Raw genomic sequence first — 144,179 nt, forward strand, 5'->3', positions numbered from 1 at the left:
ATAAGCTCTGAATTTAAATAGGCTATGATGTTGTGCTCCTACTGCACTGCAATAGGCCAACTGTAGCCTATGCTGTCAAATATTTTAAATAGGCTACCTGTCTAGCTATTTACTTTTGAGGAAGTTTGGCTATTGACCCTCCCATTGTCCTGGTATTCTGTACACACGCCGTGCCCTCCGGGTCGAACTGTCCCCCTCTCACTAAAGGCCCAATTGGAACATGTGGGACAGTATGCGTGCGAACAGCCTTTGCAGATGTATTTGTTACACCTGGTGCACACAGTGTGTGTTTTACAGTCCTTCTTTGTGGGGCAGACCTGACACCTCTTCCTCTTACTGGGTTGTCCGGGGTCGGGTGCTTGGGCCGGTGCGTGGGCCGGTGCGTGGGCCGGTGCGGCGGGGGCGTGATCCCGGGGCTGATCACGATACGTAGCCCTCTGAACAGCTTTGACGAGCGCCGCAGAGGCTTCGGTGCGAGGGAGACGGGCCCTTCTTTGTATGAACGGAGTCACTAGTGCCTTTCCCAGCTGCTCGAGGAACACCCTCCTCTTGTTTCGCTTACCAGGCATCCAAGTAGGGTTGAGCTCTCGCCATATGACAAAAGCGTTGTAGGAGGACACGTCAAGGATGTTGTGGAAGATGACCAGGGGCCAGCGGGCGGTCATCCTGCTGCAGCTGTAGGTTCCAATCACCTTGTCTAGGTTGTCCACACCTCCCTTGTTGCTGTTGTAGTCTAGGACGATGGCCGGCTTCTTGTCCTGGCGATGGCTAACGTGAGCCTCCGTGTGCAGCGTGCTCAGGAGTAAGACATTCTTGTTTTTCTTTGGCAGGTAGGACACTAGAGCGGTGGTGGGCATGAAGGAGCCTGTCCTTTGAGGCGAGCAGCGCCGGCGGGAGCTCTGGCTTGTTCTTTCTGACTGTGCCGACCACGGTGACGTTCCTCCTCAGGAGCTGGCGCGCGAGCTCGTATGAGGTGAAGAAATTGTCGCAGGTGACGTTGTGACCCCTGAGTCCCTGCGTCAAATCGAGCACGACCCTCATCCCCTGGTTCTTCTCGGGGCCTCCGCAGGTGGCCTTCCCGGTGTAGACCTGCATCTTCCAGGCGTAGCTGGATTTGGAGTCGCAGGCCACCCAGGTCTTGATGCCGTATTTGGCCGGCTTGCTTGGAATATACTGGCAGAAAGGACATCGGCCTGGAGAGGAGAGAGAGAGAGAGAGAGAGAGAGAGAGAGAGAGAGAGAGAGAGAGAGAGAGAGAGAGAGAGAGAGAGAGAGAGAGAGAGAGAGAGAGAGAGAGAGAGAGAGAGAGAGAGAGAGAGAGAGAGAGAGAGAGAGAGAGAGAGAGAGAGAGAGAGAGAGAGAGAGAGAGAGAGAGAGAGAGAGAGAAGATTAGCTTTAGCGTGTTGTGTACGGTGTTGTTGTGCTCTTGTACGGTGTTGTTGGCCCGGAGCGGCAGCCTCTCGACCCACTTGTCCCAGACCTCTCTCAAGGCCGCAAGTTTGTCACCGCCGCCTGCTGCGCGTCTCTCGGCTCTGGTCTGGCGGTCGTCGAAGCGAAGGAGTCTCGAGTAAGCGTGAAAGACTGAGCGGCATGGTTGCGCGGAAAATGGTCCTCCGGCTCACGGCGTCCCAGAGACTAGAGGCTGCTTCGCCTCGGGACCTGTACACGCCGGCTAGGATGAGCAGCCCTACGTAGGCACGCAGGTCGGTGGAGTCCATCGCTTTCCAGCGGCCGCGGCGGTCGTGGTCGTGGTCTTCGCGGTCGTCGGCGTAGTGGCGGTGGTCGTCATCGCCGCAGCCGTTGCCGTCGCCTCAGGCTCCGTATTTTCGAACGCCCTCCAGATTGGTCATCTCCAGGATGATGTCTTCTATCTCCGGTGTGAAAAACAGGCGGAACGTGGAGAGGATGTCGCGGGCTTGGCCTACGGCCTGCCTAGTAGGCCCGGGCCTCATGTCCTCCGGCACCTCAGCAACCGGCCTGTTACTTTTTGCCGCTGCGGCGGCCCCTCTGACGCCCCGATTGTTGTCACAGGGCATCGAGCACCATTGGATTTGGCCGTTTCTCGACACGAATGTCTCTCTTTCCACTCGAGGGATATCGTGTTGTGGTCGGGGGCTGAGGCGGCGGCGGCGGCGGTCTCCTGGCTCTCCTTCACCTTCACCTTCTCCTTGTTCTTCTTCTCCTTCTTCTTCTTCTTGGTCGTCGTCATCATCATCGTCGTTGTCGTCGTCGTCATCGTCTCGTTCGTCTTCTACGCCTTGACCTTCTTCTACTTGGGCGTCGTCCTTGTCGTTGTCGTCGTCGGCGGCGGCGTCGTAGTCGTCGTCGTGCTCGGGGGTCTCCTCGTCCTCTGGGTTGTATTCCTCCCCGTCTTCTTCTTCGGACGCTTCCTCCTCCGCTTCCTCTTCCGCTTCCTCGTCGCAGTCAGAGTCATTGGAAAATATATGTTCTAGGACCTGTTTGGCCGTGAAACGCACAGCACTCATAATAGCTTCGGCACCCAGGCTGGGGAAGTCCCCAAGACCTCTCTTCGGGACGTGTCCGGACATGCCACCGAGGCAATATTAGTAGTAGTAGTAGTAGTAGTAGTAGTAGTTGTAGTAGTAGTAGTAGTTGTAGTTGTTCTTGGTGTTGGTGTTTGTTTACGGCTTAGCTACTACCTCTGGCTCAGAGCTTATGCCTCTAACGCGTAGCCTGGGTCGTTTTGACCCCGGCCAGGACAGGACAGGACAACGCTAGGGGTTATACAGCCACTCGCTCTAACACTCTAACACGTAGCCTGGGTCTTTTTGACCCCAGCCAGGACAGGACAACGCTAGGGGTTATACAGCCACTCGCTCTAACACATAGGCACTGACACGTAGCCTGGGTCTTTTTTTGACCCGGACAGGACAGGACAACGCTAGGGGTTATACAGCCACTCGCTCTAACACTCTAACACGTAGCCTGGGTCATTTTGACCCCGGACAGGACAGGACAACGCTAGGGGTTATACAGCCACTCGCTCTAACACTCTAACACGTAGCCTGGGTCTTTTTGACCCGGACAGGACAGCGGGAGGGGATATACAGCCACTAGCTCTAACACGTAGGCTCTGATACGTAGCCTGGGTCGTTTTGACCCCGGCCAGGACAGGATAACGCTAGGGTTATACAGCCAATCGCTCTAACACTCTGACACGTAGCCTGGGTCTTTTTGACCCGGACAGGACAGGTCAACGCTAGGGGTTATACAGCCACTCGCTCTAACACTCTAACACGTAGCCTAGGTCTTTTTGACCCGGACAGGACAGCGGGAGGGGATATACAGCCACTCGCTCAAACACGTAGGCTCTGACACGTAGCCTGGGCCGTTTTGACCCCGGCCAGGACAGGACAGGACAACACTAGGGGTTATACAGCCACTCGCTCTAACACTCTGACACGTTGCCTGGGTCTTTTTGACCCGGACAGGACAGGACAACGCTAGGGGTTATACAGCCACTGGCTCTAACACTCTAACACGTAGCCTGGGCCGTTTTGACACCAGCCAGGACAGGACAACGCTAGGGGTTATACAGCCACTCGCTCTAACACTCTAACACGTAGCCTGGGTCTTTTTGACCCGGACAGGACAGCGGGAGGGGATATACAGCCACTCGCTCTAACACGTAGGCTCTGAAACGTAGCCTGGGCTGTTTTGACCCCGGCCAGGACAGGACAACGCTGGGGGTTATACAGCCACTCGCTCTAACACTCTGACACGTAGCCTGGGTCTTTTTGACCCGGACAGGACAGGACAATGCTAGGGGTTATACAGCCACTCGCGCTAACACTCTAACACGTAGCCTGGGCCATTTTGACACCAGCCAGGACAGGACAACGCTAGGGGTTATACAGCCACTCGCTCTAACACGTAGGCTCTGACACGTAGCCTGGGTCTTTTTGACCCGGACAGGACGGCGGGAGGGGATATACAGCCACTCGCTCTAACACGTAGGCTCTGACACGTAGCCTGGGCCGTTTTGACCCCAGCCAGGACAGGACAACGCTAGGGGTTATACAACCACTCGCTCTAACACTCTGACACGTAGCCTGGGTCTTTTTGACCCCGGCCAGGACAGGACAACGCTAGGGGTTATACAACCACTCGCTCTAACACGTAGCCTGGGTCATTTTGACCCGGACAGGACAACGGGAGGGTTAAATGAGTGATGGATAGGCTAATATCTGTTGTGTAGTGGGAATAAGTCAGTCATGTCAGAAAAGGAGAGACATCGTGCAATATGATTATGATTTAGGCCTATATAAAACGAGTAAAATAAGCACATAAGGCTACATGCTGCCTTGCGATCTACTTACCAACGGCAAATGCATCTGTTTTATCATTAGGCCTACATTATAATGTTTTTATTAGACTACTATTATTATAATTCATCTGCATCAAAAAAACGTCAATTTCCCTCAAAATAACAATATTTTCTTGCAATACAATTGATCAACCACTAGAAGTTGTGCATACACATGGTCTGAGAGTGTGTGGACTATGGAGATAGTCATAGTTTCCTGTCAAGTTCATAATTGATAAATACCAACTTTTGCGGGAAAACTGGCTCACACAAGAGCTGAGTTCAGTACGTTTTTACGTTCTGGAACATTCAATTAAACGGAAACGGTGCTGTACTGAACGACCAGTTGAAAAACGGGGATGGGTTGAGTTGTGGATTGGGGAACGCTGTCAGCATGGCCACTGCCCTTTAAATAGGTCACTCATTGTTTCAAGCCACACCTCGCCACACCCACCAAACGGGAGCAAAAGTACCTCAAAGTCTGTTCAAGAACATACCAGAAAGGATGTTTTGGGGAAACGTGTCGTTCAGTACAAACCGTTCCGCAACATAGAAAACGTTCAAGTGAACTGAATGCACCTTAGGTTTAGAGTCTTTTTGTGTGCATGCACCTTTGATAAATGAGGCCCCTGGATTGGGAAACGCTCATCTAACTCAATTTGTATTGCAATTATTGGAAATTCAGAATAAGGAAGGGAATACTATAGTATTTACATAAATTTTAAGAAGCAAATAAACAAAAACATTATAGAATAGTCTACTAATGAAGACTCAGAGAATTGACATAAGTGGGCTTTACATAGTATTTTTGCTTTGGCCTCACTCATCACTCAAATTAACCACCCTAACCCCCTGAAAGCATGTTGAGAGAGTACTGTAGATAATGGTTGAGAGATGGTTGAGAATGTGTTTATAAATAAAACCAGGTTTGCACAAAGACAGCTGCGATTCACCTTCTCAAAACGTACTCACAAGAACACGGGGAGTTGAAAAACGTGTTTTTGTTCTTGGTTTCTTTATTTTCCATTTGTCTTGTCGAGGCTCTGTATTTACATAGAGATCATCAGATGCAACAGAGCATGCCCAGCTTTACAAGACAAATTGACAGCACAGGCAAAACAGTGAGTAATGACGCACTCTTCTACTTCTTTCCAGGTTCTACTTCTTCTTTCTGTCTTCGTTCTCCATCAGCATGGTTTTATCCCTTTTTTTGTGTGACCAACTTTTTAATTAGTTTGTAATTTTTTCAGAAGGGAGTTACAGGTACTGGTATAACATTCAAAATCATATTAATTCAGATATATTCATACATTCAGTTATAGTATTTGCATTTCATATTTCATACTTTCCTGTACCTGTGGCCAGCCACTCAACAGAAGAACAATAACAAGTAAAATGCATACAAAGACAGACAACATCATCAACAGTTTTGTAATATTCTGTATGTAAGGAAAATAAACAAAAAAGACTTCCCCTCCCCAACCCATTCCCCCCAACTCCCTCAGTCCCCATCCCCCCACCCGCATCCTCCTTCCCCACCCGGAAACCATGTTTCCCACCCCTTCCCACCCTGCCTAGCCCCCATCCTCCCGCATCTGAGATTGTTCTTTACAGAGTGAAGGATATTTGTCCAGGCCTCAATTGTTCCTTGACTAGCACCATTCATTCTCGCTGTCGATAATTTTGTTATAACTTCTGATAGTAACTGTATCCACTGGTTAAATGGGAGAGAGTGAGGTGGTTGCCATCTTAGAGCAGTGCTGCCTGCCATCAGTAATCTTATTTGACTGATTGAGAGATTCAATGAGCTATCATCATTAAGTAACATAATGGTTGGGGAGCATTTAACTGCAGGGCACTCCCACATCATATGAAGGAATGTCCTTACCTGATTTAGGGGATATAGTGAGCACTTGGAAGTTGGGGCCAATTTCATTATAAAATGTTTGAAATGTTTTTGAAATGTTTTTTATCCCTTTTGAAAGAATCATAGCGCTAACATGACTGAATATTGAATTGTTCTCACATATCTTTGATAACTGGCTGGGTAGTCTAATATAGGTATCACAAACTGCATGTTGAAAGATTAGTTGGGTAAAAAAACACATACAGTATGTCATCTGTATGACTAAATAAATACAATTTCAGCCTACTGAGCTAAGGTGTGTTCTCTGAGAACCATCAATTGTCAACAGGTGAGATCCCGAGTGGCGCAGTGGTCTAAGGCGCTGCATCGCAGTGCTAGCTGTGCCACTAGAGATCCTGGTTCGAATCCAGGCTCTGTCGTAGCTGGCTGCGACCGGGAGACCCATGGGGCGGCGCACAATTGGCCCAGGGTAGGGCAGGGAATGGCCGGCAGGGATGTAGCTCAGTTGGTAGAGCATGGCGTTTGCAACGCCAGGGTTGTGGGTTTGATTCCCAAGGGGGGCCAGTATGAAAAATAAACTAACTGTAAGTCGCTCTGGATAAGAGCGTCTGCTAAATGACTAAAATGTAAATGTAATAGAGAGCAAGTGTAACTGGTGTGAAATGGCTAGCTAGTTAGCGGTGCGCACTAGTAGTGTATCAATCGGTGATGTCACTCGCTCTGAGACCTTGAAGTAGTTTCCCTTGCTCTGCAAGGGCAGCGGCTTTTGTGGAGCGACGGGTAACGGTGCTTCGAGGGTGACTGTTGTCGATGTGTGCAGAGGGTCCCTGGTTCAAGCCCAGGTAGGGGCGAGGAGAGGGACGGAAGCAACACTGTCAAACAAGGCCCAACACTGTCTTCAAGCTGAGCCTGGATTCTAACTGAACCTGACAGCAATGTTTACAGAGTTTCTTTGTTTAAAAAACACTGCCCTGACATGCACACACACTTGTCATTCTGAAACCTGCAAGGGGAGTCTAAGTGGCAGCAAGGGACTTTCACAGTATCCAAAACTTTGAGAATCTGTGATTCTATTTGACAAATTGTGTAAATTCCTCAATTGGATTCAAACATAATGTAAGTGCCTGTGATATGCTGTAATCTTTTATAAGCGCCTCTTTTATCTTGCTGCAAATTTGAATTAAGCTTGAAGTATTCTGTAGATTAGGGAATTTAGCAGTCATACGGACAGAGACTCAGCAAGAGGCAAGGCAGGTTGAAGTGCTCAAAGTGTAGATTTCGGAGATTATAGCTACAGGTCTTAGTGATCCAAAGGTGGAGGTGCCATATAATACAAAATGTCAATCAAATTGTCTTAGAAGATTTACTACATTGACTATACACTGGCAACAGCCAAATGAAAAAGCCTATGTATCAGGCTTAACCTATCATAGCTGAACAGACACAGGTAAGGCAAGTGCCAGCTCCCATGAACAAATTGGCCTCAAAGGACCTCAAAGGGGTACAAAACAATTTGGCCCCGCCCAGGATCATACCATTAGTCTACTAAATTACAATGAGGGGATTCAATTAAGCTGGCCCGGGTGGGCGGAGTTTGCACCGGGTGAAAGTGATTGCATTCCTTTTGGAACCAGGATGCCTCCCTGGCGTGAGCCGGCTGCCCCTTTCTAGCCAACGGCGAAGTCCAAAAGTGCTCAAAACAAAAGTGCCGTTGGTTAAACACGTGGAGTAATGAATAGGATTCAGTGTTTTCACATCTAAAAGTGTTTCCTCTCTTGATAAAAATGCATATCTTCTTTATCTGCCTTCCCAAGTAGGCCTTAAACTAGTTAGAAAAACATACAGTATTCTTTATGGAAAAGACGTGTGTTTCAGAACGATGCACCATGCTGCCTTGTCCACAATATGGGCAGCGCAGATTACCGGGCAGCCCAGATTACTGTTAGATTTGAAAAGGGCGCTCCTCCCTCACCTCTTTTACCTGTTCATGTCACGGGCCATAGCCCGGCACAACCCGTGGCAGCTTAATCGAATCCCCTCAGTTACAGCCAGTAAACTGGTTCTGCAATGTAAAAGGCAATTTCCCTGTCCTTCATTCAATTGATAAATTCAACTAATCTGTTCTTGGCGATACTTTTTTCTTTCTCGATTCTGTAAAAAGTGTATCTGATAAATGTCTGTGTCCAGTTGGTTCTCAAAAAGCCCGAGAAGATTCAGAAAGATATTAAATCCATGTTTTACACCAAGTGAGGAGTTTCCTTGACATTTTAGCAGCCAGACATCTTACATTTCCAAACATCTTTGCAGGAGCAAGTCATTTCTATGTGATGCGGCCGTGGCCACGTGTAGAAGTAGATCACACAGTGCTACCAAAACAAAGATCTACACACATGCAAGAGGCATTTCTCACTTGATACAAAACATGGATTTAATATATTTCTGAATATTCTCTAGCTTTTCGAGAATCACCTGCAACTGGACACGGACATTTACAATATACACTTTTTGCCGAATCGAGAACAAAGAAAGTATCGACAAGAACAGGTTAGTTGAAAAATTCCTTGCTTTCAATTAGCCAGGCTGTAATGGGTATGGAGCACCACATATCCCATTAACAATTATGTAGCTAACGTTCTAGATGACTGCGAAATGACAGGGATTAATGGTAAATGCATTACAGCTGATAGGCCTATATATTTTGCAGGGGAATTGATAAACATCACAAAACAAACTCACAGAATGAAACAAATGAATGCGCCCGAATTGGTGGGAGGCAGAGGGCACATGATTCCATCCAATGATGCATATAAACCCTGGATTGCTGATGCTATGTATTGGCCAATGATAGGCTATGAAGCTACTGGCTGCCATATTGGTAAGCCTACTCCACAGAAGGAGCTGTCCTCCCTAGGAATTAATAGAATTTTACAGTAATTAAATGTAAGTATGTTTTTGTTGTAGTGGAGACAGTAATTTTAGTGCTCTCAAAATGTTTTACTGAAAAAATATATATTTTATTCTAAATAACCCGAATGTATACATTAATAAATGCATTTCTACTGTATATCTTCCTAAATCTTTTTTACAATGGTGGATGAGTACAAAAATGGCTGCAAAGTGGCTTCAAACCAGCCCCCGGGATTCATCTAGGGTTTATACACATCATTGCCTCCATCCCATCGGTAATAACCGTTTTGTGACTGAGAGCATATTGGTGGTGTGAAGAACCTATAGCACTCACTTCACCATATACAGTGGGGAAAAAAAGTATTTAGTCAGCCACCAATTGTGCAAGTTCTCCCACTTAAAAAGATGAGAGAGGCCTGTAATTTTCATCATAGGTACACGTCAACTATGACAGACAAAATGAGAAAAAAAATCCAGAAAATCACATTGTAGGATTTTTAATGAATTTATTTGCAAATTATGGTGGAAAATAAGTATTTGGTCACCTACAAACAAGCAAGATTTCTGGCTCTCACAGACCTGTAACTTCTTCTTTAAGAGGCTCCTCTGTCCTCCACTCGTTGCCTGTATTAATGGCACCTGTTTGAACTTGTTATCAGTATAAAAGACACCTGTCCACAACCTCAAACAGTCACACTCCAAACTCCACTATGGCCAAGACCAAAGAGCTGTGAAAGGACACCAGAAACAAAATTGTAGACCTGCACCAGGCTGGGAAGACTGAATCTGCAATAGGTAAGCAGCTTGGTTTGAAGAAATCAACTGTGGGAGCAATTATTAGGAAATGGAAGACATACAAGACCACTGATAATCTCCCTCGATCTGGGGCTCCACGCAAGATCTCACCCCGTGGGGTCAAAATGATCAAAAGAACGGTGAGCAAAAATCCCAGAACCACACGGGGGGACCTAGTGAATGACCTGCAGAGAGCTGGGACCAAAGTAACAAAGCCTACCATCAGTAACACACTACGCCGCCAGGGACTCAAATCCTGCAGTGCCAGACGTGTCCCCCTGCTTAAGCCAGTACATGTCCAGGCCCGTCTGAAGTTTGCTAGAGTGCATTTGGATGATCCAGAAGAGGATTGGGAGAATGTCATATGGTCAGATGAAACCAAAATAGAACTTTTTGGTAAAAACTCAGCTCGTCGTGTTTGGAGGACAAAGAATGCTGAGTTGCATCCAAAGAACACCATACCTACTGTGAAGCATGGGGGTGGAAACATCATGCTTTGGGGCTGTTTTTCTGCAAACCTCCTTCCATCAGCAAGGGCATTGAAGATGAAACGTGGCTGGGTCTTTCAGCATGACAATGATCCCAAACACACTGCCCGGGCAACGAAGGAGTGGCTTCGTAAGAAGCATTTCAAGGTCCTGGAGTGGCCTAGCCAGTCTCCAGATCTCAACCCCATAGAAAATCTTTGGAGGGAGTTGAAAGTCCGTGTTTCCCAGCGACAGCCCCAAAACATCACTGCTCTAGAGGAGATCTGCATGGAGGAATGGGCCAAAATACCAGCAACAGTGTGTGAAAACCTTGTGAAGACTTACAGAAAACGTTTGACCTGTGTCATTGCCAACAAAGGGTATATAACAAAGTATTGAGAAACTTTTGTTATTGACCAAATACTTATTTTCCACCATAATTTGCAAATAAATTCATTAAAAATCCTACAATGTGATTTTCTGGAGAGAAAAAAATCTCATTTTGTCTGTCATAGTTGACGTGTACCTATGATGAAAATTACAGGCCTCTCTCATCTTTTTAAGTGGGAGAATTTGCACAATTGGTGGCTGACTAAATACTTTTTTTCCCCACTGTAGGCCTGTTTGTTGATTGTCCAACATTCATATCCAGTTTTATTTTGCCATGTAGGCTATAAGGGCAAAGTGGGCTACTGTGAGAGATTTTTTAAGATGCATTTTAATTACAGTAGGCTAACAACGACAAGATCTGATCTATGGTCAAGCCACACCACAAGCATAACATCTCTAGGCTATAGGCCTATTCTTGATGGTTGGGTATTTCCAGAGATTACAAAAAAATCCTTATTGGGCTTCTGAATTGCAAAGCCACATTTAGTTGCCTGCTGTGTTATGCTACTTAAGCGTTTACCGCAGAGCAGGCCTCAAAATGGATGACATCCCCCTCTCCCCCCTCCCTGCCATCAGTGAGAGAATAGCTTCTGACCTCAGCCATCGTCTCCCTCACTTTGTTTTGTTAAGATGGAGGTTTGTATCCAAACCTAAACCAGAGAATTTGCATAAGTCTCAAACCTTCTGATAACAGAGTTTTGGATGGTGTGCAAATTGAGATGTTTCTCTTGGGATGTACGTATGGGTTAGACTGGGTGAGGGTATTCAATGTATTCAGCGCTGGAAGAGGGATCTGTCAGGATGAGCTACTGTTCTCTGTCTCTACTCCTGGGTGAGTGGACTGATATTTCAGTATTTTATCCCAAATGATCATCATGTAGTAATACTGTCTGCCCTTGACTTTGTGTCCTCTCCTTCCTTTCAGGTTCTCTGTTCATCATTGGGACTTCGTCTTATCCTGCTGGTAAGTACCCACTGGGCACAGACTGGTTGAATCAACATTGTTTCCACGTCATTTCAATGAAATTATGTTGAACCAACGTGGAATAGATGTTGAATTGACGTCTTTGCCCAGTGGGAAGTTCTATAACCCCTGCATGTTCTTATTTTTATTCTATCTGATCAGTTTGATTTTGAGTTCTGATATTTGGCAAGCGTGGTTAACAGTACAGCAGTAACTCGTCCTAGGGCAATGTGTCCAATTTCTCCTGATGGCCCATAGCTAAACCCTGGCATTGCAGCTATATTTTTTATTGTCTTCTTCTTCTTCTTCCACCCAGGTTCCTGTGACGGCTACACGGCTCTGGATGAGCCTCGACGTAACTATCTTTTCACCTCTACCTCTATCCCTGGCTTCCCCATCAATACCGACATACAGCGAACAAACATATGGGTGCGCTACATCGGGATCGGAGGGGACACTGTCATTCCACAATGTGCCCCAGTCTATTACGGCGGGGTATATTATCCCATCTATGTGACTTTTACACATCCTCAGTCTGAGTCAGAGACTCCAACAACGGGCTACGCATGTGGAAACACAGGTCTATGCTGTAATTACTATGTAGCTATTGAAGTGATCTACTGCTCTTCTGGAGGATTCTATGTGTACAAGCAAGTGAACAACCACCCAATCAATTACATGGGTTATGTGACATGTGAGTAGCGAGTATAGAAATCCCCTGCTTTTTATATGACTTGTACAGTACTCTTACCACACACGTTTAATTGTCTATTGAGCTAAGTATATTGAGCTGTTTAAATGCACTTTATCTGAAGTTTGATTGATGGATTGGTGTATAGTAAAATAGTTCTAAAGCATAAAGCAAGCTACTTGTTTTTGAAGCTGTCAATCTGTTAAGGTCACACAGACATTATATTTGACTTGAAGTGAACCTGCTCTTGTGTCTCATTGTTCCAAGCTAAAATAGTAGACTGTTAAAGTAGACTCTCTGTGTGTCTCTTCTCTCTGTCCAGACCATAGGAACTGTGTAGCAGGCTCCTGTGGTCCCCTTGCAGAGTGCAGTACGACCAAAAATGGAGGCTGTGAATGTGTCTCTGGATACAAGATACCTCCAACACATATACCCACAAACGAATCCTACGGCTGCCAAGGTAGAAGTGACGTAGGGTAATCCAGTTTAACTCAAGCAATGGGTGCTATTTAGGAGCTATGCCCACGGACTGTGTGGTTATATCTGTTTGATCAGTTAAGACAGTATGATGGTTGTTCATTCAGCAGAGACCCACCAGTACAGTACACTGCACTTCTCACATGGAGATAAAAATAGGCAGTCACAAATTGGAATTGGATTGTTTAAACTGGTTGATTTATTGTGTGTGTGTGTGTGTGTGTGTGTGTGTGTGTGTGTGTGTGTGTGTGTGTGTGTGTGTGTGTGTGTGTGTGTGTGTGTGTGTGTGTGTGTGTGTGTGTGTGTGTGTGTGTGTGTGTGTGTGTGTGTGTGTGTGTGTGTGAGAGTGTGAGTGTGTGTGTTGAACAGGGCCAGCGATAGGCACACTTTTTGGCTCGAGGGCCACATCAGGATACAGAAATTCAACGGCAGATTTGTTAGTCAAAATTCATTTCAAAGACAGAAAAGAAGGTGGTTATTTGAAGATGTGTATACTGAAGCCATTCTTCTATCCAAAATAATAATTTCTAAAGAAAAAAGTGTTTCTTAAAAAATAATCTACTGCGGCCCGCATTGAATCAATTCACCCTTTATGTAGAAGAAAGCCTCTGACCCTGTCCTAACTCTCCCCAACAGATATCAATGAGTGTGCAGAGACTGCTAATCTCTGCGGTCCGCATTCCAACTGTACTAATTTACCAGGAGCCTACAACTGTAGCTGTCTCGAGGGGTTCGCACCCTCAGACCCAGCCTTAGCACTCAACCCGTCCCGCAACCCCTGCACAGGTGTGTTTATCACACATACACCTACAGCACCAATCATATCAATGACATGAGGCCAGAGTTTGAATTTCATGGCTGCTATGAATAACATACCTGCATTTTTTGCTGTTTTTAACTTTGTGAATATGTACATGTGAATTTTTCTGCTGCCTCCTGTGTAAGCAAGATTTAAAAAAACACACATAAAATAATATTGCTGAACGTTGTCTAGTTTTGTGTGCAAACCACACTTTGATTTGTGGAGCTTTGTCAATATTGGTGTATTAAATCTATGTCCCCCCAGATGTGAATGAGTGTGTGGAGATTGAGAAGGTCTGTGGTGGTTTCGGTACATGTACAAACACACCAGGAAATTACACCTGCACCTGTTACAAGGGATACAAGCCTGACGGACCCTTCGACTGCCAAGGTCTCTGAACAGCACTGACACTAGTTTCCTGTGATAAATCTGATTAAACTTTTTAAATGTTTTAATATAAACCATTTATTTATATAGGGACAGGTACAACATTGACATATTGAATGGATAACAACTGTCATATGCATTGCATCATTACACCTAACTTACACTAATTTACAGTGCTTCCTAAAAGAGATGGAAGAACTCATGGTAGCATTTTATGTTACAGTATATTATTATCTATATCATACACTACGGATCATAATGTTGTCAACCTGGATGCTGCCTGGCACCCTGTCGTAAGATGCTAACTGAACTATTAAACTATTGATCCCCCACAGATATTGACGAGTGTTTTAACTCAACCATCTGTGGTCAGGAGTCTGTCTGCACCAACACACCAGGAGCCCACAACTGTACCTGTCTCCTGGGCTTCTCACCCACAAATCCAGTCCTAGACCCCAGCAATGCCAACCCCTGTAGAGGTACTGTGTTGTCACACTACTGTTGTCGTTAACATACTGTATCATGTTGACTAGGTTTACATCCCAAATAGCACCCTATTCCCTATGTAGTACTCTACTTTTGACCAGGTCTGGTCAAAAGAAGTGCACTACTGTATATAGAGAATAGGCTGCCATTTGGGACACAACCTAGGTCTAGGATAAGATAATGGTGTTAGGCGATTCTTGGCCCATATTCACAAAGTGTCTCAGAATAGGAGTGCTGATCTAGGATACATTTTTCCTTTTAGATCATAATGACTGAGATTGTGGATAGGTAGCACCTGATATTAGAGCAGCAGTCATACCAAAGATGTGTTATAACTAAACCAAGATAGACCACAGCCTGTCGTTTCAAATGGAAACAAATGAGCCATAGTGGGCGGAACAAGCAACGAGGTGGGCAGAGCCAAGCAGGAGCTAGCGAGATCCTACTATATTTGGTAGTGGGTGGAATCGCCAACCGGATGCTTCACATTTATACATCCGGTGAAATATCTGTCTCATTGTTCTATCTGTGGTCCTACTCTTAGATGCTTTGTGGCAATAACTTGTTCTTAGGAACTATATCTGTGGTTTGAACCCTACAGACATTGATGAGTGTCTGAATGCAACCATGTGTGGTCCCAGTGCCAACTGTACCAACTCTTATGGGGCACACAGCTGTACCTGTCTCTGTGGTTACCTACTCACCAGCCCAGATGCCATAGCCAGCATGCATGTAAACATTTGTGTGTGTGGTGTGTCTTTGAATGTACAGTCGTGGTCAAAAGTTTTGAGAATGACACAAGTATTGGTCTTCACAAAGTTTGCTGCTTCAGTGTTTTTAGATATTTTTGTCAGATGTTACTATGGTATACTGAAGTATAATTACAATCATTCCATAAGTGTTAAAGGCTTTTATTGACAATTACATTAAGTTTATGCAAAGAGTCAATATTTGCAATGTTGACCCTTCTTTTTCAAGACCTCTGCAATCCGCCCTGGCATGCTGTCAATTAACTTCTGGGCCACATCCTGACTGATGGCAGCCCATTCTTGCATAATCAATGTTTGGAGTTTGTCACAATTTGTGGGGTTTTGTTTGTCCACCCGCCTCTTGAGGATTGACCACAAGTTCTCAATGGGATTAAGGTCTGGGGAGTTTCCTGGCCGTGGACCCAAAATGTTGATGTTTTGTTCCCCGAGCCACTTAGTTATCACTTTTGCCTTATGGCAAGGTGCTCCATCATGCTGGAAAAGGCATTGTTTGTCACCAAACTGTTCTTGGATGGTTGGGAGAAGTTGCTCTCTGAGGATGTGTTGGTACCATTCTTTATTCATGGCTGTGTTCTTAGGCAAAATTGTGAGTGAGCCCACTCCCTTGGCTGAGAAGCAACCCCACACATGAATGGTCTCAGGATGCTTTACTGTTGGCATGACACAGGACTGATGGTAGCGCTCACCTTGTCTTCTCCAGACAAGCTTTTTTCCCAAACAATCAGAAAGGGGATTCATCAGACAAAATGACTTTACCCCAGTCCTCAGCAGTCCAATCCATGTACATTTTGCAGAATATCAGTCTGTCCCTGATGTTTTTCCTGGAGAGAAGTGGCTTCTTCGCTGCCCTTCTTGACACCAGGCCATCCTCCAAAAGTCTTTGCCTCACTGTGCGTGCAGATGCACTCACACCTGCCTGCTGCCATTCCTGAGCAAGCTCTGCACTGGTGGTGCCCCGATCCCACAGCTGAATCAACTTTAGGAGATGGTCCTGGCGCTTGCTGGACTTTCTTGGGCGCCCTGAAGCCTTCTTCACAACAATTGAACCTCTCTCCTTGAAGTTCTTGATGATCTGATAAATGGTTGATTTAGTTGCAATCTTACTAGCAGCAATATCCTTGCCTGTGAAGCCCTTTTTGTGCAAAGCAATGATGACGGCACGTGTTTCCTTGCAGGTAACCATGGTTAACAGAGGAAGAACAATGATTTCAAGCACCACCCTCCTTTTAAAGCTTCCAGTCTGTTATTCTAACTCAATCAGCATGACAGAGTGATCTCCAGCCTTGTCCTCGTCAACACTCTCACCTGTGTTAACGAGAGAATCACTGACATGATGTCAGCTGGTCCTTTTGTGGCAGGGCTGAAATGCAGTGGAAATGTTTTTTGGGGATTAAGTTCATTTTCATGGCAAAGAAGGACTTTGCAATTAATTGTAATTCATCTAATCACTCTTCATAACATTCTGGAGTATATGCAAATTGCCATCATAAAAACTGAGGCAGCAGACTTTGTGAACATTAATATTTGTGTCATTCTCAAAACGTTTGACCACGACCTTATATCCGTTACAGTATGTGTGTATAACCCTGTGAGTGTATGTTTCTCCCTGCAGACATAGATGAGTGTGCTGACACCCCTGGTCTATGTGGTCTCCACTCTGTGTGTACCAATGCACCGGGGAGCTTCCACTGTTCCTGTGTGGAAGGGTACTTCTCCTCCACTGGAGTACTGTGGGAAACTGATGTCACTGTGTGTGATAGTGAGTCATACTTGTATTGTTTGGAAATATATTATGTACAGAAGAGGTCCAGTGTAGTGAAATGCTTGGGAGATCAGATGGGAACTTGATATATTATTTTCTCTCTTTTCTCTCTTTTCTCTCTTTTCTCTCTTTTCTCTCTTTTCTCTCTCTCTCTCTCTCTCTCTCTCTCTCTCTCTCTCTCTCTCTCTCTCTCTCTCTCTCTCTCTCTCTCTCTCTCTCTCTCTCTCTCTCTCCCTCCCTCTTCACAGGTGTTGATGACATTATAGCCTCCATAGTTCCCCCAGAGGTAAGTGGTTGGAAACACACAGGGCTTTAGAATGGATCCTGTGCAAGTACCACCCATACAGTATGGTGGGCTTTAAAATGGATCCTGTCAGAAGAAGGTTGAAGGAAAAGTATCACTGACGACAAAGACATTGTAACAATGTTGTCATCTGGTTGTGCTGATGTTGTTGTGTTGATGTTGACGTGCTGATGTTGTGTTGATGTTGTGTTGAGTTGATGTTGTGTTGATGTTGTGCTGATGTTGTGCTGATGTTGTGCTGATGTTGTATCTGTGTTCCCGCTGCAGGGCCAGTCTAAGGAGATGTACTTCCTCTACCAGATGAACCAACAGCTGAGGGAGAACCCTGACATTGTCCTACCAGAGGGGGTCAGTACAGCAACCTTTACATCTGATAGACTAGCCAATCCAGAAACAACCCCTAGCTCTTACTATCTATTCTAGACACTTCTGTAGACCTTGGGCCATATGTATCAAGTCTCTCAGAGTAGGAGTGCTGATCCAATTTTATTTATGTGATCTAAAAGTTTAAACTGATCCTAAATCAGCACTCCTACTCTGAGATGCTTGATACAAATGGCCACTGACATGCTCATTCATTGATCTCTGGCACCACTTAGTGGATCATTTGGATATGGGTCAGGTTTCAGTACATAGTTCTATTCCCCACCCAGAGGGTCCTGTTTTATGTCTCCACATGCTAACTAATGTCATTGTATCTCTCCCTCCATTCTTCTGTCCCTTCTTTCTCTCCCATTTTATTTTTTCCTCAGTCAGTGACAAACAGCCTCTCCACAGCCCTGGTAATGGCCCCTTCCAACTCTGTCTCATGTTTTAAGTAATAATAATCGGAGTGGGGTTAGTTTGTCTTAGTCAAGGCAGTATGTTTATCATTGAGTACCTTTACATGCACACTAATAATTTGATATTAAACTGATTATGGCAGAAGGCCGAGTATGGCATTAGTCATGTAAACACCTTACTCTGCTTATCTTAATCGGCTTAAGGTTATAATTGAAGTAAGCGTACGCAGATTAAAACACCTGGTTTTGTGAGCAATCTTTCTCATTATTAGGACACGTAAACAGCTTAATCGGCGTTCCAGCTGTGTATTTGATCTTATGCGCGAGTGAAGTGAGTTCGCAAAAACAGAAATTATGCGTCTTATAAATAAAAGTTCGGACATACACATCCAATAGTCTTCGCAAAATTAACATGGTTACTGTGGTAGAACGTTTATTTTGATTGGCGATTTCCTGCATTTATCAAAAGGCCCATCAGTAGCCTGATCTCAGATGTGTCAATGTAAACAGGATTATTAGGGAAATCATTCTTCTTGCAAAGCATGTAAACGTTTTAAACGAACTATTATATTAACCAGACTATCCACAATAATCACATTATTGTGTGCATGAAACCATGCTCATTCATTAATTCATTAATTAATTCCTCCATTAATTCATAAATTCATCCATCTATCCATTTCCTTAGAAGGTGTCCGGAGTTGGAAGCATCTCAGCGCAGCAGGCCAGTACAGGCCAGGTGTGGAGTGGGGCTGGAAAGGATGGCGGGGAGTCCGGCAGTGTGGTCCTGAAGATCTCAGAGCTCCTGGTGAATGCCTTAGTGGACCCTTCTCAGGGCCGGGTCAACAAAACCATACAGACACCTGAGCTGGGTAAGAAGAACCATTACCACAGTATGGACCTACATACAGCCCCTACCACCTTTCCATCCAACATCCCTGGTCATCCCTACTGCATCTGATCTTGGGGACTCTCTAAACACATGCTTCGTTTGTAAATTATGTTGGAGTGTTGGAGTGAGCCCCTGGCTATCTGGCTTGCTTCATATAAGGAATTTGACATTATTTATATTTTTACTTTTACTTTTGATACTTAAGTATATATTAGCAATTACATTTACTTTTGATACTTAAGTATATTTAAAACCAAATACTTTTAGACTTTTACTCAACTAGGATTTTACTGGGTGACTTTCATTTTTATTTGAGTCATTTTCTGTATCATACTCAAGTATGATAATTGGGTATTTTTTTCCACCACTTCACATACTCTCTCCCTCATTCTCCCCATATAAAATAATACTTGTACTGTAAATGTGTATGTTAGATATTAGTCTGCAGGTAATCGAGGCCAACAGTACAGACACCTCTTCCCTCTCAGCCAGGGGAAACACCATGGACATCAACCTACAGGCTCTGGCCAGAAACAATAATGGTGAGATAGACCAGACACAACTGTATAGTGGTGATTATAATAATAAAATATAAATAATAATAATAATTTATTATTATTATAGTGGTGATTAAGTTGACAATGAAGAATATCACCATGATGATGACTATTATGGGAATCATACTGATGATAATGATACTGATGATGATGGTGGTGATGATGACGATGATGACTATTGCGTGGACGATGATGATGATGATGATAATGATTCTGATGATGATGGTGGTGTTGGTGATAATGATGGTGACTATTCCGGGGGTGATGATGACGATGAAGGTTCTGAGTGTTATTTAACGACAGCCCCCTACTCTGTGTCCCTAGGTACAGCATCAGCAGTATTCCTGACAGTCAGTGGGATGGAGAGCCTTCTGGGCGCTAGCTTCTTGCAGACAGAAAACCACACAGAGATGTTGTCTGATGTCATCACCGCCACACTGCCCAAGATCAACCACACCCAGCTCTCTGAGCCTGTCAACTTCACCATGCGCCACAAGAGGGTATGTCGTCTGTCTGTCTGTCTGTTTGTCTGTGTGTCTGTCTGTCTGATTGTACAGTCGGCTTTCCTGCCAGTTCTTGATTATGGTGACGCCATTTACCAGATTGCAGCAGCCACTACTCTTACACCTTTGGATGCCATCTACCATAGCGCCATTTGTTTTACTACTGGTGACAGTTTTAATACTCACCACTGCATCCTGTATCAAAAGGTTGTCTGGTCCCCATTAAAGTCCCGTAGATCACTTCATTACTCCCTTTTTGTTTACAAAGCCCTACTACATAAGCTTCCAAATGACCTAACTTTGTTGCTAACGTATAAAATAATTAGATCCCAGACCCGTTCACAGAGTTGGTTAACTCTTCAGATTCCACGGGTCTCCAAGGAATGAGTTAAATCCACTTTTAGTTTTCATGCTACACATTTTTGGAATCACAAATTCATTACATTTGGATTCCCTGGTGCCACTAGGGCATTTTAAAACCCTGATGATAAATTAATTCACAGAGGTGTGCAATTGTTTTGATTGATTGATTGTAATAACTTGTTTATGAGGGCTGTGATGTTAGTAATGTTCTAATGTAATGTACTTGTTATTTGTATTTTTTTCAATTATTATTTTACTTTATGTTCTAAAGGCACCATTGAAAATGAGACCCTGGTCTCAATTGGGCTCCCCTGATTAAATACAAGTAAATAAATGCCTGTCTGTCTAACTCTCTCTATTTCTGTCCATCTTACAATTCTGTCAGTCAGTTGAGGTGTTGTGTTGCTGTTGCTGATCTGTGCTGGTTATTCATTCTCCCTCAGTCTGTTTCTCTCCCTCTCTCCTTCTCCCTCTCTCCCTCTCCCTCTCTCCTTCTCCCTCTCTCCCTCTCTCCTTCTCCCTCTCTCCTTCTCTCCCTCTCCCTCTCTCCTTCTCCCTCTCTCCTTCGTCCTCTCTCCCTCTCTCCCTCTCCCTCTCTCTCTCCCTCTCTCTCCCTCTCCCTCTCTCCCTCCCTCTCTCCCTCTCCCTCTCTCTCTTCCTCTCCCTCTCTCCCTCTCTCCCCACTCTCTGTCTCTGTCAGCTGTAGCGAAGCACTAGAAAATCATTCCATTATGAGGCATCTACACTCACATATTCTCTGTCTGTTTGTCTGGCTGGCTAGCTGGCTGTCTGTTTGTCTGTCTATACATCCCTCCATCCCTCATAGCATACTATCAGTATCTAAACCTGTATCTATCTATCTTTCTCTCTCTCTCTCTCTCTCTCTCTCTCTCTCTCTCTCTCTCTTCTCTCACTCTCTCTGTCTGTCTCAGAGGTTGGCTGAGCCTGGCCTGATGACCTGTGTGTACTGGAAGGACAGAGGAGTGGAATATGGGAATGGAACAGAGGGGAAGATGAGGCATTGGTCAGTGGACGGCTGTTGGGTCGTGTTCTCCGATGAGAACTACACAGTGTGCAGCTGTTCTCACCTCTCCACCTTTGCACTCATCATGCAGACTGGGGAGGTACAGGCTCAGCCGTGTGGGTGTGTGTGTGGGTATGAGCGATTGTGTGTGTTTGTGTTTTGGTGCACACATTAGTGTGTGTGTGTTCATGCTTACGTGTGTGTGTCTCCATCCTTCCAGACTGTGTCGGAGGATAATCCCTTCCTAGAGTGGGTGAACAGAATGTGTGTGATCGTGGGCCTGGTCTTCTTTGCTCTGGCCATCCTCACCTTCCTGCTGTGTAGCTGGAACCCTAAGATCAACAACACAGCCCGCCTCCACCTCTGCCTCTGCCTCTTCCTGTCCCATCTGCTGCTCCTATTGGATTACACCTACCTCACTCACAAGGTACTGGGTTAGGAAATAAAGTTCATTTGTGTGTACATGTCTTTTTCGTTCTCTTTTTGTGTGTGTGTGTGTGTGAGTGTGTGTGAGTGCATGCTGGGTTCTGCGTGTGCGTGCCTGCATGCGTGTGAGCATGTCCATGTGTTTATTTCTATCTCATAGTCCTCTCTGTCTCCAGCTGGTGTGCTCCATCATGGCAGGTCTCCTCCACTTCCTGGTAGTGGCCAGTTTCCTGTGGATGCTGCTGGAGGCGCTCCAGCTCTACCTGCTGGTCCAGAGACTCTCCAGGATCCAGGTCATCCAGAGGGACGGCCTCCAGAAGAAATACCTCTACCTGATTGGCTATGGCATCCCCCTGGTGATCGTGGGCGTGTCTGCAGCGGTGAAGCAAGACGGCTATGGGGGAACTAAAGTGTGAGTAGAAATTGTACACACACACACACACACTCATTCTCTATCTTGCACTAACACACACTTACAAGACATGTTCATTTGTTTCTGTGTTTCAGATGCTGGCTGAAGCCAGAACAATACTTTACCTGGGCTGTGTTAGGGCCAGTGTGTACTGTCCTAGCAGTGAGTGGATCTACACGCACACACACACATATGCATGCACACACACACACACACACACAAACACACACTGACCTCCTTATGCTTCTTCCACAGCTGAACTGGATATTGTTCTGTGTTACTATCTGGAGTTTGAGACCTACCTTGGCCAACATGAAGAGTGATGTCTCACAGTCCAAAGACACCAGGTGTGTGTGCACATATGTTTGTGAACATACAGTAACTAAACCATATGTAATGTGTATGTTTGTTGATACCGATGGGAATACGTGGGAGTGTTAGTGTTCTTGTCTCTTCATATGAATCCATATGATGTTTTTACACCATTCCATCTCTCACCTCCCTCCCTATCTCACCTTCCTCCCTCTACTCCACCCCCCCCCCCACCCCCCACCCCACCCCCTCTCACTCAGACTGATCATCTTTAAGATCCTGGCACAGTTTGTGATCCTGGGTTGTACCTGGGTGCTGGGCTTTTTCCAGTCCACCATGGTCTTCAAGTACTTCTTCATCGTGCTCAACTCCCAGCAGGGCACCTTCCTCTACATCGTTCACTGTCTCTTCAACAAGGAGGTAGACCTACACCACAAGCACACACACACACACACATACACAAACGTGCACACACACATATGCACACACACACACACGCACACACACACACACACACACACACACACACACCTTCTTAATCTCCCCTCTGTCTGCCCTCCACAATCCATCATACTTCTTAACCTCCCCTCCCTACCCCTCCACAACTTCCTGATAACTCACCCCTTGTGTCTTTTTATGTTGTATGGTTTTGGTATGTTTATAATATTGTACTTATAATAAGTGTTGTGTTGTATTTTGAAAGGTGAGGAAGTAGTACTGGAGGTGTTACTGTGTTGTACAGTGTGCTCTGTGTATAATTAGTGTTGGTGTGTTGTTGTTGTGTTGTGTATTGTATCATAGGTACGTGATGAGTACAGGAAGTGGCTGGGCTGTTCTTCCAGCTCCTCTACTCCAGACTCTATGGTAAGTCTATACCCTCCTCACTCATCACTAGTTCTTAAATCTATGTGTGGCTTCCTCTTATTTCCAGGCTGAATGTAATGTTACTGAATGACCCTCTGGCCAAGTCCCTTATATACTGTAACTTATGTAAGCATATTCTTTTACCACAGAAAGGAAACCTGTTGAGGTCTTGTTTTTCCAACAGAAAGGAGCACCTTCAGTCTCTGAAGACCTGGACAAGGCTGGCAAAGAGAGACAAAACAAAGGAACACGGCCAGGATGAGAGCAACATGATAAGTTACCATCAGACCTTCAAAGCATTTCAGCACCGTGGGCCTCCACGGTATATCTTTCAATGCACACTGTACACATTAAGTATGAGAGCGAGAGAGAGAGAGAGAGGGGTGGGTTTTTATGGATGCTAATGACTCAGATGACACAGCCTGACCTTTTGTAATTACTAATATTTCCTTTATCTACTTAAAACAATGTTTTATTATCCTGCAAATGCATTTATAGAATGTCATATTTATCAATTTATTATGTACACGGTAGTTACAGCATATTTACCTGTGTGCAAAATAAACAAATGAAAATGTCTAGGTTGCAGTTGTTTTTATATAAATAAATAACTGCATCTCTACCTGCTTTGAGTCTAGCATTTACCATTGGATTGTCCATCAGGGACAATAATGATTTATTCAATGGAATCCCTGTGGCTGAGCCCAGATAAGAAAGTCTCGGGCAGCTGCAGTCTGAAGTGTTTTGAGAGCAGAGAGACTGGGTTTCCAGACACAGATGGCACAGGAGTGGTGAGGAGAGGACAGGAGGGCATCCTCTCAGAGCTATAATAGAATAACTAGAAGAGAACCACAGCAGTAGACAGACAGTACTGCACTTGCATTCTATTGCAATGCCCTCTTTTCACCACGTGGCTGCAGCACCTAATCGTCAATACTCTCGCTCTCATTGGAGTTAGGAGTTAAAGCGAGTACACAGGTCTCCTGTTGATGGCGAGATACCATTGGGTGCATAGGTTCCATCCTAGCCATGATTCAATTGATTAACAAACAATGAAAACCTGGTGGGGTTTTAGGGAGAGAGTGGGAGAAAGACAAAAATATGGAGATGGATAGATAGATGGCAGGAAAAGTCAACGGGAGGAGGAGATATAGAGGCATACAGAGATGGATGGAAAGAAAGGGAGATTCGAAGACTGGTGAATGCAGCAGCAGGAGTGAAAGATAATACAATAGGGGGACAGAGAAGAAGAAGAAGAAGAAGAAGAAGAAGAAGAAGAAGAGGCTGGGTGTGGGGTGTTTTGCTCCGAGTCACAGTGCTGCTAGTCTCTTTGCCTGTTACCATGGGAACGCAGCTGCAGTGCTCGCTGGAGTCGTGCTGGTCTGTCAGCCGGGAAACGCTGTTTGGTAAACAGTCTTGTTCTTTGAGTTTGAATGTGTTAGACTTTGTCAAAATAGTCAGGAATAAACTCCAAACCATGTTAGAAATCGATGCAGTGCGGCTGGGGGTGTTTAGTATGCAAAGTTGCCAGGCAGCTAACAAATCACCCACTGGGCACAGATGTCAGTTGAAAGTCTAGGGTTGATTGAAATTTGGTTGAATTGTCAACTAATGTGAATTCCACGTGAAATCAACAAAAAAATGCACCATGTTATTGGATTTAGGTTAAAGGTTGATTCAACCAGTTTTTGCCCAGTGGGCAGTCATTTACTGAATTCCAAATCAATCCCCAGTCCTCCTCAACTATCCTCCAGGCACTCCTTTAGATCTGAAAAGAGCAGATAGGTTAACATGGTAATTGCTTTACTTTGCTGTTTAATTGGATGGGTGATATTTACCATAGCCTAAGGGGCAGAGGTCGATTAGGATTTCAGCAAAAGTCTTCCATAATGAGTCTGTAATTATGCGTAAAGCCTCTGAGATGTAGTGGGTCTTTCTGTCCAACAGGCCTGGGGGTTAGTTAGTGATACAGTGGTATGACCAATATGTTACAAATTCCCTGCCAGTGACTCTTAGCACACCATCTCACAGCGCTCTCAGAGAAACAAACTCTGTAACTTCTGCAGTAGACTACCCTCCCCCACTGGAGCCAAGCAGGCCAGGGGGGTTAAAAACTGGCTCTTCACACCTAGGGCCCTGGCCACTGATTTGTTGCTAGGGGTCCTGGTTGCCAGGGGCCTTATCACACTGTGGGGTCATCACAGGCGGTCAGCTTGGGTCCCAGATCAGAAACTCCTGCCTCCCCCTCTGTCTACATTAAGCAGTCACAGAGAGCAGCAAGCTCATCTCTATCCTGCACAACAACAGCTGGACTCATATCTCTGAGCTTGTGGGATGGTGTGTGTGCACAAGTGAGTTGTGTGAGATTTGTATATTGTTCTTAGTAGTTGTTACTATTGTTGTATAATGTATTTGTGTATAGCTGTATTGTAATATGGCAGGTAGCATATATACTGAACAAAAATATAAACGCAACATGTAAAGTCTTGGTCTCATGTCTCATGAGATGAAATAAAAGTTTCCAGAAATGTTACATTTGCACAAAAAGCTTATTTCTCTCAAATGTTGTGCACAAATTAGTTTACAACCCTGTTAGTGAGCATTTCTCATTTGCCAAGATAATCCATCCACCTGACATGTGTGGCATATAAAGAAGCTGATTAAACAGCATGGCCATTACACAGGTGCACCTTGTGCTGGGGACAATAAAAGGCCACTCTAAAATATGCAGTTTTGTCACACAACACAATGCCACAGATGTCTCAAGTTTTGAGGGAGCGTGCAATTGGCATGCTGACTGCAGGAATGTCCACCAGAGCTGTTGCCAGAGAATTTAATGTTAAGTTCTCTACCATAAGTCGCCTCCAACGTAGTTTTAGAGAATTTGGCAGTACGTCCAATCAAACTCATAACCGCAGACCACGTGTAACCACGCCAGCCCAGGACCTCCACCTACGGGATCATCTGAGACCAGCCATCTGGACAGCTGATGAAACTGTGGGTTTGCACAACCGAATAATTTCTGCACAATCTGTCAGAAACCGTCTCAGGTAAGCTCATCTGCGTGCTCGTCGTCCTCACTAGAGTCTTGACCTGACTGCAGTTCGGCGTTGTAACCGACATCAGTGGGCAAATGCTCACCATCGATGACCACTGGCACACAGGAGAAGTGTGCTCTTCGCGGATGAATCTCGGTTTCAGCTGTACCGAGGAGATGGCAGACAGCATGTATGGCATTGTGTGGGCAGTTTGCTGATGTCAACGTTGTGAACAGAGTGCCCCATGGTGGCTGTGGGGTTATGGTATGGGCAGGAATAAGCCACGGACAATGAACACAATTGCATTTTATCAATGGGAATTTGAATGCACAAAGATACCATGATGAGATCCTGAAGCCCATTGTCGTGCCATTCATCCACCACCATCACCTCATGTTTCAGCATGATAATGCACGGCCCCATGTCGCAAGGATCTGTAAACAATTCCTGCAAGCTGAAAATGTTCCAGTTCTTCCATGGCCTGCATACTGACCAGACATTGTCACCCATTGAGCATGTTTGGGATGCTCTGGATTGACGTGTACGACAGCATGTTCCAGTTTCCGCCAATATCCAGCAACTTCGAACAGCCATTGAAGAGGAGTGGGACAACATTCCACAGGCCACAATCAAAAGCTTGATCAAATCTGTGCAAAGGGGATGTGTCGCGCTGCATGAGGCAAATGGTGGTCACATCAGATACTGACTGTTTTTCTGATCCACGGCCCTACCTTTTCTTAACCCTCAACCTACAATTTCCTCACCCCTGCAGAAATCAAATTAACATAATAAAAAAATCACCATCAAAATGTTTTTGCTAGAGATAGCTGTTTTTTGGGATGAGCTGCGTCTCAATCCACCACATCCGCCGATATCGCCCTTCCGCATCTGTGGTGAAAGGTGGCAGAGCTAGAGTGGTGTTTGTCAGACCATGAGACATCACAAAATTCGGTCTTCTCACAAAAACGTCTGTAGAGTCAGAATGGCCTACAAATTATTATGACGCTCTATTGAAAGAACACGCTGGTGTTCTCCGTTTTGCTCTAGGACGCCCACAAGCCTCACAAGACTCGTCTGAAGTCGGTACAGCCTCTTCTGCCAACTTCTGTCTGCAGCGTCAAAACAGTTTGGGCTACACACTAATATAACCCCTCTGTGGACAGCTGAGACTCTCACAAACACGATGGTGTTCTCCATTTTGGGGGGGAACAATCTGTTGTTCAATGCGTTTCTATTGGCTAATAGCAGTAATGTCAAATTCAATGTTTCATCCAATAATTTTTGTATATATCTTTTTTTATCCTTTAAAAGGTCTTACAATTCAAAATCAAATAGCTAAATGATCCTTGGTATGACCCCCTCCCCCGGCTTAGACAGGGCTTAGACTCTAGAGCCCTCAAACTCAACTCTGGACCTCAAAGCCAGTTCCACTGCATTTTGTCATTGTTCCCCTCTAATCAGGGACTGATTTAGACCTGGGACACCAGGTGTGTGCAACTCATTATCAGGTAAAACAGAAAACCAGCAGGCTCAAGACCTCGTAGGGTAAGAGTTCAGTACCCCTGCTCTAGAGGGTCAAGGTATCTGTGACCAACAGATGCCTATCTGTATTCCCAGTCATGAGAAATCCATAGATTAGGGCCTAATGAAAATGTTTCAATTGACTGATTTCCTTAAATGAACTGCAACTCAGTAAAATCTTTGAAATTGTTACATGTTGCGTTTATATTTTTGTTCAGTGTACATTTTCATCCTTCCCTTGATAATAGCCTTGTTGCTCTACTTGTGCTATCAGTTATATTATTGTTTACAGTGGATTCATTACCTCTGTTTCTTCTGTTTTAGAACCACTGCCATTCTACTACCTTTCTGTGTACATTCCATCTGTGTGTATGTGTGTGTGTCAATAAAGTATCCTTGTGTGTAACTCTGAGGTTGCCTCATTCCGTTCTTACGGGGGAGATGTTTGTTGGTCACAGATCAGCCAAAATGGAGAGTCGCTCTCTTTCACTATACATGCCCTGAAGGTTGGAACCAAAAAGACCCAGGAAGAGATCCTGTTCCCCCCCACTCTGTCTCAAGTCTAAGGACATAATTATGATGAATCAGTTTATAGTTTGTAATCTATCAAGTCAGTTTATTGCTCCCCTGATGATGCTCTAGATGCTGCATGTGTGGATGCGGAGTACTGCACATCCACACATGATGGGGGTGTATCATACAGGTATCTATGCAGTATTCTCAGTTCTCTACCTTGTATTATCATAATGGAGTTTGAGAGATGTGCTATTTGAGTTTGAACATGTTCATACATGTGAACCTGATTGGTTCAACATCCCTCCCACTCACATCCGTACTTCTTTTCACTTGTTTATATCATATCTTCCTACATAGCCTAAAGGAAAAATATACATCTTCCCCCATATTAATTCATTCACTTTTTGCACTTTTTTTTACACACACACACACACACACACACACACACACACACACACACACACACACACACACACACACACACACACACACACACACACACACACACACACACACACACACCAGTGGTCTGGTCCAACCCTGCTTCAGGAAGAGACTACACACAGACACTCATAAGGGGTTTCTCTTTCTCCTACACCTTTCTTTCTATCTCTGTCTAGATTGATGGGGTGATGAGCAGGCCATAAGGGGTGAGGTTGGTTGGGGAGGGGGGTATTGAGGGGTGAGGTTGGTTTGGGAGGAAGGGGGGGGGCGGTGGGGGGGGTATTGAAGGGTGAGGTTGTATACAGTATGTCACAGAGCTATTGAGAGGTGAGGTAGGGTGAGTCAGAAAGGGATTGAGGTAGGGTGAGGGCAACAGAGGATTAGTCAATGCACCCACCTCCTCTCCAGGTAATAGGGGCTCTCTGCATTGCTGAGTGAGTGGAATACCAGATGTACCTGATAAAACCCATAAAACCACTCTGAGGAATGACTAGTTTGATTGTGTCAGAGTGAGATGTGTCTAAGATATTATATTTGCAGATAAATGAATATATATTAGTTGACATTAGCCTACTGTTGATTTATAGTGGGTCTAGTTGTTGTTATGTTAGTAGCATATAGCCCAGTAGTTGGGTGGTATGTCATAGAGGTGCGACAGCAATAGTGCAAGAGCCCATTGCAGTTCAATCTAAGCAGGAGTGGCATTACCTCCACACAGAGGTCTCTCTCTCTCTCTCTCTCTCTCTTTCTCTCTCGCGCGCGCGCTCTCTCATCACTCGCGCGCTGTGCAGCTGAACTACGGCGTTTGCAGAGAATATAACAAATCTGCCTCTTCGCTTCAAGCGTTGGAAGAATATTTTGGAACGGAAATCAGAGGAGGTACTGTAATAATTTGTTTACCTTCCAAGGGAATGTGAATTATTTTATAAATGGCATGCTCCTATAGTCGCACAGTAATGAATAGTTCAGAGGGAAACGGATCGATGGTACGGGGCGCATGCAGTTGCTTGCAGAGCAGCCACCTGCGCTAAACCTAAGCTCTGCGTTGTCTGTCTATAGGCGCAACAGTACTAGTAGCGGACGTGGTTTTATAAGCAAAGCCTACTTCAATTTTGTGTTGGTGTTGGTTGCGTTGTTAGTTTTGTAAATGTTGGAATTCAGTTGAATGATTTAGGCTATAATTGGTGGGAGGACGCTATAGCCTAATCGAAACACTGCCTATTTGAGTTACAGTTGTTGGATATGTTTGTGCGGCGATTAATCTATACGATACATTTATATTTGTTTTTAGACTACTTGTGCAAAATAATGAGAAATACCGTGTCGGTCGATGTATCGACGGTTGGGTGCGCGGATGGACAGATGTGAGCCTGAGAGGGGGATTTGGAGGGAGGAGTGGAATCACGCGGGGATACTACTGTGACGTTCTGCATGTGATGTGTGCTCTAGCCAGGTTTGTTCTCTCTCTCTCTCTCAATTCAATTTCAATTCAATTTAAGGGCTTTATTGGCATGGGAAACGTGTGTTAACATTGCCAAAGCAAGTGAAGTAGATAGTAAACAAAAGTGAAATAAACAATAAATATTAACAGTAAACATTACACTCAGAAGTTTCAAAAGAATAAAGACATTTCAAATGTCATATTATGTATATATACAGTGTTGTAACAATGTGCAAATAGTTAAAGTACAAATGGGAAATAAATAAACATAAATATGGGTTGTATTTACAATGGTGTTTGTTCTTCACTGGTTGCCCTTTTCTTGTGGCAACAGGTCACAAATCTTGCAGCTGTGATGGCACACTGTGGTTTTTCACCCAGTAGATAAGGGAGTTTATCAAAATTGGGTTTGTTTTCGAATTCTTTGTGGATCGCTGTAATCTGAGGGAAATAGGTGTCTCTAATATGGTCATACATTTGGCAGGATGTTAGGAAGTGCAGCTCAGTTTCCACCTCATTTTGTGGGCAGTGTGCACATAGCCTGTCTTCTCTTGAGAGCCAGGTCTGCCTACGGCGGCCTTTCTCAATAGCAAGGCTATGCTCACTGAGTCTGTACATAGTCAAAGCTTTCCTTAAGTTTGGGTCAGTCACAGTGGTCAGGTATTCTGCCACTGCGTACTCTCTGTTTAGGGCCAAATAGCATTCTAGTTTGCTCAGATTTTTTGTTTGTTCGTTCCAATGTGTCAAGTAATTCTCTTTTTGTTTTCTCATGATTTGGTTGGGTCTAATTGTGTTGTTGTTGTTGTTGTTGTTGTTGTTGTCCTGGGGCTGTGTGGGGTCTGTTTGTGTTTGTGAACAGAGCCCCAGGACAAGCTTACTTAGGGGACTCTTCTCCAAGTTCATCTCTCTGTAGGTGATGGCTTTGTTATGGAAGGTTTGGGAATCGCTTCCTTTTAAGTGGTTATAGAATTTAACGGCTCTTTTCTGGATTTTGATAATTAGCGGGTATTGGCCTAATTCTGCTCTGCATGCATTATTTGGTGTTTTACGTTGTACACGGAGGATGTTTTTGCAGAATTCTGCATGCAGAGTCTCAATTTGGTGTTTGTCCCATTTTGTGAATTCTTGGTTGGTGAGCGAACCCCAGATCTCAGAACCATAAAGGGCAATGGGTTCTATAACTGATTCAAGTATTTTTAGCCAGATCCTAATTGGTATGTCAAATTTTATGTTCCTTTTGATGGCATAAAAGGCCCTTCTTGCCTTGTCTCTCAGATCGTTCACAGCTTTGTGGAAGTTACCTGTGGCGCTGATGTTTAGGCTGAGGTATGTATGGTTTTTTGTGTGCTCTAGGGCAACGGTGTCTAGATGGAATTTGTATTTGTGGTCCTGGCAACTGGACCTTTTTTGGAACACCATTATTTTTGTCTTACTGAGATTTACTGTCAGGGCCCAGGTCTGACAGAATCTGTGCAGAAGATCTAGGTGCTGCTGTAGGCCCTCCTTGGTTGGTGACAGAAGCACCAGATCATCAGCAAACAGAAGACATTTGACTTCAGATTCTAGTAGGATGAGGCCGGGTGCTGCAGACTGTTCTAGTGCCCTCACCAATTCGTTGATATATACGTTGAAGAGGGTGGGGCTTAAACTGCATCCCTGTCTCACCCCACGGCCCTGTGGAAAGAAATGTGTGTGTTTTTTGCCAATTTTAACCGCACACTTGTTGTTTGTGTACATGGATTTTATAATGTTGTATGTTTTTCCCCCAACCCCACTTTCCATCAATTTGTATAGCAGACCCTCATGCCAAATTGAGTCAAAAGCTTTTTTGAAATCAACAAAGCATGAGAAGACTTTGCCTTTGTTTTGGTTTGTTTGTTTGTCAATTAGGGTGTGCAGGGTGAATACGTGGTCTGTCATACGGTAATTTGGTAAAAAGCCAATTTGACATTTGCTCAGTACATTGTTTTCACTGAGGAAATGAACTAGTCTGCTGTTAATGATAATGCAGAGGATTTTCCCAAGGTTGCTGTTGACGCATATCCCACGGTAGTTATTGGGGTCAACTTTGTCTCCACTTTTGTGGATTGGGGTGATCAGTCCTTGGTTCCAAATATTCTCTCTCTCTCTCTCTCTCTATCTCTCTCTCTCTCTCTCTCTCTCTCTCTCTCTCTCTCTCTCTCTCCACTGTGACCAGATTTGGCACTTTAACACAGCAAATCAACTGTCGCTGTCGTCTCGGTATAGGCTATAGGACAGGATAATGCAAGGCTGACAGGCTGTCACAAGCCAGCATGTGCACGTTGGATAATATGGATTATACGAGAAAGTATTTAACAGTATTGGCTGAACAGCATTCGTTGAACCTCTTTACATATTACTGAAAATGTGTGTCTGCGACACGTGTGAGTGTGTAAGCTAAGGGAGAGAGAGAGAGAGAGAGAGATGGCTTGGTATCAGCAGATGTTGACGCACCGCGGGGTCCCCTTCTCCACCGGCTACCATTTGACACCGATCACACTCCCAACACCGAGAGCAATTCAGCCGCCCACACGTTGCCTTGAACGGATGGTATGAGGAGTGAGCTGAACGCAGAACCCGGATTTGTTATAATCAAAGACATACGGATGAATCATGACCACTGCACTGAGTTTTCATTAGGCTGCCTAGTTCTCATTTATGTATATCTATTCTGTTCTATTTCTATTCTACAGTTATTTATTCAAGTTAGCGTACAGTTTTTTTCGATTGCTAACAAGCATTGTTCAATACTGCATACATGTGCAAAACTCTAAATACAGTTATCAAAAAAACATGCAACTTGGCAATGCACATCCTACATGTCTCAAAAGCAAATCTTTCTACCAAATGAAAGCTAACAGTCTCGCACGACATGCACACTTTGTCATTCATTGTATCATGACCTACAAAACTCTAAAAACAGCTACCACTTGAAAATGTGTCAATTTGTCTTTAATATCATATTTTTTTTAGATGAACCAACAGTCATTTTTACAAAAGAAGAGACCTGTACTGTATAGAATGTCCTGCAAGATATGTAAAGAAATAAAGCAGAAAGGCTGCAATTTACTGTATTTTTGCAAATTACTGTATCCCAAAATACACAAAAATAAAGAATTCCAGTACTGTTAAACAAACAAAAAGTGTATACACACTATGAATATGCATAGCATATTGTCCAAATGATACCGATATATAACAATGCTAGTCAACCCTGTCTGCTGCATTGGGCCACAAGTTCTCATCCACATCACACCGTATGGCGTCTCGCGCAATACACCTGGGAAAGAATCTCTTTGCATGCCTGATCTATCCCTGGCAATCTTCTGCAGAGATAGCCAGGCATCCTACATTCATTGCATTCAAGAGTGACATTTGATCATGTGGATGGTGGTCATAAACTTTCCACCTCCATGAGGAAAATAATTATTCTATGGGGTTGAGGAAGGGAGAGTAACGGGGGAGGAAAAGTGACACCATCCCGGGATGGGCTGCAAACCACTCTGTGACTGCATGGGAGTGGTGAAATGTCACATTGTCCCATACAATCACCCAGGTTTCCATATTCTTCTGACTTGCCCTCTTTCTTCACCTGGAAAAAGCCTTCCATAAAGGTTATCCATGAATGAAATGAGGCGCTCTGTGTTGTATGGCCCAATTAGTGGTTTATGTAACCAATCCTTCAGAGGATATTGTGGCACACATTGTGATGTTGGCACCCCTCTGGCCCGGGACATTCACTGTTGCTCTTTTCATTTTACATTTTAGTCATTTAGCAGACGCTCTTATCCAGAGCGACTTAGAGTTAGTGAGTGCATATATATATATTTTTTTTTTTTTTCCCCCAATCACATTCCTTCCACGTCGGCGTGTTTTGGCCATGTTAAAACCAGCCTCATCCACAAAGACGAACATGTGGGATGTTGGCCTGGCTTCAAGCTCCATGACACTCTTAAATATTGTAAATCCACAGGGCAACATAACAGTTATTCTATAACAGTAGTTTACATTACAGTATACTGTAACTGAAATCACTGCTGAGTGTGCAGTGCTTTGGTACCCGAGTTCCTTGACACGATCAGAGTTCCTCTCAAAGGGAACAGTGTACACCTGCTTCATGCTGATATGATGCTTTGTCAAGACTCTAGCAATGGTTGTCGTGCTTACACTTTCAACATTTTGAAATGTATTATTGCCTGCCAACACTCTCTCTTGAATTTCTGAGTTTTATGGTATTGTAGCTAATGACCATGTCAACAATTACAGCTTCCTGCTGAGCAGAGAAAATCCCCCCCCCCCCCCCCCCCCCCCTCCATTTGGTAACCGTTGGGTCCTAAAACAGGAATAGAATTACACACAAATGGTTCGGAGAGCTTTTACTAGATTTACTACTCTACAGTAATATTCAGTACAGTTAGATGCCCATGCAGAATGCATATCTTACCTGTTAATTTGCTGGAAGGTTCTTATAATAGATGACACAGTTGAGCGTTGCAAATTTGGCTGCACTCTGAGACCAGCATCTCTCATTGATAGACCATGATTGACAACATGATCAATGATTGTAACCCAAATCTCATCTGACACTACAACTCTGGGTCTTCCCCTCAGTCGTCTTCCACCACGGATACGTAATCCTCTGCCTCTCCCGGCAACTCTTCCACCTCTGTAAGCCACTACACGATCTCTGGCTGGGTCCATGTTTATGTAAAATATATTCCAAAGATGTCCCCTTTTGTAGAGATGGTAATGACATAAAAATGGAAAACACCTGGATAGGTCTTCAGTTACATAATGTAGAATGAAAATCAGCTGTGAATAATTGAGAGTTATTATTATTACATTTACATTTACGTCATTTAGCAGACGCTCTTATCCAGAGCGACTTACAAATTGGTGCATTCATCTTATAGCCAATTATTATTATGCTTTTACTGTAGCAATGTAAAACATTTCAGTCTAATTCAATTTTCAGTAGCTTTTGAACTTGAGTTTAACAGTTTTGATAAGGGTATCTTAACATTTGCAAAATGGTCTGTAGATACATACAGTGGGGAAAAAAAGTATTTAGTCAGCCACCAATTGTGCAAGTTCTCCCACTTAAAAAGATGAGAGAGGCCTGTAATTTTCAGCATAGGTACACGTCAAATATGACAGACAAAATGAGAAAAAAAAATCCAGAAAATCACATTGTAGGATTTTTAATGAATTTATTTGCAAATTATGGTGGAAAATAAGTATTTGGTCACCTACAAACAAGCAAGATTTCTGGCTCTCACAGACCAGTAACTTCTTCTTTAAGAGGCTCCTCTGTCCTCCACTCGTTACCTGTATTAATGGCACCTGTTTGAACTTGTTATCAGTATAAAAGACACCTGTCCACAACCTCAAACAGTCACACTCCAAACTCCACTATGGCCAAGACCAAAGAGCTGTCAAAGGACACCAGAAACAAAATTGTAGACCTGCACCAGGCTGGGAAGACTGAATCTGCAATAGGTAAGCAGCTTGGTTTGAAGAAATCAACTGTGGGAGCAATTATTAGGAAATGGAAGACATACAAGACCACTGATAATCTCCCTCGATCTGGGGCTCCACGCAAGATCTCACCCCGTGGGGTCAAAATGATCACAAGAACGGTGAGCAAAAATCCCAGAACCACACGGGGGGGCCTAGTGAATGACCTGCAGAGAGCTGGGACCAAAGTAACAAAGCCTACCATCAGTAACACACTACGCCGCCAGGGACTCAAATCCTGCAGTGCTAGACGTGTCCCCCTGCTTAAGCCAGTACATGTCCAGGCCCGTCTGAAGTTTGCTAGAGTGCATCCAGAAGAGGATTGGGAGAAAGTCATATGGTCAGATGAAACCAAAATATAACTTTTTGGTAAAAACTCAACTTGTCGTGTTTGGAGGACAAAGAATGCTGAGTTGCATCCAAAGAACACCATACCTATTGTGAAGCATGGGAGTGAAAACATCATACTTTGGGGCTGTTTTTCTGCAAAGGGACCAGGACGACTGATCCGTGTAAAGGAAAAATGAATGGGGCCATGTATCGTGAGATTTTGAGTGAAAACCTCCTTCCATCAGCAAGGGCATTGAAGATGAAACGTGGCTGGGTCTTTCAGCATGACAATGATCCCAAACACACCACCCGGGCAACGAAGGAGTGGCTTCGTAAGAAGCATTTCAAGGTCCTGGAGTCTCCAGATCTCAACCCCATAGAAAATCTTTGGAGGGAGTTGAAAGTCCGTGTTGCCCAGCGACAGCCCCAAAACATCACTGCTCTAGAGGAGATCTGCATGGAGGAATGGGCCAAAATACCAGCAACAGTGTGTGAAAACCTTGTGAAGACTTACAGAAAACGTTTGACCTGTGTCATTGCCAACAAAGGGTATATAACAAAGTATTGAGAAACTTTTGATATTGACCAAATACTTATTTTCCACCATAATTTGCAAATAAATTCATTAAAAATCCTACAATGTGATTTTCTGGAATATTTTTTCTCATTTTGTCTGTCATAGTTGACGTGTACCTATGATGAAAATTACAGGCCTCCCTCATCTTTTTAAGTGTGAGAACTTGCACAATTGGTGGCTGACTAAATACTTTTTTTCCCCACTGTAGAGTTTTGTTGGTAAATGTGTTTTTGTGAGACAAGTATTTATGTAATTTGAAAGATGTTGTCATTGAATGCATTTTGTGTCAAAGCAATGACAAATGATCCACAGGTTGCCACATAGTGTTGTTGTGATAACTGTATTTAGAGTTTTGCGCATGTATCCGCAGTATTGAACAATGCTTGTTAGCAATCGGAAAAAAAACTGCAATAGTGATAAGATCTATTTTACTAGGAGAATATCCCACTGGGCACACACTGGTTGAATCAACGTTGTTTCCACCATTTCAAATTAGGTTGAACTAACGTGTAATAAAAGTTGAATTGATGTCTGTGTCAAGTGGGATCTTTATGAGAGAGAGCTGCATGCTGAAAAAGTCTAGTGCGGTTGGTCAGAACCATGGGCAGCGCACTATGCTGATTCAGCAGGAACCTGTTTAAAGGTGTTGAGTCAGTCGACCACCTTGCATGTGGCTCACGATAGGGAAGGCTGTAGCAGATTAATACATGCTGGTGCTTGTACAGTATCCAGCCCTCCAGGGTTGCCTCAATTATTTCAGCTGGTGAGGTTTTTAGTTGCGTCAGGTGCGGTGCCTGGTTGGAACTAAACCTTGCAGCGCTCCAGGCCCGGATCAACCCAGGGTTACCTACACTACCCCCTGCTCCAGCCCCTGATCATGACCCATCCATTCTGGTGAACGGACCATAGGCCAGAGGGCTTTGGCCTATCATCTAGTCAGCCAATATTGAATGTTAGGTCCATTCGCTTTTTATGACCCCAGAGTGCAGCCAGACAGGCCCCTATGGCCCTGCTAACATAACCACATAGATAGAGGCCCCTACGGCCATGCTAACATAACCACATAGATAGAGGCCCCTACGGCCATGCTAACATAACCACATAGATAGAGGCCCCTACGGCCATGCTAACATAACCACATAGATAGAGGCCCCTATGGCCCTGCTAACATGGCCACATAGACAGAGGCCCCTACGGCCATGCTAACATAACCACATAGATAGAGGCCCCTATGGCCCTACTAACATAACCACATAGATAGAGGCCCCTACGGCCATGCTAACATAACCACATACAGTGGGGGAAAAAAGTATTTAGTCAGCCACCAATTGTGCAAGTTCTCCCACTTAAAAAGATGAGAGAGGCCTGTAATTTTCATCATAGGTACACGTCAACTATGACAGACAAATTGAGGGGAAAAAATCCAGAAAATCACATTGTAGGATTTTTAATGAATTTATTGCAAATTATGGTGGAAAATAAGTATTTGGTCAACTACAAACAAGCAAGATTTCTGGCTATCACAGACCTGTAACTTCTTCTTTAAGAGGCTCCTCTGTCCTCCACTCGTTACCTGTATTAATGGCACCTGTTTGAACTTGTTATCAGTATAAAAGACACCTGTCCACAACCTCAAACAGTCACACTCCAAACTCAACTATGGCCAAGACCAAAGAGCTGTGAAAGGACACCAGAAACAAAATTGTAGACCTGCACCAGGCTGGGAAGACTGAATCTGCAATAGGTAAGCAGCTTGGTTTGAAAAAATCAACTGTGGGAGCAATTATTATGAAATGGAAGACATACAAGACCACTGATAATCTCCCTTGATCTGGGGCTCCACGCAAGATCTCACCCCGTGGGGTCAAAATGATCACAAGAACGGTGAGCAAAAATCCCAGAACCACACGGGGGGACCTAGTGAATGACCTGCAGAGAGCTGGGACCAAAGTAACAAAGCCTACCATCAGTAACACACTACGCCGCCAGGGACTCAAATCCTGCAGTGCCAGACGTGTCCCCCTGCTTAAGCCAGTACATGTCCAGGCCCGTCTGAAGTTTGCTAGAGTGCATTTGGATGATCCAGAAGAGGATTGGGAGAATGTCAGATGAAACCAAAATAGAAGTTTTTGGTAAAAACTCAACTCGTCGTGTTTGGAGGACAAAGAATGCTGAGTTGCATCCAAAGAACACCATACCTACTGTGAAGCATGGGGGTGGAAACATCATGCTTTGGGGCTGTTTTTCTGCTAAGGGACCAGGACAACTGATCCGTGTAAAGGAAAGAATGAATGGGGCCATGTATCGTGAGATTTTGAGTGAAAACCTCCTTCCATCAGCAAGGGCATTGAAGATGAAACGTCGCTGGGTCCTTCAGCATGAGAATGATCCCAAACACACCGCCCGGGCAACGAAGGAGTGGCTTCGTAAGAAGCATTTCAAGGTCCTGGAGTGGCCTAGCCAGTCTCCAGATCTCAACCCCATACAAAATCTTTGGAGGGAGTTGAAAGTCCGTGTTGCCCAGCGACAGCCCCAAAACATCACTGCTCTAGAGGAGATCTGCATGGAGGAATGGGCCAAAATACCAGCAACAGTGTGTGAAAACCTTGTGAAGACTTACAGAAAACATTTGACCTGTGTCATTGCCAACAAAGGGTATATAACAAAGTATTGAGGAACTTTTGTTATTGACCAAATACTTATTTTCCACCATAATTTGCTAATAAATTCATAAAAAATCCTACAATGTGATTTTCTGGAAAAAAAATCTCATTTTGTCTGTCATAGTTGACGTGTACCTATGATGAAAATGACAGGCCTCTCTCATCTTTTTAAGTGGGAGAACTTGCACAATTGGTGGCTGAGTAAATACTTTTTTTCCCCACTGTAGATAGATGCCCCTATGGCCCTGCTAACATGGCCACATAGACAGAGGCCCCTACGGCCATGCTAACATAACCACATAGATAGAGGCCCCTATGGCCCTACTAACATAACCACATAGATAGAGGCCCCTACGGCCATGCTAACATAACCACATAGATAGAGGTATTACAAATAAAAAACGGAAATATTACATTTACATAAGTATTCAGACCCTTTACTCAGTACTTTGTAGAAGCACCATTGGCAGCAATTACAGACTCAATTCTTCTTGGGTATGACGCTAAAAGCTAAGAACACCTGTATTTGGGGAGTTTCTCCCATTCTTCTCTGCAGATCCTCTCAAGCTCTGTCAAGTTGGATGAGGAGCACAGCTATTTTCAGGTCTCTCCAGAGATGTTCGATCGGGTTCAAGTCCGGGCTCTGGCTGGGCCACTCAAGGACATTCAGAGACTTGTCCCGAAGCCACTTCTGCGTTGTCTTGGCTGTGTGCTTAGGGTTGTTGTCCTGTTGGAAGGTGAATCTTCACCCCAGTCTGAGGTCCTGAGTGCTCTGGAGCAGGTTTTCATCAAGGATCTCTCTGTACTTTGCTCCGTTCATCTTTCCCTCGATCCTGACTAGTCTCCCAGTCCCTGGCCACCACCATGCTTCGCCGTAGGGATGGTGCCAGGTTTCCTCCAGATGTGACGTTTGACATTCAGGCCAAAGAGTTCAATCTTGGATTCGTCAGACCAGAGAATCTTGTTTCTCATGGTCTGAGAGTCCTTTAGGTGCCTTTTGGCAAACTCCAAGCGGGCTGTCATCTGCCTTTTACTGAGGAGTAGCTTCCGTCTGGCCACTCTACCATAAAGGCCTGATTGGTGGAGTGCTGCAGAGATGGTTTTGCTTCTGGAAGGTTCTCCCATCTCCACAGAGGAACTCTGGAGCTCTGTCAGAGTGACCATCGGTTTCTTGGTCACCTCCCTGACCAAGGCCCATCTCCCCCGATTGCTCAGTTTGGCCGGGTGGCCAGCTCTATGAAGAGTATTGGTGGTTCCAAACTTCTTCCATTTAAGTATAATATGCTGCAGACATTTTTTGGTACTCTTCCCCAGATCTGTGCCTCGACACAATCCTGTCTCGGAGCTCTACGGACAATTCCTTTGACCTCATGGCTTGGTTTTTGCTCTGACATGCACTGTCAACTGTGGGACGTTATGCAGACAGGTGTGTGCCTTTCCAAATCATGTCCAATCAATTGAATTTACCACAGGTGGACTCCAATCAAGTTGTAGAAACATCTCAAGGATGATCAATGGAAACAGGATGCACCTGAGTTCAATTTCGACTCTCGTAGCAAAGGGTCTGAATACTTATATAAATAATAAGAAGAGTGAGAGGTATTTCTGTTTTCGTGTTGTCATTATGGGGTATTGTGTGTAGATTGATGATGTAATAAAAAAATGTTTTTATTGTGAAACAAACAAGACATCCCAAGACATTTAAATGTTTTCCCTTAAACCACTCGAGTGTTGCTTTAGCAGTATGCTTAGGGTCATTGTCCTGCTGGAAGGTGAACCTCTGTCCCAGTCTCAAATCTCTGGAAGACTGAAACAGGTTTCCCTCAAGAATTTATGTATTCTGTATTTAGTGCCATCCATCATTCCTTCAATTCTGACCAGTTTCCCAGTCCCTGCTGATGATAAACATGTCTGGGGGAAGCGTCGATCAAAACTAGATAGAGACAGACAGACAGAAAGAGAGAGAGACTGGTGAAGAGAGGGGGAGGGGGTAGAGGAAATTGTGAAATTAGTGCATGTAGGCGACATACTCTGTGGTGTCAATGTTGTGATGGCCAGTGGAGTGCTGGCCACATGCTTATGCATATACATACACATGCTCTAGCACACTGACACACATTGGTATATAACAACAGAATTGCTTGATGATAGGTGCCAGTTGTTTACTGTCAAACCAGAAAACATATTATAGCAGGGGCGCAACTTTGATTTTAGAAGTGGGTGGGACATAATTGTATATATATATATTTTTTTTTATCCTGTCGGATAAACACTCCAAACAGCCTACCCGACCGCTCAGAGGTGTCCGCATGGTCCTAAAGCACACCGTTGCCTAAATTTGTATCACATTACAGGGGCGCAACTTTCACTGGGGACTGGGGGGGATAAAAATGCAATTTCAGAATGTGGGGGGGCCATATCCCCCCGCCCCAAGTGAAAGTTGCGCCCCTGTATTATAGACAGATATTTCAGAGGTGAAATGTAAATATTTACAGTTTTTTCCAATTGCTAACACACTAAAATGACATACACAGCACAATTATTTAAACTGACACACAGCGAGCAAAACCTCTTCTCAAGTCTCCAAAAGTCTAAACACATTTTCTGCTTTACACACATTTTGCAATTCAAAATGGCACTTTTTAAATGCACTGCACACGGTTCTCTGCACAAGACACAACAATCTGACATAAAGTCACATGTTTTCCATTTCAAAACACTGCCATTCAAAATGACACTACATGAGCTAATTGGCCAATACATGTGCCACCTGGCCAAACACCTCAATGGTTAATTGTTACCACTTCAATCAGGAAGTAAGCACTATGAAAAGACCACAGGTGAGCACCTTTTGTTTTACAACAACAATGGAAGACGTTGCAGAGAGAGGAAGAGGGACGGTGAGAATGAGAGGGGGAGGAAGAGTGAGAGGTAGGGGTAGAGCTGGTAGAGGAGTTCATGGCCAAAGAAGACAACAACTTTCAAATGAAATCAGAGCAACCTTAGTTGATCATGTCATCAGCCATGGGCTGACAATGCGAGAGGCTGGACAGAGAGTGGAGCCCAACTTGAGCCGTTTTACTGTCGCCTGTGTCATCCGGACATTTAGACTGGAGTACAGGTATGTAACCAAAATGTATTTCACACTATGTAGTACACCTCATGTCATAGTGTATCAGTTGGGTGACACCTGTTTACTTCATGAATGGCTGATGTCATACACTAACTGCACAAGTTTCCTGTACAATTTACTCTACTGTGGGGGAAATATCTTTAGGTTGCATTGTCCAAGCCCTATATTTTTGTTTTTTTGTTTTTCTAAAGAACTGAGAGACGCAACCATGGTGGAGGAAGGGTCCAAATGTTCACCGGGGTACAGGAAGCTGCCATTGTAAACTTGGTTTTGGAAAATAATGAAATCAGATTACGAGAAATTCAAAGCCACATCATCCAAGAAAACACCATATTCAACGAGTCAGTCTGTCCACATTGGCTCGCATTCTCAAGCGAAACCAAATCAGAATGAAACAACTTTATAAGGTGTTATTTGAGAGAAACTCTCAAAGAAACAAAGAGGTCAGACGAGCATATGTGGATGTAAGTACAATATTGACTGCAGTACACTACACACAACATTGTTTCCCAGTGTACTGGATAACACCATATTGACTGCTTTTGTTCTTTGTTTTCAGGGAGTACTGGAAATGGATGCTCATGCAATCCCACATGAGTTCATCTTTATAGATGAGGCTGGGTTCAACCTAGCAAAGACCAGAAGAAGGGGGAGAAACGTCATTGGCCACAGAGCCATTATAGATGATCCTGGCCAACGTGGTGGGAACATCACAATGTGCGCTGCCATCTCCAATACGCATGGTGTCCTCCACCGTCATGACAACCTTGGACCATACAACACAGCCCATATTCTCACATTTCTGGACAGACTCCACAACATTTTCATACCACCAGAGTGTATGAATGATGCAGACCATCAAAGAACCCGGTACGTTGTAGTATGGGACAACGTGAGCTTTCATCGTGCAGCCCCAGTCCAAAACTGGTTTGCTGACCACCCACCATTTCTCGTGCAATACCTCCCACCATACTCACCATTTCTGAACCCCATAGAAGAGTTATTTTCGGCATTGCGGTGGAAGGTATATGACCGGCAGCCCTTTGTGCGCATGCCTCTTGTGCAGGCTATGGAAGAGGCATGTGATGAGATTGATGTTGGTGCGATTCAGGGATGGATAAGGCACTCAAGGCGCTTCTTCCCTCGATGTCTGGCAAGGGAAGATATTGACTGTGATGTGGACAAGGCGTTGTGGCCAGACCCAGCTGTGCGGCAAGATGCTGCCTAATTATTTTTCTTGCCTCTTTTTTTTTTTTGTATATAAATTTTTTCTGCACATTTTTTCTGCAATTTTCTTTTTCAGTTTACTGTTTTTTGTGAGCATATTTTTGTTCAGTCCAATGTAAATATATCTGCTGTGCATATGTTGCACTGACTTGTTTGGTGAAAAATACAAAATAAAATGTTTCAACAGCATGTGTGTGTATCTGCAAATATTTATGTGCATGTGAACAATCTGAAGAATTTTCTACAATTTGAACTATTTTAGTATTATGGCAAAGCATACTAAAGACGAGAGTGCTTTTCATTATGCCCAACAGTGTGTAGTTGGTTAGACACAAATCTGGTAATATGAATGAAGTGTGTGCCATTTCGTGCAAACGTTTGATTTTGATAATGCTATATGTAGTTTTGGTTGCAGTGCTTCATTGTGCAGGATATATGAGGTATTTTGCAGTTTGGGTGTGTGGTTTTGTGAGTTGTGTTAAGTATTTTGATTAAACCAGCCTAGTTTGCAAAATTGTGTTTTAGCAATTGGGAAAAACTATAATTGAAATATCAAGGCCCTGAGAGCAATTACCAATTATATTTTTGACATTTCTATTATAAAAATCACAGTAACAGTAATACAACTTAGAGAAAAGTGTATGACCTGAAAATAATTACAGGTGTTGTTGAGAAATGCTACCCACACACCATGAGTTGATTCAATGTGTTTTGTGTTGTTGTTGTGTGTGTGTGTGTGTGCATTCCTGCCCTACAGTAGTGATTGTGTGTGCCGGTGACATTTCCAGTCTGTTGTTGCAGTAATTGAGGTCTGATTGAGGTGGTGTGTTTGTGTCTGTGTGTTTATGTGAGTGAGTGTGTGTGTGTGTGTCTGTGTGCATGTGTTCACACATGCATGCATCTGTGTGATATGTGTGTGTGTGTGTATGAGTCTGTGTGCATGTGTTCACCCATGCATGCATCTGTGTGATATGTGTCTGTGTGAGTGTGTGTATGTGTGTGTGTGTATGAGTGTGTGTGTGTGTGTCTGTGTGCATGTGTTCACCCATGCATGCATCTGTGTGATATGTGTCTGTGTGAGTGTGTGTGTGTCTGTGTGTTTATGTGAGTGTGTGTGTATGAGTGTGTGTGTGTGTGTCTGTGTGCATGTGTTCACCCATGCATGCATCTGTGTGATGTGTGTGTGTGTGTGTGTGTGTGTTACTGTAGGTTAGGAGGTCTGATTGAGTTGCTAGTGGTCTGGTGATGAGGTTGGCAGTGGGAGGTGTGACAGACGGCCTGTGAGGCTGAGCCTGTGTGAGGAGCCACTCACGTGTGTGTGTGTGCCCCAGCCCTGTCACCGGTGTGCCACAGTGCTTATACAGGCATGCTGACAGAGACTGTGAAGTGGTGTTCGTTGTGTGTGAGAGTGTGTGGGTTCTTGACAGGAAGGTGTTAAGGTGGCCTAAGGTAGCAGACTGGTGACACCACTCTGACCCTGTCCAAGTCTGGCACAAAGACTTGTATGTGTGTTTGTGAGTGTTGGTGTGTGTGTTTGCGTGTGTGTGTGTGTGTGTGTGTGTGTCCATCCATGTCTGAGGATGTCAGGAGATGAAGTGGAAACCGGCCACTAGGGGCAACAGTAAGTGCTGTTACCTTAAAGTAGGCTTTGGTTTTGCTAGGGTGTTGTGGGCGTAAGCATCTGCCTCTGGTTCCAGTGGTTGCATGTTCAAATCCAGCGATAGAAAGTTGTTTTTGATATTTTGGTTTTAAGCCTATCCCAAACCTTAACCCTTACCTTAACCATTTGTAGTTAATGCCTAACCTTAACCTTGGAACGATACAGAGACGTTTGGAACAACTTAGAAATTTGACGTTTGAGAAACATGGATGAACGTCTAATTCTGACATGAGACTGTGAGAGCTTGTTGGTGTCGAGAGGGGGCACCATCTGGCATCCTCTCTGCTCTGTGCCAGCTACCTCCTCCTCCTCCAATGAGGAGAGGGAGATAGAGAGGGAGGAGAAGGAGGAGAGGGGGAGGGGAGGGTAGAGAGGGGGAGGGGAGGGTAGAGGGGGAGGGGAGGGTAGAGAGGGAGGAGAGATGGAGGGGAGGGTAGAGAGGAGAGGGAGGAGAGAGGGAGGGTAGGGGAGGGTAGAGAGGGAGATAAGGAGTGATGAAGGGGAGGGTAGAAGTAGACCACACTGTATTTGTGAGGTTGGGTAGATGGATAGGACAATGGAGAGGGAGAGTTAGAGTGGTATTTCTAGAAATATATTTTCCTCTGCCCTTTATGTAGCCCCTCTGTCACATTCTCCACTTACTGTCCAGTACACAGTGTACAAAACACACTCAAACAAACACATATGAACATGCAAGCATAAATCCACTGACACACCCACCCAACACATTCACGCACGCACGCACACACACACACATACACGCAGAGGGGATTTTGGAATAATGCCTTGGGTTTTTTGTACTGCCCCAGTTTCATTTGGCATCTGTGCTGCACACTCATCCATCCATCCATCTCGCTCTCTCTCTCTCTCTCTCTCTCTTGCTGTAAGACACACAGATGCACACACAGTCACACACACACACAGACACACACATATTGGTATCTGTGCCAAGATTTGGGCATAAATATTTTAGCACTGTCACCCACAGCAGCTGGGATTGCACTGTAGACATAATCTCTGTGTTTCTGCATTTGTACTGTATGTGTGTGTATAGCTAGCTAGCTACCAGTCCCTCTGGGGAGAGGCGTTTAGCTGCTTTATTCTAACTAAGCAGACTGGAAATGTCCAATTCTAGTTGTAATAAGACAGAATGACTCCTCTCCCCTCTCCACTCAGTGGGGCTCCATCACCTGATTCCTAACGTTTCCCAAACTGATAGTCACTAAGTGACAAACACCTACTTTAGGTCTGTTAATTACCATGATAAAGTGGGTTTGTGTGTGTGTGTGTGTGTGTGTGTGTGTGTGTGTGTGTGGTTTGCGTACCTGTCAGTATGCATGTGTGGTGTGTGTAGTGTATGTGTGTGTAGTGTGTATGTTTTTTCTTTAATATATTGTAATTCAGAGTGCTTTCTAATGACAAGTGTAGTGACTTTAGTGGTTTTGTTTTGATGTGAATTGTCCCTTGCATATTCATGGACTTTTAACTCTCTACATGTGAGCTGTTAACTAAACAATGATGAGTACAGCAGTAACCATGATGTCCTAATTTCACAGATTTGAGTAGACATTCAGCATTTTGTTACCAGGGTATTCATTAGGCACCAAACGGAGGAAAACTGACTGAAACAGGGAGGCTTACCTGAACTTGACCAATCAGAAACACTTATTTTCATTTTCTGTTGCAAAACGTTTTGAAATGTTTTCCGTTACGTGCCCTAATGAATACAACCCTGTATGACAACAAGTTCACATCTTGACAACTATATCAAAAGAACAGACACAGAGAATGGATTGGATGACAATACACATTTAGTTAGCAATGTAAAACAACTGGTAATAAGGGGCAGCTAAAAGGTTCCAAACACTGGGTTTGACCTAGAAAATACCATCACACATTATACAGATTCTCTACAAAATTTCGCCATAAAATTGAATGGGAATTCCCCAGCTGACAAATTGAGAGGCTGTCACTGTCACGCCCTGACTCTGGGGACTCGTATTTGTTGAGTCAGGGTGTGTATTTTCTGTGTGATATGTTCTATGTTGCATTTTCTATGTTTAGATCTAGATCGTGTAGATCTATGTTGGCCGGTGTGGTTCCCAATCAGAGGCAGCTGTAGCTCGTTGTCTCTGATTGGGGACCATACTTAGGCAGCCTATTGGCACTAGTGGGTGGTGGGATCTTGTTCCGTGTGAGGTATGTTATTTGTCTACCTTGGACTTCACGTTTCGTTTGTTGTTTTGTCGTGTGTTCAGTACGTAAATAAACATGTACGCATATCACGCTGCGCCTTGGTCCGTCCCGTCTGTAAACGAACGTGACAGAAGATCCCACCAATCCTGGATCAAGCAGCGTGACGAGGAGAGAGGATGGACTTGGGAGGAGATGAGGGAGAGGCTGGCAAGAAGTATGGAGGCCCTGATCACGGTGGAGAGACAAGCCCCCAAATTTTTTTTGGGTGGGGTCACGCCGTAGACGACGAGGCAGCAGGAGGCCGCGACAGGGCAGTTCCGCTGGTTAGCAGAGGAGGCCACCAGATTAGGGGGGCCATTGGTTCAGAGGGAGCAGAAGGAAAGTGTAGAGGCACGGCGAGAGGAGCTGGTTAGGCAGCAGAAGGAGCGGGGGTTAATGAAGGAACCCAGGCCCGCTCCTCGCACCAATCAAGTGGTGCGTGTCGCCAGTCTGGTCCGGCCCGTTCCTGCTCTCCGCACTAAGCCAGTGGTACGTGTTCCCAGTACGGTTCGGCCCGTTCCTGTTCCTCGCATCAAGCCTGGGGTGCGCGTCGCCAGCCCGGCCCGGCCCGTTCCTGCTCCCCGCACCAAGCCAGTGGTGCGTGTTCCCAGTCCGGCCCGGCCCGTTCCTACTCCCCGCACTAAGCCAGTGGTGCGTGTTCCCAGTACGGCCCGGCCCGTTCCTGCCCCTCGCACCAAGCCATGGTGCGCGTCGCCAGCCCGGCCCGGCCTGTTCCTGCCCCTCGCACCAAGCCAGTGGTGCGCGTCGCCAGCCCGGTCCGGCCTGTTCCTGTCCCTCGCACCAAGCCAGTGGTGCGCGTTGCCAGCCCGGCCCGGCCTGTTCCTGCCCCTCGCACCAAGCCAGTGGTGCGCGTTGCCAGCCCGGCCCGGCCTGTTCCTGCCCCTCGCACCAAGCTAGTGGTGCGCGTCGCCAGCCCGGCCCGGCCTGTTCCTGCCCCTCGCACCAAGCCAGTGGTGCGTGTGTCCGGCACGGCCCGTGCCTGTTCCAGCTCCGGTCAGCTGCTCCACTCCGGAGCCAGAGCAGTCCGCTCCACCGGTGCCCAGTTCAGCTCCGGTCAGCTGCTCCACTCCGGAGCCAGAGCAATCCGCTTCACCGGGGTCCAGTCCAGCTCCGGTCAGCTGCTCCACTCCGGAGCCAGAGCAGTCCGCTCCACCGGTGCCCAGTCCAGCTCCGGTCAGCGTCTCCACTCCGGAGACAGAGCAGTCCGCTCCACCAGTGCCCAGTCCAGCTCCGGTCAGCGGCTCCAGTCCGGAGCCTGTGCAGTCCGCTCCACCGGTGCCCGGTCCAGCTCCAGTCAGCGGCTCCAGTCCAGACCCAGACGTCAGCCCCTCTCCAGGTTCGGGGTCTCCCACACCAGGGTCCAGACAGGGCTTGGTACTTCGTGGGAGGAAGGAGAGGGGAAGCAGCGCACCGAGGTCCAGACCAGACCAGGGGCGCAACAGGGAGGCGGAGAGCCGGATCCGCCTCCGAGGCGGAATGCCCACCCGGCCCCTACCCTGTTATGTTTATGTTGTGCGGTCGGAGTCCACACCTTTGGGGGGGGGGGGGTACTGTCACGCCCTGACTCTGGGGACTCGTATTTGTTGAGTCAGGGTGTTCTCAGTTCTATGTTGCATTTTCTATGTTTAGATCTAGATCGTGTAGATCTATGTTGGCCGGTGTGGTTCCCAATCAGAGGCAGCTGTAGCTCGTTGTCTCTGATTGGGGACCATACTTAGGCAGCCTATTGGCACTAGTGGGTTGTGGGATCTTGTTCCGTGTTAGGAATGTTTGTTTTGTGTACCTTGGACTTCACGTTTCGTTTGTTGTTTTGTCATTGTGTTTATTCTGAAAAATAAACATGTACGCATATCACGCTGCGCCTTGGTCCGTCCCGTATGTAAACGAACGTGACAGTCACATTCATTTTGATATTGTCAGTAAGTTTACCTCTTCCGCCCATTGGGGCTAATTCAGATAGAGACACACACAACGGCTCACACAATCTGTTGAGCCGCCATACAGACAGATCTGTTTACATAGGATTCAGACTTCAGATCACTACATCTTTATTGTTCCTAACTGGAAAGACAGTTGTATACCAAGGCCCATACCCAAATGGACCTCTAGACTCTACACCCTATGCACTTGTGGAGATAAGAGATTAATTGATTGGAATAAGCAATATTTTGACTCTTCCACCTTGCCTGTTAGAGGGCAAAGTGGAGCTATTACCAAGTTTATTGCACCTGTCAAATCCTCTTAGATTTCCACAAGTGCAAAGGCCATAGGGTCTAGCGGTCCATTTGGGATTGGGCCAAGTACAGTCAGTGCCCAAAACGCACATTAAACATCACTCTTAAACCATGTAGAAGCACTAGTCTCTGTGCTATTAGTGACATTTGCCATCCCTTTAGATGGCTAGCTAACACAGAATCAGTCAGTTCTCAACGGCTAGTTTTAAAAAGGAGGAGAACCATAGAATTCGGGTCCCTGGTGCAACAAAAGGTTGGGAAACACTTCATATAGATAGGCTGTGTAGTGGTAACGATGAGAGACACTGACAGAGAGAGAGAGAGAGAGGGGGAGAGAGTGAGAGAATGAGAAAGAGAGGGGGGAGAGTGAGAGAGAACAAGAGAGAGAGAAAGAGAGCGGGAGAAAGAGAGAGAGAAAAGAGAGAGAAATGGAGCCCCATGGGATGCTTCTTGAGTTGTAACAGCTCACCTCCTGTGCGTGGGGATTGCCTACTTGGCAGATCTATACACCCTGTGGAGAACTATACAGTAGACAATGCAACAAAATCCCAGCCAACCATGGGCTTTAGCCTGGCTAGCTGCTACATCAACCAATCATCTGTTGTTTATCAGAGACCAGAGACATGAGTTATGCTTGGCCACCTGCTTGTGTTTTCTATTTATCCTGAACAACAATCATTCATGCAAGGTGTGCTTTGTGCTGTGTTTTGGATCTGCATGTGGTGTGTGTTAGCCTGTTGGTCCCAGATCTGTTTGAGCGGTCTTGCCAATGACCATGCGAGTTGGCAAGATGGCACAAACAGATCTGGGACCAGGTTACGTTTGTGTGCGTCTGAGTAGACTAGGGCTGACCCCAATTATTCGACTGGTCGATTGTTTGGTCGATAGGCTGTTGGTCGACCAATATTTTTTTTAGTCAAGCAGTAGCAAATATATATTATACACTGAACAAAAATATCAACGCAACAAAAGTTTCATGAGCTGAAATTAAAGATGCCAGAAATCTTCCATATACAAAGAGCTTATTTCTGTAAAATGTTTTGCAAAAATGTGTTTACATCCCTGTTAGTGAGCATTTATCCTTTGCCGAGATAATCCATCCACCTGGCAGGTGTGGCATATTAAGAAGCTGATTAAACAGCACACTCATTACATAGGTGCACCTTGTGCTGGGGAAAATAAAAGGCCACTCTAAAATGTGCAGTTTTGTCACACAACACAATGCCACAGATGTCTCAAGTTTTGAGGGAGCGTGCAATTGGCATGCTGACTGCAGGAATGTCCACCAGAGCTGTTGCCAGAGAATTGAATGTTAATTTCTCTACCACAAGCTGCCTCCAACGTCGTTTTAGAGAATTTGGCAGTATGTCCAACTGGCCTCACAACCACAGACCATGTGTATGGCATCGTGTGGGTGAGTGGTTTGCTGATGTCAACGTTGTGACCAGAATGCCCCATGGCGGCGGCTGGGTTATGGTATGGGCAGGCATAAGCTACGGACAACGAACACAATTGCATTTTATCAATGGCAATTTGAATGCACAGAGATACCGTGACGAGATCCATTGTCATGCCATTCATCCGCCGCCATAACCTCATGTTCCAGCATGATAATGCACGGACCCATGTCGCAAGGATCTGTACGCAATTCCTGGAAGATGAAAATGTCCCAGTTCTTCCATGGCCTGCATACTCACCAGACGTCACCCATTGAGCATGTTTGGGATGCTCTGGATCGACGTATACGACAGCATGTTCCAGATCCCACCAATATCCAGCAACTTCGCACAGCCATTGAAGAGGAGTGTGACAACATTCCACAGGCCACAATCAACAGCCTGATCAACTCTATGCGAAGGAGATGTATCGCTCTGCATGAGGCAAATGGTGGTCACACCAGATACTGACTGGTTTTCTGATCCACGCCCCTACCTTTTTTAAAGGTATCTGTGACCAATAGATGCAGATCTGTATTCCTAGTCATGAGAAATCCATAGATTAGGGCCTAATGAATTTATTTCAATTGACTGATTTCCTTATATGAACTGTAACTCAGTGAAATCTTTGAAGTGGTTGCATGTTGCATTTAAATTTTTGTTCAGTGTATATATATATATATATATATATATATATATATATATATATATTATGGCACACGAGACACCGGTCTTATTCACGCCCATCTCAGTGAACTAATCCATTGCTGAGGCTGAGACTAATCCATTGCGGAGGCCGCGGGGATGGCACAGTCCAAGAAGAAGGGGAATGTGGCTAAGATGCACAATGCATGTCTCTCTCCAGAATTAGCTCTCTCTCGCCAATTTGTGCACATTCATTGTTTCAAAACTTCATTGTGTGAATTGTTTGCGTTTCATTGTTAGTGTCTATCAATTCCCCATTACATATATCACCAGTAGTACATTTGCTGTTCATTCCTATAATTTCTAATCTACAATGTTTGTTTTGTTACTGTAATTTCTGTTAATGCATTCAATATATTATTTATTATAAATGTGCCCATTTGGGGATCTGATAATATTTCTGATTGGCTTAACGCACCACCACTAATGAGCTGTGGAGCTTCTCAAAGTAATGTTTTCTTCAACTCGAACAGCAAGCAAACAAAGAATGAATTGAGAATGACAATAGTTCCTCAATGTGCATTCGGAAAGTATTCAGACCCCTTGACTTTTTCCACATTTTGTTACGTTACAGCCTTATTCTAAAATATATATTTTTTTTTATTGTCCTCATCAATCTACACACAATAACCCATAATGACAAAGGGAAAATAGAAGTGAATATATTAATAAAAGTAACTTTATCAAAATGTCAGGTCAGTGTAAGCCTACACAAAAACACAGCCCTTATTTGAAGTGTTTCTAAAATCACCTATGGGAAAAATGGTGGAAAAACTACTGGAACCATTTCCCTGTTTGAGCACTGGGTTTTATGGGCATTATGACACCTCCACTGTGGGGCTCTGTAGTTGATTTTATTAAAACACATAGGGTGTGTCTATATATGGAAAAATACATGTTTTAAAATGTCGACCAATCGATTGGTCGAATTAACAGATTGGGTGATGGTAGGGGGAGGTATGAGTGAGGGTAGTTGGTGATTGGTGAGGGTAGTTGGTGATTGGGTGAAGGTTGGGGGAGGTATGGGTGAGGGTAGAGGGTAGTTGGTAGTGCTGAGCGATTAGTACTTTTTGAGGTCGGTTTGGTTTGCGGGTCGAATATAAAAAAAGAATCACGGTTTTCAATTTCAGTTTCGATCATTTTTAAAAACATTATATGCACTATGCATTATGTGGGTTGAATGTTGTAACAACACAGAATAAAACAATTAATACAAGTCCCGTGATGGTAGTGACTGCCCATTACAGCTTATCACTTATTAACCATAATTTCTCTTCAATAAAATATTTTAGTTGTTGTGTATATTACATTTGTTTTATTTGATGACTTTATTATTTCATTCCAAGTCATCTCATCTCTATAGAGCTACTGTCTATGCTATCTGACAAAATCACTATTTTAGTAGTTGTTCAAAGTAAAAAGGCATACTTTTATGACTGCTGAATACAACTATCAGTCACTTAGATCATGTATTTTCAGGTAGAGATACCTCCGAAGCAACTGCTCTCTATCCCTCTCGATCGTGCATTTCTCTGTCTCTTCTCTCCCTCTCTGTGTCTGCCCCACGCAGACCGGATAAGTAGGCACGCAATGGATTATGGTCATGGTTTTCTGCACTAAACTATGTAGAATATTGGCCTGTTGGAAACTACAACTCCCTACTACATCGCACAGTTCGGGCTTGATCTGATTTATATCTACAGAAACTGTGCATTGAGCTCAGATTTTAAAAAAATGGAATTCAAATAATTGAACTGACGTCAGTCAATTAGTTTAAAAACCAAAACATAACCAACATTTCGGTTAATAGCTCAGCACTAGTAGTTGGGTGATGGTAGGGGAGATGTGGGTGAGTAAAGGTTGAGAGGGTTCTTCCACCCTCAATTAGAGGTCCAGGTAAGATATAACGACACCCCCCAGATAGGAGAGGGGAAGATATATTAGAGAATATGGGTGAGGGTGGGGGAAGAGGAGTGAGGATGGGGGAGACATAATGATACCCTTCAGACATGCTGAATCAACTATGACAATGACAATCGCAAGACCTATGGATGTCCTCAGGGCAGTGTGTGTGTGCATGAACATGTACTTTTGTATTTGTTTCCTTTTGCAGCCTGTGTGCTATGTTTGTGTGTCTGTCTACTGCATATGCCATACTGTAGGTTACCTACATCAGGACTGTGGCACGGCTGAGTGATGCATGTGTATACAGGACGTATCAGAGAGCTACAATCACGTCGTTTGTGTCTGGATTTTTTGCATGATTCAGTTAGTCATCCAGCAGTGTGTTCATTCTCTGCTCTCAATATTTATCTGACGCCAAAGCTCCATGATCGAGCAAATACCAGGAAACAAGCTGTGGGCATCAGCTAATCAATAGCAAAACAAATGCCTTCTATCTCATGAGTCAATATCGACTCGTACATATCCTCCTTAACACTAACACGGGGAAAGTCTAAAGCTAAGTCTCTCAGACTGCAGTAATTTCATTTAATTTAAACGAACGCAGGCAGTCACGCACACACATGCACACACATGCACACACACAAGTACGCACAAACATACACAGGCAGGCCGGGACGAGCACACACGCAGACACGCACGCACATCCCCGCCCCCTTCTCACACCCCCCTCCCACAACCTCTACGCTCCCTAGCACCCCAAGGGTACAGTATGAATTCAATAACACTGACACTTAATCTAACGTGGGGTGCACTAAAAAGACAGGGAGGATCGTGGCAGGCCTGTGTGAAGGCCTGATTTATGTGGTAAGTGCACACTTCTTTTATCCACTATTGAAGCATTGACATCATTAGCAGAGAGTACATAGGCTTTGTCAAAGAAAAAATGGAATATGTGAGATGAGGAGTTAACTGTTGGAGTTAGGAGAGTTGGAGTTCTTGGAGCTTTGAACATGACACCCTCTCTTATCTATAGAGACTAGGAAGTGTCCTAATGATCTGAAATGACTTCCTCTCCTTGTCTCCTCACTCTCGCTCCCATTAACTTTACAGTATGTAGCTGGAATCATAGATTACAGTACATGGTCACATTCTATGGAAAGTAACATAGATAGCATGTAGTTACATGTAACCCAGCTCTAGATTGAAGACTCCGCTATACGGTATGTCCCTGTCTGTCTGCTAACATGGTGCTGGAATGTTATCCTGTGTGTGTGTGTGTGTGTGTGTGTGTGTGTGTGTGCGTAGTGTATTTTGATTTGTTTAACACTTTTTTGGTTACTACATGATTCCATATCTGTTAATTCATAGTTTTGATGTCTTCACTATTATTCTACAATGTAGAAAATAGTAAAAAATTAAGAAAAACCCTTGAATGAGTAGGTGTGTCCAAACTTTTGACTGGTACTGTATGTATGTATGTATGTATGTATGTATGTATGTATGTATGTATGTATGTATGTATGTATGTATGTATGTATGTATGTATGTATGTATGTATGTATGTATGTATGTATGTATGTATGTATGTATGTATGTATGTATGTATGTATGTATGTATGTATGTATGTATGTATGTATGTATGTATGTATGTATGTATGTATGTATGTATGTATGTATGTATGTATGTATGTATGTATGTATGTATGTATGTATGTATGTATGTATGTATGTATGTATGTATGTATGTATGTATGTATGTATGTATGTATGTATGTATGTATGTATGTGAGTGAGTGAGTGAGTGAGTGAGTGAGTGAGTGAGTGAGTGAGTGAGTGAGTGAGTGAGTGAGTGAGTGAGTGAGTGAGTGAGTGAGTGAGTGAGTGAGTGAGTGAGTGAGTGAGTGAGTGAGTGAGTGAGTGAGTGAGTGAGTGAGTGAGTGAGTGAGTGAGTGAGTGAGTGAGTGAGTGAGTGAGTGAGTGAGTGAGTGAGTGAGTGAGTGAGTGAGTGAGTGAGTGAGTGAGTGAGTGAGTGAGTGAGTGAGTGAGTGAGTGAGTGAGTGAGTGAGTGAGTGAGTGAGTGAGTGAGTGAGTGAGTGAGTGAGTGAGTGAGTGAGTGAGTGAGTGAGTGAGTGAGTGAGTGAGTGAGTGAGTGAGTGAGTGAGTGAGTGAGTGAGTGAGTGAGTGAGTGAGTGAGTGAGTGAGTGAGTGAGTGAGTGAGTGAGTGAGTGAGTGAGTGAGTGAGTGAGTGAGTGATACAGTATGACTATGAGAAGAGGATTATCCAACTACCTCCCTATTCTCTCTTCATCCACAATGTTCCCAGGAGACTGTCTGACAATTTCTAGTAGTACAGTGGCTGTCCACCTAAGGTCTAAGGGCACGGAGCCAGGTTTCTACTAAGCTAACATATGGAATTGTTTTAAGATGGTCATACCAAAGATGATTTAGCTATTTGATATATAATTTTAGGACCCCTGTCAGTATAAAAAAAAATACAAAAAAATATTTGATTACATTCAGTTGCTTTGAATATGGTCTTACTGCTATTAGCCCATGGAAACGCATTGAATAACAATATTATTATTTTTACAAAATGTAGATATCAATATCGTAAGCAGACAGGTTTTGATGGGGATTTTTGTATTATGTTAATTCGACTTCTGCGGTGGACAGACATCAACTCTAGTAGTAAAGTGGATGTCCACCTAAACCCAAAACGTATAGGACATGTGTGTGTCTGTGAGTGTGTGTGTGTGTGTCTGTGAGTGTGTGTGTGTGTGTGTGTGAGTGGGTGTGTGTGTGTTTGTCTGTGTGTGTGTGTGTGCGGGCAGGCGTGTGTGTGTGTATGTTAAATTGCTGTAATTCTGAGAAAAGTATTGGTAGGCTTAGCTTAATTCTAGAAGGTGTTGGTAGGCTAAGCTTGGTTGGAGCTAAAATTGCAGTGAAATCTGATATTTAGGATCATTGGTTGCAATTAAATATCTTAATTTCTGGCTATTCAGACATAGCCTGCCAGATTGTTGAAACGTCTATGGTTTCGAAATTGTCGCCATAAGAATAATTTCCAACTTAAATTGCACTATTATAAAATAGACAGGGAAAATCTGTCATGGTCAATAGGCTATGCCTTGCCACTAGCTATATTTAAATGCTGTATTATCCACAACCCACAGATATTGTCTCAATGTTTCAGAAGACACTATAATGTAATAACTATTACATAATAATGGGACAACGTCAAAGCAATACTAGATTGATACAGTATTGTTTTCGTTCCTGTCAGACCTCTGGATTCTGATTCTGCCCATGGTGCTGAAATTGAAGGTCTGATGGTGCTAAAGTAAACAGTCACAACACCAGAGCAAGGAGACATCCTACTCCGTGACTGCCCTGTCAAGGCCTGTGCATCTGGGAATGTGTGTTTGTGTTGTCATCAGCAGAGTCAGAGGCCTAATCTAGTTACTGAGAGTGTCTGAGGCAGGATTGGATATCTCCCCATTCGAAGGTCCCTGTCCTCATCTACCCCATCACTCTGTGGTAGTCCACAGTCCTCCCCTTCATCTCCCCTCTTTTCCCCAATCTCTCCCCCTCTCCCCTTTCCCCCTGACTGTGGCTGGCATTCAGACAATGAGGTCACCATGGCGTTGTCAACGCAGAGATGTTTGTGGTTTATGTAATGTAAGTGTCACGATCGTTTACGGAAGATACGGACCAAGGCGCAGCGTGATAAGCGTACATTTTATTACGTACTAAACACGACACAAAACAACAAACAAACGATACGTGAAGTCCTAGGTTACACAAAACAAACCTTAACGGAACAAGATCCCACACCGACTAGTGCCAAACAGGCTGCCTAAGTATGGTCCCCAATCAGAGACAATGAGCTACAGCTGCCTCTGATTGGGAACCACCCTGGCCAACATAGATCTACACGATCTAGAAAACACAACATAGAAAATATGACATAGAAACTCCACACCCTGGCTCCACATTTAAGAGTCCCCAGAGCCAGGGCGTGACAGTACCCCCCCCCCCCCCCAAAGGCACGGACTGCGACCGCGCCACACAAACACAACAGGGTAGGGGCCGGGTGGGCATTCCGCCTCGCAGGTGGATCCGGCTCCGGGCGTGACCACCACTTTCTCTCCACCTCCCCGTTACGCCCCTGGTCTGGTCTGGCACCGCTGACTGGAGCTGGACCCGACGACGATGGATCGATCTGTACAGGCTCCGGACTGGAGCCGCTGGCCGGAGCTGGACTGGGCACCGGTGAAGCGGATTGCTCTGGCTCCGGAGTGGATCCGCTGACAGGAGTTGGACCGGACCCCGGTGGAGCGGATTGCTCTGGCTCCGGAGTGGAGCAGCTGACCGGTGCCGGACCAGGCACCGGTGGAACAGGCACGGGCCCTGCCGGACTGGGAACACGCACCATGGCTTGGTGCGAGGGGCAGGAACAGGCCGGACCGGGCTGGCGACGCGCACCACTGGCTTGGTGCGAGGGACAGGAACAGGCCGGGCTGGACTGGGAACACGCACCACTGGCTTGGTGCGGGGAGCAGGAACAGGTCGGACCGGGCTGGCGACGCGCACCACTGGCTTGGTGCGGGGAGCAGGAACAGGCCGGACCGGGCTGGCGACGCGCACCACTGGCTTGGTGCGAGGGGCAGGAACAGGCCGGACCGGGCTGGTGACGCGCACCACTGGCTTGGTGCGAGGGGCAGGAACAGGCCGGACCGGGCTGGCGACGCGCACCACTGGCTTGGTGCGAGGGGCAGGAACAGGCCGGACCGGGCTGGCGACGCGCACCACTGGCTTGGTGCGGGGAGCAGGAACAGGCCGGACCGGGCTGGCGAAGCGCACCACTGGCTTGGTGCAGGGAGCAGGAACAGGCCGGGCTGGACTGGGAACACGCACCACTGGCTTGACGTGCACCACTGGCTTGGTGCGAGGGGCCGGAACGGGCTGGGCCGGACTGTGGAGGCGGACTGGAGGTCTGGAGTGGAGAGCTGACACAACCCGTCCTGGCTGAATGCCTACTTCCACACAATACGTGTGAGGCATCAGCACAGGACGTACGGGGCTGTGCACTCGTACTGGCGCTACAGCAAGGGCACTGGCGCAGGATATACGGAACCGAGGAGGCGTACTGGAGACCACGAGCGTTGAGCCGGCACACCCCGTCCTGGCTGAATGCCCATCTTTGCACGACACGTCCGTGGTGCTAGCACAGGATGTACAGGACTGTGCCGGAACACTCGTGGCACAGTACGTGGCTCCGCATAACACGGAGCCTGCCCAGTCACACGCTTCCTAGCCTGAGTACGGGGAGTTGGCTCTGCTCTAACCCTAGGCTCCGCCAACCACCCTTTTAGCCCCCCCAAAAAATGTTATTGGGGCTGTCTTTCGGGCTTCCTCCTCGGCCGGTACCCTCTGCGTTGCCGCTGCTCCTCTCTATAGCGCGCCTCCACAGTCTCCTCCCAAGGACGGCGATCCATTCCGGCCTGAATCTCCTCCCAAGTCCAGGATCCCTTCCCGTCCAGGATCTCCTCCCAGGTCCAGGCTGTATGTTCCTGGACACGCTGCTTGGTCCTCTTTTGGTGGGATCTTCTGTCACGATCGTTTACAGAAGATACGGACCAAGGCGCAGCGTGATAAGCGTACATTTTATTACGTACTAAACACGACACAAAACAACAAACAAACGATACGTGAAGTCCTAGGTTACACAAAACAAACCTTAACGGAACAAGATCCCACACCGACTAGTGCCAAACAGGCTGCCTAAGTATGGTCCCCAATCAGAGACAACGAGCTACAGCTGCCTCTGATTGGGAACCACCCTGGCCAACATAGATCTACACGATCTAGAAAACACAACATAGAAAATATGACATAGAAACTCCACACCCTGGCTCAACATTTGAGTCCCCAGAGCCAGGGCGTGACAGTAAGCGTTTTCTCCTTAGTTGCAGGGCATGTCTAGTGAGGATACAGCAAGGACAGAGATAGATAGATATATTTATTTGACAATTTAAAACACAATACAACCACACATGGATAATGCATTTACAATCATCGGGGATGACAAAAAAAGTTTGAAAACGTATTTCAGTTGTAGTCCTCTTAAATAAATGGTTCAAAAATGAACCAACATAAACATAGTAGTCCTAGGCTCCACAGTAGACCCAGCCTACTAGCCGTACTCTGGTTACACATACAGTATAACACATAACAAAACAAAGGACAGGACCACATTGTCATAGCCTACAACATTACATACAGACAGGATGTTTTCTTCTTCTGTTGCTCGATCATTAGCCAGCTTTTGACATTCTTTTTAAATGAAGTTATGTTCTTAGTAGAGGCCTTCTTTTCCTCTCTCCATCCCTCAATTCTCCTTCGGGCCAAGAATCCAGTATTTGAGGCTCAAACCAAGCATGGTATGTTATGACACATAGGCCTGATGCAGTCATGGTGAATCATCAGTTTGGCTTTTTGACTCCTCTCTCCTCGTCCAACTAGAAGTCTAGCTGGAATGAGACATCCCATTACAGTCCTATTTGGAGAGCACTGATTTTTTATTTTATTTTATTTCACCTTTATTTAACCAGGTAAGCCAGTTGAGAACAAGTTCTCATTTACAACTGCGACCTGGCCAAGATAAAGCATAGCAGTGCGATAAAAACAACAACACAGAGTTACATATGGGGTAAAAAAAACATAAAGTCAAAAAAATACAACAGAAAATATATATACAGTGTGTGCAAATGTAGCAAGTTATGGAGGTAAGGCAATAAATAGGCTATAGTGCAAAATAATTACAATTAGTATTAACACTGGAATGCTAGATGTGCAAGAGATTATGCGCAAATAGAGATACTGGGGTGCAAAAGAGCAAAATAAATAACAATATAGGGATGAGGTAGTTGGGTGGGCTAATTTCAGATGGGCTGTGTACAGGTGCAGTGATCGGTAAGGTGCTCTGACAACTGATGCTTAAAGTTAGTGAGGGAGATAAGAGTCTCCAGCTTCAGAGATTTTTGCAATTCGTTCCAGTCATTGGCAGCAGAGAACTGGAAGGAATGGCGGCCAAAGGAGGTGTTGGCTTTGGGAATGACCAGTGAGATATACCTGCTGGAGCGCAGACTACGGGTGGGTGCTGCTATGGTGACCAATGAGCTAAGGCGGGGATTTGCCTAGCAGTGAATTATAGATGGCCTGGAGCCAGTGGGTTTGGCGACAAATATGTAGTGAGGACCAGCCAACAAGAGCTTACAGGTCACAGTGGTGGGTAGTATATGGGGCTTTGGAGACAAAGATAGACTATGGCACTGTGATAGACTACATCCAATTTGCTGAGTAGAGTGTTGGAGGCTATTTTGTAAATGACATCGCCGAAGTCAAGGATCGGTAGGATAGTCAGTTTTACGAGGGCATGTTTGGCAGCATGAGTGAAGGAGGCTTTGTTGCGAAATAGGAAGCCGATTCTAGATTTAACTTTGGATTGGAGATTCTTAATGTGAGTCTGGAAGGAGAGTTTACAGTCTAACCAGACACCTAGGTATTTGTAGTTGTCCACATACTCTAGGTCAGACCTGTCGAGAGTGGTGATTCTAGTCGGGTGGGCGGGTGCCAGCAGCGTTCGATTGAAGAGCATGCATTTAGTTTTACTAGTGTTTAAGAGCAGTTGGAGGCTACTGAAGGAGTGTTGTATGGCATTGAAGCTCGTTTGGAGGTTTGTTAACACAGTGTCCAATGAAGGGCCAGATGTATACAAAATGGTGTCGTCTGCATAGAGGTGGATCTGAGAGTCACCAGCAGCAAGAGCGACATCATTGATATACACGGAGAAAAGAGTCGGCCCAAGAATTGAACCCTGTGGCACCCCCATAGAGACTGCCATAGGTCCAGACAACAGGCCCTCCGATTTGACACACTGAACTCTATCTGAGAAGTAGTTGGTGAACCAGGCAAAGCAGTCATTTGAGAAACCAAGGCTATTTAGTCTGCCAATAAGAATGCGGTGGTTGACAGAGTCGAAAGCCTTGGCCAGGTCGATGAAGACGGCTGCACAGTACTGTCTATTATCGATCGCGGTTATAATATCGTTTAGGACCTTGAGCGTGGCTGAAGTGCACCCATGACCAGCTCGGAAACCGGATTGCATAGCGGAGAAGGTACGGTGGGATTAGAAATGGTCGGTGATCTGTTTGTTAACTTGGCTTTCAAATACTTTCGAAAGGCAGGGCAGGATGGATATAGGTCTGTAACAGTTTGGATCTAGAGTGTCACCCCCTTTGAAGAGGGGGATGACCGCGGCAGCTTTCCAATCTCTGGGGATCTCAGACGTTACGAAAGAGAGGTTGAACAGACTAGTAATAGGGGTTGCGACAATTTCGGCGGCTAGTTTTAGAAAGAAAGGGTCCAGATTGTCTAGCCCAGCTGATTTGTAGGGGTCCAGATTTTGCAGCTCTTTCAGAACATCAGCTGTCTGAATTTTGTGTGAAGGAGAAGCGGTCATCCCCCTTTGAAGAGGGGGATGACCGCGGCAGCTTTCCAATCTCTGGGGATCTCAGACGTTACGAAAGAGAGGTTGAACAGACTAGTAATAGGGGTTGCGACAATTTCGGCGGCTAGTTTTAGAAAGAAAGGGTCCAGATTGTCTAGCCCAGCTGATTTGTAGGGGTCCAGATTTTGCAGCTCTTTCAGAACATCAGCTGTCTGAATTTGTGTGAAGGAGAAGCGGGGGGGGGGCATGGGCAAGTTGCAGCGGAGGGTGCAGAGTTGGTGGCCGGGGTAGTGGTAGCCAGGTGGAAAGCATGGCCAGCCGTAGCAAAATGCTTGTTGAAATTCGCGATTATTGTAGATTTATCGGTGGTGATAGTGTTTCCTAGCCTCAGTGCAGTGGGCAGCTGGGAGGAAGTGCTCTTATTCTCCATGGACTTTACAGTGTCCCAAAACTTTTTGGAGTTAGTGCTACAGGATGCAAATTTCTGTTTGAAAAAGTTAGCCTTTGCTTTCCTGACTGCTTGTGTATATTGGTTCCTAACTTCCCTGAAAAGTTGCATATCGCGGGGGCTATTTGATGCTAATGCAGTACGCCACAGGATGTTTTTGTGCTGGTCAAGGGCAGTCAAGTCTGAGGAGAACCAGGGGCTATATCTGTTCTTAGTTCTGTATTTTTTGAATGGGGCATGTTTATTTAAGATTGAGAGGAAATTACTTTTAAAGAACAACCAGGCATCCTCTACTGACGGAATGAGATCTATATCCATCCAGGATACCTGGGCCAGGTCAATTAGGAAGGCCTGCTCGCTAAAGTGTTTTAGGGAGCGTTTGACAGTGATGAGGGGTGGTCGTTTGACCGCGGACCCGTTACGGACGCAGGCAATAAGGCAGTGATCGCTGAGATCCTGGTTGAAGACAGCGGAGGTGTATTTAGAGGGTAAGTTAGTCAGGATGATATCTATGAGGGTACCCATGTTTACGGATTTAGGGTTGTACCTGGTAGGTTCGTTGATAATTTGCGTGAGATTGAGGGCATCTAGTTTGGATTGTAGGATGGCCGGGGTATTAAGCATATCCCAATTTAGGTCACCAAGCAATACGAACTCTGAGGGTAAATGGGGGGCAATCAATTCACATATGGTGTCCAGGGCACAGCTGGGGGCTGAGGGGGGTCTGTAGCAAGCAGCAACAGTGAGAGACTTATTTCTGGAAAGGTGGATTTTTAGAAGTAGAAGCTCAAATTGTTTGGGCACAGACCTGGATAGTATGATAGAGCTCTGCAGGCTATCTCTACAGTAGATTGCAACTTCACCCCCTTTGGCAGTTCTATCTAGACGGAAAATGTTATAGTTGGGGATGGAAATTTCCGAATTTTTGGTGGCCTTCCTAAGCCAGGATTCAGACACTGCTAGAACATCAGGGTTGGCGGAGTGTGCTAACGCAGTGAATAACTCAAACTTAGGAAGTAGACTTCTGATATTTACATGCAGGAAACCAAGGCTTTTGCGATTACAGAAGTCAGCAAATGATAGCGCCTGGGGAGTAGGAGTGATACTGAGGGCTGCAGGGCCTGGGTTAGCCTCTACATCACCGGAGGAACAGAGGAGGACTAGAATAAGGATACGGCTAAAGGCTTTAAGAACTGGTCTTCTAGTGCGTTGGGTACATAGAATAAAGGGGGCAGATTTCCGGGCGTTGTAGAAAAGATTCAGGGCATTATGTACAGACAACGATATGGAAGGATATGAGTAAAGTGGAGGTAAACCTAAGCATTGGGTAACAATGAAAGAGATAGCATCACTGAAGGCACCAATTGAGTCGGTCTCCGCGTGTATGGGGGGTGGGACAAAGGAGCTATCTAAGGCAGGTTTAGCTGGGCTGGGGGATCTACAGTGAAATAGTACAATTAGAAATAACCGAAACAACAATAAGCTAACCATATTGAGATGGGAGAGAGGCATAAAGCAATCACAGGTGTAATTTGAGAGCGCTAAGACAACAGCTGGTAATGACGACACAGTTTGGGCTGAGGCTAAACATAAACAGGATGCGGTACCGTAAAAAGGAACAGTCCAGCAGACATCAGCTGTATAGCTGAGTTATCATAAGGTCCGGTGAACTGCAGTAGGATAGTTCGGAGGTAGTTCGGGGGCTGCTAAAGCACTAGCGAGCAAGAGGCCACGGCGAGCGTGTGCTAGCGGGCCGGGGCTAGCAGATGGAATCTTCGTGGTCGACGTCGTAACGGGAAGCCTGTTGTAACCACATCAGACGATTTCGTCGGCAGACCAGTCGTGTATGATCGGCGGGGCTCCGTGTAAACACTAGGTGGTCCCGTCCGGTTGACAGAGAGGTAGATAGCCAGGAGATGGGCCTAGCTCAGGATGATTAGCCAGACCACAACGTCCATTTTGTTGCAGCTAGCTGGTAGCGATGAAACCGGAGTTAAAGGTCCAGTGATTCAGTGATTCCGGCAGAAAAACTGATATGTTCTGGGTCGATAACGCGCTGTGCAGACAGTGCAGACTGTCCGAATAATAGTCCAGACTAGAGCTGGCTGGTGGGTGGTGCAGGCCACGGACAATGGTGAAAAACCGCTAACGGTAGCTGATAGCAAGTAGCTAGTTAGCTGGCTACTCCCGTCCGGTAGACCTAGAGGTAGATATGAGCCTGGCTCTAGGCTAGCTCGAGGCTAACTGGTGCTTGCATCGGGGGCAGTGGTGATTAGCCAGACAGCAACATCCATTCGGTTGCGGCTAGCTAGTTGCGATCCGGTGATTAATGTCCAGTGATTAAATTATTCCCGCAGAAAAATCCAATGTTCTGGGTGAAATACCGCTAACTGTGGCTAATAGCAAGTAGCTAGTTAGCTGGCTAGCTAGTTTCAACTGGAGATTCTAGATAAAAGGTAAGTCAATAATAGAATCCGTTCCACATTGAGTGAGGCGGGTTGCAGGAAAGTATATTTTGTAGAAGGATGAAAAGTCTGATAGGGAAATATGTACGAAAAATAAAAATAAAAACAGGGTATTTACAGGCTATTTACAGACACACGACAAAAACAGGACTGCACTACTACGCCATCATAGAATAGAATAGTCCTTTATTTGGTGAAGGAAATTAGTCTTTGGCTCTGTTACCAATCCCAACCCTCCCAGACATCAACGAAATACACTCAACATACAATAATGTGTTAGGAGCACAGGGTTAGCCAGCCACATAGTCTGCTGCAGTGCAGCTCCTCTGGAGGTACAGTATGTAGGGGAATGCCTTGCTCTGAGGCACAAAGGTAGTGGATGGTAGCCGTGATCATGTAAGGAGACGAGGAGAGAAAGCCACTTGGAGTATTGAGATGTGGCCCTAGAGAGACAGTGGTGGTGGCAGGGTGTTCATGTGTTAGCAGGCTAGTGGGTCTCTGTGGGGAAGGAGATTAGCTACCCTGATGAGGATTACTGTAAATGGGTGTGTTTAACAAGCTCAGGGGTGACCAAATACACAGCACAAAGTCTTCTCTGAAAGAGGTTCCATGCTGTCTCCTGTCTCTCTCTTTTTTCTTCTCTCACTGTCCAACCCATCCCTGCCCCATGCCGTCCCATTACCATGTGAAACAGCCAGATCTTCACTGATATGTGTGTGTATGTGTTTTGAGACATCCAAACCATTTGCTGGTAACGCTGCAGTGAGCAGCCTGATGGGGTGCATGGGGTGTAGAGATAAAATGGCTAAAAGCAGAAAGATAGTGATTAGGAGGGTGTGTGTGTGTGTGGCATATAGACTGTTTGACTAGTGTTCAGATGGAGGGATAGGGTCTGATGCACAGCAGCTATCAACAGCCAAACACAAAGGAGGGGGAGGATGGATAGACGGAGAGGAGGATGATAAAACAGGGTGAAGGGCAGAGGGCTTCTGCTCTGATAAGGTATGGTGAAGATGAATGATCGAGGGATGAGGTGAGAGAATGGTAAAGGAAATTAGAAAGGGAGGGAAAGAAAGAGGGAAAGAAAGAGGGGGAGAGAAAGGAGGCAGGGGGAGAAGGATTCTCATGCCCCACTAATTTGAGGACATGTCCCAGGGCACTGTTATACTCAGGGGTTAGAAGGAGAGAGACACAGAGAAAGAGAGGGAGAGAGGGAGGGAATGGAGAATACAGACAGAATCATCCTGGTCAACGGAGCGAGCCCAATAAGACCCGTGAATGTTCTCACAACATTCGCATTAACATAGCCCCAACCTAGGACAGACTTTAGGGACTTCAGAGGACATTGTGTGAAGTCAACTGATAGGTCACGACCCTGTCACGACACTAAGAGCACAATGGACATGCACACACACGGACAGCGAACAGAATGGGAAGTGGCTGCATGCGAGGTCATGTAGGGCTGCTGGGGAGCGTGGGTAATCTGGGCTGTGATGTCACAGCTTGTCTCAGTCGACCACTTGCATATTCACACACACTCAACAGGACACTGGGATTGGAGCACTGTGACAGTAGTCATGAGTATATGTCTCAATGTATCCAATTGATCCTCCACTCTTCTTCTACCCCTCTTTTACTCTGCCGTGGAAGCTTTCCATCTATTAGTATGGAGGATGTTACAGTATGTAACAGTGTCTACATGGAAGCTTTTCATCTATTAGTATGGAGGATGTTACAGTATGTAACAGTGTCTACATGGACGCTTCTCATCTATTAGTATGGAGGATGTTACGGTATGTAACAGTGTCTACATGGAAGCTTTTCATCTATTGGTATGGAGGATGTTACAGTATGTAACAGTGTCTACATGGAGGCTTCTCATCTATTAGTATGGAGGATGTTACGGTATGTAACAGTGTCTACATGGAAGCTTTTCATCTATCGGTATGGAGGATGTTACAGTATGTAACAGTGTCTACAGTCTGGAAGCCATAGACTCATCAGACAGAGACTGACACTATTCCTAGATCTTTCTTTCTTTTTCTCTCTGTCTTTCAAACATGGGCACGTACACACACACACACATGCACGCACGCACACACACACACACACATACACACACACACACACACACACACACACACACACAAACAAACAGGTGTCAAAGCCAGGTGAAGCTGACCTGACACACTCCTTTACTCTACTGAAGTGTTCTGTAACTACTTGTGTCTTCACCTTCAGACCACCATCACTCCTCCATCCTTCTCTCTCCATCTCCCTCTCTCCTCTCTCCTCTCTCCCTTTCCACCCTCCACCTCTATACTACCTCTACTCCATCTCCCTCTCTCCTCTCTCCCTTTCCACCCTCCACCTCTATACCACCTCTACTCCATCTCCCTCTCTCCTCTCTCCCTTTCCACCCTCCACCTCTATACCACCTCTACTCCATCTCCCTTTCTCCTCTCTCCTCTCTCCCTTTCCACCCTCCACCTCTATACCACCTCTACTCCATCTCCCTCTCTCCTCTCTCCATTTCCACCCTCCACCTCTATACTACCTCTACTCCATCTTCCTCTCTCCCTCGTCTCCCTCCACTCACTTGTCCCTCCACACTCCTTCCTCTCTCTAACTCCTCCACTCCCCTTCTCCTCTCCTCCTTGCTCCCTCTATCATGGAGATAGTACAGGTTAATGCTGTAGATACACCAGGCACTGAGTCACAGCTGCTCCAAGGCCATTCATACCTGGCACAGAAACAGGCAGGAGAGATGGAACGTTGTGGGGCTATTTCCAGATATGACTAATGCTTATATGAATGGCGTTGAACATGTGTTTGTGTGTGTGTGTGTGTGTGTGTGTGTTTGTGTGTGTGGGTGTGTGTGTGCACATAAAGACACCAGATGTCTTTGATGCACCTCATTTGTCAGACTGACAGATGAAAAAAAAACATCTAATCTCTCCTTAGTGCTGGGTCCACAGTAAAACACACACACACACACACACACATATCACACAGATGCATGCATGGGTGAACACATGCACACATACACACACACACACACACACACACAGAAGTGTGTGTGTGTCTCTCTCACTGCATCAGTGCATGTAGCCCTGTCTCTAGCCTACGGGGACAGTGTAAGAACCCTTTTGGAACCCTTTTTTTCTAAGAGTGTAGCAGTGCACAGTATTGTTTTCCCCAGACCTTTTTAGCTCACTAATTAAAGGTAGCCTCAGCAATATGGAATGATTGGCATTATCATACACTGCATGGCGACTTCCAGCTTACAGACATCAACAACATAATGGAAATGTATTCAGAAAGAGAGAGGTAGAGAGAGAGATTAGACAGAGAGAGAGAGAGAGAGAGAGATGATTGTAGTACAGTATGATTGATCCCCTCTTTACACCTCTATTGTGTTAACAGCTGCTGTAGAAAGAGGTGATCATGAGGCAGTAGTCATTATATAATCAGTGTGTGTGTGTTTCTGTTTGTGTTTCTGTGTATGTTTGTTCAGTATGCATATTATGACTTTCTACCTCTGAGAATTTGGGCAATTATAGCCAATTAGCTTAGGGTCCTCTGGCTGAGCTGAGCTCCCAATGCTAGTGCCTGACTGAAATAGTAAAAATGATGGAGTGATGCGACGCGAGGTGAATGTTGATCAGAGTGAAATCTGTATGACAGGACACCTCAGTACAGCAGTACAGCCCATGACTAGACTACACTACACTGGACAACTCTGAACTGTAGGACATACTGTAGGACATACTATAGATATACTGTAGGACATACTGTAGGACATACTGTAGATATACTGTAGATATACTGTAGGACATACTGTAGATATACTGTAGATATACTGTAGGACATACTGTAGATATACTGTAGGACATACTGTAGGACAGAAAGTATTCATACACCTTGACTTATTCCACATTTTGTTGTGTTACAGCCTGAATTCAAAATTGATTAAATCAAAAAAGAATCTCACTCGTCTACACACAATCCCCCATAATGATAAAGTAAAAACATGTTTTTAGATTTTTTTGCAAATGTATTGAAAATGAAATACATAAATATCTAATTTACATAAGTATTCACAACCCTGAGTCAATACATGTTAGAATCACATTTGGCAGCGATTACAGCTGTGAGTCTTTCTGGGTAAGTCTCTAAGAGCTTTGCACACTTGGATTGTACAATATTTGCCCATGATTATTTTCAAAATTCTTCAAGCTCTGTCAAATTGGTTGTTGATCATTGCTAGACAACCATTTTCAAGTCTTGCCATAGATTTCCAAGCAGATTTAAGTCAAAACTGTAACTCGGCCACTTCTTGGTAAGCAACTGCAGTGTAGGCCTTGTGTTTTAGGTTATTGTCCTGCTGAAAGATGAATTAATCTTCCAGTGTCTGGTGGAAAGCAGACTGAACCAGGTTTTCCTCTAGGATGTTGCATGTGCTTAGCTCCATTCCATTTATTTTTTATCCTGAAAAACTACCCAGTCCTTAACGATTACAAGGACACGCATAACATGATGCAGCCACCACTATACTTTAAAATAGGGAGAGTGGTACTCAGTAATATATGGTGCGAATCCAATACAACACTTTGTATTCAGGACAAAAAGTGAATTGCTTTGCCAGATTTTTTGCAGTATTACTTTAGTGCCTTGTTGCAAACAGGATGCATGTTTTGAAATGTTTGTTATTCTTTACAGGCTACCTTCTTTTCAACATGTCAATTAGGTTAGTATTGTGGAGTAACTACAATGTTGTTGATCCAGCCTCAGTTGTCTCCTATTACAGCCATTAAACTCTGTAACTGTTTTAACGTTACCATTGGCCTCATGGTGAAATCCCTGACCGGTTTCCTTCCTCTCCGGCAACTGAGTTAGATAGGACGCCTGTATCTTTGTAGTGACTAGGTGTATTGATACACCATCCAAAGTGTAATTAATAACTTCGCCATGGTCAAAGGGATATTCAGTGTCACATTTTAAATTCAGGCTGTAACCCAACATAATTTGGAAAAAGTCAAGGGGTGTGAATACTTTTTGAAGGCACTGTAGTGTAGGACATATATTTACGTTTTAGTCATTTAGCAGACACTCTTATCCAGAGCGACTTATAGTAGTGAGTGTATACGTTTTCTTACTGTTCCCCCATTGGAATCGAACCCACAACCCTGGCGTTGCAAGCGCCATGCTCTACCAATTGAGCCACATGGGACATACTGTAGGACATACTCTAGCATATACTGTAGGACATACAGTAGATATACTGTAGGACATACTGTAGATCAGGGGCCACATGGAGGAAAATCTATTCCCAAGTGGGCCGAACCGGTAAAATCATGGTATATATAACTTAAAAACAACAACTTCAGATTGTTTTCTTTGTTTTAATACGATCAACATAAAACATAAAGCTGGAGCCTGAGGACAGTGTGTCCAAAATAGTACAAGCACAACATCACTATTAATCATAAAACACCTCAAGTTATTTGAAAGTTCTGAGGACAAAGAACACACAAACACACAATGCCTCAGTGATTCACAGAAGTATATCACAGATCACAGAACTATATCAGGGTGTCTCATGCAGCACTTTAAGTGGGGTTGCATAGTTTATTTGACTCCTGATACCTGGCATCTTTTAGCTTTCACCAGCGCATCAATATCAGGCGTCACATCCTGAGTGGCAGCCAACTTCAGGATGTGATTCAAGTGCTTGTGCGTGAGCCTTGAGCGCAGCTTTGTTTTATTTATGCTCATTACAGAGAAAACTTGCTCACAAAGATATGTGGTTCCAAACATGCACAACAGTTTTGCAGCGAGGGCTGTCATGTTGGGGTAACCTGGCAAGAGATTCTGATAAAATGTGTCCAAGCCAGCTGCGGCAAATTTGCCCTTCAAATCCGAGTCACACTGCAAGTCTATTATTTCAAGTTGGATGCTGACGGGCAGATCAGAGGGTTTCACGGTGAATGGCGAGCAATAAACGTTGAAGTCTTTCTCCAGTTCACCAAAAATCTGAAAGCGTTGCTCAAACTCCCGTAAAAGTCCCGTTATTTTATCTTTGAACTGCTTCATGTCTGCCACATGTTGGGTCGCGCACACATTTTTCAGACAGGGGAAGTGAGCTGCATCACCACCGGCGAGTTGCGTCTCCCACAATGACAGCTTCAACTTGAAAGAACGTATGCTGTCATAATACTGCGTGACAACTTTGTTGCGCCCTTGCAGCTGTTTGTTCAAGTTATTCAGGTGCTCTGTAACATCCACCATAAATGCAAGGTCCTGCATCCATTCTGCAGAATGAAATTCTAACACTGGTTTGCCCTTTTCTTCCATGAACTGTTCAATTTCTTCTCGTAAATCAAAGAAACGCCTCAGCACAGCACCTCGGCTTAACCATCTTACCTCAGTGTGGTATGGCAGGCCATAGATGTGGTCTTTCTCTCTGAGAAGGCTGTCAAACTGACGGTGATTCAGGCTTCTGGATCGGATGAAATTAACAGTTTGGATGACCACCTTCATGACGTTATCCATCTTTAATGACTTGCAACACAAAGCCTTCTGGTGCAAAATACAGTGAAAAGTCCAAAAATCACATCCTCAATTTGCAGATTGCACTTTCACTCTGAACTTTGTCACAACGCCTGCTTTTTTCCCGATCATTGAGGGCGCACCATCTGTAGCCAGGTTGACAGCGCGGGACCAGTCCTCTCCGACCCTGTCCAGCGCGCCGACGAGTGCGGTGAAAATATCAGCTGCTATCTGTCATCGGCACCAACTCCACGAACTCCTCGGTGACGGTCAATGTGTCATCAACTCCGCGGATGAAAATGGCCAGTTGTGCAACATCTGTAATGTCCGTGCTTTCATCAATTGCAACCGAAAACGCAATAAATGACTTTACTTTTTACTTCAACTGGCTGTCCAAATCCACTGAAAGATCGGAAATCCTGTCTGCAACTGTGTTTCTTGTCAGGCTGATATTTACAAAAGCCTGAAGCTTTTCAGGGCACACAATCTCCGCTGCCTTCATCATGCATGTTTTTACAAATTCACCCTCACTAAATGGTTTTGAAGCCACTGCGATTTCATTAGCAATGAGGTAGCTAGCTAGCTTTCACTGCAGCGTCACTGATGTCTCGGCTGTGAGTAAACACAGACTTTTGTTTCTTCAGACCCCACCAACAGTTCATTCACCTTCTCTCTTCTCCGCTGTCCTTGAAAGTTGTCATATTTGTTGGCATGAAGACTCACATAGTGGCGACGAAGTTTATATTCTTTCAGCACTGCAACATGCTGTGAACACACCAAACATACAGCTTTCCCATTCAATTCCGTGAATAAATAGGAGGATGACCATTTTTCTTGGAACACTCTGCACTCTGCGTCCACTTTTCTATTTTTTGACAGAGACATATTGGGGCAATGAGGGTGCCAAAGCACATAATGTTAAAAGTAGAAGCCGTAATAAATATCGCGGCCAAAACAAAGTAGCTCATCCGGACTGGCTGCACTTGCTTGACCTACTTGCTCTGCCCCGGTATAAACAGTTTGCTTGCTTAACACAATTGCTATTGCGCCATCCAGTGGATGCAATTGGAACAGCAGTTTATTTTATTGAAAAATTGCAGCTCATTTTTATACTTTACAAAATCATCTCGCGGTCCAGATTAAACCCGTTTGCGGGCCTGATCCGGCCCGTGGGCCGGACGTTTGACACCCCTGCTGTAGATATACTGTAGGACATACTGTAGATATACTGTAGGACATACTGTAGATATACTGTAGGACATACTGTAGATATACTGTAGGACATACTGTAGATATACTGTAGGATATACTGTAGGACATACTGTAGGACATACTGTAGATATACTGTAGGATATACTGTAGATATACTGTAGGATATACTGTAGGACATACTGTAGATATACTGTAGGACATACTGTAGGACATACTGTAGATATACTGTAGATATACTGTAGGATATACTGTAGGACATACTGTAGGACATACTGTAGATATACTGTAGATATACTGTAGATATACTGTAGGACATACTGTAGGACATACTGTAGATGTACTGTAGATATACTGTAGGACATACTGTAGGACATACTGTAGATATACTGTAGGATATACTGTAGATATACTGTAGGATATACTGTAGGACATACTGTAGGACATACTGTAGATATACTGTAGATATACTGTAGGACATACTGTAGGACATACTGTAGATATACTGTAGATATACTGTAGATATACTGTAGGATATACTGTAGATATACTGTAGGATATACTGTAGGACATACTGTAGGACATACTGTAGATATACTGTAGATATACTGTAGATATACTGTAGGACATACTGTAGGACATACTGTAGATATACTGTAGATATACTGTAGGACATACTGTAGGACATACTGTAGATATACTGTAGATATACTGTAGATATACTGTAGGATATACTGTAGATATACTGTAGGATATACTGTAGATATACTGTAGGATATACTGTAGGACATACTGTAGGACATACTGTAGATATACTGTAGGATATACTGTAGGACATACTGTAGGACATACTGTAGATATACTGTAGATATACTGTAGGACATACTGTAGATATACTGTAGATATACTGTAGGACATACTGTAGGACATACTGTAGATATACTGTAGGACATACTGTAGGACATACTGTAGATATACTGTAGATATACTGTAGATATACTGTAGGACATACTGTAGGACATACTGTAGATATACTGTAGGACATACTGTAGGACATACTGTAGATGTACTGTAGGAGATACTGTTTTTCTTAGCATATTGTGCTGTAGCCTTCTATAACCCACTTGCAGCTTTTGGTTGACCCTCTGAACAAACAAACAAATTAGTCACGGTCCAAAGGCACTCATTCTCCATCCACCAGTGGATCTCACTCCATGGCTGTAGCTTCCATCAGAGTATTTACAAAGGACGTTTTTGGAAATAATAAATACAATTTTTAAAGTTGAACTTCCATTGTTGAAGCATTGCTGTACTATTTTGGATTATATTTTAACACCTTTCTGAAGCTGCGAGTGAGCACCAATTACATTTATATGTCCAATTACATTTATCAGACATACAGGCATGGTGAATGAGATCAGTCTCACTCTGTGATGCGTACTCTCTCTCTCTGTCTTTCCCCTCCCCCTCCCCCTCATCCTTTGAACTCTCTCCATTCTGCCCTGAGGAGACAGTGGAGGTCACAGTTCTCTAGCCTCTCTGGAGAGTGTGTATGTGTGTGTGTGTGTGTTTGTGTGTGTGTATACGCTGTGTACATCCATGCGTATGTCTGGAAATATATGTGTATGCGCAAGCGTGCTTGTGTGTGTGTGTTTGCAGGACTTTGATCCCCTCTCCTCCCCTTTGCCGTGACCACTCAGGGGGAGAGCAGAAGCTTTATCTAAAGAGTATTATTGCAGTAAATGAGATGTCATGGTCAGCTCAACATGCAGCCAGTCTGACTTTCCTTTGACTCCTGTCTCTCCTGTCTGAAGGTGTGTCATTGAGACAGAGATGGAGGGAGAGACTGAGGGAGGGAGGGAGATGAGGGAGGGAGAGAAGGAAGGGGGTGAGAGAGTGGGAGGGAGCAGAAGGGAAAGAGAGGGATAGAGAGGGAGTGAGAGAGAGAGAGACAGAAAGGAGGCAGGGAGGGAAGGGGAGATAGACCATAAGGAAGAGAGAGGGAGGCAGTGCGACAGTTAAGAGTGAGCAGAGTGATCTTTGTTTGTGGCGGACTATGTCTGTTCAGATACTGAGTGTCAGTGTGTGTGACAGGAAACATCCCAGTTTGTCTGCTGTTGAGTTTGGGATGAGATGGACTGAGCGTGCGTGTGTGTGTGTCTGGTTCCGACCAGTGTGACAGCTGCCCTCCACTCCACTGACTGTAGCAGACAGGGATGGACAGGTGGCTTCTCATTAAAGGATGGAGGGAGGAAGGGAGGAAAGGAGAGAAAGAGGGACAGAGAGAGGGGTATAGAAGGTGGGGAAGAGGAGAGAGATTGAAAGACTATGAATGACTGTTGAATGACTATCGCCCGTAGCACTGACTTTGGTCATCATGAAGTGCTTTGAAAGGCTAGTTAAGGACCATATCAGCTCCACCTTAACCGACAACCTAGATCAACTACAAATTGCTTACCGCCCCAACAGATCCACGGACGACGCAGTTGCCATTGCACTGCACATTGCCCTATCCCACCTGGACAAGAGGAATACCTATGTAAGAATGCTGTTCATCGACTACAGCTCAGCCTTCAACACTATAGTGCCCTCCAAGCTCATCACTAAGCTCAAAGCCCTGGGTCTGAACCCCTCCCCGTGCAACTAGGTCCTGGACTTCCTGACGGGCCATCCCAAGTGGTGAAGGTAGGCAACAACACCTCTGCCACGCTGATCCTCAACACGGGGGCCCCACAAGGGTGCGTGCTCAGCCCCCTCCTGTACTCCCTGTTCACCTATGACTGCGTGGCCACTCACGTCTCCAACTCAATCATCAAGTTTGCTGACGACACAACAGTGGTAGGCCTGATTACCAACAACAACGAGACAGCCTACAGGGAGGAGGTGAGAGCCCTGGTGGAGTGGTGCCAGGAAAATAACCTCTCCGTCAACGTCAACAAAACAAAGGAGCTGATTGTTGGCTACAGGAGACAGCAGAGAGAGCACGTCCCCATCCACATCGACAGGACCGCAGTGAAGGTCAAAAGCTTCAAGTTCATCGGCGTGCACATCACTGATGACCTGAAATGATCCGTAGTTCACACTGACGGTGTGTTGAAGAAGGCACAACAGCGCCTCTTCAACCTCAGGAGGCTGAACAAATGCAGCTTGGCCCATAACACCCTCATGAACTTCTACAGATGCACCATTAAGAGCATCCTGTCAGGCTGTATTACCGCCTTCTACGGCAATTGCACTGTCCAGTACCGCAGGGCTCTCCAGAGGGTGGTGTGGTCAGCCAAACAAACCATTGGGGGAACACTGCCTGACCTCCAGGACATCTACAGCACCCGGTGTCACAGGAAGGCCAAGAAGATCATCAAGGACCTCAGCCACCCGAGCCACGGCCTGTTCACCCCGCTACCATCTAGAAGGAGGAGACAGTACAGGTGCATCAAAGCTGGGACCGAGAGACTGATAAACAGCTTCTATCTCCAGGCCATCAGACTGTTAAACAGTCACCACTAGCCGGCCTCCGCCCAGTACCCTGCCCTGAACTTTAGTCACTGTTACTAGCATGGCTAACACCCGGTACTCTACCCTGCACCTTAGAGACTTCAACTGTATATTCCGGACTCTGACATTGTTCATTCGGATATTTCTTAATGTCTTTCTTTTTACTTTTTGTATTATATGCATATTGTTTTGTATTGCTAGGTATTATGGTCCTCTGTAGCTCAGCTGGTAGAGCACGGCGCTTGTAACGCCAAGGTAGTGGGTTCGATCCCCGGGACCACCCATACACAAAAATTTATGCACGCATGACTGTAAGTCGCTTTGGATAAAAGCGTCTGCTAAATGGCATATTATTATTATTATTATTATTATTATTATTATTACTGCACTGTTGGAGCTAGAAACACAAGCATTTCACTGCACCTGTGATAACATCTGCAAATCTGTGTATGCAACCAATAAACGTTGATTTTATTTTATTTTGAAAGAGGGAGAGAAGGGTGGCAGAGAGAGCATACAATGGAGGGAGGATGAACTAGGTGAAGGACAGAATAAAGATGGAAGAGAGGTAGAGAAAGAAAGGCGGAGACAGGGAAGGGGCTGTTGCTAGGGACAACGGTACAATAGTGAACCAAAGCCTCCCACACATTCTCTGCTTTATTTTCCTATTTTCCTTCTCTGATTCTATCTCTTTGTCCTTCCCTGCTCCCACTTTCTTCCCTCACTCCCTCAATTCCCTCCCGACAACCATTTATTTTGAACACATCCCTCTCTCCCCAGTCCTTATTGTGTTTCTCTGTATTGGACCCTCTTCCCCATCTCTGCTTCTCTCCCTTGTTCTCACCCACTCTCAAGCATCTATCCCCCGGCTATCCCCCCTTCCTACCCTCTGGTCATTGGAGAACCCCAATTGACGGAAAACCATAACACCCTCACTCCTGCTCTTGCCCTCTCTTTCCAACTCCATCCTTCTCTCTCTCTCTCTCTCTCTCTCTCTCTCTCTCTCTCTCTCTCTTTTTTTCTCTCTCCCTTTGCACCCACATGTCTAGGGTTTTTATTTATGTCAGATTACGGCATCTAGCAACCAGCTAGAGGAGATTTCCCCTGGCACCTCCCATCCATCGCTCTCTCTCTCCTCTCCTCTTCTCTCCTTTCCACCTCACTATGTCTTTCCACTATCATTCCCTCTCTCTTCACCTCTCCACCTTGATCCCTCTTTCACTTATCCAGAGTCCATGTTGCATGCATGTGCATGCTGTTTCGCCAATCACAACGCTGTTTTAATAGCTTGTCTGATATGTCCCTCTCCATTTGTCTTTCTACAGCTCATGGTCATCCATCCCAGTGGGTTCTATGCTGTGAGTCTCTACAGCAGTACTGAACCCAAGTAGTCTGGACCACAACCACAAACAACCAGTGACGGCTGTAGGACCACTCCACTAAACCGAAACTCAACCACAGACCGTTAGAGGACCTCTCCCTGTTCCTCTACCTCATTTACCAAAACCACCTCTCCACCAAAACCACTTCAACACAGGAGGAAGAGGAGGAAGAAAGAAGATCATGCACTGAAGGAGAGTAAATAATCAGTGAAGAGAAGAGATGATGCATCTGGATTAAGAAGACAGACGGACAGACAGACAGCAGACCAAGAAACAGAAAGACAGACAGACAGATCAGGTAAAGGCAAATTGAGCAAACTGTCTTGTTCCTACTTATAGCATTATGTTCTAAAGGAAGCTCCGGCTTAGGAACAGCTGTGCAGTGTTTGTTAAGCATTGTCAGACGTTCTCTTCTGTCAAGGTTTGTCTGGGCCGTATTCATTAGGGCACACCGTAGTTCAGATAGGCCCTCCCTGTTTCAGTCTGTTTTCTTGCCACTTGGTGCCTAATGCAAATGACCCAGGTATTTGTAAACCAGTGGGAAGTAGCCCTTACATTGCTCTAAGGTTAGGGGTACGGTTTGCAGTGGGGTCAAGGGGTCAGTTTTCTTTGTCTGGGCTTGGCATTAGCTGCCATGTCCTTAACCAGGCATGTAAGGGAGTTTATGATTGACCTAAGGTGGCAGCTGCCATGGAAACAGGGTCAGTGGGTAACAGAGTGCTGAGGTACAGTTAATGTTACAACACTGGATCTGGGCCAAGACAGGTCACATTATGGTGCCAACTTCATTGATGTTACTTTATTGAGTCCAGCTCTCTTTTTATCACTGGCACACTGCTGGCTCAAGACTGAAAGATTTAGCCCCCTTTTTGAGGAATGTTGTGTGTGTGTGTGTGTGCGTGTGCGCGCGTGCGTGCACGTGTGTGCACGGCCCCAGAAGATATCTGCTTTGCCCACTTCCCAGCGCCTGACATTTCACTTTGGAGAGAAAGGCCAACTGTCACGAGAATTGTGTTATCTCAATGGTTGCAAGCTTTCAATAATTCCCAGAGGGTGTAAATCTCTGGTTTAATAATGAATTAAACAAAGTCCCGTTCTGCATTAGGTCAGTCCTTTTATTCATGAGAGCTCTGGCGCTAAAAACACACACAGGCTTTTTATATACCTTCACACAAAGGAACATTGCTCCGCCCACCTTTAGGCAGCCTGTAACTTTCCACAGTATAGCTTTCAGCAGTTTCTAGAATCCCCCTTACTATGGAATGTTGGCCTCCAACAGTTTCTACCCATCTTCCATGTTAGTGGTTTTATTTTCTTATAACTCATTTATACAGTATTGGGGTGAAATCCTTTAGTCATTACCTTAAAAATACAAATTCATCTATCACCAACCCACACTGTTCCACCTTCCTAGTCCTGCTGAGATTGGTAAGATTGATGTTTAGTTGGTGGGGCTAGAGTGAAGTCAGATTGATGTTTAGTTATTGGGGCTAGAGTGAAGTCAGATTGGTCAGATTCATGTTTAGTTGGTGGGGCTAGAGGGAAATCAGATTGGTCTGATTCATGTTTAGTTAGTTGGGCTAGAGGGAAATCAGATTGGTCTGATTCATGTTTAGTTGGTGGGGCTAGAGGGAAATCAGATTGGTCTGATTCATGTTTAGTTGGTGGGGCTAGAGGGAAATCAGATTGGTCTGTTCATGTTTAGTTAGTTGGGCTAGAGGGAAATCAGATTGGTCTGATTCATGTTTAGTTGTTGGGGCTAGAGTGAAATCAGATTGGTCTGATTCATGTTTAGTTGTTGGGGCTAGAGGGAAATCAGATTGGTCTGATTCATGTTTAGTTGGTGGGGCTAGAGGGAAATCAGATTGGTCTGATTCATGTTTAGTTGTTGGGGCTAGAGGGAAATCAGATTGGTCTGATTCGTGTTTAGTTGTTGGGGCTAGAGGGAAATCAGATTGGTCTGATTCATGTTTAGTTGTTGGGGCTAGAGGGAAATCAGATTGGTCTGATTCATGTTTAGTTGGTGGGGCTAGAGGGAAATCAGATTGGTCTGATTCATGTTTAGTTGGTGGGGCTAGAGGGAAATCAGATTGGTCTGATTCATGTTTAGTTGGTGGGGCTAGAGGGAAATCAGATTGGTCTGATTCATGTTTAGTTGTTGGGGCTAGAGGGAAATCAGATTGGTCTGTTCATGTTTAGTTGGTGGGGCTAGAGGGAAATCAGATTGGTCTGATTCGTGTTTAGTTGGTGGGGTTAGAGGGAAATCAGATTGGTCTGATTCGTGTTTAGTTGGTGGGGCTAGAGGGAAATCAGATTGGTCTGATTCGTGTTTAGTTGGTGGGGTTAGAGGGAAGTATGTGAGCAGTGTGACACTCGGTTTCATTTGGTGCTGTTGTACTCAAGGCCACGCAATCTCTCTCTTTATCCACGCACACACACACCCACACACACACACGCACACACATAGTTGGGCATGTGTGCCCTGGATCTTTCGTTGTTAACTGCAGTAGCCTGCTGTGTTTGACAGTCGGGGCATAGAGAGAGGGGATGAGTAGCAGTCTTTATTCCTCTACAGCCCTGTATTATCCCATCTCTCTTCTCCTCTAATACCTATTCCAATGGCAGTGCTGACAGTATTACTGAAGACGGCTATTATATTCTGTGGTTTCCTGGGTTGTTTCTGCTTCAGTCTCTGGGGTACAATAGGAGGGATGACAAGGACCCTGTGGTTCTGGTGCTCCCTGCTACCGGGGATCACAAGACATCATCTATTAACACTAGTACCCGCTAGAGAACATTGCCGAGCGACTCCTTTAACATATGCATCAGATGCATATCAACCCGCAAGGTGCAGCAAACATAAGACCCAACGCTTGATAAATAGTGCATAAACTATTATAAAGGATTAATTGCATGAAGAAATATTTGTGGAAATACATTTTTTTAAAACAACAACAATAGTTATTTGTTTTTATAGAGTCAAGGATATGTTTTGCATAATTTAGGCCTATAGCCTATTTTTGTTTCCCTTACAATAAAACGATTACAGTGTAATCCATTTGATCTACTTTATTTGTAGATTTGATTAGTAATAGTTATAGTAATTAATAGTCCAGTTACAGCTTCTTTTGACAAAGTAGAAACTAAAAAGATGATAATAATAATATAACCAGCCAGGTGCACACGTGAAGTTATTTGCTGTATTCCTAAACAAAAGCACCAGTGCTTGAACAATTGTAAAGGAGGAATTGCATAAATAAATAGCATATTTAAATGTAAAGTTTATTATGTTACTAGTTTTTGCGTGAGTGGTCATGTGCTGAATGCATGGACAGCATGGATATTCTTGGAAAAAGTTAAATTTGGAAGTAGAGCTGCACCTCTTAAATTTTTGAGAGTTGTTTGACAAAGGTAAGTGTAATATTGTAGAAACGGCAGAATATGCTCTTTATGATACTATATAGAAATCACAATGATTTACCTGAATGTGACTGAAGGAGGATTTGATAAATTGATGATCCTTTCCCTGCATCTGTAAATTACAAGATGCACTCATCTCTTCAGGTACAATTTGACAACTGATAGGCCTAATATTGTCACTCATCAATTTAATCTTGTCTATAGGCTAACTCTTATTATGTGTGAAATTAGTTTCAGTATAGTTTAGGTGTAGTTTGCTGTGCAGGCTAACTGGCATCATTTGTTTCCCCACATCAAGTTGGATAGAGTCAAGGATATGTTTTGCATTATTCTAAAGGCCTTCTGCAACACATAGCATGTTTTCGTCCCATAACAGCTTATTTTTACAAAGTAAAACGTAAAAGAGAATGGTATCAAACACCAAGGCACGCGGTCAAATTATTTGCTGCTGATAAATAGGCCTAACACAAACTCATTATTACACTATTTTCTTTCTAAATTAAACCTCTTCACCTTCCTTATCATTCAGTTAGGCCTAATTTAAATTCAAGTGTGAAGTAAGGTGCACAATTATCGACCATTCCTCCATTTGTGATTCATTCAGTGAGGAGAGAGAGACGCATTAGCGCCTGCCTGGGTACCAACGTTCTACAGCACATTGTCTTGGTGGGTTAAGTTAGGAATAGGTGTGAAAAAAACTAGTAAAAAGGCTCTAAATATCTTCCTGTTTGTGATTTAAAAAATCTGACGAAAGAGCAGTGTAAAATGCAAACATTTAGGAAAAGTCAGGGAAGGAGCAGGACATAGCTTTTTTGGGGGGACATTTGTGATTTATTTACAAATACGTCAGTGGCCGTTGGCCTATGGCGGTTCTAGTGTTAATGGCTGTGTATTAGTATGGAGGGGTGAGGAGTGGCCTGGGGGGTGGGGGTGCAGACACGTATGTTACAGCTGTTAGGCTAGTCAGGCTTACAAAGCACTCATCCCTCACCTCTATACCTCTCTTTCTATATCCTCCCTTATTCTCCTTCTCTTCTCACTTTCTCTCTCTCTCTGTCAGTGTCTGTCTGCACAACTCTGTGATCTGTATGTAATGAGAGTTTAATGTTTTATTTTTTAAAAGAGGATTGGTGTGCGGCCCTGACGGTGCAGACTTAAGCTGTGTTTGTGTATTAAACCACACGAGCGACGCCTAGATAACGCCCTTCGTAGCCGTAGAGTGTGTTTGTGTGCGTGTGCGCGTGTGTTTGTTTATCGGGGAGGCGGTAGCCTCAAGGTTAGAGTGGCGGGTCAGTAACTGGAGGGTTGCAGGTTCAAACCCCCAGGGAAATCTGCAGGGGTGTCAGAGAGTAGGAGGCTTACCGGCTTCAATATCCCTGTATACTTAGCAAGGCACTTTACCCCTAACTGCTATTGAATGCCATTTGGGTCAGTACCCATCTCATTATCTGATGTGTCAAATAAGCTTATTGACCAATCAGGACTTTAATATGACTGCACATCACATAATAATTTAACATGTACATTCATTTTTTACATAGTGATTACACTATCACTTGTATTTCATATGTCACAGTGATTCAATGGTACTTATGCTATGATGCGGGTAAAGTTTAGTCTTGCTTATTTGCCTCGGCCCCACGAGGCAGACACACACTTCCCCAAGCTCTGGAATTGCTAGTCATAAAAAAGCTAGCTATTGATGGATGCAAACAAAGTTCTCCCCCCAAAACACAACCAAAACAAACTGCAAATGTGTCCAACTAGTTTGTAGAGTCACAAGCTTGATGTTGTCATTGTGTGCTAGGAATATGGGGTAATTTGTGCACATACATAAAGTGCATTCATTTCTAAACGATAAAACCGATATGTATGAAAATAGCCTCATATAAAAGGTGACATTCTGTACTGTCACCTCATATAAAACATTTGATCTCAAATCAAAATGCTGGAGTATAGAGCCAAATTAAAAGTTTTAGCTTCACTTTCCAAATAAATGAATATTGGAGAGTATATTGCTACATGTGTCCTTGGAGATCTTTGATATAACAAAATGTAATTAGTTTGTTATAGTTCTTTTATTAGTGTGCTTGCTTATTTTATTAGTGTGCTTTTATTAGGGTGCTGACATATAGCTTTTTGAAAGCATTAATACTTAATAAACTCCAAAGTGTCACGATCGTCGTATCGAGTAGACCAAGGCGCAGCGTGTTGAGCGAACATACTTTATTTAATTAAAGTGCACACACGAATAACAAAACAACAAACGATACCGTGACGTCCTAAGTCTAAACACAACCAACTGGAACAAGATCCCACAAACACTAAGGGAAAACCGACAGTTTAAATATGGCTCCCAATCAGAGACAACCAGCCAAGCTGACACTCGTTGCCTCTGATTGGGAGTCACTCAGGCCAACATAGAAATAAACAAACTAGAACTCCCAACATAGAAACAGAACACATAGAATGAACACACCCTGGCTCAACATATAGAGTCCCAGAGCCAGGGTGTGACAGTACCCCCCCCTAAAGGCGCGGACTGCGACCGCGCCTCAACCAGAGCAAAACAGGGGAGGGCTGGGTGGGCATTCCTCCTCGGCGGCGGTTCTGGCTCCGGGCTTGCCCACCACCCTCCAATAATCACCCCATAGCGCCCCTGGTCCGGTCTGGCCCCGCTGGCTGGAGCTGAACTGGACGTAGCAGGAGCGGTTAGCTTCAGCTCCGTTGTGGAGCAGTTGACCGGTACCTGATTAGGCACCGGTGACCCAGGCACGGGTTGTGCCGGACTGACGACACGCACCCCTGGCTTGGTGCGTGAGGCAGGAACAGACCGGACCGGGCTGACGATACGCACCCCTGGCTTGGTGCGTAGAGCAGGAACGGGCCTTACCAGGCTGACGACTCGCACCCCTGGCTTGGTGCGTGGAGCAGCAACGGGCCGGACCGGGCTGACGATGCGCACCCCTGGCTTGGTGCGTGGAGCCGGAACGGGCCTCACCGGACTGACGACTCGCACCCCTGGCTTGGTGCGTGGAGCAGCAACGGGCTTTACCAGGCTGACGACTCGCACCCCTGGCTTGGTGCGAGTAGCAGGAACGGGCTGGACCAGGCTGACGACTCGCACCCCTGGCTTGGTGCGAGTAGCAGGAACGTTCTGGACCAGGCTGACGACTCGCACCCCTGGCTTGGTGCGAGTAGCAGGAACGTTCTGGACCAGGCTGACGACTCGCACCCCTGGCTTGGTGCGAGTGGCAGGAACAGGCCGGGCCGGGCTGGCGACGCACACCGTAGGCTTGGTGCGAGTGGCAGAAACAGGCCGGGCCGGGCTGGCGACGCGCACCGTAGGCTTGGTGCGAGTGGCAGGAACAGGCCGGGCCGGGCTGGCGACGCACACCGTAGGCTTGGTGCGAGTGGCAGGAACAGGCCGGGCCGGGCTGGCGATGCGCACCGTAGGCTTGGTGCGAGGGGCAGGAACAGGCCGGGCCGGGCTGGCGATGCACACCGTAGGCTTGGTGCGAGGGGCAGGAACAGGCCGGGCAGGGCTGGCGATGCACACCGTAGGCTTGGTGCGAGGGGCAGGAACAGGCCGGGCCGGGCTGGCGATGCGCACCATAGGCTTGGTGCGAGGAGCAGGAACAGGCCGGACCGGGCTGTGGAGACAGACAGGAGACCTGGAGTGAAGAGCGGCCACAACCCATCCTGGCTGAATGCCTACCTTCACACACTCGGTGTGAGGCATCCGCACAGGACGCACAGGGCTGTGTACCCGTACTGGCATAACAGCACGTGACACTGGCGCAGGATATCCGGGACCGCGGAGAGGCATTGGAGACCACGAGCGTTGAGCCGGCACACTCCGTCCTGGCTGCATACCCACCTTCGCACGACACGTGCGGGGTGCTCGCACAGGACGTACCGGACTATGCCGGACCACTCGTGGCACAGTACGCCGCTCCGCATACCGCGGAACCTGCCCCGTCCCATGCTGCCATGCCTGAGTACGGGAAGTTGGTTCCGCTCTCCATCCAGGCTCCGCCAACCTGCCTTCTGGCCCCCCAAACCCGGTGGCCTCCTCTCCAAATCGCCCTGTGGCAGCCTCCTGCTGCCCAGTCGCCCATGCCGTGTGCCCCCCCCCAAAAAATTTTTTGGGGTTGCCTCTCGTCCGTCCGACGACGATACTGTTGACGCCGTTGCTCCTCTCTCGCCAGGGCCTTAATCCTAGCCCATGGCCCTTTGCCCCCGAGCATGTCCTCCCAGGACCACGATTTGCCCACCTGGGCCATCGCCAACCTCTCCATCTCCTTACCCGGCGCTTCCTCCCATGTCCAGTCTGCCTGCTCCTGGACATGCTGTTTGGTCCTTGTATGGTGGGATCTTCTGTCACGATCGTCGTATCGAGTAGACCAAGGCGCAGCGTGTTGAGCGAACATACTTTATTTAATTAAAGTGCACACACGAATAACAAAACAACAAACGATACCGTGACGTCCTAAGTCTAAACACAACCAACTGGAACAAGATCCCACAAACACTAAGGGAAAACCGACAGTTTAAATATGGCTCCCAATCAGAGACAACCAGCCAAGCTGACACTCGTTGCCTCTGATTGGGAGTCACTCAGGCCAACATAGAAATAAACAAACTAGAACTCCCAACATAGAAACAGAACACATAGAATGAACACACCCTGGCTCAACATATAGAGTCCCAGAGCCAGGGTGTGACACAAAGTTTTTTGTCCTCCCCAAAACCTCCCATCCACTTCAATGTTATGTCTTCAACATTCTAAACCTCCCATTGTTCAATCAGCTATGACATCACACATTTTAGCTACTGTAAGAATAGAGTAGAAAATAATAGAATAGCATATAATAACTTCATTTTCCCCTTGAGGAAACTTCTTTTTTTTTTTGAATGAGGTGGCATATCACCTCTCCATCCATCCCTTCAAACATGTCATTATGAATTCTAATGGAATTATTGATTCGATGGTGTCTGTAGAACTGACTCATAGTTAAAACACAGAAAAGGGGATTTATAGTGTCAGAAATGTACCCTAGGGGGGTGTATGGATTCAGAGAGGATGGAGTGTTCAGTTATTTAAACACTGTCACAGTCCAATAGTTGCACAGTTACACACAGTGCATCTGATTGTATTTTGTGTTTGTTTGATATCAGCTTGTCTAATTTCTAATCTTCTCATGATGATGAACTGTTTGTTAGTTTTGAATGGGACAACCGGTTTACTCTTTCATTCTCCTATTCTGTCTCTTTTTCTCCTGTTCTCTCTGCTGTTGTAATTCAGTCCAGTTGAGTTTCATATGAGACCTGGTTGGTCCATACAGAACATCTGTGAGTGTCAGTGATGTATCAGTCCTGCCAGGGTTCTTTGAGAAGGTCTAGATTCTACACTCAGATGGTGACCCTTAGTTCATTTGTGAGTGTGTTGTACAGAAAGGACTGTGATGTGATGAGAGGTAGAGATATAGAGAGGTCAGTGACTCATCTCTCCACTACCAGTCTTTGAGCACATTAGAGTCAGCATCTACTAAACTTTAACCATGTGCAGGAGGAGAAACAGAGGAAGAAGGAGAGAGAGAAAATGCCTCTATACATGCAGAATCAAGCCTTCTCTCCCTTGTTAACATATCTCCGCTCCTCTTCCCTCCATCACCCTTGTCTATTACTTAATCACTGACTTTCTCACACAATTGTTTTACATTTTAGTCATTTTAGCAGACGCTCTTATCCTTACAGTAGTGGATACATTTTTGTACACTGGTCCCCCGTGGGAATCAAACCTACAACCCTGGCATTGCAAGTGCCATGCTCTACCAACTGAGCCACACGGGACACACATGCCCCCCCCCCCCCTGTCTCAGTGTGGAGTTTTGCTCATTTAATCGGCTACAGCATGTGCCACATCACTGAGCTAACAGACTATATCCCGCTGTGTGTGTGTGTGTGTGTGTGAGAGAGAGAAAGGGAAAGAGAGCTCTGTGGGTGTTTTGATATCCCTCCCACTCCCATAGGTGTTTTGGCATAGAGCTTCCAGCCCTGCCACATTCAGATGCTAACAGGTAGAAGCTATACAGTTCCTTTGGAAAGTATTGAGACCCCTTGACATTTTCCACATTTTGTTACGTTACAGCCTTATTCAAAAATGTATTAAATAGTTTTTTTCCCCTCATCTATCTACACACAATACCCCATAATGACAAAACAAAAACAGGTTTAAAAAAACAAACTGAAATATCACATTTACATAAGTATTCAGACCCTTTATTCAGTACTTTGTTGAAGCACCTTTGGCAGCGATCACAGCCTCGAGTCTTTCTTGGGTATGAAGCTACAAGCTTGGCACACCTGTATTTGGGGAGTTTCTCCCATTATTCTCTGCAGAACCTCTCAAGCTCTCTCAGGTTGGATGGGGAGTGTTGCTGCACAGCTATTTTCAGGTCTCTCCAGAGATGTTCGATCGGGTTCAAGTCCGGGCTCTGGCTGGGCCACTCAAGGACATTCAGAGACTTGTCCCGAAGCCACTCCTGCGTTGTCATGGCTGTGTGCTTAGGGTCGTTGTCCTGTTGGAAGGTGAACCTTCACCCCCAGTCTGAGATCCTGAGCGCTCTGGAGCAGGTTTTTATCAAGGATCTCTCTGTACTTTGCTCCATTCATCTTTGCCTCGATCCTGACTAGTCTCCCAGTTCCTGCCGCTGAAAACATCCCCACAGCATGATGCTGCCACCACCATGCTTCACTGTAGGGATGGTGCCAGGTTTCTTCCAGATGTGACGCTTGGTATTCAGGCCAAAGAGTTGAATCTTGGTTTCATCAGACCAGAGAATCTTGTTTCTCATGGTCTGAGACTCTTTAGGTGCCTTTTGGCAAACTCCAAGCGGGTTGTCATGTGCCTTTTACTGAGGAGTGGCTTCTGTCTGGCCACTCTACCATAAAGGCCTGATTGGTGGAGTGCTGCAGAGATGGTTGTCCTTTTGGAAGGTTCTCCCATCTCCACAGAGGAAGATACGGTACGGTACTGTATTCTCTGAGGTGGAATGACAGTACCATTCGAAATACAGCAATTCTTTCCCCGCTCCCAACATTTTCCCACAATGCACCATCATCTACAGGAGTGCTGAAGCTTTCCTTGCCAGACAGCCTCTTTCTCTCTCTTTCACATTTTCCCTTTCTCTCTCTATCTATCCCTCTCTCTCTCTCATGCATACATGCACACACACACACAAACACACACACACACACACACAGAGAGAGTAAAGGCGGCCTGATATGACAAGAAGCAGAATAGGGGTGTGTAGTGGTTGAATGTACGTGATGAGTGGAGCGAGGGGAATAGTAAAGAGAGGGAGAGGGTCATGGGGTAAGAAGTGAAATGGAGGGAGCGAGGCAGAGTAGTGTGAAAGGGGAGGAGAGGGCAACATTAATCTGCTGTGGAGAGGGAGAGGGGGATTGAGAACATGGCTCAGACAAACAGGATAAAAAGGTTGACTTATCCTAGAGAGAGAGCGAAAGAGAGATAGAGAAATAGAGTGACCGAGAAATAGAGAGAGAGAGATAGACAGAATGGCAGAAAGACAGCCACAGAAAGCGAGGTGTTGCAAACGAGGCCAGAAAAACACAAAATAACACAATTCAAAGAAATTAAAAAAGAACAACAACACAAAATAGAAGATATTGTGGTGCTCCTCACCATGACAACAGGCCTGGGGAGAACAACTATATTCATAGTACAACACTACTGTATATATATTCCAGCATATTTTATTTCATACAGTGTGGGCCTTTAGTGTACGGTTCAGTGGGTATGTTCTAAAACACATGCTTTGTTTGTATGTAATAAACAATGTGTCTGCGTGGTAGCTGAATTTGTTGGTATATTTTCGAAACACTAGTATTTCTCTCTCATCTTATGTTCCCTCCCTTCTTTCCCCTTCTCCATCTTTGTCTTTATTTTCTTCCACATCTTCTCCCTCCCTCCCTCCCTTAGTCATTTTCCCCCTTAATCTCACTCTTTCCCTCCCTCCCTCCCTCCCTCCCTCCCTCCCTCCCTTAGTCATTTTCCCCCTTAATCTCACTCTTTCCCTCCCTCCCTCCCTCCCTCCCTCCCTCTGTTCTTTGAAGTGTAGATTCTGTTGTCAGGTCTCTAATGAAGTAGCAACCTTGCTGTAATTAGGGACGTCTTGGGCTGCTTTGACAAGTGGGAAAAATAGTCATCCACTCTTTGTGTGTGTGTGTGTGTGTGTGTGTGTGTGTGTGTGTGTGTGTGTGTGTGTGTGTGTGTGTGTGTGTGTGTGTGTGTATACAGTATGCATTTTGTGTGCCTGGGTTTATGTGTTTGCAGCATCGGTGTTTGTCCTAGACCTAGTGTGTGTGTGTGTCTGTGTGTGGTGTATATGTCTCTATGGATTAGATGCAGGGAGATTGACAGCTTGATGTCACAGAGGTTACTATCCCGTAATGTCACGGTTGCTAAAGTCCTCTGTCATCCCTCTCTCCCACGCAGACCAACACATTCCACACAGCAAAGGACAGATCAACACACGACACACAGCAGAGGACAGATCAAAACACGACACACAGCAGAGGACAGATCAACACACGACACACAGCAGAGGACAGATCAACACACGACACACAGCAGAGGACAGACGACAGAACAGGGGGAGGATAAAAGGAGAGAGACGAGGCCCTGAATGTAGAAGAGATAGGAAAAAGAGAGGTAGGTTGAGAAGAGAGGAAAATAGAGAGCTGGAGAGAGGGGGGAGCGAGAGAGGAGAGAGAGAAAGAGAGGAGAGAGAGAGAGAGGAGAGAGAGAGAGGAGAGAGGGAGGAGATAATAATAATAATAATATGCCATTTAGCAGACGCTTTTATCCAAAGCGACTTACAGTCATGCGTGCATACATTTTTTGTGTATGGGTGGTCCCGGGGATCGAACCCACTACCTTGGCGTTATAAGCGCCGTGCTCTACCAGTTGAGCTACAGAGGACCACAAAATATATAGAGGGAAGGATAGATGACGAGAAGGGGAGAGTTAGAAGAAGAGAGACAGAGCTGAGCTACAGAGGACCAGATAGAGAGAGGGGAGAGAGGGAGGAGAGAGGAGAGGAGAGGAGAGAGGGAGGAGAGAGAGGAGAGAGGAGAGAGAGGGAGGACAGAGGAGAGAGAGAGAAGAGAGAGAGGAGAGAGGGAGGCGAGAGAGGAGAGAGGGAGGAGAGAGAGGAGCGAGAGAGGAGAGAGAGAGGAGAGAGAGGAAAGAGAGGAGGAAGAGAGAGAGAGGAGAGAGGGAGAGAGAGAGGAGAGGGATGAGAGAGAGGAGAGAGAGGAGAGAGAGGAGAGGGAGGAGAGAGGGAGGAGAGAGAGGGAGGAGAGAGAAGGAGGACAGAGAGGAGAGAGAGAGAAGAGAGGGAGGAGAGAGGGGAGAGAGAGAGGAGAGAGAGGAAAGAGAGGAGAAAGAGAGAGAGGAGAGAGAGGAGAGGAGAGAGGGAGACACAGCGAGACAGAGAGCATAGTGAGCTATCTTGTATAAGACTTGTACAGTAGTACACAGAGCTAACCCCCAGCAGCTCACAGCACAGAGAGGAACAGAGAGTTGCTCTCACACTGATAATCATCCATGGAGAAACAGAGCGAGAGGGACAGAGAGACAGAGAACATTAGTCCTGACATGTGAAAACTACATCTACATTCTCTTCTCCATCGCACACTGTACTAAAATAATTAAAGAACAATGTGTGAGAATGTGTATGGATGTGTTTGATCGTCTGATTGCATCATCGGCGTGTGTGTTTACGTGCCAAGAGAAAATGAGTGCGAGGTTACGTCAGGGATGGGCAACTCCAGTCCTCTGGGGCCTGATTGATGTCACACTTTTGCCCCAGCTCCAGCTAACACACCTGACTCCAATAATCAACTAATCATGATCTTCAGTTTAGAATGCAATTAGTTTAATCAGCTGTTTGAAAGGTGTGACACCGTTGCCCATCCCTGGGTTAGATGGAGCGATGGAACGATATGGAGGGGGAGAGAGAAGAGTGGGAGAGGAAGAGAGGAAGAGAGAGAGAGAGAATTGAGATCCCTTCTACTGTAGTATAAAGCGAGCCATGAAGTTACGTAAGCTGACCTATCTTTCCTGTAATCAGATCAGCCGCTTGCAAAATAATCCTGAAACAACTGCAAAACAACACTGAATTCAGCCAAAGAAGAGAACCAGAACGAGAGAACAATACCCCACATTAAATCTGTGCATTAAAACGTGCCAGAATCAGAGAGTACTGCAGTTCCCTGAGTCGCGAGTGTGTGTGTGTGTATGTGCATGTGTGCGTGTGCACACATACGTTTGTGTGCTGAGGATTAATGTACAGTTTGTGTCTGTGTGTATGTACTTAACATGCATATTTGTGTGTGTTTGTGTGTGTGCGTTCCTGTGTGCATGCATGTGTGTGTGTGGAACAGAGCTTGAACATGATTCTGTTCAAATGACCACAATCAAGCGCATCCCTCGCTCTCTCGCCATCCCCTCCATCCATCGGCCCCTCCCACATCCCTCGCTCTCTCGCCATCCCCTCTGTCCATCGGCCTCTCCCACATCCCTCGCTCTCTCGCCATTCCCTCCGTCCATCGGCCCCTCCCACATCCCTCGCTCTCTCGCCATCCCCTCTGTCCATCGGCCCCTCCCACATTCCTCTCTTTTCCCCCCATTTTCCGTACATTCAGTCCTGAAATGGCCTGTATTCAGAGAACAGTGAACTGTTATTGTCAGGGTCTGTTTGTTCCTGCTCTTTCTGTGTTTGTAGATGGATGTCCTGTATTTACTGTTCTATAGTACAACTGCCTTGGATGGAGTTAATATCAGTGGTCTGGTAGACACCAGGGTGTTTGTTGCTTTGTTTGTGTTTGTTGATAGATGGACATTTGGACCACTGTTGTGTATCTATGATTCGGTATGATTTGATTTGGATGGAGGACAGGGATTGTGGTGATTATTTGAGCTGCATCTATTTGGGTAAGAGACAGGGGCAATGGGCTGGTACAGCAGTACTTGTGGAATGGATGGCAGACATACGGTTGGGCTAGCATAAAATACACTTATTTTTTGTTGCTGTGACCAATCTAAATGGTGATCAAAGTTCCTTGTGACCTGCCTGAAAACGTTTCTAACCAGAGCCCAGGCATTAGCCAGCAGCGGCCCATCCATCACTTTGAATATCACTACAAAATGACCTATTACTTCCTCCAATGGGACTTCTTTCAAGTAGGATGCCCGCATACAGTAGTGTCTAGTGGGGAAAGTGGAACATGGTAGCATCCTTAGTACAAAACCGGGGACCTTGTCACACAATTTGGACCTATTGGCATAATGACTGAGGAGTTGGCCTAACAGAACAGGCCCATGGTTGTGAGTCCAAATCCCAGTTGGTCTACCCTCCACCTTTGCTGCAGCAAAGCCCTATTCTACTTTCAATGTCTTCAAATGGGACATCCCACTCCTGGAATAAAAAGCTTGCTCAATGACCCCTCAATGTTACCAGACATAGTCCTACTCTACTTTCCCCTGTCTCGATATAGGACACCCCACATAGAGGAGTGATTGGTGATGAAAGTGGAGCATGTTAACTAAAAGAGGAACAGAAGGCCATCTGAGACCTAGCCTCAACGTTATTTTAGACCTGGGAAGCGTGTCAGGGTTAGTGTCTAGGAGGAGAGCAACAGGCGCTAGCTAGCTGACTAGCTAGGCTATCTGTGCTATAGCTACAGTGTGCGCCATATGGAATCCGCTGGAAAATGTAATGACCATATATGGTTTCTTATACGACATTACATACCTTAGCTACATAGTGTAATGTGCATTCGAAAAGTATTCAGAACCCTTGACTTTTTCCACACTATGTTACAGCCTTATTCTAAAATGGATTAAATACACATTTTTCCTCATCAATCTACAGAAAATACCCCATAATGACAAAGTGAAAACAGGTTTTTAGAAATACCTTATTTACATAGGTATTCAGACCCTTTGCTATGGGACTCGAAATTGAGCTCAGGTGCATCCTGTTTCCATTGATCGTCCTTATGATGTTAACTGATTTAATATGATCTATTAAATTCACTTTGGTGATACTGTACAGTAATATAATTATACAGTGCCTTCGGAAAGTATTCAGACCCCTTGACTTTTTCCACATTTTGTTACGTTACAGCCTTATTCTAAAATTGATTTTTTTTAATCCTCAGCAATCTACACACAATACCCCATAATGACAAAGTGAAAACAGGTTTTTAGACATTTTTGCAAATGTATTAAAAATAAAACACAGAAATACCTAATTTACATAAATATTCAGACCCTTTGCTATGACACTCGAAATTGAGCTCAGGTGCATCCTGTTTCCATTGATCATCCTTGAGATGTTTCTACAACTTGATTGGAGTCCACCTGTGGTAAATTAAATTTATAGGACATGATTTGGAAAGGCACACACCTGTCTATTTAAAGTCTCACAGTTGACATTGCATGTCAGAGCAAAAACCAAGCCATGAGGTTGAAGGAATTGTTCGTAGAGCTCAGAGACAGGATTGTGTCGAGGCACAGATCTGGGGAAGGGTACCAGAAAATTTCTGCTGGATTGAAGGTCCCCAAGAACACAGTGGCCGCCATCATTTTTAAATGGAAGAAGTTTGGAACCACCAAGACTCTTCCTAGAGCTGGCCGCCTGGCCAAATAGAGCAATCGGGGGAGAAGGGCCTTGGTCAGGGAGGTGACCAAGAACCCGATGGTCACTCTGACAGAGCTCCAGAGTTCCTCTGTGGATATGGGAGAACCTTCCAGAAGGACAACCATCTCTGCAGAACTCCACCAATCAGGCCTTTATGGCCTTTCCGCCAGACGGAAGCCACTCCTCAGTAAAAGGCACATGACAGAGTGCTTGGAGTTTGTCAAAAGACACCTAAAGGACTCTCAGACCATGAGAAACAAGATTCTCTGGTCTGATGAAACCAAGATTGAACTCTTTGGCCTGAATACCAAGCGTCACGTCTGGAGGAAACCTGGCACTATCCCTACGGTATCCCTTCTTTGTCTGAAAGCAATGGCTAGCTAGTATGCTAACTATTCTAGCTAACTAACTGGCTGAATATGTTGACGACGGACTCGCTCAAGCTGTCGGGACTAACCCACAACGTTAGACACGGACACGAACGATCTGCTTGGCGTGTTGACACACTGGTGGTTTGTTGTGGCCGAGTATTGGTGCTAAACCGTGTTGTTGGAGTCCGGCATGCTAGCTGGCTGTGGCGTCTTATGACTAGGTGCCCTGGACGATTTTCACGGAAGAATACTGTACCTAGTTAGCTAGCTGAATAAACTAAGTTAGTCTATTCCTAGAAAACATTGAACCGCTGTAGTTTACAACAATTATAGTTTCTGAGGTGGAAGTTGGGAGAGTTATATTTGGGTGTTGTGGTGAGGGAGGCCCCGCTCTCTCCTTTCCCAGATGTTTAGTTCATTTCATTCCGATCTCCTTTGCATTATTGTAGCCATTTTCTGCAGCCTGTCAACTATGCCTCTGTCTATCCCTGTTCTCTCCTCTCCGCACAGGCTATACAAACGCCTCACACCGCGTGGCTGCTGCCTCTCTAACCTGGTGGTCCCTGCACGCACCACCCACGTGGAGTTCCAGGTCTCAGGCAGCCTCTGGAACTACCGTTCTGCTGCCAACAAGGCAGAGTTCATCTCAGCCTATGCTACCCTCCAGTCCCTCGACTTCTTGGCGCTGACGGAAACATGGATTACCACCGAAAACACTGCTACTCCTACTGCTCTCTCCTCGTCTGACCATGTGTTCTCGCATACCCCGAGAGCATCTGGTCAGTGGGGTGGTGGCACAGGAATCCTCATCTCTCCCAAGTGGACATTCTCTCTTTCTCCCCTGACCCATCTGTCTATCTCCTCATTTGAATTCCATGCTGTCACAGTCACTAGCCCATTTAAGCTTAATATCCTTGTCATTTATCGCCCTCCAGGTTCCCTTGGAGAGTTCATCAATGAGCTTGATGCCTTCATAAGTTCCTTTCCTGAGGATGGCTCACCCCTCACAGTCCTGGGGGACTTCAACCTCCCTACGTCTACCTTTGACTCATTTCTCTCTGCCTCCTTCTTTCCACTCCTCTCCTCTTTTGACCTCACCCTCTCACCGTCCCCCCCTACTCACAAGGCAGGCAATACGCTTGACCTCATCTTTACTAGATGCTGTTCTTCTACTAATCTCACTGCAACTCCCCTCCATGTCTCCGACCACTACTTTGTATCCTTTTCTCTCTCGCTCTCCTCCAACACTACTCACTCTGCCCCTACTCAGATGGTAATGCGCCGTCGCAACCTTCGCTCTCTCTCTCCCGCTACTCTCTCCTCTTCCATCATATCATCTCTTCCCTCTGCTCAATCCTTCTCCCTCCAATCTCCTGATTCCTCCTCCTCAACCCTCCTCTCCTCCCTTTCTGCATCCTTTGACTCTCTATGTCCCCTATCCTCCCGGCCGGCTCGGTCCTCCCCTCCAGCTCCGTGGCTTGATGACTCATTGCGAGCTCACAGAACAGGGCTCCGGGCAGCCGAGGGGAAATGGAAGAAAACTAGACTCCCTGCGGACCTGGCATCTTTTCACTCCCTCCTCTCTACATTTTCTTCATCTGTTTCTGCTGCTAAGGCCACTTTCTACCACTCTAAATTCCAAGCATCTGCCTCTAACCCTAGGAAGCTCTTTGCCACCTTCTCCTTCCTGCTGAATCCCCCCCCCTCCTCCCTCTCTTTGGATGACTTCGTCAACCATTTTGAAAAGAAGTTTGACGACATCCGATCCTCGTTTGTTAAGTCAAATGACACTGCTGGCCCTGCTCACACTGCCCTACCCTATGCTTTGACTTCTTTCTCCCCTCTCTCTTCAGATAAAATCTTGCGACTTGTGACGGCCGGCCGCCCAACAACCTGCCCGCTTGACCCTATCCCCTCCTCTCTTCTCCAGACCATCTCCGGTGACCTTCTCCCTTACCTCACCTCGCTGATCAACTCATCCTTGACCGCTGGCTATGTCCCTTCCATCTTCAAGAGAGCGAGAGTTGCACCCCTTCTCAAAACACCAACACTCGATCCCTCTGATGTCAACAACTACAGACCAGTATCCCTTCTTTATTTTCTCTCCAAAACTATTGAGCATGCCGTCTTTAGCCAACTATCTTGCTATCTCTCTCAGAATGACCTTCTTGATCCAAACCAGTCAGGTTTCAAGACTGGTCATTCAACTGAGACTGCTCTTCTCTGTGTCACGGAGGCTCTCCGCACTGCTAAAGCTAACTCTCTCTCCTCTGCTCTTGTCCTTCTAGACCGGTCTGCTGCCTTTGATACTGTGAACCATCAGATCCTCCTCTCTACCCTCTCCGTGCTGGGCATCTCCGGCGCGGCTCACTCTTGGATTGCGTCCTACCTGACCGGTCGCTCCTACCAAGTGACGTGGCGAGAATCTGTCTCCGCACCACGTGCTCTCACCACTGGTGTCCCCCAGGGCTCAGTTCTAGGCCCTCTCCTATTCTCGCTATACACCAAGTCACTTGGCTCTGTCATATCCTCACATGGCCTCTCCTATCATTGCTACGCAGATGACACACAACTAATCTTCTCCTTTCCCCCTTCTGATAACCAGGTGGCGAATCGCATCTCTGCATGTCTGGCAGACATATCAGTATGGATGACGGGTCACCACCTCAAGCTGAACCTTGGCAAGACGGAGCTGCTCTTCCTCCCGGGGAAGGACTGCCCGTTCCATGATCTCGCCATCACGGTTGACATCTCCGTTGTGTCCTCCTCCCAGAGTGTGAAGAGCCTTGGCATGACCCTGGACAACACCCTGTCGTTCTCCGCTAACATCAATGCGGTGACCCGATCCTGTAGGTTCATGCTCTACAACATTCGGAGAGTACGACCCTGCCTTACACAGGAAGCGGCACAGGTCCTAATCCAGGCACTTGTCATCTCCCGTCTGGATTACTGCAACTCGCTGTTGGCTGGGCTCCCTGCCTGTGCCAGTAAAACCCTACAACTCATCCAGAATGCCGCAGCCCGTCTGGTGTTCAACCTTCCCAAGTTCTCTCACGTCACCCCGCTCCTCCGCACACTCCACTGGCTTCCAGTTGAAGCTCGCATCTGCTACAAGACCATGGTGCTTGCCTACGGAGCTGTGAGGGGAATGGCACCTCCGTACCTTCAGGCTCTGATCAGTCCCTACACCCAAACGAGGGCATTGCGTTCATCCACCTCTGGCCTGCTGGCTCCCCTACCTCTGCGGAAGCACAGTTCCCGCTCAGCCCAGTCAAAACTGTTCGCTGCTCTGGCACCCCAATGGTGGAACAAGCTCCCTCACGACGCCAGGACAGCAGAGTCACTCACCACCTTCCGGAGACATTTGAAACCCCACCTCTTTAAGGAATACCTGGGGTAGGATAAAGTAATCCTTCTACTTCTAAAATTTGGAAAAAGTCAAGGGGTCTGAATACTTTCCAAATGCACTGTATATGAGGGTAGAGTAGGAAGACACACCCACAACAGTGCAGACTATAATCGTCGAACAACAGGAGTTTGCTAGATAGCTAGCTAGTCAGGCAGGGAAGTTTACCTACCAATACCTTTATATTGTTTCCCACTTTATAGTGTTTCCCGTGTTATAAAAACACATTTTTGAAAGTCTTATAATACTTACCTGTACAAGTACATAACGGGGTAGAGTAGGTGCTGAATATACTCATCCATAAAGTTGATGAAGTGTAGAATGATGGAAAGGGAAAAGGTGCTGATATTGCAATGAGAAGTACAAAGTTCCAGCCCCAACAGATTCTGTCTGGGCATTATTCTAACCCTTTACACCAAGCCTGGTGTATATGCTCATTGACTCCATTACTGATTATGTTCCTAGTGTTGTTGTGTCTAAGAAACAGATGGAGTGGAGCCGTGGCTGTGCCAGAGTTGGTTAATCTCACAATCAACAGTATAGGCATACATATCTAGTAATACTTGCGCTAGTTATAATTCTATAATCACAGTGCATATTGCTCCAAGGTTAGTTTGCCTTGTTACGGACAATGTGTTCCAGTGAGTGTAATTGTGTATTCCTTCTCTAATGATCCGGAGCAAGGACTTTTCGAGCTTGCAGAGTCACACACATGGAGAAGTGGGAGGGAGGGAGGGAAAGAGAGAGATGCCCAATTCCATACAGGGTTGTTGGATTTTTTCATTAGAAAAGCTCATCAACACCTTTGGATAAATATGTTGAAATGTATATGTTTTATGAGAATGTGTCTTTGCATGTGTGTGTGCGTGGGCACGCGTGTGTGCAATGCATGCATGAATGCATCCATGCTTGCACGTGTGAGTGACTGTGTAGATTGTCTGACTGCAGTATTGGTCTTTCCCTGCCTGGCTGCTCCCTAATCAAATGGTTTGACAGCATGAGAAGGTAGTGCTGCTAAATAGTCTGCCTCACAGTCTAGTGGGAAAGCTTCAGACGGCTGCTCTATGGCCTCTATGGGTTTATATTCCATCCAACCTTTATTGGATCAGTTTGTTTTATTGAGAAAGACATTCAGGCCAGGGTGTTATGGTGTACCTAGGCCCTCAAAGAAAGGCCTTATGCTATATTTAATGTATTATCATAAAGAGTTTAATTTTAAAGATAACATATTCACTTAGACACTTTGTTGGTGAAGGATACATGACTGAAAGCCATTGAATAAAATAACCATGTCTCAGTCACTAACAAATACAGTCATGGGTGGTAATTCACTCAAAATGCGTGGCACACTGGGAAATATGCAAATAAGGTAGAATACATTCTCAAGTTGAATTGTATGTTCACTCAACCTAAAATTCTAAGTTGACTGAACTTACAATTCAACTTGAGAATGTTTGTTGGTTCAGCTAATATGCCCAAAATGTTGAGCAAACTAGAAATTAAGTTGAATTAACCAATATTTTTCTACAGTGCACCCATCACCTCCATTAACACCTCATCAACACTTCCCCACCAAGCCTTGCCCAATGCCCACTTGTTCTCTCTCTCTCTCTCTCTCTCTCTCTCTCTCTCTCTCTCTCTCTCTCTCTCTCTCTCTCTCTCTCTCTCTCTCTCTCTCTCGCTCAGCAAACCACGGTGGCGGCTAAATGGCGTAGTAGTGCAGCTGTGTTTTTGTCGTATGTCTGTAAATAGCCTGTAAATACCCTATTTTTCTGTATTTTTCGTACATATTTCCCTATCAGACTTTTCATCCTTCTACAAAATATACTTTCCTGCAACCCGCCTCACTCAATGTGGAACGGATTCTATTATTGACTTACCTTTATCTAGAATCTAGAATCTCCAGTTGAAACTAGCTAGCCAGCTAACTAGCTACTTGCTATTAGCCACAGCTAGCGGTATTTCACCCAGAACATTGGATTTTTTTTTTTTCTTCTGCGGGATTAATTTTAATCACTGGACATTAATCACCGGATATTCGGCCAGTCTGCACAGCGCGTTATCGACCCAGAACATATCAGTTTTTCCGCCGGAATCACTGAATCACTGGACCTTTAACTCCGGATTCATCGCTACCAGCTAGCTACAACAAAACGGACGCTGTGGTCTGGCTAATCATCCTGAGCTAGGCCCATCTCCCGGCTATCTACCTCTCTGTCAACCGGACGGGACCACCTAGTGTTGACACGGAGCCCCGCCGATCCTACACGACTGGTCTGCCGACGAAATCGTCTGATGTGGTTACGACGTTAACCACGAAGATTCCATCCATCTGCTAGCCCCGGCCCGCTAGCACACGCTAGCCGTGGCCTCTTACTCACTAGTGCTTTACCACCGGACCTTATGATAACTCAGCTATACAGCTGATGTCTGCTGGACTGTTCCTTTTTTACGGTACTACATCCTGTTTATGTTTAGCCTCAGCCCAAACATGGTTAGTTTATTGTTGTTTCGGTTATTTCTAATTGTACTATATCACTGTAGACCCCCCAGCCTAGCTAAACCTGCCTTAGATAGCTCCTTTGCCCCTCCCCCTATACACGCGGAGACCGACTCAATTGATGCCTCCAGCGATGCTATCTCTTTCATTGTTACTTAACGCTTAGGTTTACCTCCACTTTACTCATATCCTTCCATATCCTTGTCTGTACATAATGCCCTGAATCTTTTCTATAACACCCGGAAATCTGCCCCCTTTATTCTATGTACCCAACGCACTAGAAGACCAGTTCTTAAAGCCTTTAGCCGTATCCTTATTCTAGTCCTCCTCTGTTCCTCTGGTGATGTAGAGGCTAACCCAGGCCCTGCAGCCCTCAGTATCACTCCTACTCCCCAGGCGCTATCATTTGATGACTTCTGTAATCGCAAAAATCTTGGTTTCTTGCACATAAATATCAGAAGTCTACTTCCTAAGTTTGAGTTATTCACTGCGTTAGCACACTCTGCCAACCCTGATGTTCTAGCAGTGTCTGAATCCTGGCTCAGGAAGGCCACCAAAAATTCTGAAATTTCCATCCCCAACTATAACATTTTCCGTCTAGATAGAACTGCCAAAGGGGGTGGAGTTGCAATCTACTGTAGAGATAGCCTGCAGAGCTCTATCATACTATCCAGGTCTGTGCCCAAACAGTTTGAGCTTCTACTTCTAAAAATCCACCTTTCCAGAAATAAGTCTCTCACTGTTGCCGCTTGCTACAGACCCCCCTCAGCCCCCAGCTGTGCCCTGGACACCATATGTGAATTGATTGCCCCCCATTTATCCTCAGAGTTTGTACTGCTTGGTGACCTAAATTGGGATATGCTTAATACCCCAGCCATCCTACAATCCAAGCTAGATGCCCTCAACCTCACGCAAATTATCAACGAACCTACCAGGTACAACCCTAAATCCGTAAACATGGGTACCCTCATAGATATCATCCTGACTTACATACCCTCTAAATACACCTCAGCTGTCTTCAACCAGGATCTCAGCGATCACTGCCTTATTGCCTGCGTCCGTAACGGGTCCGCGGTCAAACGACCACCCCTCATCACTGTCAAACGCTCCCTAAAACACTTTAGCGAGCAGGCCTTCCTAATTGACCTGGCCCAGGTATCCTGGATGGATATAGATCTCATTCCGTCAGTAGAGGATGCCTGGTTGTTCCTTAAAAGTAATTTCCTCTCAATCTTAAATAAACATGCCCCATTCAAAAAATACAGAACTAAGAACCGATATAGCCCCTGGTTCTCCTCAGACTTGACTGCCCTTGACCAGCACAAAAACATCCTGTGGCGTACAGCATTAGCATCAAATAGCCCCCGCGATATGCAACTTTTCAGGGAAGTTAGGAACCAATATACACAAGCAGTCAGGAAAGCAAAGGCTAACTTTTTCAAACAGAAATTTGCATCCTGTAGCACTAACTCCAAAAAGTTTTGGGACACTGTAAAGTCCATGGAGAATAAGAGCACTTCCTCCCAGCTGCCCACTGCACTGAGGCTAGGAAACAGTATCACCACCGATAAATCTACAATAATCGAGAATTTCAACAAGCATTTTGCTACAGCTGGCCATGCTTTCCATCTGGCTACCACTAACCCGGCCACCAACTCTGCACCCTCTGCTGCAACTTGCCCATGCCCCCCCCCGCTTCTCCTTCACACAAATTCAGACAGCTGATGTTTTGAAAGCGCTGCAAAATCTGGACCCCTACAAATCAGCTGGGCTAGACAATCTGGACCCTTTCTTTCTAAAACTAGCCGCCGAAATTGTCGCAACCCCTATTACTAGTCTGTTCAACCTCTCTTTCATAACGTCTGAGATCCCCAGAGATTGGAAAGCTGCCGCGGTCATCCCCCTCTTCAAAGGGGGTGACACTCTAGATCCAAACTGCTACAGACCTATATCCATCCTGCCCTGCCTTTCAAAAGTATTTGAAAGCCAAGTTAACAAACAGATCACCGACCATTTCGAATACCACCGTACCTTCTCCGCTATGCAATCCGGTTTCCGAGCTGGTCACGGGTGCACTTCAGCCACGCTCAAGGTCCTAAACGATATTATAACCGCGATTGATAATAGACAGTACTGTGCAGCCGTCTTCATCGACCTGGCCAAGGCTTTCGACTCTGTCAACCACCGCATTCTTATTGGCAGACTAAATAGCCTTGGTTTCTCAAATGACTGCCTCGCCTGGTTCACCAACTACTTCTCAGATAGAGTTCAGTGTGTCAAATCGGAGGGCCTGTTGTCTGGACCTATGGCTGTCTCTATGGGGGTGCCACAGGGTTCAATTCTTGGGCCGACACTTTTCTCCGTGTATATCAATGATGTCGCTCTTGCTGCTGGTGACTCTCAGATCCACCTCTACGCAGACGACACCATTTTGTATACATCTGGCCCTTCATTGGACACTGTGTTAACAAACCTCCAAACGAGCTTCAATGCCATACAACAATCCTTCAGTAGCCTCCAACTGCTCTTAAACACTAGTAAAACTAAATGCATGCTTTTCAATCGAACGCTGCTGGCACCCGCCCACCCGACTAGAATCACCACTCTCGACGGGTCTGACCTAGAGTATGTGGACAACTACAAATACCTAGGTGTCTGGTTAGACTGTAAACTCAACTTCCAGACTCACATAAAGAATCTCCAATCCAAAGTTAAATCTAGAATTGGCTTCCTATTTCGCAACAAAGCCTCCTTCACTCATGCTGCCAAACATGCCCTCGTAAAACTGACTATCCTACCGATCCTTGACTTCGGCGATGTCATTTACAAAATAGCCTCCAACACTCTACTCAGCAAATTGGATGTAGTCTATCACAGTGCCATCCGTTTTGTCTCCAAAGCCCCATACACTACCCACCACTGTGACCTGTACGCTCTTGTTGGCTGGTCCTCACTACATGTTCGTCGTCAAACCCACTGGCTCCAGGCCATCTATAAATCACTGCTAGGCAAATCCCCGCCTTATCTTAGCTCATTGGTCACCATAGCAGCACCCACCCGTAGTCTGCGCTCCAGCAGGTATATCTCACTGGTCATTCCCAAAGCCAACACCTCCTTTGGCCGCCATTCCTTCCAGTTCTCTGCTGCCAATGACTGGAACGAATTGCAAAAATCTCTGAAGCTGGAGACTCTTATCTCCCTCAATAACTTTAAGCATCAGTTGTCAGAGCACCTTACCGATCACTGCACCTGTACACAGCCCATCTGAAATTAGCCCACCCAACTACCTCATCCCTATATTGTTATTTATTTTGCTCTTTTGCACCCCAGTATCTCTATTTGCACATAATCTCTTGCACATCTAGCATTCCAGTGTTAATACTATTGTAATTATTCTGCACTATAGCCTATTTATTGCCTTACCTCCATAACTTGCTACATTTGCACACACTGTATATATATTTTCTGTTGTATTTTTGATTTTATGTTTTTTACCCCATATGTAACTCTGTGTTGTTTTTATTGCACTGCTTTGCTTTATCTTGGCCAGGTCGCAGTTGTAAATGAGAACCTGTTCTCAACTGGCTTACCTGGTTAAATAAAGGTGAAATAAAAATAAAAAACTCATTAGATATGTTTAATGGCTATAGATGGGGTTTAGCCTAGCTTGTCACGCTGTGGAAATCAGGCCAAGCTGTATCAACTGGGCTACGCTATGCTAATGGTGGCAGCTAGCATAAGCTAACATAACATTGTGTTTTATACTGGAGAGACCTAGCATAAGCTAACATAGCATTGTGTTTTACACTGGAGAGACCTAGCTTAAGCTAACATTATATTTTACATTGGTATTCTACTCCACATGCTACCCGGAGGCCAATAAGACCCTATTATCCATAAACATTCCTATTAAATCTAATATTCCTTATAAATAGTTTTGTATACAAATTGTAAAATATACAGAAAAAATACACATAAATCCTTCCTCCAAATGACATATTGTCATTTACATAAAAAAATGCCTCAGAGCTGAAGACCCACACTGATTCTGCATCCATCACCAAATGATGTAACGTGAAGCAATGCTCCTATGATTAGAGACCATATACAAAGAGTCAATATTTTCACAGGACTGTGGCCAGTAACCGAAAGGTTGCTGGTTCGAATACCCGAGCCGGCAAGGTGTAAAATCTGTCGGTGTCCTTGAGCAAGGCACTTAACCTTAATTTGCTCCAGGGGCGCCGTACTACTATGGCTGACCCTGTAGAACAACACATTTCACTGCACCTATCCAGTGTATGTGACAATACAACCTGTTCATGTTTCTACCAAGTTTTAACACTTTGTGTTGTGCTGTCTGTGAATGAGAGACATTTGTATAGAGACGAGTGCAAAACCTCCTGCTAACCCTGAGATGGAGGACACCCAATCAGTGTACCCTGCTATGATACCCTGCTTAGAGTGTCTGTTACTGGGAGGAAGGCATGACTATGGATTTATGTCTCTTTAAATGGGACTCGTACCTAGCTGGAGGGAGGGAGGGATGGATGGAGGGAGAGAAACAGTTAATTAAGGAGAAGTTGTCTTCCCTCCGTCAGACTGTCAAAGAGGAGCGCAGTGGAGAGATAGAGAGAGAGAGAGCGAAGGAGCAGGTACAATACAATAATGACTGCTCCAAACTTCTAACAGCCTAGAGGACAATGATAAACCATAATGAGTGTGTTTTCCATTTCAGCTCGCTCTACATTTCACTGCCTCACTTTGCTCTCGCTCGCTCTCTCTTTTCTTTTGTCTCTCTCTTTCTCTCTCACTATCTGTTTCTGTCTCTCCCTTTTTTGCTTGCTGTCTAACTATCCTGTCTGTCTGTCTGTCGGCCCGCCCCTCCGTCCATCCTTCCTTCCGTCCGTCCGGCCGTCTGTCTGTTTGTCTGTCTTACTTCCCAATCTCCCTCTCTCTTTTTCTCCCTCCCTCTGCCCTCCCTCCTTTCTCTCTCTCCTTCCATCCATCTCCCTCTCTCTTGGTCAGTGCGTATGATGAGTCAGATATATAGAGAGTGCTTTAACTACCTCAGTGTGGTTTGATCTATAATCATCTCTACAGGGGTTCCTATACTGAAGACTCTCTCCTCCTTGTGAAGACACACAAGTGGGGTTGGGAGGTTGGGAGGAGTGAGAGGATGAAAATTGCTACTCTAGTCTGTCTCATCCAAGGACTACTCAGGTTTCTCCTCTTCTCTTTGTTCTCTCTCTCTCTCTCTCTCTCTCTCTCTCTCTCTCTCTCTCTCTCTCTCTCTCTCTCTCTCTCTCTCTCTCTCTCTCTCTCTCACTCTCTCTCTCTCATATATCTCGTTCTCTCTCTCTCTCTCCATCTTACTTCTGTATTCTATATTCACTGTCTCAGCTTATAGCAACTCTGATGTTCTCCATGACTCATTGATTCAGACACGTGAATCGCATTTTGATTCACAATGAGTGATGCTTCATAACATATATGTTTTGATAGGCTGTCTAGAAGGAATGTATTAACACAACCTGGTGATTTGGCACAGGGGGTGTCACTCAGAAAGAAATAATGTTTGTTTGTGTGTTTGATATTTGTTTGTTTATTGAGGCACTGACTAGGCTTGCTCACCCACCACCAAAACAAACATGGTTGTTTAGTAACGGCCAGCTGGTTGCAATGGAGATGGAGACGGAGATGGAGGAACTGAGTGGAGGAGGAAGAGAAGGGATGAGCAAGTGATTGGATTCCATGGTGTTGGTAGCCAGTCCCTTGGTTTTAGAGGTCTGTGAAGGGGAAGAGAGAAGAGACATTTTTCCTCAGAGAGGAATTTGCTTTGTAGCAGGAGACTAATGTGTCTTAGTTCAGGGAATCCCTTACAAAAAACACTCTCTTTTTCTCTCTCTACCCCAGAGTAGTGGGCCCAGAGTAGTGGGTAGAGAGGAAAAGAGAGAGTGATGGAGTGAGAGGGGACGGAGGAGAGGAGGAGAGATTAATTGAGACGGAGTGGGACGAGAGAGGAAGATAAAAAGAGAGCGAGGAGGAATGAAGGAGATTAAGTGAGGAGGAATGAGAGAACGGAAGCCATATTAGAGAGAGAGAGAATAAAGGAAAGCGATGATGTGAGAGGAGAGAAAGATAGATAGAGTGAGAGATTGAAGTGGAGGATGTGTAATGATACATCTCTTGAATGGGGCCAGGGACTTGAGTGTGGTTTAGTATACAGCCCTGGATTTGGAATACATCAAACTGTTTGGACATATGGACATATTAGGCTATACATTATGTCTTGGGGGGGCTCTGAACTGTACATATGTAATGCTAAACATGTATGGAGTGCCAATTTCACATAAACATTTTAGCTTACCAGGTTTACTTACAGTGGTATGGATTTACTTGTGATTGTCATACAATAATTGGTTGATTCAGCATCATTACTTGAATGCACTATTTGACATAAGCATCTGCTAAATGACTAAAATGTAAACCTGTTTTGAAGGCTCCCACATTTTTTCATGCGATTGCCCACTACCCCCAGCCAGCACCCCTGAGATGTAGGCTACCCAGTCCCCCACTACCACTCCACAACACCCTTAACACACCTACAGGCATATACTGTAGTATAGAAGCAGACAGTGAGACTCAGACCCCAATATGTAGCATCAGACAGTGAGACTCAGACCAGATTTATTTATTTATTTCACCTTTATTTAATCAGGTAAGCCAGTTGAGAACATGTTCTCATTTACAACTGCGACCTGGCCAAGATAAAGCAAAGCAGTGCGATAAAAACAACAACAACACAGAGTTACATATGGAATAAACAAAACGTACAGTCAATAACACAGTAGAAAATCTATATACAGTGTGTGCAAATGTAGTAAGTTATGGAGGTAAGGCAATAAATAGGCCATAGTGCAAAATAATTACAATTTAGTATTAACACTGGAGTGATAGATGTGCAGAAGATTATGTGCAAATAGAGATACTGGGGTGCAAATGAGCAAAATAAATAACAATGTAAATAACAATATGGGGATGAGGTAGTTGGGTGGGATAATTACAGATGGGCTATGTACAGGTACAGTGATCGGTAAGCTGCTCTGACAACTGATGCTTAAAGTTAGTGAGGGAGATAAGTGTCTCCAGCGTCAGAGATTTTTGCAGTTCGTTCCAGTCATTTGCAGCAGAATGGCGGCCAAAGGAGGTGTTGGGTTTGGGGATGACCAGTGAGATATACCTGCTGGAACGCATACTACGGGTGGGTGTTGCTATGGTGACCAATGAGCTAAGATAAGGCAGGGATTTGCCTAGAAGTGATTTATAGATGACCTGGAGCCAGTGGGTTTGGCGACGAATATGTAGTGAGGGCCAGCCAACGAGAGCGTACAGGTCACAATGGTGGGTAGTATATGGGGCTTTGGTGACAAAACGGATGGGACTGTGATAGACTACATCCAATTTGATGAGTAGAGGGTTGGAAGCTATTTTGTAAATGACATTGCCAAAGTCAAGGATCGGTAGGATAGTCAGTTTTACGAGGGAATGTTTATCAACATGAGTGAAGGAGGCTTTGTTACGAAATAGGAAGCCGATTCTAGATTTAACTTTGGATTGGAGATGCTTAATGTGAGTCTGGAAGGAGAGTTTACGGTCTAACCAGACACCTAGGTATTTGTAGTTGTCCACATATTCTAAGTCAGACCCGCCGAGAGTAGTGATTCTAGTCGGGCGGGCGGGTGCAAGCAGCGTTCGATTGAAGAGCATGCATTTAGTTTTACTAGCGTTTAAGAGCAGTTGGAGGCCACGGAAGGAGTGTTGTATGGCATTGAAGTTTGTTAACACAGTGTCCAATGAAGGACCAGATGTATACAAAATGGTGTCGTCTGCGTAGAGGTGGATCTGAGAGTCACCAGCAGCAAGAGCGACATCATTGATATACACAGAGAATAGAGTCGGCCCGAGAATTGAACCCTGTGGCACCCCCATAGAGACTGCCAGAGGTCCAGACAACAGGCCCTCCGATTTGACACATTGAACTCTATCTGAGAAGTAGTTGGTGAACCAGGCGAGGCAGTCATTTGAGAAATGTTACGAGAATTTCTATATCAATGTTACAAAAATGAATTTATTACTTAGTCTGTATCCCAGAGGTTGTAAATCTCTAATAATCAGACCAAGCCGCCCAGCATACAATGATCAGGCTTTATTCATGAGAACGTTCTACCCTTGAAATGGGCACACATTCATTTTTATACACATACGTCTTCAGTAAAAGAATCCCACCCCGCTTTAGGAGGGCTGTATTTTCTCATTATACACATAACAAATCATTGTCATATTCTGCAACCTGTTCCCTAATCTCCTCCAAGCCCAATGGTTCTCCCCCTCCTTGAGTTGGGGGCCCACTTCCTGTTATTAGTTTCACCGTTATCACCAGTTGTCTGTAGACAGTTCTCCTTCCCCTTCATTGTCTAGCCGACCTCCTACTCATATTGCTAAACAGTAACACAATGTCCTAATCTTAACTTTGTCCTACGCACACACACTACTAGTATACAGTTTTATGATTCCAACACATTTCATATAATTTTCAGAATGTAATATTTAGTCACTTCTAAATTCTGCTATCAATCCACCCTTTGACTACATATTACACACATACCCCTAAAACATACATGGTTATAAAATGAAATACACACATATTGAAGCATGTAAGTTGATTTACATATGGAATTAATCACCAGTACATAACACATTACAAAAAATAAAATTGTTTGGCATACTATCAATTTTTTCTCTTCCAATCATAACACTTCTGGTTAGGATTTTCGTTACGATCTTCATTAAAAAGATAATACACTAGACATTAAAAATAGTCTCATTCAATTGAGGTTCCTCAGGATCGAAATCTTCCGCATCATTCACCAAAGCAGGAGGATATAGGTCATCATTCCATCGGTCTGAGTTTGGAACGGGTCCACACCTCACCATCTGCAGTGACACTGCCTTTTCCAAGGACCTTAACACAAGACCTCGCACACACAGGATTAAACAGCATCCACATAACACCAAACTGAACATTCCCACCAGAACTGCCCCCACCACTGTTGCCACAATCTGTTTCCATTTTCCAAACATATTATCGAACCAACCAGTTAGTGAGTTGTCAATGCCAGAGTTCTCAGCCAGTTCCTTTGCCAGCGTTGTTCCTTTGCCAGCCCTAGTGGTGATCGGTTCTTTCTCCTAACTCTGTGTTTGTTCGTCAGGTGTAGCTGGGTTTACCTTTTTGCAGTGTGTGACATGCACCCAGGCGGATCTTTCGGCGATTCTTACAGCGAAGGCCGTCACCAACAGGACCTGATATGGACCTTCCCAAAGGGGCTGCTTCCAGTCTTTCTTCTTTAGGGATTGGATCCACACCCAGTCACCTGGTTGGATTAAGTGGGTTACCTTCTCCTTTAGTTCACCTGTTGGGCACAAAATCTTTGACATACGTGTTTGGTTAACGAACAGTCTCCTCATACAGTGGGGGAAAAAAGTATTTAGTCAGCCACCAATTGTGCAAGTTCTCCCACTTAAAAAGATGAGAGAGGCCTGTAATTTTCATCATAGGTACACGTCAACTATGACAGACAAATTGAGGAAAAAAAATCCAGAAAATCACATTGTAGGATTTTTAATGAATTTATTAGCAAATTATGGTGGAAAATAAGTATTTGGTCACCTACAAACAAGCAAGATTTCTGGCTCTCACAGACCTGTAACTTCTTCTTTAAGAGGCTCCTCTGTCCTCCACTCGTTACCTGTATTAATGGCACCTGTTTGAACTTGTTATCAGTATAAAAGACACCTGTCCACAACCTCAAACAGTCACACTCCAAACTCCACTATGGCCAAGACCAAAGAGCTGTCAAAGGACACCAGAAACAAAATTGTAGACCTGCACCAGGCTGGGAAGACTGAATCTGCAATAGGTAAGCAGCTTGGTTTGAAGAAATCAACTGTGGGAGCAATTATTATGAAATGGAAGACATACAAGACCACTGATAATCTCCCTCGATCTGGGGCTCCACGCAAGATCTCACCCCGTGGGGTCAAAATGATCACAAGAACGGTGAGCAAAAATCCCAGAACCACACGGGGGGACCTAGTGAATGACCTGCAGAGAGCTGGGACCAAAGTAACAAAGCCTACCATCAGTAACACACTACGCCACCAGGGACTCAAATCCTGCAGTGCAAGACGTGTCCCCCTGCTTAAGCCAGTACATGTCCAGGCCCATCTGAAGTTTGCTAGAGTGCATTTAGATGATCCAGAAGAGGATTGGGAGAATGTCATATGGTCAGATGAAACCAAAATAGAACTTTTTGGTAAAAACTCAACACGTCGTGTTTGGAGGACAAAGAATGCTGAGTTGCATCCAAAGAACACCATACCTACTGTGAAGCATGGGGGTGGAAACATCATGCTTTGGGGCTGTTTTTCTGCAAAGGGACCAGGACGACTGATCCGTGTAAAGGAAAGAATGAATGGGGCCATGTATCGTGAGATTTTGAGTGAAAACCTCCTTCCATCAGCAAGGGCATTGAAGATGAAACGTGGCTGGGTCTTTCAGCATGACAATGATCCCAAACACACCGCCCGGGCAACGAAGGAGTGGCTTCATAAGAAGCATTTCAAGGTCCTGGAGTGGCCTAGCCAGTCTCCAGATCTCAACCCCATAGAAAATCTTTGGAGGGAGTTGAAAGTCCGTGTTGCCCAGCAACAGCCCCAAAACATCACTGCTCTAGAGGAGATCTGCATGGAGGAATGGGCCAAAATACCAGCAACAGTGTGTGAAAACCTTGTGAAGACTTACAGAAAACGTTTGACCTGTGTCATTGCCAACAAAGGGTATATAACAAAGTATTGAGAAACTTTTGTTATTGACCAAATACTTATTTTCCACCATAATTTGCAAATAAATTCATAAAAAATCCTACAATGTAATTTTCTGGATTTCTTTTCCTCATTTTGTCTGTCATAGTTGACGTGTACCTATGATGAAAATTACAGGCCTCTCTCATCTTTTTAAGTGGGAGAACTTGCACAATTGGTGGCTGACTAAATACTTTTTTCCGCCACTGTATGTTCTGCTAGAGTGTCTTCTACTTCTATGTCTGCCTGTTCTAGTCTGCCCAACTCGGGCATTCTATATGGTCTCCCAAACACTTTTTCAAAGGGGGATAATCCATCTTTATCTGGGGTTAATCTAATGGTGATCAACACTATTGGTAGGCATTGTACCCAATTTCTTCCCTTCACTCAGTGATAACTCTATAAAATGTCCAATTGCTGGACTGGATATTTTGCCAGGGGATATTCCTCCTGGGGTGCTATCTGTCTACCTTGGTGATTATTCTGTACACAGATGACACATCTGGAACAATAAACCATTTTTTTAGTAATTCGTTATACCCTAGGCCACAAAGTGTTTCCTAAGTGTTTCCTAACCTGTTCCTGCTCTACGAAAGTTTAAAAGTGTTTCCTAACCTGTTCTACCATCCCCCCTGTTGACACATGACTCTGCCCATGTGTCAATATTGCCACATATCTAAACAATCACTTAGGTAATATTGGTACATTTTCCTTATGCCACATCCCCTCCTGATTGACTGCTCCTAGCCTCTCCCATTTGTTGACCTCTTTCATTGGGGCTCTTAGCTGACTCTCTCTCAGTAAGTCTGTGTCAATACTAGCTTCCTCTTTCAGATGTAGCTGAGTAGTGTGTGGTTTGAGGCCTGCCTTTTTTGCTTCCTCCTCTGATAAGGCTATGTCTGTCAAATCCAGTCTTGGCAACACAAGTTTTCTCAGCTTCCGTTACACGATTATATGGGCTGCCATCCTATTGTTTAATAAATCCAGAACTTACGAAAAATGTTTACTACGCCATCAGCCTAATAGTAAAAACTATCTCCCATTGTTCAACGTGAACTATCTGCATAACTCACTGTCGTATAACCAAACTATTCGGACATCCACTTCACATTACCCTCTGCTTCGTTTACTAAATCCTGGCATTAGTAGATTCTAACCACACACCACCAAAAACGAATAACATATTTGCATACACGTAACTAGAAAGCATGAATTTAATACCATTCTTGCTTAACCAATGCAAATCAACATTTCTCATCACCCAATTTCTATTACTTTTGTCACACAGGAAATCCTCTACAATCTCTACCCTCATCCAGATGTACCCCGGGAAATGAATTGGCTCTCCAATTCAATTTCCGACGATACATATCCATGGATGGGCTGTGCTGATCTCCATTCACAATGTTGACCCAATCAGTGATCCTCTTACCCTTGGATACCCACTGACCCATGTCTTTCCAGTCCTCTGCTGGCTCCTTTGCTAGGGACACATGTGGGCTCCATCTCTCCCTGAACAGTTTCTGACTTTGGGGCCCTAGTTCCACTTCCACTGCTGTGTGGGTGTTGTCATAGTGAAACCATTTCAAGGCTATGGTCCTTTCTGTGGTTTTAAATAATGCTTCCTCATAGATTGCATCTGGACCTGGGTGTTGGTTATACCAGAGAGTACAGTGTAGGTCATCGGGGGACATTTTAGTGGGGCCTGGTACTATATCATCAGCAAGTTCCATTAAGGTTCGGGGAATATCAGGTATTCCCCCCCTTAACAAATATTGACTATACCAATAACATGGTTCCCCTTCCCCACAGACCACCATATTGTCTCTGACTATGTGTGCTTTCATTCCCCTCTCAGTGGAAATGACGGCCACATTCTGTTTAGTCATTACATCACGTCCTAGTAAATTTACCAGACACAGTTTAGATATCAGGACGGGTATGGTTGCCTCTCCTCCTGATTGGTCATGTTTTAGGGTTATTGGGGCTGATAACCTTTCAATAAATTGATGACCAGAGGCAGATCGCACTATGATTCTCTCCCCATCAATCCTGACTCCCTCTGGTTTGTCTGTTGCACAGATTACTGTGCTGCAGGCCCCTACCCATTACTGTCAATGTCAAATAAGGTTTCTGTTCGTTTTGAAGTGCTAAGTCAATAGTAGCCAATTCAAACACCTCACAATTTGGATCAATGGGTTCCTTAGTCTCCCCCTCACTAGAGTCTACTCTTTCTCCCTCAAGGGCTAGTCACACCTCATCTTCCTCTTCCTCACGCTCAAAGCTGGGGAATAGACGTCTGTTAGGCTTCTCTCTTTTTCTTTCTTTCCTTTTCCTTTAGGTTTGCATTGAAGAGAGTTATGGTCTGTCTTACCACAGTATTTACATGGGGCCTCACACTCTCTGGCAAAATGCCCTCCTTTGTTACAATTGAAGCACTGACTTCCCCCGCTGTAGCCTTCACTTTTCCCTGTGTTTCTGCCTTTACCCGCTATTTCCCCAAGAGTGGCCATTAGGTACTCTGCTCCTTTCTGCTCTTTCTTTTCCTGACTCATACTGACTCCCTCATGAGCTCAGCTCAGTGCAGTGGGTAGCTGGGAGGAGGTGCTCTTATTCTCCATGGACTTTACAGTGTCCCAAAACTTTTTGGAGTTAGTGCTACAGGATGCAAATTTCTGTTTGAAAAAGCTAGCCTTTGCTTTCCTAACTGATTGTGTATATTGGTTCCTGACTTCCCTGAAAAGTTGCATATCGCGGGGGCTGTTCGATGCTAATGCAGTACGCCACAGGATGTTTTTGTGCTGGTCAAGGGCAGTCAAGTCTGGGGTGAACCAGGGGCTATATCTGTTCTTAGTTCTGAATTTTTTGAATGGGGCATGCTTATTTAAGATGGAGAGGAAAGCACTTTTGAAGAACATCCAGGCATCCTCTACTGACGGAATGAGGTCAATATTCATCCAGGATAACCGGGCCAGGTCAATTAGAAAGGCCTGCTTGCTGAAGTGTTTTAGGGAGCGTTTGACAGTGATGAGGGGTGGTCGTTTGACCGTGGACCCATTACGGACACAGGCAATGAGGCAGTGATCACTGAGATCCTGGTTGAAGACAGCGGAGGTGTATTTAGAGGGTAAATTAGTCAGGATGATATCTATGAGGGTGCCCATGTTTACGGATTTAGGGTTGTACCTGGTATGTAGCATCAGACAGTGAGACTCAGATCCCAGTATTTAGCATCAGACAGTGAGACTCAGACCCCAGTATTTAGCATCAGACAGTGAGACTCAGACCCCAGTATTTAGCATCAGACAGTGAGACTCAGACCCCAGTATGTAGCATCAGACAGTGAGACTCAGACCCCAATATGTAGCATCAGACAGTGAGACTCAGACCCCAGTATTTAGCATCAGACAGTGAGACTCAGACCCCAGTATTTAGCATCAGACAGTGAGACTCAGACCCCAGTATGTAGCAGCAGACAGCAGTGTGATAAAGATAGCCCTGGATGTGTGATTTGAGTCCCCTGCTCAGCAGTAGTAACATCAGGATCTGGATCAGATCTGCTCTCATTTCCCCCTACTTCTCCCTCCTCCATCTATTAATCCCTCCATCAATTTTTCTATTCTCTGACAGCAGCCCTGCTGCTCCTTATCTGAGTGACTCCACTGTGTGTTAGTGGGTGGTGTCACGTTGTCTACATCAGCCCTCCTATCATGTTATTCTGTGTTGAAATTAGACTGAGAGGTGTTTGTTGACTGACTGACTGTGTCCTTGTGGCCTCTCCCTATGGTGCTAAAGCAGAGTCAGTGGGTGTCTGTGTGTTACAAATCTGACAGGACAATTAGTCCTCCTGAGACCTCACACACTCCATCTGACACCCTGAATGCCCTTCTAACTACCCTCTTACACTCTTCATCTGACACCCTGAATGCCCTTCTAACTCCCCTACTACACTCTCTTCATCTGACACCCTGAATACCCTTCTAACTCCCCTCTTGCACTCTCTTCATTTGACACCCGGAATGCCTTTCTAACTCCCCTCTTGCACTCTTCATCTGACACCCTGAATGCCCTTCTAACTCCCCTACTACACTCTCTTCATCTGACACCCTGAATGCCCTTCTAACTCCCCTCTTGCTCTCTGTTCATCTGACACCCTGAATGCCCTTCTAACTCCCCTCTTGCACTCTCTTCATCTGACACCCGGAATGCCTTTCTAACTCCCCTACTACACTCTCTTCATCTGACACCCTGAATGCCCTTCTAACTCCCCTCTTACACTCTCTTCATCTGACACTCTGAATACCCTTCTAACTCCCCTCTTGCACTCTCTTCATCTGACACCCTGAATGCCCTTCTAACTCCCCTACTACACTCTCTTCATCTGACACCCTGAATGCCCTTCTAACTCCCCTACTACACTCTCTTCATCTGACACCCTGAATGCCCTTCTAACTCCCCTATTGCACTCTCTTCATCTGACACCCTGAATGCCCTTCTAACTCCCCTACTACACTTCTTTCCGCAGACACAAAAGCATTACATTTTTTCTTTTCAATTTGAGTCATTTAGCAGACACGCTTGTCTAGATCGACTTACAGTAGTGAACGCATACATTTTCATAATTTTTCTTTCGTACTGGTCCCCCGTGGGAATCAAACCCACAACCCTAGCGTTGTAACCGCCATGCTTTACCAACTGAGCCACACGGGACCATTAGCTGAGAGTAAAAGCAGCACGCACGCACACACACACAGACACACACACAGACACACACACACACACACACACACCCACACCCCCACCACACACCACACACCACACACACACACACACACACACACACACACCTACACACACTGAGCTCAACCTGTGTAATTGAAAAATGGTACATGTGAAGATTAATTGCAGCTTATCCCACTGAGGTGTGTGTGTGTGGTTGTGTGTGTGTGTGTGTACATGTGTGTCCGTGTGAGTATGCATGTACGAATGTGTGTGTGTGTGTGTGTCCGTGTGTGTGTCAGTTTAGTCTTTATCAGTGCACAGTAAACAGCAGTCACCCCACCTCTGGCTGGAAACATTAGCTCTGGAAACCTTCACCTTAACCTCCCTCCTCCCATCATTCAATTCAATATGAGAATGCCCCAAAATAGAAAAATACAGGCTTGAATATCGAGCAATGTGTTTTTGGTGATAAACAACAGGACCCTGATCAGTGAAGGACTGAGTGAGAGCCAGGCAGGTACAGCTATCAAACTGAGCATCATGTTGATTAAACATCTACACATCTGCTCTCCTCTAATCCTTCATCTCACCGCTCGACAGCACTGTTCCCACTCCGGGACGGGAGAGAGAGAGAGAGTCTGTGTAAGTATGTGTGCCATGCTGTGCCCCATCCACATCATGCTAGAAATAATTAGTGTGTAGCAAAGACAGACTGACCGTCTACACAGCTGTACCCACTGGAAAGTGAGCCATACACATGGGGTCAGCATAATAGTGTGACTCTTACTAAATGACAAGGTGGGTTGAAGAGGCAGCCTGGATAATGGTCAGAGACAAATAGGTACATTTAGAAGGTTGATTCATGCTAGGTTGTGCCGAGACAAGCACAACTTGTTGGTAGTGTTAAATTCAGCCTAAGTCAGTGTAGAGTGGAATTACAAATAGACCCATTCCATTTCTATGATGTTAACCACATGACAGTTGCAGATTATATCCCCACAAGAAGCCTTACTATGTACTAACTGTACTGGAAGTAACGTTAGACAACATTACAATATCTAATATAGTGGCGCTGATACAATTCTAATGTGTAATGCTGTGTTGAATGCTGCTGAGACTGACTCCTTAGTTAAAGCTCTGGTTGTGAGATCCACACAGGGGTTTGAATTGAACCATAGGGACATCTGGGGAACCAGCAGGAGACCGGGGCTGATGTGCCAGCCACCAGCCCTGTAGTCATATACCTCTCTGAATCCCTCTGCTGGCTGTCAGAAGAAGCTAAGCAGGGTTGGGACAATCCTTGGATGGGAGACCAGATGCTGCTGGAAATGAAAACTCAAAAGATGAAGAGCAGTGACTGCTTTAAAATGCCCGTGCTGTCACAGAGGTAAAGATTGGAAGGATTCCCTCTAGTGTTTATAACTATACCTTCCAGTGATGTGCACTCTACTACACAGGTGGTTGGTGGCACCATAATTGGGGAGGACAGGCTCGTAGTATTGGCTTGGGTGGAATGGTATCAAATACATGAAACACATGGGTTCCATGTGTTTGATGCCATTCCATTTGCAACGTTCCAGACATTATTATGAGCCGTCTACTAGGGCTGTGGTGGTCATTACATTTTGTCAGCTAGTACTGTCATGCAAATAACTGCCGGTCTCAAGGTAATTGACCGTTTATTAACATAAACACGTTTAGCATCTCCAGGCTTCCACGCATAGCGTACAAGCCACTGATGCGGACCTTTGGAACATCTTAATTTATAATAAATCAATTTAATATAGCCTACACCATCACAATAAATCCAATATTTATTTGATGCAAGTCTAAAGAAACATTATGATATGAAGAAAATGTAGCCTATTTCAGAAGAACAGAATAGCATATTCTGAATCGTCCTTATATCAGGCCTTGATCTGGCAATGCTTAATTTAGTTGTGATACAACCCTTAAGCTATGTGTTTTGATTTCTAATACATTCTAAGGCTGCATAATGCGACTCTAATGGGGATATGAAAAAGTCACATTTCTTGCGCAGGCTGCACACATTTCATCAGTCTCTCATTCCACCCCATCAGACTATTTTCAAGTTAATCTGGTCTTTACATATAGCCTACTAATATATGTGTGGATTTATTTAAATTTTATGGCCCACAAAAAAAAATAAACATGTCATCCGTAGCCTGCACTCGAATAGCGAATGGAGGAAACACTTCCCGCGGTTATGTTTTTAATATGCCAGGTAGGCTACATCGGTTGTAAAGCGGATTCATGTGCTAATGTTAAGAATTGAACAATAAATATAGCAGCACTAGAAAGCTGGGATAACCTTTAAATAGTGGCCAGTCAACACTCGATTGCGCAATGATTGGGCTTATAAGAACATATGTTTCACTAGGCTCTGTAGGCTATGGGCTCTCCAACCCTGTTCCAGGGGTCTAGGGCCTATAGGCTACGCTTAGAGTTATTTGGCCACTTTAGTTGTGATACAAACCTTATCAAAACATATAGGCCTATGGGCTAGGCTACATGATGCATGTAGCCTCACAAAAAAAATTTATGCATTCAGCATGTCCACACTTCTTACAGAAACAAGTAGTGATGAAGTCAATCTCTCCTCCACTTTGAGCCATGAGAGATTGACATGCATATTATTAATGTTAGCTCTATGTGTACATTTAAGGACCAACCGTGCTGCCCTGTTCTGTGTGGGTGGAGGCCTAGGTGTCTACGTGTGTAAGTGTGTGTGCGTGTGTTTGTGTGTGTATGTGTGTGTGCAGTAAGGCCAAGACGTCGCGGTTTGAACTCAAAGTTGATTGCAGCAGGTGGCAAATTTGAGTGTGTCTCGTCATCTTTAACTGAATGTCAAAGAGGATAATATACCTCAACCGTCCCCAATAGCTGCTTTTGGAATTCTGAATGAAGTCTCTTGAGTCTTTCAGCGAGCTTTTTAAACCTGTTTATTGGCATTTCGTCTTTTAGCTTTAGAAAGTCTGTTTAAATGGAGCACTTTACATGAACACAGTCTGTTGTTTGTGAACTGTCTCACTGGTGTAATGAATCTAAAACACCATGTCACCCAGTCAATTACTCCCCTGAAAAACAATAACCTGGTCCTGATATTGATGTTGTTCCCCGCTTTCATTTTCATTCTCTCTCTCTCTCTCTCTCTCTCTCTCTCTCTCTGAGGTGTAAATGAGAATGAAACAGAGACCAATCTCTGTATTTTTTATCAAGGAAAGATGAGAAAAGCACCCAGACTTTTATCTCTCCCTCTTTTCCTCTTTGTCACTCTTTTATCTTTACCTGTTTTCTCTCTCTCACTCACTGCACCCCATCAACGGTTGAGCCCCCCCCCCCCCCCCCCCCCCCCCCCCCCCCTCCCTCCCTCCCACCTCCCTCCCTTCTTTTATTTTCTTTCTGCCACCTTAGGTCTGGGGGTTCTTTCCTCTCCTGCTCCCTCGCTTGCTGTTTATTGTGTCAGGGCCTGACAGTTCAGCTTTCTTTCATTCTTTCTCTCCCCCTCTCTTTCTTCTTTAAAAATAGAGGAAGACGCCACAGTCAAGGTATTCTTTTAGAACTGGATCTTTCTTGATCCCTCTTTCTTCTCACATCACCCTCTTTCCTTTCTTTATTCCTATTTTCTCTCTGTTTTCAAACACCTGTCTTCCTTCCTTCCGCTCTCTCTCCCTCCCTCGCTTCACCCCATCCCACTTTGGCCTACTTAGGACCGATAAATCAGAGAATGTTCCAGAAAAACAAAAAAAATACTCAAATATACAGTTGTAGATCAACTTTGTGCAGGTGTGTTAATCCTTTAATGACATTGAATGTCACCTATTTCTATGATGGATCAGGTGTTTGGAGCATGGTACTGGCAATGCTACGGTTGTGAGTTCAATTTCCGGATGGATACACTGTGTGTGTGTGTGTGTGTGTGTGTGTGTGTGTGTGTGTGTGTGTGTGTGCGCATAACTGTAGATTAAAAGTGTCTGCTGAATGACCATATTATTAGAATGTAATACCCTCTTTATAAGCTCTTGTGTAAGAAAGACTACGGTCAGTAAAGAAGAGGAGCACAGGTATTTTATCTCTCTCTCTCTCTACCTTTCTCTCACTCCATTCCTCCCTCTATCCCACTCTCTCTTTCTCCATCCCTCCCATTGTTCTACTTTCTCTCGCTTTCCCTTCCTCTCCATCCTTCTTCTTCTTCTTGCTCCCTCTCTCTCTCTCCTTTCGTCTCCACTTGGTTCTCTCTCTCTCTCTCTCTCTCTCGCTCTCTCTCTCGTTCTCTCGCTCTCTCACTCTCGCTCTCTCGCTCTCTCTCTCTCTCTCTCTCTCTCTCTCCCTCCCTCTTCCTCTCTCTGCCTACAGCTAGTCAGTGGCCTAGATAGTGATCAGTGCAGAAGGTTAGTTACCGTAGTCAAAGAAACAAAACTATGGTAATATGGAATCAAGGGAATACACACACAAATGCGGCAAGTATAACTGTTGCATATTTATTGAATTAGAACGCTCCCTATACACCATACAGTATAATGCTGTTGATGTTTTTCAGTGTGCTGTGAATATGAATGTGACTGAACTGAGTACTGTACTTCACAGTGATAAGAAATAGTTGCAAAGAATGCCAAAATGGAACTCCTTAAAGGGCTGCTTTAAGTATCACAAATGCAGGATAGAGTCCATTGCAATGTAAATATACATTCAAAAGTGTTGAGATTTCCAAAGGTGCGTGTTCACTCAAAAAGAAAAGAGGTGAGAACAACAAACCACAATCTAGACCAGGGGATCTGAAACTTTTTCAGCCTGGGACACAAATTTGAAATTCTGTGTATTCCTGGGTCCCAAGCTTATGAAAATATGCAACTATATATAAATATTGGTACATTTCATTGCCCTTATGTGGACTGAGCGAAAGAAAGACCAGAGGACTGAGAAAAGGAAACGCCAGAGAACTGAGCGAAGGAAACACCAGAGGACTGAGCGAAGGAAAGACCAGAGGACTGAGCGAAGGAAAGACCAGAGGACTGAGCGAAGGAAAGACCAGAGGACTGAGCGAAGGAAAGACCAGAGGACTGAGCGAAGGAAAGACCAGAGGACTGAGCGAAGGAAAGACCAGAGGACTGAGCGAAGGAAAGACCAGAGGACTGAGCGAAGGAAACACCAGAGGACTGAGAAAGAGAAAGAAAGAAAGAGAGAGAGGCAGAGAAGAGCTCAGCTTGAGAAGGTCACTGAAGGCCAGAATAGGAGGAGAGTGAAAAGAGGAGTAAATGAAAAGAGGATGAGGAGAGAGAGAGGGAGAGAGAGAGAGAGAGAGGGAGAGAAAGCAAGAGAAAGAGAGAGAGATATGGCCAGATTGGGGCTAACCCTGGCCTATTCTGATGCCACACACGGCACGCCTATCCCCAAAATCCTCCCAGAATCATCTGGGGACCAACGTCCTTCAGCCAGGCCTCTCCTCAGAGAATGACATTAATCACGCTGTCACAATTAGACTAGTGATAGAAAGAAAGAGAGAGAGAGAGAGGGAGAAGAGAGAGTGAAAGACAGGGAGTGAAGGAAAGAGAGAGCGAGAGAGAGAGAGAGAGAGAGAGAGAGAGGGAGCATCAGGGACAGAGAGAGAGAGAAGGAGTTCAGGAGTGCGTGTGTATGAAAGGCCGTGGAGAAATAGTAGTTATCACAGTAGATATCAGAGCTGTAGCTCCGCCCACCGGTGAAGTGGAGCAGAACAGCGTGTGTGCGTTCCCTGATTGTATTCCATGCATTCAGAGTGTGTGTGCCATATGCTGGCACTAAGATTACACTAAATGAGCTGTATAAGGCCATAAGTAAACAGGAAAACGCTCATCCAGAGGCAGCGCTCCTAGTGATCGGGGACTTTAATGCAGGGAAACTTAAATCCTTTCTACCTAACTTCTACCAGCATGTTAAATGTGCAACCAGAGGGAAAAAAAACTCTAGACCACCTTTACTCCACACACAGAGACGCGTACAAAGCTCTCCCTCGCACTCCATTTGGCAAATCTGACCATAACTCTATCCTCCTGATTCCTGCTTATAAGCAAAAACTAAAGCAGGAAGCACCAGTGACTCAGTTAATAAGGAAGTGGTCAGATGACGCAGATGCTAAGCTACAAGGCTGTTTTGCTAGCACAGACTGGAATATGTTCCGGGATTCTTCCGATAGCATTGAGGAGTACACCACATCAGTCACTGGCTTCATCAATAAGTGTATCGATGATGTCCCCCCCACAGTGACCGTACGTACATACCCCAACCAGAAGCCATGGATTACAGGCAACATCCGCACTGAGCTAAAGGGTAGAGCTGCCGCTTTCAAGGAGCGGGACTCTAACCCGGACGCTTATAAGAAATCCCGCCATCAAACAGGCAAAGAGTCAATACAGGACTAAGATTGAATCGTACTACACCGGCTCTGACACTCGTCGGATGTGGCAAGGCTCGAAAACGATTACAGACTACAAAGGGAAGCACAGCCGCGAGCTGCCCAGTGACACAAGCCTACCAGACGAGCTAAATCACTTCAATGCTCGCTTCGAGGCAAGCAGCACTGAAGCATGCATGAGTGCATCATCTGTTCCGGATGACTATGTGATCACGCTCTCCATAGCCAATGTGAGTAAGACTTTTAAGCAGGTCAACATTCACAAGGCCGCATGACCAGACGGATTACCAGGACGTGTACTCTGAGCATGCGCTGACCAACTGGCAAGTGTCTTCACTGACATTTTCAATATGTCCCTGACTGAGTCTGTAATACCAACATGTTTCAAGCAGACCACCATAGTCTCTGTGCCCAAGAACACTAAGATAACCTGCCTAAATGACTACCAACCCGTAGCACTCACGTTTGTAGCCATGAAGTGCTTTGAAAGACTGGTCATGGCTCACATCAACACCATTATCCCTTAAACCCTAGACCCACTCCAATTTGCATACCGCCCCAACAGATCCACAGATTATGCAATCTCTATTACACTCCACACTGCCCTTTCCCACCTGGACAAGAGGAACACCTATTTGAGAATGCTATTCATTGACTACAGCTCAGCGTTCAACACCATAGTGCCTTCATCACTAAGCTAAGGACCCTAGGACTGAACACCTCCCTCTGCAACTGGAACCTGGACATCCTGACAAGCCGCCCCCAGGTATTAAGGGTAGGCAACAACACATCCGCCATGCTGGCCCTCAACACAGTGGCCCCTCAGGGATGCGTGCTTATTCCCCTCCTGTACCCCCTTTTCACCCATGACTGCATGACCGCGCACGACTCCAACATCATCATTAAGGTTGCTGACAACACAATGGTGGTAGGCCTGATCACCAACGACGATGAGAACACCTATAGAGAGGAGGTCAGTGACCTGGCAATGTGGTGCCAGGACAACAACCTCTCCCACAAGGTCAGCAAGATAAAGGAGCTGATCGTGGATTACAGGAAACAGAGGACTGAGCACACCCTCATCCACATCAACAGGGCTGTAGTGGAGCGGGTCGAGAGCTTCAAGTTCCTCGGAGTCCATATCACTAAAGAATTAACATGGTCCACACACACTAACACAGTCGTGAAGAAGGCATGCCTCTTCCTCCTCAGGAGGCTGAAAAGATTTGGCATGGGCCCTCAGATCCTCCAAAAGTTATACAGCTGCACCATTGAGAGCATCTTGACTGGCTGCATCACCGCTTGGTATGGCAACTGCTTGGCATCCGACTGCAAAGCGCTATAGAGGGTAGTGCGTAAGGCCCAGTACATCACTGGGGCAGAGCTCCCTGCCATCCAGGACCTCTATACCAAGCGGTATCAGAGGAAGGCCCTAAAAAAAGACTCCTCTGCTACCGCACGGCAAGCGGTTACCGATGCACCAAGTCTGGAACCAACAGGACCCTGAACAGCTTCTACCCCCAAGCCATAAGACTACTAAATAGTTAACCAAATAGCTTCCCGGACTGTCTGCATTTACCCATTTTGCACTAACTATTTTTACTCTTCACATATACTGCTGCTACTGTTTATTATCTATCCTGTTGCCTAGTCACTTTACCTCTACTTATATGTACAGTTGAAGTCGGAAGTTTACATACACTTAGGTTGGAGTCATTAAAACTTGTTTTTCAACCACTCCACAAATTTCTTGTTAACAAACTATCGTTTTGGCAAGTCGGTTAGGACATCTACTTTGTGCATGACACAAGTAATGTTTCCAACAATTGTTTACAGACAGATTATTTCACTTATAATTCACTGTATCACAATTCCAGTGGGTCAGAAGTTTACATACACTAAGTTGACTGTGCCTTTAAACAGCTTGGAAAATTCCAGAAGATGATGTCATGGCTTTAGAAGCTTTTGATAGGCTAATTGACATCATTTGAGTCAATTGGAGGTGTACCTGTGGATGTATTTCAAGGCCTACCTTCAAACTCAGTGGCTCTTCGCTCGACATCATGGGAAAATCAAAAGAAATCAGCCAAGACCTCAGAATTCTTTTTGTAGACCTCCACAAGTCTGGTTCATCATTGGGAGCAATTTCCAAACACCTGAAGGTACCAAATCCATCTGTACAAACAATAGTACCCAAGTATAAACACCATGGGACCACGCAGCCGTCATACCGCTCAGGAAGGAGACGCGTTCTGTCTCCTAGAGATGAACGTACTTTGGTGCGAAAAGTGCAAATCAATCCCAGAACAATAGCAAAGGACCTTGTGAAGATGCTGGAGGAAACAGGTACAAAAGTATCAATATCCACAGTAAAACGAGTCCTATATCGACATAACCTGAAAGGCCGCTCATTAGGAAGAAGCCACTGCTCCAAAACCGCCATAAAAAAGCCAGACTACGGTTTGCAACTGCACATGGGGACAAAGATTGTACTTTTTGGAGAACTGGTGGGGGTGCTTTGCTGCAGGAGGGACTGGTGCACTTCACAAAATAGATGGCATCATGAGGAAGGAAAATGATGTGGATATGTTGAAGCAACATCTCAAGACATCAGTCAGAAAGTTAAAGCTTGGTCGCAAATTGGTCTTCCAAATGGACAATGGCAATGACCCCAAGCATACTTCCAAAGTTGTGGCAAAATGGCTTAAGGACAACAAAGTCAAGGTATTGGAGTTGACATCACAAAGCCCTGACCTCAATCCTATAGAAAATGTGTGGGCAGAACTGAAAAAGCGTGTGCGAGCAAGGAGGCCTACAAACCTGACTCAGTTACACCAGCTCTGTCAGGAGGAATGGGCCAAAATTCACCCAACTTATTGTGGGAAGCTTGTGGAAGGCTACCCGAAAAGTTTGACCCAAGTTAAACAATTTAAAGGCAATGCTACCAAATACGAATTGAGTGTATGTAAACTTCTGACCACAGGTACAACTCCAATTGACTCAAATGATGTCAATTAGCCTATCAGAAGCTTCTAAAGCCATGACATCATTTTCTGGAATTTTCCAAACTGTTTAAAGGCACAGTCAACTTAGTGTATGTAAACTTCTGACCCACTGGAATTGTGATACAGTGAATTATAAGTGAAATAATCTGTCTGTAAACAATTGTTGGAAAGATTACTTGTGTCATGCACAAAGTAGATGTCCTAACCGACTTGTTTGATTGTTAACAAGAAATGTGTGGAGTGGTTGAAAAACGGGTTTTAATGACTCCAACCTAAGTGTATGTAAACTTCCGACTTCAACTGTATCTACCTCAATTATCTTGTATCCCGGCACATCGACTCGGTACTGGTACCCCGTGTATATATCCAAGTTATTGTTACTAATTGTGTATTTATTCCTTGTGTTATTATTTTTCTATTATTTCTCTGTGCATTGTTGGGAAGGGCCTGTAAGTAAGCATTTCACTGTTAGTCTACACCTGTTGTTTACGAAGCATGTGACAAATACGATTTGATTTGATTTGATGTCAATGTGAGATTTTTTGAGAAAATTAAACTTGTGCCTATACCAAGGTAGCATTCAGTTCCTTGTTATCAATGCGTTGACTACGTCCATAGTGTTAGCCTACACTACAGTCTAGACTTGCTTACATTTTATTATGTGTTTCAGAAAATACCTGAGTGCTTGTAGATGCCTCATAATGGAATGATTTTACAGTGTGTCAGCACAGCTGACGGAGACAGACAGAGACAGACAGAGGGGGGAGAGACAGACAGAGACAGACAGAGGGGGGAGAGACAGACAGACAGAGGGCGGAGAGACAGACAGAGACAGACAGAGGGGGGAGAGACAGACAGCGACAGACAGAGACAGACAGAGACAGACAGAGACAGACAGACAGAGAGGGGAGAGACAGACAGAGACAGACAGAGACAGACAGACAGAGAGGGGAGAGACAGACAGAGACAGACAGAGACAGACAGAGAGGGGAGAGACAGACAGAGACAGACAGAGACAGACAGAGGGGGGAGAGAGAAAGTAGGAGAGAGGGAGATGAAAGAAAAAGACTGAGGGAGAATTAATAACCAGCCCACATTAACAACATCAACACAATACCTCAACTGACAGACAGAATTGAGAGATGGAGAGAGAGAGAGAGAGCGAGAGAGAGTTAGACAGTCAGACAGACATATAGACATACAGACAGATATATGGAGGGAGATAGACAGACAGAGAGACAGACAGACAGACAGACAGAGATATGGAGGGAGACGAGAGGGGAGGGAGGGAGGGAGCTAGACAGACAGACAGACAGACAGACAGACAGACAGAGAAAGCGAGAGAGAGAGAGACCGACAGATGATATGGAGGGAGAGGAGAGGAGAGGGAGATAGATAGGTGTTGAGTGATAAGATTGAAGGACAGGGAAATTATAAAATGTGGTGAGTGGTGGAGAAGAGCCAGGAATGGGGAGTGCAAAAAGAACGAGGAGGAGCAGAGATGGAAAGAGAGAGAGAGAGGGAGAGAGAGAGAAAAACAAGATGGTGTGTGTGTGTGATGCTGTGGCAGGGTGTTGTTAAAGTAATCTTAGTTAAATCATGACAAATGACCTGCATTCCCCCACACACACCCTTCTGCCCACTCCCCCATTACTTACACAAGCCCTGGAGAACCTGTCAACATCTCAGCACATGTGTGTGTGCGTGCGTGCATGCAATCGCGCAAGCATACTTGTGTGTGTGGTGGTAGAGTCTCTGTAGAGAGCAAGTTCCTTACTGGCAAACTACTGCTGTTATGTGCCTCCACATCACACAGCATCTGTGACTCAACCTACTGCGTTTATTTGCTCTCGTGTGTGTGTGTGTGTGTGTGTGGACTGTGTCCGTCTGTGTCCCTGTCAATGTGTGTGTGTGTGCGCGCACACTACAGAAAAACCTCAGCCCCGTGACTCACCCCAGACTCTCATTAGCATGCTGGTCAGTGAGCATAGCAAGAGTAAGAAGAGAGGGAGGGAGAGGGGGATGACTCTTTTCGACAGCTTCCCTCTCTCCCTCTATCTGTCTGTCTCTCGCTCTCACTCCCCTTTGTCATGGTAGACTTTACTATCCCATGGGGAAATTGGTTTTGCAAGCAGGATGAACATACAAAATTAGAGAAACTACAAAATATAGAAAAACTCTAAAGACAATTTATCTATCTCTCGCTTTCTCCCTCTCCTTCTCTCTCTCTCTCTCTCTCTCTGTCTGTTTTCGTCTTTCTCTCTCTCTCTCCTCTTTCTCACACTCGCTCCGTCTCATTCCTAATATCTCTCTCTTAATTTCTCTGTTTCCTTCCTCTCTTCTCTTGCAGGGAAAGCACACTCCTTTTCATGCAAAGCGCATCAATCTAAGGCAAACACAAACCTTGCTCTTCTAATGAAAAATGGATGAGGCCAATAGACTTTCTCTCCTCGTTCCTGTTTCTCAGAGCCAAAGCTTTCCTCTGTATGGGGGTCATTAGTTCAAAGCTAAACCCACCTGTTGGCTTAGACTGCAGTGTTTCCTCTCACACACACACACACACACACACATGTCTGCGTGCACTCACTGGACTCTAACCACACACTAACACAAACTACACCGACACTCCAACATACACACACAGACACATACACACAAAACACACACACTCATGCATATTGACGCCACAGACACAAACACACACACACATGAATGTCGGTGCACACACACGCGTGCGCACACACACATATGTGCGTGTGTACACATATGCATGCATGCACACAGACACGCAAACACCCATGCACGTACCAGTATATACGCATGCACACACACACACACACACACCCACAAACACACTCTCTATCTCTCTGTCTATCTTAAAGAATGGCGCCGGAGGAGATGGCCGCTGTTTTACGGGCTCCTGACCAATTGTGCTATTTTATGTGTTTTTTGCGAATTTTTTATTTATTTTTGTACATCATGTTTCCGCCATCGTTTTCTATGATCGAGAAGAGCTTCTGGACATCTGAACAGCGTTTACTCACCTCGAACTGGACGAGGATTTTTTTAAAATGAGTCGGACGTGAAGGATATACTGCTCTTCCCGGACCAGGACCAAATCCCCGTCATTCGTATGAAGGGGAGACACTGTTACAGAGGTCGAAGCGCTGGATGCCTGGAAAGGAGTGGATAATCCGCCTTTACCCTCAGTTCTTCTGGCGAACGTGCAATCACTGGAGAGTAAACTGGATGAGCTCCGTTCGGGACTATCCTACCGACGGGACATGAAAAACTGTAATATCTTATGTTTCACCGAGTCGTGGCTGAACGACAACATGGATAATATACAGTACCAGTCAAAAGTTTGGACACACCTACTCATTCAAGGGTTTTTCTTTATTTTTACTATTTTCTACATTGTAGAATAATAGTGAACTCATCAAAACTATGAAATAACACATATGGAATCATGTAGTAACCAAAAAAGTGTTAAACAAATCAAAATAGATTTGAGATTTGAGATTCTTCAAATAGCCACCCTTTGCCTTGATGACAGCTTTGCACACTATTGACATTCTCTCCACCAGCTTCACCTGGAATGCTTTTCCAACAGTCTTGAAGGAGTTCCCACATATGCTGAGCACTCGTTGGCTGCTTTTCCTTCACTCTGCTGTCCGACTCATCCCAAACCATCTCAATTGGGTTGAGGTCGGGGGATTGTGGAGGCCAGGTCATCTGATGAAGCACTCCATCTTAATAATAATAATAATAATATGCCATTTAGCAGACGCTTTTATCCAAAGCGACTTACAGTCATGTGTGCATACATTTTTACGTATGGGTGGTCCCGGGGATCGAACCCACTACCCTGGCGTTACAAGCGCCATGCTTTACCAATTGAGCTACAGAGGACCATCACTCTCCTTCTTGGTAAAATAGCCCTTACACAGCCTGGAAGTGTGTTGGGTCATTGTCCTGTTGAAAAACAAATGATAGACCCACTAAGCCCAGACCAGATGGGATGGCGTATCGCTGCAGAATGCTGTGGTAGCCATGCTGGTTAAGTGTGCCTTGAATTCTAAATACATCACAGACAGCGTCACCAGAAAAGCACCCCCACACAGTAACACCTCCCCCTCCATGCTTTACGGTGGGAACTACACATGCGGAGATCATCCGTTCACCCACACCGCGTCTCACAAAGACATGGCGGTTGGAACCAAAAATCTGCAATTTGTCCACCTCCACTTGGAACGCCAAAGGGGAGTCCGGATGTGCCAGCACCGGAACCGAGGTGAACAGGTCCCTCAGATGTCTAAACGCCCTGTCCGCCTCGGCCGACCACTGCAAACGCACCGGGCCCCCCTTTAGCAGGGAGGTGATGGGAGCTGCTACCTGTCCAAAACCCCGGATAAACCTCCGGTAGTAATTGGCAAAACCCCAAAACCGCTGCACCTCCTTAACCGTGGTGGGAGTCTGCCAATTACGCACGGCTGAAACGCGGTCAATCTCCATCTCCACCCCTGACGCGGACAACCGATGTCCCAGGAAGGAGATGGACTCCTGGAAAAACAGGCATTTCTCAGCCTTCACATACAAGTCATGCTCCAACAGCCTACCCGACGCACCAAGGCCACATGCTCGGCTCGTGTAGCAGAGTATATTAGAATGTCGTCAATATACACCACTACACCCTGCCCATGCAAATCCCTGAAAATCTCGTCCACAAATGATTGGAAGACTGAAGGAGCATTCATTAACCCGTATGGCATGACGAGATACTCATAGTGACCCGAGGTGGTACTAAATGCTGTTTTCCATTCATCTCCCTCCCTAATGCGCACCAGGTTGTAAGCGCTCCTGAGATCCAATTTTGTGAAGAATCGCGCTCCGTGTAATGACTCCGTCATACTCGCAATCAGAGGGAGAGGATAACTGTATTTAATAGTAATCTGATTGAGACTACGGTAATCTATACACGGGTGCAAACCTCCATCCTTCTTCTTCACAAAAAAGAAACTCGAGGACGCAGGAGAAGTGGAGGGCCGTATGTATCCCTGTCCCTAATCAATCAATCCTGACCCCAAAGGACGGCTGTCTAGGGCATGGATAGGGAAAGGCACATCTACTGGTAGGAGGGGAATACCTAACTTGTAACAGAAATTGCGATCAATAAAATTCCCAGCTGCGCCTGAATCGACTAGCGCCTTATGCTGGGAATGAGATGAAACCTGGGGAAATTCAACTTGAATACACAAGTGGACAACAGAGAGCTCTGGGTGAGTTGGGCGCTTACTCACCTGGAATGACTCATCAGTGCGTGACCTGCTGCCTCGATTCCCAGGAGACCCTCCCCAGCACCGAACCGCAGTGTGTCCTCTACGGCCACAGCTGGTGCAGGGGACGGCCTCTCTCCGGGTCTCTCTCCTCCTCTCTCTAGCACCAACACCCCCGAGCTCCATAGGGCTTGGCTCGGAGGTGCTGGGGGATGGAATGGACGGCCCCAACTCCGGACGTTCGCGGGTAGCCAGCAGGGTATCCAAACGGATCGACATGTCCACCAACTGATCGAAGCTCAAGTTGGTGTCCCTGCAGGCCAACTCTCGGCGAACGTCCTCCCGTAGGCTGCACCTATAGTGGTCGATGAGGGCCCACTCATTCCATCCCGCATTGGCCGCCAGAGTCCGGAAATCCAGGGCGAAATCTTGCGCGCTCCTCTTCCCCTGTCGGAGGTGGAACAGACGCTCCCCCGCCGCTTTCCCCTCTGGGGGATGATCGAAAACCGCCCTGAAGCGGCGGGAGAACTCCGCATAACTGATGGTGGCGGCGTCTATTCCCCTCCATTCGGCATTGGCCCACTCCAATGCCTTGCCGGATAGACAGGAGATGAGGGCGGAAACGCTCTCGTATCCCGAGGGCGCCGGGTGAATGGTTGCCAGGTAGAGTTCTACTTGAAGCAGGAAACCCTGACACCCGGCTGCGGTGCCATCATAAGCCCTCGGGAGCGAGAGCCGAATCCCACTGGACTCCGGAGATGGAACGATGGGTCTGGCCGATGGTGGTGGTATTGTAGGAGGAGGTGTGGGCAAACCTCCTCTTTCCCATCGGCTCAAAGTGTCCATCACATCCTGCATGGCGGTGCCGAGTCTTCGGATCATGGCGTCTTGGCTGCTGACGCGCTCCTCTAAAGACTCCGTTGGTACCGCTGGTCCTGCTGACTCCATGGTGGTGTGTTATTCTGTCAGGAGGTGATGTGTACGCGGCGAGTGAAGTCAGACGCAGGACACAGAGAATCAGGTTGACTACTTTACTGAGCGTTACGCACAAAACAAACGTCTCCAACACTGGAGGGAAAAACACCATATGCGTAATCCGAAGTAGTAGCTAGGCCGAACATCAACAAGACAATGAACAATAACACACAAAGCCCAAATGTAAAACAAGGGAACTTATATGCTACACAATCAACACTAATATGCAACAGGTGTACTAACTAGACAACACAAGACAAACACCGAAAACATCGATCGGCAGTAGCTAGTACTCCGGGGACGACGAACGCCGAAGCCTGCCCGAGCAAGGAGGAGGAGCAGCCTCGGCAGAATCTGTGACAAGGGTATTCCATTCCTGTGGCGGTCCTCATGAGAGCCAGTTTCATCATAGCGCTTGATGGTTTTTGCGACTGCACTTGAAGAAACGTTCAAAGTTCTTGACATTTTCCATATTGACTGACCTTCATGTCTTAAAGTAATGATGGACTGTCGTTTCTCTTTGCTTATTTAAGCTGTTCTTGCCATAATAAGGACTTGGTCTTTCACCAATTAAGGCTATCTTCTGTATACCCCCTCATGAAGCTGGTTGAGAGAATGCCAAGAGTGTGCAAAGCTGTCATCAAGGCAAAGGGTGGCTATTTGAAGAATCTCAAATATAAAATATATTTTGATTTGTTTAACACTTTTTTGGTTACTACATAATTCCATATTCGTTATTTCATAGTTTTGATGTCTTCACTATTATTCTACAATGTAAAAAATAGCAAAAATAAAGTGAATGAGTAGGTGTGTCTAAACTTTTGACTGGTAGTGTACATTTGGCTGGGTTTTCCGTGCATCGGCAAGACAGAACAGCAGCCTCCGGTAAGATCAGGGGGGTGGTATGTCTCTTTCTCAACAATAGCTGGTGCTCAATCTCAAATAGTAAGTAAGTGTCAGTTAGAATACCTCATGATAAGCTGTAGACGGCGGCGCTCCTAGTGGCCGGAGACTTTAATGCAGGAAGACTGAAATCTGAAATACCAACATGTGCATCTGGAGGAATAAATCTAGATCACCTTATCTCCACACACAGAGACACGTACAAAGCTCTGCCGCATCCTCCATTTGGCAAATCTGACCATAACTCTATATTCCTGATTCCTGTTTACAAGCTAAAACTCAAACAGGTAGTACCAGTGGCACACTCAATACAGAAGTGGTCCGATGAAGCGGATGCTAAGCTACAGGACTGTTTCGCTAGCACATACTGGAATATGTTCCGGGATTCATCCGATGGCAATGAGGAGTTTACCACATCATCGGCTTCATTAACAAGTGCATCGACGACGTCGTCCCCACAGTAACTGTACGTACTGTACATGTCCCAACCAGAAGCCTTGGATTACAGGCAACATCCGCACAAGGCTAGAGCTGCCACTTTCAAGGAGCGGGACACTAATCCGGGCTCTTATAAGAAATCCCGCTACACCCTCCGACGAACCATCAAACAGGCAAAGCGTCAATACAGGACTAAGATCGAATCCTACTACACTATCACGGATTACAAAGGGAAACTGTCAATTTTGTTATCTCAATGGTTGAAGTCAAACACTTCTTAAATCATTGAATAATTTAAATAAATTAAATAAAGACCCCTTATTGCAATGGTCAGTAGGTTTATTCATTGAGAGCGCTCTGCAACAAAATGGTCGTACAATCTTTTTATACACACACGGGCTGTATTTTTCCACTGTACACATCTTGTAAGCTCACACCTGGGTTTATCTCATGTTGTTATTCTCTGCTCTCCTGACCATCAGGTCACACATACACACACACACATACACACACACACACACACATGTTCTTATCATAGCCTACTCCTTGCTCGGGCAGGCTGCATTTTTTTCTCTATCACTGTTCTCACAATATCCTGCAAAACGTTTCATACTCTCCTCCAAGCCTAACGGTTTCCTCCCCTCCCTAAATTGGGAGGCCTATTTCCTTATCTTGGTTTCACAGTTGTCACAAGTTGTCTAGTCGACAGTTCTCCTTCTCCTTTGTTGTCTGGCCTAACTCCTACTCACACTGCTAAATAGTAACACAATGTCATAATCTTTACTTGTCCTACGCACACACATTATTAGATTATAGTCTCATGATTCTAACACAGTTCCCAAAGTGGAGTGTAATAATTAGTAATTACCAAATTCTTCTATCAGAAACCCAGCTGCGAGCTGCCCAGTGGCGCGAGCCTACCAGACAAGCTAAATGCCTTCTATGCTCGCTTCGAGGCAAGCAACACTGAACCATGCATTAGAGCACCAGCTGTTCCGGACGACTGTATGATCACGCTCTCCGTAGCCGACCTTTTAACAGGTTAACATTCACTGGCCGCAGGGCCAGACGGATTACCGGATTATTGAATTTGCAGATGACACGATGGTGGTAGGCCTGATCACCAATGAGGATGAGACACCTGGCAGTGTGCTGCCAGCACAGCAACCTCTCCCTCAATGTGAGCAAGACAAAGGAGCTGATCGTGGACTACAGCAAAAGGAGGGGCCGAGCACGCCCCCATTCGCATCGACGGGGCGGTAGTGGACCTATCATGGTCCAAACACACCAAGACTTTCGTGAAGAAGGCACGACAAAACCTTTTCCCCCTCAGGAGGCTGAAAAGATTTGTCATGGGACCTCAGATCCTCAAAAATGTCTATAGCTGCACCATCGAGAGCATCCTGACTGGTTGCATCACCACTTGGTATGGCAACTGCTCAGCATCCGACCGCAAGGCGCTACAGAGGGTAGTGCGTACGGCGCAGTACATCACTTGGGCCGAGCTTCCTGCCATCCAGGACCTCTATACCAGGCGGTGTCAGAGGAAGGCCCTAAAAATTGTCAAACACTCCAGCCACCCAAGTCATAGACTGTTCTCTCTGCTACCGCACGGAAAGCGGTACCGGAGCGCCAAGTCTGGGACCAAAAGGCTCCTTAACAGATTCTACCCCAAGCCATAAGACTGCTGAACAGTTAATTAAATGGCTACCTGGACTATTTGCATTGACCCCCTTATTTTATTATTATTTATTATAATTTTCACTTGCACAGACTCAATGTACACTCACTGTACTCTAACCATAAACTCACACATGCTACACTGACACTCCAACACACACACACACACACATGCATATTGACACCACACACACACAAACACATACACACACACACACATTCCTTCACATTCTTCACAGACGCTGCTGCTACTCTCTGTTTATTATCTATGTTTATTATCTAGTCACTTTACCCCTACCTACATGTACATCTACCTCGTACCCCTGTATAAATACCTCGTACCCCTGCACATTGACTCGGTACCGGACCCCTTGTATATAGCCTCGTTATTGTTATTTTATTGTGTTACTATTTTTGCTTTAGTTTATTTACTTACTTTTTAAAAACTCTGCGTTGTTGGTTAAGGGCTTGTAAGTATGCATTTCACGGTAAGGTCTGCACCTGTTGTATTCGGCGCGTGTGACAAATACATTTTGATTTGATTTGATCTGTCTCTTTCTCTCTCTAATACTAATACATGGTTTAATAGGCCATAGGGCAGGGGTATTCAACTCTTACCCTACGAGGTCCGGAGCCTGCTGGTTTTCTGTTCTACCTGATCATTAATTACACTCTAAATCAGTTCCTGATTAGAGGGGAAGAATGAAAAAAAAGCAGTGGAACTGGCTTTGAGGTCCAGATTTGAATTTGAGGGCCATAGGCAATGAGCAATTCAGCTCTTTTTATAGCCGGTTGCTAATATCTATTAGTTAAGACAAAACAACAAATCACAATGCTGTTACAGACTCTGCTCGTTTCTGCCTGATGTGCATCTTGACTATCTGTCTCTCTTTCTCTCTCTCCTTCCTCTCTCTCGCTCTCGCTCTTTCTCTCTCTCGCTCTCTCTCTCTCAAATCCCTGCTAGCTAGTTTCTCTGATTCATCCAGAGGACCCAGAACCAAACTGTCATAGAGGATTGGCTGTGGGTGTACAGAGTGGTGCAGAGAGAAGGTCTGTAGACCTCTTGTAGTTGACCTGAGATGGAGGGAGCGTTAGGGAGTTTATGAGTGAATGTTCTCTCAACTATGAGGGTGGATCCATGGGTAGTTTGGGAGGACAGGGGAGCTCTCTTCTCTCTGCTCCACAAACATACTGTTTGCACTTTCAACGGTGATACAGCTACAAATGGGGTCTTGTTTTCTGATATATGCTCTCTCACAGTCCTTTTGCTTGTGTCTGTTAGTGTTTCTGTCTGTATCTGAACAGATAAAGTATTAACTCAGTCCGAGTTGTCGGCTCTCGCCCTGTACTGTGTGTGTTGAGGTGAAACAGCTTACAGGCCTAGAGTCACCTCTCTAGAGAAATGGGAAACGGGATATCCTGTGCTGAATTCTCGCAGGTTAGATAGGCCAATATGACTTACTATGACTTACATACAGCATCTTAGTGCATTGAATTAACTCTCCAAATGTGATGGATTTTATTTTGAATAGGGGTCAATAGGGTATGTTTCTATCAATAGCAACAGTGTTGTAGTATGATGTAATGTGGTAGCCAAGGAAATACTTTTCATAAGTAGAACATGTTCTGAAATGAAGAGAATTTCAGTGCCTCTCTCTCTCTCTCTCTCTCTCTCTCTCTCTCTCTCGTGCTTTCTCTCTCTCTCTCTCTCTCGTGCTCTCTCTCTTTCTCTCTCGTGCTCTCTCTCACTGTTCCTCTCTCTCTCTCTCTCTCTCTCTCTCTCTCGCTCCTTCCTCTGGTTGCTCCTCTCCTCTCTGCTCTGCTGCAGCAGGTTTCTTTACCTCTGGGCTTCGCCAGAAGAATTCCTCGATGTTAGGAGACGCTGCTACTGCAATTATTCTTGTAGAATATGCATGGTTTACACATTAATAATAGACACCGCCCTCCTGTGTGGTACTCCAATGTCTAAGGGTGGAGAACACATAGGCACAGATGGGCTCACACACATACATAGGCGGGTTGTTCCACCGATTTGGTGCCTTTTGAGAAGTGTAACTTGGTCACCTAATTTTAACATTCTGTCATAAAGAGCACATGTTCAACTTTATAAAAAACATGTTTTCCCATCTCAAGAGGTTAAATAAAAAAAATACTATAATAAGTGCCTATCAAGTGCTAAATAAAGTAACAGGGTTGACCATAACAAGGTTAACAATTTCATATTACAGTAACTCAGCCATAAATCCTCTCATGACAGGGGAAATGGAACCTTGTGTGCAACAGGGAGTGGCAATTGAATGCAAGCTTCCCAAAATTAAATTGCTAAAACATTTCTAGCTTTTCTATCTAGGGGTATCAGGGTTGACGTGTTATGGTCGACCCGCTCAGTTTTCCACCACAAAACATGTTCAATGTTTCTTTTGAATAAAATATTTAAAAAGGAATAGTTTCACCATATTAAAACGAGAGTTCAGAAATGTTAGAATTAAGTGGGTTGAAATCTTCCTAGAAGTGACATAGGGTTTACTAGGACCAAGAGGCAGCCTTTAGTTACTATGCCTCCTGCCTCTGGAATAGTCTGCCAGAGAACCTGAGGGGGGGGGGGGCGAAACTGTGGACATATTTAAAAGAGATCTTAACACATACCTTTTTAGCTCTGCTTTTCCTTAGCGTGCTTTCTAGGCATTCAGTTTTTATTGTTATTCTTTAGTTTTTTATCCTTTTTTATCCTCTTGTGTTTGTTGTGTAATACTGTGTAATTCTGATTTTAATGTGTTTTTATTGTGTATGTTTTTTCCTGTGAAGCGCATTGTCTTGCATTCTTGTCTGAAATGGGCTATATAAATAAAGCCTGATTTGATTTGATTTGATTTGACGGAGGGACATGTCAAAATGCAGAATTTTGGCACTTTAGCAAGCCTTTATTCGTATTAAAAATCAGATTTATTGAATTCTCCATGTGGTCTATATTAAAGGGGACTTTGTGGGACGACCCTGGCGCACGGGCGCATAATACACACACACACGACAGCACGGGCACACGCACAGATGCACGCACGCAGGTACGCACACACACACACACACACACACACACCTCTAGTATTTACATGCCTCTTGGCATACCACTCCAGACAGCACATCTCATCTCAGGTGCTCATGGGAAGAAGAAGGGTACTGAGAAAAGAGACTGTATTTTTTCCATATCGTCCACTATGCCAAAAAAAGATCAACTTCATGATTTAAGACAGGAGAGAGATATAATTGTGCCTGCTGTTGTCTCTCTCCAAACTGGGATTGCCACTGTGCAGAGCACATATATCTTTATCATTATAACATGATTATACTGTAGATAACAACCAAGTCCTGTGAGACTCACTGTACTGTATAATATGATATTCAGTGTTACAGTGAGATTGTGGACTGTAGTGTTTCACAAAGTAGGGAGTGCCTCCGCATAGGCATTGGTGTTAACAGGCATTCATCATCATTGGCTAAGTCATAATTCATTCTCTCCCTCCCTCCCTTCTCTCTGTCTGTCTCTGTCTCTCTCTCTCTCTCTCTCTCTCTCTCTCTCTCTCTCTCTCTCTCTCTCTCTCTCTCTCTCTCTCTCTCTCGCTCGCTCGCTCGCTCTCTCTCGCTCGCTCGCTCGCTCTCTCTCTCTCTCTCTCTCTCTCTCTCTCTCTCTCTCTCGCTCTTTCTCTCCTCTCCATGTTTTATGCATCACCCTGTTCATCCCATTCTTCTGTGCTGAGGACAGATTGTTCTATCAACGTTTCCCGACACCTATATATCGTTGCTATGACAGCATAGGAAGAGGGATGAGAGATGTGTTCATACAGCAGTAACTGTCTGTAATTTTTTTGACTATGTGCCTCTGCACTAAACACTGCATTATGTAAAAACATAATGCAGTGGGGGGGGTGTTCATGTGTGTGTCCAGAGGTGTGTGTACTAATGGGATCTGGGTCACACAGCGTCGTCCTCTACGGCCCTCAGAGAACAGAGAACCACATGATGGGAGGGATATGACCTTATTTCCTGTCCTAATCCACTTCCTACTTCCCCCTCTGCACTTCACTCACTTTCTACCTGGGCTCTGGTCCCATTCTCTACCTCCTCCTCCTTCACTTCTTCTTTAATTTTGTTAGTTTTTATCTCTTTTCAGTTTATTGTGTCTTGCAATTGAAAATCCACTTTAAATAAAGTTTAAATTGAATTTGATTTGAGTTGATCTAAGTTCAGTCCCACTCATAGATCTAAGAGGAATGGACTGGCATAAGAATTGTGGTTGAAACCCATCTTTAACCCATACTTAGACCAAATACCTTTAAATCCATGAGGGTGAGTGAGTGAAAAAGTGAACACTTCAGGGATAAGGCTAGATAATCAGAACACAGCTCTGGGGTTCAGTTCCAGGAGAAGTCTCAGTCTGGGGCTACAGGGTATTTACCACTACATTGATGTTCTGTCTGCTACTCTCCCCCTTGCTCTGAAAAGTTGCTATCTTGTTTGATGCTTTTACCTGACCCTGTGACTAGGTAGAGGTTGTGTTGAGCCCACAGGGTATTTTTCTAGAGTACACTGTAATTCTAAGGTACTTGACTTTAGTTTGAAGCAGAGTAGCAGGGACTCTAGTGTTGAATAGGGGCCCACAGGGGATTCTGGATTATATTCTGTCTAGACTGTGTGTGTGTGGAGGGGGGGGGCTGTATGCGTACGTTCGTGTGTGCATGCATACGTGTGTGTGTGTGTGTGTTCTGTTCTCTCTCTATCTGACCTAAGCCCTGAGGTTGACAAGCCTCATTCATGCCATAGACATTTCTCTGATGACCAGATGTCCCTTGGTTATTCAGTCATTTGGCTCTATATACTCCATGCACACAGAAATACAGTATATATAGTTCAGTTATAGCCTTATAAAGTACCAGCAAACTAAGTTCCAGATTTAGTTAGAACACCATGTTCGTTCCAGAGGCCGGTTATCCCCCTGAAGAGCAGGTTGTGCAGCCAAAGTGGGTAGCTGCTCAGTCTGGTCACTAGAAATAGACTACCATTTTGGACGTTTGAAAAGGTCCTGAGAACGTCGATATATGCCTTCCTCTGCGCTCACAAAAAAAAAAGACAACTATTGCTGAGCTCTGCCGCGAACTCATGATGCTCGGCGGGGAAATACGCTGCTCAGACCGAAGCATGCTGCTCTGACCACTGCGCCACGTCAGTTTATAATGCTCTGGCAAGCCAGGAGAATAATTGATGATACTTGATGGAAACAGCACATTGTTTTTTATTATTTTTGTTTTAAGCCTTCCCCAAACCATAGCCCTAACCTTACCCACTCGGAATTAATACCTACACTAAACCCTTTGAGTTGTTTCTGTTTTAACCCTGTAACCACGTGAAATTAACCCTGTAACCATGCAGAATGAATGCGTAAAAAATAGACATTCATCCATAATACGTCAAATTTCGAAGTGAAACTATGAGATCTTGTTGAGCTGCATGCCCCTGGCTCTAACACGGTACTGGCCTCCAGCCTTCATCCCCAGGCTCTTACCCAGCCCCCAGCCTTCAACCATCATCCAGCCCCTGGGCCTGTGGGACCTCACCCAGCATGCATGTGGCTTTAACCCAGACACTGGCCCCAGCCGTTGGTCCTTGATCCCCCTCCATGGCCAAAACAATGCATATAAATAGCATGTCGTTGAAATGTTTGCTTTATCTTGCCCTATCTTCACTTTTTTGCTACTAACACTTTTTGCGCTATGCATTTAAAATAATGTATTCATGATAGAGTTCCTATCATGCAGTGTAGGGACACCATTCCTTCCTCTCCCCCATCATCAGTGTAGGGACACCATTCCTTCGTTTCTCCCATCTCTTGGCCACCATCCTTCTGCCTCTAGCCATAATCTGAGTCTTCCCTGGCTCTTTATTCCCCAGCCCCTATCCCCCTGCTCCCCAGCCTCCATCCCCTTTCCCTGGCTATCTATTCCCCCTATCCCCCTGCTCCCCAGCCTCCATCCCCTGTCCCTGGCTATCTATTCCCCAGCCCCTATCCCCCTGCTCCCCAGCCTCCATCCCCTGTCCCTGCCTATCTATTCCCCAGCCCCTATCCCCCTGCTCCCCATCCTCCATCCCCTGTCCCTGGCTATCTATTCCCCCTATCCCCCTACTCCCCAGCCTCCATCCCCTGTCCCTGCCTATCTATTCCCCAGCCCCTATCCCCCTGCTCCCCAGCCTCCATCCCCTGTCCCTGGCTATCTATTCCCCAGCCCATATCCCCCTGCTCCCCAGCCTCCATCCCCTGTCCCTGGCTATCTATTCCCCAGCCCCTATCCCCCTGCTCCCCATCCTCCATCCCCTGTCCCTGGCTATCTATTCCCCAGCCCCTATCCCCCTGCTCCCCATCCTCCATCCCCTGCCCCTGGCTATCTATTCCCCAAGCCGTCTGGGCTGGGAGAGAAGAGGGTTGGTCAGTCGCTCCATTTGGCCCCAGACCTCCGGGGCTCTGCAGTGTCACGCTTTATTGCATCACTTCCTCTTCCTGCAGGATATGGATATGATGTCACGCTTGGGCAGCCGTGGATGAGACAGAGAGTTTGTGTGTGTGTGTGTGTGTGTGTGTGTGTGTGTGTGTGTGTGTGTGTGTGTGTGTGTGTGTGTGTGTGTGTGTGTGGACGTGTTTAACTATACTTGTGGGTACCAGAAGTCCCCACAAGAATAGTAAACAAACACACATTTGACCAACTGGGGACATTTTGTTGGTCCCCACAAGGTCAAATGCTATTTCTAGGGGGTTTAGGGTTAAGGTTAGAATTCGTGTTAGGGTTAGAATTAGGTTTAGGGTTAGGAGCTAGGGTTAGTTTTAGGGTTATGGTTAGGATCTAAGGTTAGGGTTAAGGTTTTGGGTTAAGGTTAGGGTTAAGGTTAGGGTAAGGGTTAGGGTTAGGTTTAGGGGTTAGGGAAAATATGATTTTGAATGGGACTGAATTGTGTGTCCCCACAAGGTTAGTTATAAAAGACTGTGTGTGTGTGTGCGCATCAGTGCGTCAGTCAGTCAGTGAGCCAGTCATTAGGAGGTGCTCCTATATGAATAGATGACATAGATCTAAACAGACTGAGGTAGTTAGTTAAAGCACTCTGACTCACCATACTGACTGAACAACTGAGCGGTGGAGGGAGGGAGGACGGGAAGGATAGAGGGAGAGAAGAAAAGGAAGTAGGCATAGTCAAACAGCGATGGTGTCTTTCTCTGTGCCATTTTTCTCTCCTCATCTCTCCATCACATTCTCCATTTACCCAGAGAGACTATCATTGAAACGAATGGACACCTAGATAAAAGCTCAAGGCTATGTGATGAAGACACAGAGTCAAATCGCTGAATGGGCCTTTAATATTTGACATTTTAGTCATTTAGCAGACGCTCTTATCCAGAGCGACTTACAGTTAGTGAGTGCATACATTTTTCATACTGGCCCCCCGTGGAAACGAACCCACAACCCTGGCGTTGCAAGCGCCATGCTCTACCAAGTGAGCTACAGGAGACCTAGAACTCAATCCTTTAAGCTTCCTTTAGTGAGTAAAGCCAGAACTGTGTGTGTGTGTGTGTGTGTGTGTGTGGGGGGAGGGAGGGAGGGAGAGAGGAGAGGGGGGGGGGGGGGGGGGTGGAGAGATGGACATGGAAAGGGAGATGGAGGGAGGGAGGGAGGAGGAGAGAGAGATGGAGATATAGAGACATGAGATGGAGAGAGAGAGAGAGAGAGAGAGAGAGAGATGAGAGAGATAGAGATATGAGATGGAGGGAGTGGAGAGGGAGAGAGAGAGGAAGGAGGGAGGAGGGAGGAGAGAGAGAGAGTAGGGGAAGGAAGAGAGAGGGAGAGAGAGGGGGGAGGGAGAGAGAGATGGAGACATGAGAGGGAGGGAGGGAGAGAGAGATGGAGAGATGGAGAGATAAAGACATGAGATGGAGGGAGGGAGGGAGAGAGAGAGGGAGGGAGGGAGAGCGAGATGGAGAGATGGATACATGAGATGGAGGGAGGGAGGGAGGGAGAGAGACATGAGATGGATGGGAGGGAGAGAGGGAAGGAGAGAGAGAGGGAGAGATAGAGACATGAGATGGAGGGAGGGAGGGAGAGATGGAGAGATAGAGATGAGATGGGAGGGAGGGAGGTGGAGGGAGAGAGAGATGGAGAGATAGAGACATGAGATGGAGGAGGGAGAGAGAGATGGAGAGATAGAGACATGAGATGGAGGAGGGAGGGAGAGAGAGAGGAGAGAGAGATGGAGAGATAGAGACATGAGATGGAGGGAGGGAGGGAGGGAGAGAGAGAGGGAGAGATAGAGACATGAGATGGAGGGAGGGAGGGAGAGAGTGAGGGAGGGAGAGATGGAGACATGAGATGGAGGGAGGGAGGGAGAGATGGAGAGATAGAGACATGAGATGGAGGGAGGGAGGGAGAGAGAGAGGGAGAGAGAGATGGAGAGATAGAGACATGAGATGGAGGGAGGGAGGGGAGGGAGGGAGGGAGGGAGAGATAGAGACATGAGATGGAGGGAGGGAGGGAGAGAGTGAGGGAGGGAGAGATGGAGACATGAGATGGAGGGAGGGAGAGAGAGATGGAGAGATAGAGACATGAGATGGAGGGAGGGAGGGAGGGAGGGGAGAGAGATATGGAGAGATAGAGACATGAGATGGAGGAGGGAGAGAGAGATGGAGAGATAGAGACATGAGATGGAGGGAGGGAGGGAGAGAGAGAGGGAGAGAGAGATGGAGAGATAGAGACATGAGATGGAGGGAGGGAGGGAGGGAGGGAGAGATAGAGAATGAGCTGGAGGGAGGGAGGGAGAGAGTGAGAGAGAGGGAGAGATGGAGACATGAGATGGAGGGAGGGAGGGAGGGAGAGAGAGATGGAGAGATAGAGACATGAGATGGAGGGAGGGAGGGAGGGAGGAGGGGGAGAGAGATATGGAGAGATAGAGACATGAGATGGAGGGAGGGAGGGTGGGAGGGAGGGAGGGAGGGAGGAAGGGAGGGAGGGAGGGAGGGAGGATATATAAATATATACAGTGGGGAAAAAAAGTATTTAGTCAGCCACCAATTGTGCAAGTTCTCCCACTTAAAAAGATGAGAGAGGCCTGTAATTTCCATCATAGGTACACGTCAACTATGACAGACACATTGTAGGATTTTTAATGA

Source organism: Coregonus lavaretus (assembly GCF_964263955.1).
Source record: "Coregonus lavaretus genome assembly, chromosome: 28".
NCBI classification, from domain to species: domain Eukaryota; kingdom Metazoa; phylum Chordata; class Actinopteri; order Salmoniformes; family Salmonidae; genus Coregonus; species Coregonus lavaretus.